We start from the raw sequence: 144,179 nt of genomic DNA on the forward strand, positions 1-144,179 counted from the left end.
AGGGAACCTCGTCCTGGGCTCGGGATCACCCACAAATAACAGACGCCGGCGCCCGCAGAGTCCTGGATCCGAGCCGGGCTCACAGTCCAACTTCAGGACAATCTACGCGTGAAGCGGGGTGACCCGGGGCTCACCAGCAGGCCTGTCTCCCTCCAGGGCGCCGACACCCGACAAGAACACAGGCTGGAGCGGAAGGCCCCTCGGCCCACACCGGGCGCCTGAGTCAGGGAACCGCAGGCACCACGACCCGCTTCCTCCCGCAAGCACCGCACGCATTCCACCGCCCTGACCACGACACGGAGCGGAAACGCCGTGCCTGGCCACCGGCGTCCGTAACGACGCGGCAGCGCCGCTGAGCGTGGTGTGTGACGTCAGAGGTCGTGGCGCCAGAGGCTGCGACGCCATGACGCCAGAGGTCGTGACCTGTGACGCCAGAGGACGTGATTGTGACGTCGGAGGGCACATGTGGACTCATCCTCCCACCTTTCCCTCTCCTGGCCAGATAAAGCTGCTGGGAGGTCCTGCGGGCCCAACGAGCGGCTTCCGCAAGGCTCACATCCTCCTTGGGGCTGAGGCCATCGCTGCGGGAGGATGGGGCAGCCTGGACCCCTCTGCTCGCCGCCCCCAGGCCAGCGGAGGGCCCGCCTCGCGGTCCTGCCGAGGTCAGTGTGACAGAACAGTGCGGACGGAGGGATGATGTGGACGGCTAGGCTCGGAGGTGTGGGGAGGGCGAAGGAAAATCCACCAGGGACCAGGGTTGCCACCCCCAGGGTCTCTTCTGTATTTAGATTCCACTAAAATGACTTCTGCAAGCTTCCTTCTAACCCTAAACCCCAAGGCCGATGCTCATCCGTCCCGTTTTCTATCCTCAATTCATTAGGAAGGTTTTTATTTTGAATTTTTTGTTGTTGTTGTGACAAAACATACATAATATAAAATGTACCATTTTAACATTACAAAAATTTGTTGAAATAACAAACACTGTTAACACGTCATTAAAAAATTAAGTTAAAGTTACTAAAGTAGGAAAAACTTACACAATAAAAACGTTTAAATTATCTTCAACAAATGAAAACCATTGTAAAGAGGTTTATATTGCTATTCATTCTTAAATCATTGCCTTTGCTTACTAAATCGAAGGCCTGTATCTGCTACTTAAAAGAAGAGGTATTTTTAGATTAAAGAAACAAAATGTGTGTCATTCAAAACTATTTTATTTGCAAGTTATAAAATTTTGCAAATAGTCTTACAAAAACTCAATGTAACCATCTTAAAGAATAATGGGGATTGATTGGCTTACGCAAATAGAAAACCAAAAGTTAAGTCAGATAAGAACTTACCTGGCTGAAATTTTATAAAAGTCATAGTTTCTTTCTCATTTTCCTCTCTGCCTTTGAAAATGATTTCTTCCACAGTTAGCTGCTAGAAGCTTCTGTGGGCTAAAACTTCCGTTGGTCAGGTCCAGTGGGAAGAGAATATTTCATTGCTGAAACCACAGTGAGGAGAGTGAAGAATTTTCTCTCCCGTATTTCCATGAGCCATCTCCAAAATTAGCCATGGCTGGATTGGGTTATATGGTAGTCCCTGAAGCCAGTTGTTTGATTGAGACCTTGGCATTGAATCTGAGATTGGAATGAATGTCACTGAAATAGCTTCGTTTTAAACAAGAGAGGAGAGCTACCCTGAGAGATATTCGCAAGGTTCAGTTAGCCTGGCAAATGTGGGATGAATGCTGGGCAGCAAAATCATCTGCCTACTACAGAGATTTAGTCTCTTTTGGGTTCTTTGGCTTGTATATTCTTACTCATTGCCAATCATAAAGTAAAATTGTACCACTGATAATTTTGAGAGGCTATAAAGAGAAAAGGTCATTAAAAAATTCTGAGGCATTCTTAATTTTACTGGATTTCTCTTTTCTGTCTAGAATAGAGTAAAAGAGGGATAAGGAACTCTTGAGACATTTCCAGGAAACAACAGGACAAAAATACGCAATGATTAGAGAATAAGACCTGTGAGAAAGAATTAGAAGAAATGTAATCTCTATAAGATAGATATTATGGCTAATTTGGTTATTTTAAGTAATGGAAGCATTAGCTCTGCTAGCCTTGTTTATCCTGATTTTTTCCATCCCAAATTTCTGCTCACGTCCTACTTGATAGCTATAGGCTGAGTTTTAGTGTAGTACACGTATCAAGTCATAATAATTACAATAATAAAAAGTTCAGTGTTTGAGCATTCATGCATCATTTATTTTGCAAGAGACTTTATGTCAATTAACTCATTTTCTCATGGAACAACTTTAGTTCGCGTTACATAAAAACTGATTTTGAAGAGTTTTAATACTTGCACAGGTTCTGAGAGCCAGTGAATTTGAAGCAGCAGAATTTGATGACAAATCTTTCAGGCTGCAGTGAGTATGTACCTCTCATAATTCCTGGATGCTGCTATTTGCCTAGAATGCTTATCACATCACGTTTCTCAGGTTCCCTATTGCTTTATGCTCAGCCATCTTAGTCCACTGGTCTTCCATTGACAATTTAATAAATGTGTGTGAAGAGCTATTACAATGTGCAAGTGTTGCACAGATTGCTGGGCATCTAAGATGGATAACATAAAGCCACTGCCCTTAGGGAACACACAGTTTGCTGTGGAACACAAGAAGGTAGACAGATACATAAATATTATGTGAGTTATGAAATTCTATTAATTGTAGATTAGGGTAATTATACTAATTATTGCACTGAGAACAACTAGAAAAACTGGAAAAATATGAAAGTTTTTCTTAGAGACACCAGAGTGCTAAATAGGTAGCAGAAGAAAAGCAGAATATCTCTGAGGAAAAGTAACATTATTTTGATTTCAAGTTATTTCTGCTCATTTTCTTGTACAAAATGTGGCACTCGATAATTAAGCACACAGTGGAGAGCAAAAACTATTATTAAAAATGACAATAAAAATGCGACTGCATTAGATCCAGATAAATGAGAAAACAGACACAGAAGAATATCTTAAAATATCTGAGTAAAATCTGATATTTTAACTAGAACTCAGTCTGTAGGTGTCAGGTAGCATGTTGGCAGCAATTTGGGTGGAGGGTCAGGATGGACAGAGCCAGCAGAGCTAGTATTTCCATTATGTAAAATTACTAAATTACCATAATCTCTCTCTTATATAGATTAAATGTCTTCTAATTCATTTACTCTGAATGAAATCAGATTACTGTACATAATGAAATAAAAGACTAATATTGAATATTTCAAAAAGACAATACATGAAAGAGAAATGAAAGGTAATGTTGTATCTAAAAATACAACTGAACTTAAATACTATATATAAACTTGACAATAGACTTTAAAAATCTGAAAGATTTAGATCACTATCTGTGACGCAGGTCAGGAAACATAACTAGAATGAAGCACAGCTAGGAAGGAAAGCAGGCAGAAGGAGGAAGGAACTAAGGGTGTGGTTTCAGTAAAGGCCAGCCTGACCCAATGGGAGCTCTGGGAAATAGGCTTTCGTATTTATGCATCAGTCATTCATGAACCGGACAAAACCAGTTGTAGGTGAGGGATGAAAACTCTCACTCTGGGTGTCCATGGAGACAGTGCAGCTCCCGAAGCCCGGGGGCTGTCCTCGGCTCAAAGTCCCAAGTTCAGGTTATAGAAGGCAAGAGACCACCAAAGTTTGGTGAGAGGAGCATGAACATAATATAAGAGATCCAAAGGCACGTAGTGAAAATATCAACAATGTCTGCTAAAAATGGATGTCATCTTGAGGAAGAAAAAGTGTTAAAATCATACAGGTCATTCAAATAGAGAGAAACAGTATCCTGTCAAGTCTGAATGAAAAAGCAACTGACCAGATGAGAGCAGAGCTTTAGAGGCCAGGGTAACTAGCAGATAACAGGAACTGCTTACAGTTTGATAAATGGTAGGCAAGAACTTTTAATACAATTTCTGTAATTCTTGAGTACCCAGACTTTTAGATATCAATAAAATTCATCGGTGAATTTCAAAGACATGTTTGGCTTGCAGTACACCCCTATTTGTTCATTTATTCTGTCTCCCTCCACTCTGTGCCTGTAACTATTGAGACATTGAGGTGTGTATATATATATATACCCTGAGGTCATGAGAAGACATCAGTTAATTTATACAGAAAATGTAAATCAGCACACAGAGCCTATCAGTCAAAAATGAACTATGTTAAGACAAGTTTAATCACAGAAAATAGTTGTTGCCCTCAGTGAGTCATAGCATTATATCACAAGATAATTTGTATTATGATAAACAGTAACATTTCAAATACCAAATAGCGCTGTAAAAACATGCATAAATAAAACAGAGACTGTGATAAACAGTAACAGAGGACTTGTTGAGTGGCCGTGGAGCCTGTGACTTTGCCCTAGCAAAGCCTTCTCTCCGCCTGAGTTCCTGCCCATCTTCTGAGCTTTGATCTTTAACCTTTCAGATGAGTTTGTGAGCTTTCCAGTATGTTTACAATAAGTTCGTTCCCTTACTAAAGTTATCCAGGATTTCTTAAAATAATATTGACTGAGGAGGAAACCAAATTTAAAAAATAATGCAATGGATTAGAATAAAATGAAATACATATCTGAAACTATGATATTCAATTTAAGCAATTCCAAAGGAAAATGCAATTTGTGTGTTTGTCTTTGGGTTGTAAATTAAACTGTGCTTCCTGAGAATAAAAACACAGAACAATTTTTAAAAAAGAAAATATTAATAGTATTTAGAAATGAGTAAATAAGAAAATAAAAAAGTAAAAATGTAATAATTATAAGAGATAATTGGGAAAATGTATATAGCCCAATACAATATTTAATAATAAAAGCGATAATACCAATATTAACTGTATACAAAAGAAGTTAACAGAAGTGTAAAGTTGCCCAACTTTTTCAAACCATATGACAGGGTGACATCAGCAAAAACGGTGGAGTATGAAACTCCGAAAATTCTCTTCTCCATAAAAAAAAAGCAAGAAAACTAGCCCCGCCTCCAATAAAAAATCAGAATCAACTTTTCCAGAAATCTGAAAGCTAACCACCCTGGACAGCAGTCCTGAAGTGTTTGTAGAAGAAAAATTGTGAAATCTCAGTAAGAACAGTGGGCTTTATGGCATTTTAATTTGCTGCATTTCTGGATCTCCTTCCTCAACTCTGTAGTATCCTTAAAAACTAAAAGCCTGGACTCATGATGAAAACCAGTAGCCTGGCAGCCCCTGGGTGGGACAGATTAAGACTGGAGCTTTTTCAGGGCCCCATTCTCCGAGAATTTTCGTATATAATTTATATACATTCATAATCATTTTAATCATTATAAGATTAATATTAAAAATTATTATGTACAAGAAGAAACAACTACAAATTAATTTCAAAACGACAGGAAACGCAATGTGAAAATGGACAAAATTGCAGAGAACAAGACTATGATGAGAAACTCAAATTCACTAGAAATCCGGCAAATTTAAATTAAAATATTATGACTTTCTACTTTCTGCTCCTCAGATGGCCAGATCTGGAAAGCTGAAGTATGCCAAGTCACAATGAGCAACAGGAAGCAGGAGCTCACATACTTTGGGAGAGCGAGTATGACCTCATACTTAGGTTTCTCTTGGTGAAGCCATCCATTTAGTGTATAAGCCATTTCACTCAGTGAGGTTTCTCCCTGCCCTGTGACGCAGCCAGTAATAGCACCAAGACTTTTACCACTGAATCAGTTTTACACTTTTTGGAGACTAGCTACCTGTGCCTCAAGAGGATAACTGATGAGTAAACTGGATGGATGCCTATTTATTATGCAGCAGGAGAAGCAATAATTTGCATATATATAGAACAACATAGGTTCATATTTTGAAACAGTAATTTTAAAAGTATAAAAGTCGCAAGTACATATTATAACATCATTCAGGTAAGCTAGAACATATCTATAAACCATCCTTATATCAAAAACGTGCATGTTCTGAGACATACATGAAACACGTGGAAGTTGGTACACGTAAAGACAGAGAGGAATGGGGACAATTTTCAGGTATAAATGGGAAAAACCAAAAAAAAATTTTTAAGTGAGGAGGTGCTTGGTGGGACCCATAATGAAAAAAAAAAGATGTTGAAAACAGGGGAATAAAATCACAAGAAACTTCTGCAGGATATATGAAGGAAGGAAGGGAGGAGGAGAGGGAAAATGAGAGAGAGTAAGAAGAGAGGAGTTCACATTTGGATTTTTTTGTTTGTTTGTTATATGTTTCCATGTCTGTACAATCTTTCCACACTTTCCTTGAGGCCATATTAATTCCAACAGAAGTCTTTTAAAAAACACTTAATACTTTTCAGATAGTCAGCTAAGTCCTTTAATGTTTCAGATGTGCCTCAGAGCCTTTAATCCTTTATTTGGGAAAATATATTCCAGTTACACATGAAAAATATAAAAATCTTAAACACAGATTTTCTTAAATTTGGCTTATACTCTGTTTCCTCATAAGAATGTTAACTCAATAGATCTTATTCCATCATTTCTCCCTAAAATTATACAGATAATAAATCAATTAAAAAAAATAACTAAGAAGGCAGAATTCTGGGCCTGACCATTCATAATATGAATTACTTGCATTATAATTTTGAAGATAATCATCTTTAAACATATCTTAATGAAATCATTTATGCCCTTAGGAATTTACTTTACTAAATAAAAATAGAGAATGCAACAATGAAGCATTTGAATGTGAGAGTAAATGAATAATAAATGAAAAAATGGGATTACTAGCAGAAACAAAACTAGTACAACTATCACTCATAACTAGTCATTGAGATTTCAGTTGAATTTGAACTGATTTGTTCATTTACTCTATAAGAAATTTGTGCTTCCTCCAGGTCAATGGTAACAAACTAGAGGCTCAGATTTCCATCCATCCTTCTGTTTAGTCAGACCATTTCCCCTAACTTCTGTTTAAGAGGAGGATTGTCCTTATACTATAGTGTAAGAAAGCTAAGGAACGAGAGCAAATGCAGCATGTCATACCAAATTTTTTTCTTAACTTGTGGTATGAAGCACATTAAATATATTTTTATATATTTTGTTAATAGTACTTCTGTTTCCACTGTTTGCCATGAGTTTCAAAAATGGAGAGGAAATGCAACTCCTTTATTTGTTCTTAAAGATTTGTGTGGGTAACTGAATTTAAACAATTTAGATGCATTAAATGGAGATTGGAAATCCTTTGATATATGTTCTGTGAGACACCTTTCTCCTCTTTATTTTCCAGTCAGTTTATTCTCTCTTATGTCTGACAGGAGCTTAGAAATTTAGAAATTACCTTATTGTGCTAACTCTATAATCTTTCTAAGGGCTGAGAATCAATTTACAAAATGTAAGTATGATTTATATACTTATCTAAAGGATGTTTCTTGAAAATAAACAGTTTCTCAAAGCTGTTTAAAAATCAGATGCAACTAAATATTTCCTATAATAATTTTCTACAGCTACTATGTTTCTTGAAATGCACGGATTTAAACATTTCTTTTAGAGGCAACAATTCGATCATAAGATTTTTCTGAAATCAGTATTTATAAATATTTTCATAGCTTATGGGACAAGATCTCCCTCATTTTTCTAATATTTTTCTAAGATTTTTAAAGTAGATATTTTATTCAATTTCACTTTTAGAAAATTTTATGACTATTAAATTATATGAAAAACACTCTGGAATTTTTGAAGATTTCAGTGAATTTTTAGAATAATTTTGGAAACAAATGGGTGTTTTAATGATATAGATGTAGGTTTCCATTATCCCAAGCCTTACGTTTTATAAGTTCTCATTTGTTATTAATTATATTGCTATACATTTGATAGCGTGCATTACTGTTGTGAGTGGGATTTCTGTTCCATTACATAGTCAATTGTTTTACATTTCAGTTGTTTCAAGTGTCAGTTTGAAGGATGTGCGTATTATCTTCTCCTGGAAATCTTGAAAAAAATTGTCTAAAACTGCTCCTGACTTAACTTTAAGGGAGAAATTTTTCCTGTCTTTCTACTATAGTAGTGTCTTTGGATTTTTACATGCTTTTGATCAATTTTGATATATTTAATTTTTCATTCTATGATTTTATAGAAAATCATAGGGCATTATGTATCTTTCAATTGGAATTTATGTACTTTTATTTATAGCATTTTCTTTTTAGGACTGGTACATGGGAGAACAGACATTTTCCAAGTTAAAATTAGACCTCTTAAAATGTATCTGTTTTTCAGTTTAGGATCCTTCACTGAAATGACAGAATTCTTCCCTAATGACCTGAGAACTTCATCTGCTGGCACTCGTAAGGGGTTGATCCCTATGTGACCTGGCAGCGTCTGGCTGCTAAACCAGCTGGCACCCGCTGGGACTTGACTAATGCCATTTCTAGTGGCCTGGCAATCAGACTTAGCATTTCCCTGCTGTCACTCATGACAATTTGAGTTCCTTCTTGAGTTTGCCAGGTGAGGAAATGACACCTAATAATACAGTGGGAGTGATCCCAATATATTATCGTGTGTCAGTTGCCTAAGTTATTAGAACTAAAGATGAAGACCTTTTCTAGCTGCAGGGTTTTTGGCTCTGTAACCTGAACAAGAAGGACAAAGTGCAGAAATCCATAACGAACCAGACTGTTACTCAGAATGAGAACGTGTAGCCATCTTTCAGAGGAGACTCTCTGGGCTCCTAAATGGAGATTTGTGGGGAGGTTGTCTGTACTTAGTATGGGTACAGAGACTTGGGGCCACAGATGAAAATGAAGCCCCTCTTGGACCCTGTGGATTCTGTTGGCATCAGAATGGCACAGCAGAAGTACTCGTAGAGAACTGTAAATAACCCTTGCATACTGGAAATTTGTTGGGAAGCATAGATTTGCTGTTCTTGAATACCACGGGAGAGGCGCCATCAGGTTAAATTACAATCTGCTCCTTACTCTGTCCCATGCATAAATTTGTCCAGTCACAAAAAAAAAACCTTTAAAATTAATAACACCACTTCTTATTTCCATTAATAGAATGCTATAACAATCTTTGCAATATAGAGCACTTTTTTTCCCAATTAGCTAACAGGGAAAATTTATCTGACTGATTGGTTCATATAACTACCCTATAATTGGTTTTTTAAAGAATTTGATTATCTTAGATCTCTATTGATATTTAGAAGGTTGTGGTGTATTACTATAACTCTCTATGCTTATATACCCTTAAAGGTAGCCCAGGGTAATTTTATATTTGAGAACGGAATTCCATCTAATCAAAACATTTAAAATTACAGGTAAATCCTCCAGACCAGGTATAAAGGCACTCAGTTCAATGTATTTTTTTCCCTTTTGTCAGGAAAATCAGTCTGTGACAAGTCTAACTCTAGTTCTGAAGAGTAAGCAGAAACCGTGGATTTTTTTTTTTTAATTTGGGAGGTTTCTGTCATAACTCCAATTCTTTTTCTCAACATACATTTACTCCTTTTATACTGCCTGACAATTTTGAGAGTTCAGTCAGTGTTGTAATCAGCTTATTAATATTTTCTATACTCAACTTCAAAATTCTCCATAACTGTGATTTTCTCTAATACATTCATATTATTGTTTACTTTTCATTTCTGTTTTTTCTGGATGTTGTTTATCTGTTTTGTAGTCGGTTTTAAAAATCCACCTATTGTTTATTTTTTGATAACTTCATTTTTCTCCCTTAATTTCCATTTTCATCTTATCAGTTCCATCTACTTTCTTTCATTTTGTTGTATTCTTTATCTTCTGCTTTGTTAAATAAAATTAAATACTTACGTTATTTAATTTTGGGCTTTATTTGTAAGTCCAATAGTTTATCTATAAGAACAGAATTGCTATGCATTAGAAGCTACATAAAATGTAATTAAAAATAAAATATCAGTTGAGATATAATTAAATAAAAAGTTGAATATCACTTTTTCTTCCTTAAATCATATATCCAGAAATTAAGAATATTATTCAGCAGTTATTTTGTATATATATATATATGTATATATATATATATACACGTGTACAAATAGATTCGATATTTAAATTTGTACAGTTTCTGATATAATAAAGGCTGATATTTTGTAGCACTTACTGTGTTTTTATGTTACTATTTTAAAAAATTTTATTATATTTGCAACTGCTATTTAATGTGGATCTGTAAAGATAAACCTCATTACTTTGCTTGTATTCATAGTAATTTATGTCATATTTGTGAATATTTAGGTTGTTTGATTTATTTTGTCATTGCAAAAATGTTTCAATAAATATTCTCAAACTTAGTGTTTTATAATTGCACTGTTAAATAATGGTAGCCACTGACACATGTAGCCTTTTAAAATTAAATATGTTTTCTTATAAAATAAAACTAAGAATTCAGTTTCTTGGTAGAGTAGCTACATTTCAAATGCTCAATAACCACATGTTCCTAGAAGTCATCATGTTAGACAGAAAAGACATAATAAAACATTTTCACTAACTGAAAGTTCTATTGGCCAGTTCTGATTATACATTCTAGCAGGTATTATTGGAAAGGCTTTGAGATCTAAGATTTCATGTTTAAGTGTTTGTAGATTTTAAATTTGCATGCAGCCAAATTAAAATGATTGTAGAATTTAGGAGTCACACTAACACGGCATGAAAGTATCTAATTTTCCATATTTTCATCAACAGTGGATATTATCTTTAAAATTGTTTTTCTCAAAATAATAGGAAAAATAGTTTCTTGTTGCTATAGTTTTTATTGCAGTTCATCACTCATATTTGTTGAAATTTGCATTTCTGATTCTTTAAATTGCTTAAATTATCTTTTTATACTATTATTCTATTAATATATTTTTATACTCAGAGATTATAAATTATCAGTCATGGACTTAACCTTCTTGATTCTAGTCACATCTGTGTACATTTTTCACTATTTTTATCTAGAACCAGCAGTAAATTTATTTGTTATGCCAGTCCTCAGTTTTTCTTTCTTCATAGTATTGTTTTCATAGTATCCATTCTGTTGTTTTTCTTCACATTCATCCCCTATATGGGAAGATTTATCTAGCTCTTGTCTTAACAGGTGAGGTGAGGGAATTGACCTTGAATTCCACTTCCTGTTAACTGGCACCAATTCCAGATTCTATTTTCGAATCTGTAACAGAAGGGAAGGCTGATGTGCATAGTCCCCAGTCCAATTCCCCATTTCTGGCAGTTCTTCATCTTTTGGCCCTGCTCTACTTTGATTAAGTGTATTTCCGAACATTGTTTCCAGGTTTTCTGGTATTGAGCCAAAGAGCTGAGCCAATGCTGTACACTGAGGACTGCACTCGTCAGCCAGCACTGCGACCAGGTTATGTTTTCTTTGCCCTTACTTACAGCAATTTACCCGTGGGAGGTCCCACTCTCCTCATAATGCACTTTGCCGTCACCTGTTTGTTCCTATGTTCTTCCAGTTATTAGCAGTGATTTGAAATCTCCATTTCAGGGAAGAGCTGCAAAACAGTGTTTTAGAGAAGGTCTCTGCTTGTCAGAGATTCCGTGTCTCTTACAGCAAGTTGATCAATGGCGGTAGAATTATGAAACATCTTAACATTTCTAAGATAGGCTTTTAGAAGATCAGGGATTCAGTCTATGAGTTGAAACCTGGCTCTGTATCTTTCCATTTTTCCTCCATCTAACTCTAACTATATCATATTAGTGTTAATTCATACAAGCTACCAATATTAGGTTATCTGTCAGAATTACTATAGAAAGCTGCTAAAGGTTTTAAAAATATTTCACTGCATCTCCATCAGTATTTAATGAATAGTTGTGGGAAACTCCCTTGGGGCCTGCAAACCAGCTGTCACCTTGAACCAGAAATCTCTGATCATAAAATTTCAAAAATAATATATTTTACTATAGCTGACAGTAAATACTGATAAAGCTAGCACTCACACTGTTCTGGAAGACAGAGATTATTTTAAAATGACTTTGATATGTCAGAACACCTCTTCAGTTCCACAAGTCGGGATTGTATTGAAGTATATTAATTTCAAGGATTCTTGTTAAAAAAAAAGAAAAAAGCAATGTGAGAGAATTCCTTAGTGAAAGAAGCAAGTTTCTAAGAATATCTCTTTAAAAAGTGTATTGTGAATGAATTGGGACATACATTTATTCAGTAGATACTTTATACATTTGTTTGAATAAAATATTTAAATAGAATGTCTCACATTATCTTAATAGTAATACTAATAGCGTATTGTTCTATGTTACCAAAGTTGTCCATCAGTTGAACTGTCTCAGTTTCACACTACAATTCTCTACAAGCCAAAGTATGTCTGTGTTTGAGGAACTTAGCAATAAACAAAAGTCATGTATTTTATTGCCCTATAGAATGTATTTTAAAAATGCCCAAGTGTGTTGTGCATATCTGCCTTTCAAAAACAATTTTAACAGTAAGCAAAGTGCATAGTTTTGAGGAGAAAAAGGATAAGTCTCTGCTAAAGACTGAACATGGTTTATGAAGCGTAAGAGGTTTTTTCTCTGTAAAAATAGTATCAGCCTTTCTCTTTTGTGCAAAATGCCTAGATGTTGTGGCAGTGAAAAAACTCAAGACTATAACTCGTCTGGTAGAAAACACTCATTCTGTTTCTCACTGCTGTGACAGTGGTAAATGATGAGGGAAGTTGCCACCTCTTATAATCAAATTGTTCTTCCATATTTTTTGGACTTAGAATATGGTATGTTTATAATTCATCCTTAATTATATGTTAAAAAAAAAACCTGGTAGCATTATATAAAATTAACATGTGGTAGAAAATAATAATAAGCGTTCATATTTTTATCATGTTGTCTGTGCCAGAAACTGTAGGAGGAAATCTTAATAAATTATCTCATAGATTTTTCTCAGACATCCTGCAGAGGAAGAGATTGATAGCCCTGTTTTTTTTTTGTTTTGGATGTGGTAGCTTCGAGTTAGATAACTCTTGAGTGACTTGCCAGGACCACAGAATAAATGTCAGACTGTATTTTATAAGTTTGGTCCTCAAAAGACATTGGCTGTTTGAATCCTTACAACTAAGTGCCTCAAAAACTTACAGAAGCACTATAAAAATAGATGAAGCACTGTTCAAAGATTAAGTCTAGTCTATGATGACTTACCCTACATTAAACATTTTTATAGAAAATTTTGTAGTTTTAATCTTCAGTATTGTGCAGATTTTAAAACTTCCCTTTTCTTTGTACTTAGATGTTTATATATGCAATTTGATCATTTATTGTCTATCTATACATGTCTTGTAGAATAAATGAATACATGGAAAGTTTCTGGAGTCACTGGTGACATTTTGGCACTATTCTGTATAGAATAATTATATCTAATTTGAGTGAATAATTGCCTGAGTCAACACTGGTGATATATAAACCTATAATGTTATGTCTAAAAATTAAGTAGTTATGGGTATCTTTAGGGTTTACAGTCCAAAAAGGGACATTTAGAATTGTGACTCCAAATCAGCCAAGTTATCAAAAGTAGGTATCTTTTAATATGGTTGTGTTTCAATATCTTTCTCACTATGTTGTGTACAATAAAATGATACATTTTTTTTAAAAATAATTTTACTCAAAATAATAATCTCCACTTAGTTTTTTTTCCCCTAGGTCCTGATCAAGTTTCTCTAGTTTAACACTATGTATACAGTTTTTTTCAAGGGAGGAACATGATGAATTACTTTTTGTAATGGTAGCTCCTATAGGATATTAACCTGGAAATCTCAGTGTATTAAGTAAGAAATGTTTATTTTTAGTATATGTAATGCAATGATAGTTTCTTTCCTTTGCTTAATTAAATCTGCAATTGTTTCTTCTTCGTTGTCCTCTCTTTTTTTTACATGTGAAGTATACTTTATGGCTCTCTGCTGACTCCTTTTGCACATCCTTCCCTATCCCAATTCATTTTCAGTGTGCACCTCTGAATTTTCTTCTAGCCTGATAGCAAGTAATACCCCAAACCAGGATCAATACAATTTTCTGCCTTTAAACACACAGATACGCGTATAAACACACACATACATGCGTACACACACGCACACACACACGCACACACACACGGGTTGATGAGTGCTGGAAAAAGTAATGCAGTGGTGCATGAGCACAGAGTGGGCCCTAAATGCTTTCTGACACCACTATTGTTCCCAAATTAGCTCTTTACAATTGTCTTCAAGGTAGACATTTTGAATTCCTCAATCTCTCTCAAATTCTTAACCTGGACACCTATTGCCTCAGTTTCAGAACTGGCATTGTCTTAAAAAAATTAAATTTCATGACTTAGATGCATTTTAAATCTCACTTTCAAAGACTTTTTTTGAAGAAACTTTGTTTTTTTCTATTCCCAGTCCTAATGTAAAGGGTGTTTCTCTTATCTGTAAAACTATAGTCTGGGTTCCATTCCCTCCACTCTTTCCAGAGGCCTCATTTGATTGATCCCAAATAATTTTGCTCTCTTTTATCAGTCTCTCCTATCTGCACATAAACATTCTTAAATTCCAATATAAATAAAACCAAACAAGTGACAACAACAACAAAACAATCACCTTTAACATTCACTTTTGCTTTAACTACTAGAACAACACTCTTACATTAAGAAAAGAAATATTAAAATATATATCTACATAAACTTTCTCCCTGCAGTTCCCACTTTTGCTTACACCTGTCATAAAAACTAATGTCGTAACATCACTCAGAGATTTTAGCTAAAGCCAGACTCCCAGCAATATTGATTACTTTGGCAATTCCTTTTGTTTCTCAAGTTATCAGTCTAGTGAATTTACTTTTTCTGGTCATAGCATATTCTGTGTCCTTCGCTGTCAAGATCAGGGAAGTAAAACTGCATAAGGTACACTGAATAGCCATTGTTTTTAATCAGGTAGATTAATAAATATAAATGCGGGTTAAGGTTGGAGGATGAGATAGATATATCTGTCAATATAGATACAGATATAGATAGCTAGGCATCTTAGTTTTCCATTTAAAAACCTATTGATTAAAAATCCTTGGTAATTGCAAGAGATAATGGCAGCTGTTTTATGGTAAAGCCTTCTGCTAGCAGAATTTACAGAATTATAATGTTGAAATACATCAACATTTGTTGCTTAGTTTAGCCAAAACATGGAAATGAAGAACATGAAGCAGTATGTCAGTAATTATTGACAATTTATTCTTTAATGGGTATTGAGGTAGATACCATAAGTATATTAATGAGTAAAATACTTCCAAACTATTTTAAAATAAATGTTTTTGTTACATGCATTTGATAGATTGGAAACACAGATAAAAATGGATAAGTTGATCAAGGTGTGGCCCTAGAGATCACACTCTTAACTGCAAGACAAAGAGATTTTTCTCATCTCTGGACTTCACTGTCGTTTTTTTTTTTTTGCTTCTGTGGCCTTTGATGCTCTTTTCTTGAACTAAACAGTGCTTGTGAAACTATGCACTTAAGTTAGCTTTAAGTGTGTTGAGGAATACATGGCTGCACTAATTACAATGGAGATAAATAAGCATAATCTTATTAAATGTTGGGAGACAGCTAATATAAGGCATACATTTTTTTGTTTTCACATTCTTTTTCATTAAAGGTTATTACAAGATATTGAATATAGTTCCCTGTGCTACACAGAAGAGATTTGATTTTATCTATTTTTATATATAGTAGTTAATATTTGCAAATCTCAAACTCCCAAATTTATCCCTTCTGACCCACTTACTCCCTGGTAACCACAAGATTATTGACTATGTTTGCAAGTCTTTTTCTGTTCTACAGATAAATTCATTAGTGTCTTTTTTTTTTCTCTTTGATTCCATATATAAGTGATACCATATGGTATTTTTCTTTCTCTTTCTGGTTTACTTCACTTAGAATGACGCTCTCCAGGTCCATCCATGTTGCTGCAGATGGCATTATTTTATTCTTTTTTATGGTTGAGTAGGATTCTGTTGTATAAATATACCACAACTTCTTTATCCAGTCATCTGTTGATGGACATTTAGGTTGTTTCCATGTCTTGGCTATTGTATATAGTGCTGCTGTGAACATTGGGGCGCATGTATCTTTTTGAGTTAGAGTTCCCTCTGGATATATGCCAGGAGTGGATAAGGCATGTTTTAAATTTTCAACAGTACCTTTAAAGACCATTCTAATATGAGCTTTTCTAATAAAAATATTTATTTCCCTTCTATCAACATCAAGTCCTCTCTTTCTGCAACACCAAGTTTTCTATTTCAATATTTTATTATTTAATTATTTTGTCTTTTTTAAATTTTGGCTCATCATCCAGTTGACATTCCCCAAGCTCATAATCACTTCTCACACTGAGTGTCTTAATTTGTGTTATTCCATGTCGCAGAACCCTTTTGCATATCTAAATCCAACTTCTCTTTACTGCTAGATTGAATATAACTTCCCTTATGAAATGTTAGGCATATCTGTTCATCTTATTTGTGTTTTGTACCTCAAATATTAAAGGACTTTTAGTCAACCTTACTCAAATTAATATGTCCCTTTATCATCAGTTACTTTGATCTTTTTATATTTTAAGTAAATACTTAGCTCAAATTCAAATTCCTGTATCTCAGTTACATATCTCAACATTTTATCCCTATTTAGTATATTAATTTTTACTTTTGAAAAATCAAACTGTACAGCATTCTATCATAGGAACAGATGAGAAGCTAGAGAATAGTTGATTTGCAAATTCAGTATTATATATAAATCAGTGTAGTATTAGCGTTCAATGGATAGTCATTTTTAATTATTATATTTATTAAGTATATACATTTTGGATGTGCACATTAGCTTACATTATTTATTAAGAAGTGTATTTAATGTAGAATGAGACTATCAGAATATTTATGTAATCAGTATTCCTTCTGCATAGTTCATAAATTATGAACATTTCTTAATTTTATTCTTTTTATTCTTTACTGTTTACACCTAACTTGCAACATGCTGGGAAATTCACTTGACATTAATGTTGATTTATTTTTTCAAGGGTAAGAGAAATAATCGCTTTCGTTATCCATAGTAATCATATAAATGTGTTAAAGCACTTAAGAACACAAAACTAAAATTTCTTATGGGTATCGTTTCTTGTTAAAAGCTTAGCATATCAAAAAATAAATATCTGAGTTAACCGAAGTCAGTGAAACTTTGCTCTGTGATTTTACCACTACTGAGCTCCTTTTAGTCACCTACACAGGCCAACTCTAAAAATGACAAAAGATGAAATGCTTTGTTTAGAAGTCTGATGACATGTTTCCATTATTGAGGTCATAGTAGAAAAGGTGTCTTGGCCGTCTGCCAGTGCCACGTGGGTACTTAATTCCATTTTTATTTGAATCTGTGTGACCTAGTCTTCACAGCTACATCCATGATAAACGAACCTCTCATTTTAGTAACATATATTATAGTAACTGATATCTGCAGTTTGGCACATTGTTAATTAAATATTGATTTGTTGAATGAACTCTAAGCCTTCAGTATTTTTCTAATTAGAATAATGCCTTTTCCATAAGCTGGCAGTTGTGTTTCTCTTTTAAAAGTAAAAGACACATAGAAGTAGTTCAAAAGTATGAATTATTAAGCATATTGTACTTCAAGGTATGGTTAATAAAGTAGACATATTGTAATAGGTTCAGGCAAATTGCTTTTATTGCTTATAATAAAGAAAGACTTCATGCTTCTAATCCAGTTTGGTAATGGCAAAATGCAGCATTTAATAGTAGTGGTATGGCCTTAGGATAATACATTTACTCAGATTTTACTCCATTCTAAGTGAGCAGCTATCCGATTGGATTATTGTAGGCCATATTAAAGTTTAAGAGCCTTAAATGTCTAAAACAAAATTATTTCTTATTTTAAATTGTTGTAAATAAATCTATATCAATTGAATTATCCCTAATAAAAGCAATATTGCATATAAATAGGATTCTTTATATAAAGGAATCTCTTTAACACTCCTGAGTCTGGAAACTAATTAAACATGAAGAAAGCCCATGATATAATAGAAAACATTAAAAAGGCAGCAAAAAGGCAGGATTGGAAGATTTGATTTGATTGATTGATTGATTGATTGATTGATTTTTACCGTAAGGGAGTTTCCAGACATAGAGTCCTGTGCACAATGTTATAAGAGGTCTTGACCATGAATTGCCCTTTGAAGAAAAAGATGAAGCTTTGGAAGCAAATGCTGATGTTGGAAAAAGACATAAAGTGATGACCGTGCTTTAAAAGGTTTTCCCAGAGTTTATCCCTTTTAATCCACAAAATTATATGAAGTAATCTGTTCTTCCATTCTCTTTTCTCCCTTCTTTTAAAACTCTCTCTGTGTAACTTTTTTCTTGTTAATGTGGTAGTTTGGTTGGAAATTATGTTAAGTATAGAGTCGGTTCACAAATACTTATGAACAATGTGCAGTGTAGAGAACAAAAATGCAAAAAATACCAGCTTAAGAAATAGAGTTTAATTGTTATCTTTGAAATATTTCCTGCACCTCCCTTCCTGACTCCCATCTTTTTTACAGCCCCACAGTGGAAAATATTATTCAGATTTTTGTCTTTATAATCACATCACTTTTCTATATTTTTCTCCATGTATGTTGGTTTAGTTTGATATTTTTTTAACTAAATACACTATAGCTATTTTTCTGTGATTCATGTTTCACTCAATGTTTTATTCCAATTTAGCATAGCTAAATAGAACTATTCATTTTTGCTTTTTTAAACTTCTGGATAGTATTCCATTTTATGAACATAGCACAATTTATCCATTTTACTCTTGAGTAATACTTACATTTCCTTCACTTGGGGCCACAAGAAACAAGACCACAATAAATATCATTTGACAACAATTTATTTTTCTTTAACACACTAGAGGGTTTGTTTTTTTTTTAAGTACATAAAAAAGTAGTATTTCTGGATCTTAAATATTGAAGAAGAAAAGGCAAAAGTGGTTAGCTCACCCCTTTATTAAGAAGACTGCAAGGTAGAAGCAGCTTAATAGTATTGTGTCAGGCAGCAAATGTCCTGAAGAATTTATAGGTTAGACAAACTAAGGTCAGAATCAGATTGATTCCGTGGCTTGCTCAGTCTTCGAAATCGCAGGAAGTATGGGGGATTTAGGTTGTATTTGTTATGTGATAGGATGACGGGCCTTCAACACTGGAATTAAGGTTTTACCAGATGTTAGTTTCTAGGATCAACAAGAGGGGTTAAGAATAACATTGTGGAACAATATTTAACTGAGATAGATTAAAAAAAAAAGTAGTCCCTCAGCATTCCTCATATATCTTTACCTCAGTATTCTGAAAAATCCAAAATCATTTCCAGAAGTGATTATTCCAGTTAAATTCGAATAAAAATATATGCGCTCCTGTTTCCGTACCCTACCAATACTTGATGTTTTCTCTTTTTGTTTGCATTTCTCTGACTGTTGATGAGGTCGTTCACTTACTCACATATTTATCAGCCATTTTTTTGTTCTTTTTGAAGAGGCTATTTTGTGATTTGCTTATTTTACTTTGCTCTGAAGAAGGACTTTGTGGATCGATTTGTTCTCTTTACCCTCTGTGAGGGTATCTCTGTCTCTGTCTATATCTACTGTCTATCTGTCAGTCTGTCTCTCATCTGTTTGTCTAACCTGTCTTGCATCTGTATAATGTTATCACACATTTTAGTGGCCTGATCCTTAATTTCCCTTATTGTATCTTTGTATGAACAGAGGTTACTTAAGTTGTGATCAAATGTCAATCTTACCATTTATAGTAAATATTTTACATCTTATATAAGAAATATTTTCCTATCTTGATTCATGAAGGTATTATTCTATAATGCCTTTTATAATTTTATTGTACTTTTATTCTTTCACATTAATGGTTTAGTTTTTTTGGATTAAAATTTTATGAATAGTGAAAGGATGAGGTACAATTTCCTTTTTTTCAAATAGGCACTGCTGGGCTCTATTTCTTCCTAGCAGACAGGATGAAAGGTTGAGATGTTCATACAGGTGATTATTTTCAAAGGTAGGAAAAGATTGTGAGTTCTTTGAATTATGGCTCTTTATTGTCATGAGAGAGCCTGTGTTCCCCCCTTTTAATTATTTCCTCCCGAACCAACCAATTGTCAAAATGTACTGCTTCATCCATTTCCCCCTTTATTCTGTGAGAGAAACTACGCTTTTTAAAGACTGACACTTCAAATTCATGGACTTGAATTTCCTTTCATCTATATCAGTGGTTCTCATTGGGGGAGGGAAGGACAGTTTTGTCTCAAAAGGATATTGTGCAAGGTCTAGAAATGTTTTGGGTGAGGAAGGAGCAGAATTTTACTACTAAGGTCTACTTCTTAGAGGCCATGGACCCTGCCAAACATCCTACAGTGCACAGTACAGCCCCCCTCCCCACCAAGAAAGAGACTTCTGGCTCCAAATGTGAATCCTGCTGGAGCTGATTAACCCTGCCTGGTAGCATATATTTCTAGTGCTCCCACACTTAGGGTGGGCTTGCTCTTCCTGTTAGTGCTTTTAGATCAAATCTACTAGCTCCCTCTTTTCTGTTTCTCATGGTCTCTCTCCACACTCTTATTTATCAGTAAGCCCTGCAGTAGGGCAGGAACAGGAATCATATTTCCTAGGAATTGTTAGTTTGTTTAGAGTTATTTTGAATTTGGGACATTCATTCATTGTCTACAATTTATGTTGAAGACATTGTTAGTGTGCCTCTGTCTTATTAATATTTTATAATATTTTGGGGGAAGTACCAAAAAGCTGGAATGAGACAGCCACCATATTCTTCAGATACCCAAAAGCTTTCCTCCAGGACTGCCTTAAACTATATATTTTTTCTTTGATATATTTTACAGACTACCTAGTGATTGTGAATTTGGGCTACAATTCAGGTTAGTGGAGATTATGGCTTCAAATCGTTTAAGGAGATTTTTGGTTTGTCTCTACCCACTGCCAAATGGCGAGGTACCAAATGTTCTTGCTGCCTTCAATGGCTGAATGAGTCTATTTGTAGTTCACATTTCATTGAGAGTCCAGCTTTACATGGTTACATAGTCTACTGACTGCGTCTTAGTTATGTTCTATTTTCTTTCTCCCTTCCTGAATGCCAGAGGAGGCCAAGGGGTTTAAAAAGTGAAGCTCAGTTTTTCTAAGTGTTTGACATATACACTCAGATAGAAAATTAGCCCTAAGGCTTTAACTGATTGTGTTCCTACTATTATTTCAAGCTTATCTTAATCAGAGAATTCTAAACAGACCATTTCAAGGATTTATGTTTTTATAGAAATGTACAAATGTATTTGTAAATATATGTATATGTATTTTAAATGTAGAAATAGGACCAAAGAGTATTTAGAAAATCCTTGTTTTTCTGGAACAAAAATAAAAGTGTGTCTTGTTAATCTGGTTAGAATTTTACCTGACTCCATTGATAGTCAGCCAAGAATGGTGGATAACTAGGATTCCAGGAGAGGTTTTACCCCCATCTAAATCTTATCGATATATCACCTGTAACAAGCCATGTTGATAGTATTTACCTCTGATATGATGTGATGAAAATGGTACTTTACATCTCTGGTCTTCTGCCCTCAAATACATAACTCCAGCCTAATCATGAGAAAAACATTGGAAAATAATTTATGGAATGAATACAATGAGGGGCATCCTATAAAATACCTGAGCAGTCCTCCTCAATACTGTCAGGGTCATCAAAAACAAAGTAAATCTGAGAGACTGTCACAGTTCAGAGGACCCTGAAGAGACATGACAACTAAATGATAGTGTCTGGATGGGTTCTTGGAACAGAAAAAGGACATTGAGTTTAAAAAATTTTAATTTGAATCCAATATAGACTTAAATTAATAATAATGTATCAATATTAGTTCATTAATTATAACAAATGTACCATGTGAATGTACCATGTAAATATAAGACGTTAATAGCAGAGGAAACTGGGTTCAGGGTACATAGGACTCCTCTGTATTTTCAGTTTTTTGGTAAATCTTAAACTGGCCTAAAAATGAATTTTATTAAGAAATAAATAGAAAAAAAATCTATCAAAATTACTTCCTCACTTAATAGAAATGCAAGTTTCTTTCTGAAATGATGTTGTAAATCTCATTATGCAAAATGGTTTTATTCAGTTTAGGTTTGAGGCAATGTTTCCGTCACACTTCAGTGTTTCAGGCCATGCTGTATTGCACACTCTCTTCTAAGGTGGCTCAGATGTAGAGGTCACACTTGATCTAAGGTAAGAAATAATTGCAATGGCATCATAGTTTCTGCTTAGAAAAACATGTGGATAAAATTCTTGAACTGGAAAAAACGTTCATAGGGCATAAGCAGAATATAAGAGCAAGGTAAATTGCTGTCTTCTGTGAATGTTTAGGAAAAGGAGGGGAATACAATATTAGTCAAAAATTTAGTTCTGAAATATTTTAGAATTTATGGCAATTAGGAACAAAGAGAAAGATACAGAAGAAAAATGAGGAAAAGCTATTTATCAATTCTACTTGTATTTCCCCTGCTTCTGCCTTCCTTAGATTTCATACCAGAAGCTACTAACAATTTGATCTTATTGGGAAATTTGAACCTTATATAAACTGAGGCCCTCCAGGCCCCAGGTTCACTGTTTATACTTTCTTTAGATTTAAATCATTTGCTCAACAAAAAAATCTAGTGGTTTAATCCTGATAACTATTGTTAACTCAAATTATTACCAGTCTAGTCTCTGTATTTCTAGCTGAGTTCTGTAGTTTTATGTATTTATGTTATTATTATTATTTTATTATTATTTTAACATTAGGCATGACTAATACCAGTATTGTAGCATTCCAGCATGTATATAACTGGGCTTCTTTTTTCCCATCATTCAGCATGACCCAGTATCAGATCCATATTTGCTTATTAACCACAGCTTATTAAAACGGATTAAATTGGATATGGGTTTCTTTCACTGTCAGTAACTTCCAGCCAACTTCTCTTCACTGAACCAAGCTCTGCTAGCATTCCCTGCTGAGATGTTCTGCTCTTCTCATTTGTTTTTATGCATTACTTCACTTTATTATTTCTTTTTCTTTATGGGAAGCTGGTAATTTAAAAAATTTTTGATATTCTTTTATAACTTTAATTTGGAATTATGGGTAAATCATGCACTACTACTTTCTGAGTATCAGCAGAAAATTCTCACCTTTGCTCTAGCACAGGCGTCATGTAATACTGCATTGTTTATGAAGGGATTTCAGTATTATTTTGATTAATGCATTGTCCAGAAAGACCAAATTTGGCAGAAAACACTTCCTGAGTGCTATATTTTATCCGTACTAGAAAGCCTATGCCTACCTTAGAAATTCTAAATATAATGTTCAAAATGACTGTTAATATTTGTTAACATTAATGAATATTGAATGAATAATGAATATGGATCTTAATATTTGTTAAGGAACTAGAATTATTTAATTATTTAAATGGAGTTTTCTACTGTGTTATGAATTTCAGGAGATTCTGACTAGGTAAACCTGGGAGGTTAAAATCAGTATTAGAAAAAAGTAAAATCAACATGGTTCAAATGGTTCTACTTTTTTAGAAAAAAAAGGCAACTATAAGTCTGTGTGTAGAAGTCTGAGGCACATGGCCCCCCTTCCACTCACCAGGTGCCTGACAGTGGCAGCCAGTCTTATTCTAGACAAGGGAGAATGAATTTGTGGCCAATGGGGAAAGTCATGGGCTATAGCAAACACATGAACACTAACTCTGGGAATGGGGACAGGTCTTAGAGTAATAAGGTGAAACCCAAGCCGACATCCTGAATTATATATGATATTCCCTGAATTCAAATGATATGCAGACTAGAGTAACTTTCCCTCACTCTACCATGAAAAGAAGTAAAATATGTTATCTCGCTCCCTAATACATCATTGATATCAAGTCCGTACGATTTCCACTTTCTTCACCTTTTCTTATTTTACTCTTGCTTAAGAATCTCTTGCAAGCATCATTATCCTTTGTAATAATTAGGTCTTTTTCTTGTTTTTGAACCAAGCTAAGAAAACTACAGTGTTTCATTATCATACATTTTCAGGTCATTTACTAAAGGGTGGTCAGGCCTTAAATCTTAGAAACCATCACCAGCATTTTCATCATCATAGCATCATTATGGGTCTTTTATAAGTAATAATTTTGAGTAATGAAGTAGCTGTTAAAATGACTATGGATTTTAAAAATTATTAGATAACAATTTATTTAATATTAAAAAATGACAGTCACTGTATAATTATAGAGCCATAAATAAGGTATTATACCTCTCATATTTGTTGATTTCGATTTATTATGGACTATTATCTGTCATAGGAAAGGACCATCCAGTTCACACATCCCCGTATGTAAATGCATGCAGACTCTATCACCGATAGTTTTCTAGCATTATTTTCATTAGATTGTGTATTACTGTTTACATTGTTATTGCTATATGGCATTTTATAACTGAGCCTGTTAGTATACATGATTGTGTTTTTGTTTTTACAATAGTTACTGAAAATTTGTTTCATTTTGTTATTTTGTTCCCGATGTATTTCTTCCTAATTGAATCCAAAACTATCCTTCTCACGTGGAAGCTCTCTTTCATTATTACCCTGGGAATTCTCCCTCTGTACTGAATTCTGTTATATAGAATTTATATTTTCCTTTTTTATTGGTCCCGCATTTTAGTGAAATGCTTTAGTCAGTGGCTGCCCCCACAGTGGCATATTGTTTTTCGCTGTTACCTGTCTAAAGTTACAGTTCATGGGTGATATTTCTGCATGTCAAATTTAAGAGGTAAAGTATGTTCCACTCAAAATTTTGAAAAGATTTGTACTGACTACTGGGTTCTAGTGATATTGACAAGAAGTTAGATGTTGTTCTAATTTCTTTTTATGTGGACTTCTTTCTTCTTTTCTGAAAGCTTTCAGTATCTTTTTTTTCCCCCTTTGTATTCCTCAATTTCACAGTGGTTTGCCTTGGTATACTAATTTTTTAATGAAATACTTGACTCTTAGTGTCACCCCAAAAGGGAAAGACCTCAGTTCTTGTCTTGCCCGAAAGAGATGAATTCAGACGGGAGACAAATGCGTGATTTTAAGATTTTAAAGATTTTATTAGCTAAGAGAGAGAACACCTCCAAGAGCAGAACGCGGCTGATACAAGAGACAATGGCAGCCCTGGTCTTTTTGGTCCATCCTGTCTTATACCCCTACTTAGGGGCAGTCTCTTGATGGATTGATGGCTCTTGCCCCTGGAGTGCTTAGTCATGCCCATCCCCTTTTGCGCATGCTTTTTTACCCATGGTGCACATGGAAAAGCCCATGGAGGGAGAGAGGGCTAAACCGCAATGCTGATTATATTACAGTATAATTGGATGTGTCTGGTTAGGTCCTTGTCACTGTGGCACAGTCAAAGCCATCATATCCCAACCAGTTTCTTGCTGGCACTCATTTAGAGGAGGTAAAACCCCTTACGTTGAAAGCAGACGTATCGCCATCTTCCGGACCACCTTCTCTCTTTCTTCCACCTTATCTGCCCAGTGCCCCCTCTTGACTAACTGCCTAACATTACTAGTCTTTTTTGCCTAAAACAACTTATCCTTTGTTTCTAATAAATACTTATTAGAAACTTTTCTTTCCTCTATTTTACTGTTCTTTCTTTCTGAAACTATGGTTTATGATGGGCGTCATGAACTGATTAAAAATCTTTTTTATCCTGTCGCTTATGTGTATGTGTGTGTGTTAATTTCTGAATTTCATATTTTGAATTTGTTTCATTTGGTGTGCCATTCATTTTTGTGGATGTAATACATTTTCTCTCTAATTGTCCTTCCTTTCCTACAGGCACTGCCTAAGTTTCCTCCAGATTCTGTTTCACCAAGTTTCTGTCATGGTGAAGGAGGGACTATGAAGCCTTGGTACCAAACTGTTATTTCAGTAGACTTTTAGCTATTTCTGTTTTAGCTCTACATCAACATCACTTTTAGCATCATCTGACATTGTCCAGTCTTTAGCCTTGCAAAATTTTAGCTCTTCCAAAAGCAGTTTTGTTTTCAGTATTTTGGGGTTGGTTAATTGCAGTTAACATACATCCTTCAGCCTCTCGGCTTTGAAATTGTTTCTGTTATATTTTCTCCCCTGTTCTTTGTCCCTGTGAAATTTTACCTTAAAACAATCTTTTTACGTCTGTTTACCAGTGTTTGAGAAAAGAACAGGTAAAATTATTCTGCTCAATCTTTAATGTTTACTAGAGGTACTATATTGTTGTTTAAAAAAATGTGTGTGGATTAGCATGACAGGAACGGCCTTACAAACTGACATATTTATTGTTTATTCTTGAGGGCTTTTTTTCCCTTGTTTACCTCTTACTCCCTTTTCATGTATTTTTGCAGTAAAATTTATGTGTATTTTTGCAGGTTACGTATATTATTGTTAATATCTGTAAGTTTTACCAATGTTTTTCTAGCTTAGAAGAATTCTTTTGAATACTATTCACAAATTACATGTATGAGCTCTTAGTATTTTAAGTAAACTCACCATATATCAGTACTTAGAATTTTCCATATTTCTGCTAATTTTTATTATATTCTTAAGGCAAAATAATGTGTAGTTTTTCTGAACAGCCTGGCCATTTGAGAAACATTTATCATGAACATTGTTTTGTCGTTGTATCGTTTGTTTCCAAAATAATCACAGAGCAACATATGTAACTATACCATTGAATTTTAAAGTGTTCATAAACATTGCCCCAAAGTATTACTAATTAAAGCTTTTTTAGCATAATTCAGTGAGATTTGTGGATATGGCTTATTTCCATATCCAGCATTTTACAGGAAAATTGTAGCTGTAAAGCCCTTTGTGTTGTTCAGCACTTACACAGAAGAAATTCCATACAACATGTTTTTCTCAGACACAAAATTGATACATTCATGGACATAACAATTCATTCTTGATTAAAAGTGGGCTTTTTTTGTTTAGATATGTTATTGTGTACCCACTTATTAACTCAGATCCTTGAGGTAAAGGAGGAAAAGAGACTAGTTCTACTTGCATGTGGATATATTTGTTACATAATAATCCAGATTTTGGAGTTCTTTGTTCTCATCTTATTTGTCTGCAGTCCCAGATGGTTTCTCTGAATTCCTTGTGGCAAAGCACTACCTGAGCTTCAACTTCCAGCTCAAACGTCCTAGTGTTCCCTGAATAAGTCAGCTGAGAGTCATCTCTTTCACTTCTGATTACACATAACAATCTACTGCATTCATTTCATGGCATTCATTACTTAACAATTTGTTCTTTAAAAGCACAGACAGAATGACATGATATTGTAGGCTATTTTATGAATAGGAATAAGAAAGGAAAAATTTTTGACACACATATATAACTATTTCTGTTTAATATTTAGTTTTATAGTAAATCACATATTTTCTGTGATTGTAAGTGCCCTTCCTTGGACTTTTTGGTTTAGACCACCATTGACTTTTGTTAGTTTACGCACCACTGAGTTATAAATTACTATATAAATTACCATCCTAATCTACTTCTTGAGTATGAGTTATAAATTACTATATAAATTACCATCCTAATCTACTTCTTGAATATATAGCTATTGAGTAGAACAGATAGCTGCATTAGAAATAGAGATATCATATCTGTGTGACGTGAAAATCGTGTGTTCCAGGTACTTTCTCTTTCTAGAAAATCAGCCCTGGGATACTGCACACTTCCACTTCCAACTGACAAAAGGGTCGAAGATTCTCCATTTACTAAGGATTAATTTGCCAAATAACATTGCTGTTAAAACATCTGACCAAACAACTAATTTATCAAAAGAATTTATTTCTTGTGATTATTTTATTTTAGTTGATCATTTTTTATGTTGCTTTTATGACAGTATTTTAATGATCTCAATATGTCTTTGCCCAAGCCCGCCTCCTCACATGCATACATTGTAGGCAGGGTGGATTTTCACTGAAGGGTCAAGAGGAACTGTGATGAGTCATTATATGGCTGCTCAGTGAAGCATTGAACTTAAAACTGATATGAAACATTTGTCTTCCTGTAAATTGACTGCAGATGTTTTCCTGCATCTGGTTGTCACCGCCTCCCAATATATTTGCCCCTTTTTAATTTTTCTGCTTCCCTCAACAGTCCTTAAAACATCAGTGAAAACTACATCATTATCAACAACAAAGATTCTTGTCCTAGAGCAGAAATCTCTAGTTCCCCAAGAGCAATTTAATGTCTCTTTTATATATTCAAAGACTCAGTTGTGTTCTACCTAATAACAGTGCATATACTTCCTGGTCATATTTTAACCCTTTTTCCTTATAGGTTACGGTAAAGGAAGGACAGAATTATAGATTTTTACCTTGCAGGTGTATGAATTATGTTAAATACCTTACAACATTAAATAGCATAGAGTACTTACTTCTTTAAAAAGTTACAAGATTACAGAAGAGCATCTAGGAAATAATGCAGTGAACTTTCTAAGTCCAGTACCCAGTGTATCAGTTTTTAACATGTTACCATATTTTACTCAAAAATCGCTTTATTTATTATGCATATTTAAAAATCTCTGTTGAAAATAAATCACGACACGAAAGACTGTGAATGATGTAAACACAGAGTTTAAAGTTGTGCTGTTCAATTCGGTAGTCTCTAAGCAAACATTGCTATTTAAATTTGAATTCATTGACAGCATGTACAACGAGGAAGTCAGTTTCTGGTAGTTACTAGCTTATGGCTACTGCATCAGACAACCCAGAATATGAACATTACAATCATCAAAGAAATAAATATTGGAAAACACTGGTCTAAAGCGTGAATTACAGTTTTCGTTGTTAGATTATTTTTTTTCTTCTACCCAAGTAGAGTGATAATGATAATTTACTGAAATATTGATGATTAACATTTTGAACACTTCGCATGTGAAAGGCTTTTTTATAAAAGAACTTTATGGATCTGTTTATAAAATCCTGGTAACACAATGAAGTAGGTATTGATACACAGAGAATGAGGAGACTTATTACCACTTAATTACTGATGAGGAAATTGATGTGTGGTGAAACGAAGTTAAGGTCCCAAGATAAAACAGGTTGCAAACCTGGAATTTGAACCCATATTTTCTTCCAAGACTTTTAATTTGATGATTGTTGTATTGACTCTTTAGCTTAAAATATCAAATTATATTTGCAGAGTTGAGAGAGAACAGACCTTGTGTGGTTTTTTTTTCCCCTCTAAAGTGCAGGAATTTAAAGTTCATGAGAAATTAAGCCATGGGATTCAGATAAACTCTTGAGAAGGATTTCTGGATATGATCCTACGGCTGGCACTGAAATTACATTTATTTATAAGTGACCTACTTCCAAAAGAGACTTAGAAGGATATAAAATTCAATAAAAAAAAAAGTTTTCAAGACCAAGAAGAAGTCTTAAAGAGGGAAATTTGTCAAACCTTAAAGTTGGAAGATTTCTTCACATGCCACAGGTTCATAAACACTGTTTGAATACACAAGACTCCTGAGTGAGAGACAAAGAACGTTATTACTCCAGACAAGCAGAACCGCAGGCTCACGTCAATTGCCCTGGTCCCCAAGGTTCCGTGGGCGTGATGAGTAGTGGCCCAGGAGGGTGCTTCCCAAGAGTGGATCTTGTCTTCAGAGAGGAATCCGAGCTTAGGAAACCCCCATCTTCTACAAAGGCTGCTGGGAAACCTGCACAACCTTTGCACAACATTATCCTGGTCAGGAAAAACAAATCTGCCCTTTGCCCAAGAGGGAGACACTATCCCTTTTCCAAGGTTCTTTACTCTTCAGTCATTCTTGAAAAGACTGTCCAAGAAGAAAGCTGTCACACAGCACTTAGTGACACCATAGAGAATTGTCCCCCAGCAAAATCAGCATAATAGAGACCAGATCTTTCCTCTGAACTCCACGTATTTATAAATCAGTGCCTCACCTAGCTCTCTATCTAATGAAGGGAAGCCTAGCAATTTGTAAAAAGAAAGAAACATTTTCCTGACCTTAAGCTAAGAAAGTACTGTGGTATAAGAAGCATTGTATAATGGAAAATTAGACAAAGGATTTAATCAAGTATGTAACTTATGTTAATAAAATGAAACACATCTAGGGTTTTTTTTTTAATTTTTATTGAAATATAGTCAGCTTACAATGTTGTGTCAGTTTCTGGCATACAGCACGATACTTCCATCATATAGGAACATACATATATTCATTTTCATATTCTTTTTCACCATAACTTACTGCAAGATACTGAATATAGTTCTCTGTGCTATGCAGTATAACATCTAGGTGTTTTTGATGTTTTTCCTTCATAAATCCAAAGGCATCATAGCAAAGAACAGTTTCATAAAACCAGTTTTCAGTGAGTGCAAAAAACTGATGCAAGATTTATTGTTGATTTGTTAAGTGATTTGACTGAACTTTATAACTTTTTTACATCTTTAGAAAGGTATATTTTTCCTTAGCTTAATATATTTGAAGCAGTACATTTATGCAACTGATAATGTTCTTTGAAGTAATTAAAATAAATCATTTCTTGATGTTATGCCTTAAAATTGAATCCTGCTTTACAACCTTTATTTTCCTTGTTTTATTTTTTTTATTTGCCTATTTTAAAAGGTTTAATATACTGCTCTGAATTAGTCTATCCTTAAATCATAAACATAATCATTTGGATTGCACCCAAAACTTGTCTTGACAGAATAATGTCTTTATTGTCTTCATGAGAAGTTTTATAGGGTTTCATTAGAACATTTTCGGAAGAAAAAAATAGTGGTAAAAAAATAAAGTTCAGAAAAATTTCTCTGAGATACTTTGTTTTGTAAGTTAGACTTCTTGCTTTCTGCTATACATAAAGAATCCAGTTACAACAATGAATAAAATGTTCTGACAAAATATAGCAGCAACTATTACATCAACATGCAAAATTAATAATCTCTATGTAACATGTTAAAATGCTTGAAATTACAATTTCAGAGTTCTCAGATGCTACTATAATTCCTTGTTTTCTTTTTGTATATGAAAACCATCTCCACCTGATGAGAATTTGGGGTTAATCCAACTGAGTAAAGAGAGGAAATTCATATTTAAGAGCCATTTTAGTTATCATTCATCATTGTCTTACAGCACATTTAACATGATTTTATTCCTTCCTAGTTCCATTTAATTAAAAATATTTACAAATACAGCTTTCAAGATCCAGGAGTACAGGGAAAACTAACTCTGTTGCCAAAATAGATTTATCAAAATTTTCATTCTAAAATTCACCTAGTTGACTTAAAGGACATATTCTACTGGCTTAGAGCCTTTTCTAGCAAAATCACAATTAATTTACAATTCAATAGCCAGTAAAACTTTTGTGTCTAAATGTATTAACTACATATAGAAGTCTCAATCAGTAGCCTAGTGTATCATAAAAAAATTTACACATTTTATCAGCTAATATACATAAAATATTCACATCATAAGTAAATAGCTCAAATAATTTTTAATAAAGAAACAATGCTCTGGAAAATAGCTCAGGTCATCTGCTCTAAAGGAAGCCATACACATGCAGGTCATTAGGGTCTGATGATAAAACTATACTACAACAAGGCTCAATAACCCAAGCTTATAATGTTGTTTCTGAATATTTGCTGCTAAAAGAAGTAGACAGGGAAAATATAAACTAACTCTAAAGCACAGTCTATGTGATAAGTGTTTTCATGGATATCGCCTTAGGCACTCCTCACAGTCATCCTTCATGCTTATCATTAGGCATGCAGTAGAACTGTAACTTTATAACAGGAATCACTGACTGAACAAAAGCTATACTGCTTACCTTGTAGAACTGTCTTTGACCTCAGTGCTGTAATTTAAAAGAGTATCAATGATTGTTTTGCACACAGTGGTCATTTTTATGACTCCCAGTAGTTCCTTTTGATTATATAAATCAGAATTTGGTGACCTTTTCATTTAGGATTTATCATTATGTGTTCCTGAAATGACTAGCTTCAAATCGGGGCAAGTACTAGAGATCAGTTGTTCTCCAGAATAAGAAAAACAGGAATTATGTCCTCCAGAGCATTCAGCTGTCATTTCAGATATGCCACTCATCGCTGAAGTGATGGAGACTCACACTAAGATGCTGCTTGTGGAGTCAAATAATAATAAGGGCAACAATAAAACAGCATTTACTCACTGGCTTCTCCTATGGATCAGGCAGCATTCCAAGGGCTCTTTCCATGCATTATCTTTAATCTGTGCAGTAATCCTTTAGAGTAAGGATTATTATCCCTAGTTTATAGAATAACAGAGGCTTAGAAAGATTAAGTGCTGTTTCTCAAGGACTGCAGAACTAATAAATTGTATATTTGGAATTGGAACCCCAGGACATTTGTCTCTGATGTGTGTGACATTAACAAGTATCTGAGGAAAAGAGTTTTGGTCATAATATACTCCATCATGTGGCATAAAACTGTGGAATTATTCACATACTAGTGAAAAGCAGTACTGGGTTAGGTCAAGGTGCCTCAGACTGCCAAATTTCCTATACAATGAGTGAATGAATCTCCAGATCCATCTTTTATACTTTCACTTAACATGTACTCTCTATTTACCTATTCAGTTACCCTCTCTGTCTGTCCTTTTCTTCTTCTCCATGATTGCTCGGAGTGGTCGTATCTAGGCCAATATACTATCTTACACGTTCTGCAGCTCAGACTTAGTTTCTAGGGCTCATTCATGAATCAGATTGTATATATATATATATATATATATATATATATATATATATATATATATATTTATTTATTTTATATATACATATATATATATATATATGTCTGCCCATGGAGAGATCCTAGTGCTTAAACTTGACATTAATTTGGATTTATCATTGGTAACCCAGTTTTGCCCCTCCCACAGTAAACCTGTCTCCACCTTATCCCTCAAACCAAGTATCTTTTACACATTATCATCTCATATTTTAACACCAGACATTTCCAATCAGGGACCAAGTTTTGTCAATTTTACATTCCTAATGTTTATTAAATCTGTTACCTTCTCTCCTCTCCCATCTGTTGCTCCTGCTTTAATTAACATATTTATCATCTCTCAGATTGTTCATATAATCCTTTTTTGTTAGTGTTTACTTCCTTCTTCAAATCTTGTCCTCTCATTTCTCTATCAAATAGCTTCCAGATTGAGCTTTTTCAATACAAAATAATCATGTCAGTGTCATGTTGGTTTCTCATTGACATAGTACATTTAGATCTGTAGGATGGTTTCTAAATTCTGCATGACCTGGTCAGATTCTGGTCACCAGTTTGATCTCTCCCTGTGGTTTCCCTCATAACCTCCACAACTTACTGTGGTGGTCAGGATAATAGCCCTCCAAGAATGTCCAGGCCCTAATCCTTGGGATCTGTAATGTTACTTACAATAGTAAAAGGGACTTTGCCAGTAGGATTTTGACATACGACTATGAGATAGAGAGATTATGCTGGATTATCCAATGGGCCCAGTGTAAACACAAGGATCCTTAGAAGTGGAAGAGAAAGTCAGAAGAGAAGATAGAAAGGAAATGTGCCTACGGTAGATGTCAAAGAGACTCAGCATTGTCGGCCAAGAGCCAAGAAAGATCGGGCCACTGGAAGCTGGAAAAGGCAAAGAAACGGGTTATGCCGTAGAGCCTTTATGAAGGAAGGCAGTATAATGCAGTATCTATGAGAGAAGAGCATTAAAAATCTGTTTATTCAAAGCTGCTAAATCATATTGTCTTATAAACATAGGTATTTTTCAGTCTGTAATAAAACTATACCAATAAAAAATCAAGATCCTCATTCATATTTTTCTGAGAATACCTAGATTCAGTAATTTTCATTTATTCATTCATTCACTCATTCATTCATCGTTTTAACAAATGTTTTTTGAGCTCCACTTGTGAGCTACATGCTTTTCTGAGATGCAGAATATAATAATAAAATAGCCAAAATGCTCTTCTCTCATAGATACTGCATTTTAGTTTAAAAAATTAAATAAGCAAAATTTATAATTTTTAAAGTATGGCCAGACAAGCTTATCTGAACCTTACAATTATAAACTGTTGGAATATCATATAGAAATGCTGCTGTGATTAATATGAATATATAAAAAGTTCATTTATTTATATAGTATGCAATAGTCAATAAGACAGATTAATATAAATGTAATACATTAATGTAAAAAAAGCGTTACTAACAAAATATGTACATGCCCATAGGAATAATGTAGAGAACTTTTTGAAGAACATAAAAACAATACTAAATGGACAGTGATAACAATATATGTTGGATTTTGAACATTCAAAATCATAAAATGTCATTATTTGTAATATTAATATCTAACAATGAATGAATTTTCAAACCAAATCCTAATCATATTTTCATAGAATTAGAAAATATTATTAACATATAAATGTATATAGTCATAAGAGCTTAATTGACTGTGAACATAAGAAGCAGTAATTTCCCTGCCAGATGTTAAGGCATCTTGTCTGTGAACACATAGAATAAACACGTATGGGAAATTGGTAAATGCCTGAGAAAACACTACACACATCAGTGAGGAGAGCACAGACTCTCACAAAACAGGGCTCAGACAAGTGGTTCTTCATAGAGCAAAAGCAAATAGATCATTGCTTATGCTAAACAAGAAAAAGAAACGCTGGATGGACTAGAGATTTTTCTGTGAGAAGCAAAGCTTTAAAATACCTTTTAAAATGTCAGATAATAGTGGTATGATACGAGGTTAAGGAAGACAAGAGAAGAAAGACATGGAAGCACAAACAGTAAATTTGACTTCTTGTGTAGGGCTGAGAGCTAATGAAAGGCAAGCTCCAGGTTTGGATAGAATTTTTTTTGACCATTTAGCAAACATTTAGCAATTATCCAGAATCCTGCTAATCAGTAAGTTAAAAAAAAAAAAAAGGAAAGTTAGCAAAGGATATGAACAAGTATAAATATTCACAGAAGAGAAAATTTGAACTGTCAGTAAATATAATTAAGTGTTTTCAAATTTTTCGAATGGAAAAATTCAGTGAAAGAGAAGTTGGAGTAAGAGTTTTTAATTTGTGCAGCAATGATATATCCTGTTTACAAAGCACATATGGACACTGGCAGTGCAGAAGGGTGGATGTGAAGGGTACACACCTAGTGCAGAATTACAGGTTTGTCCAGGGAAGGAGAGGCAGGATGGCATATACTGGTCAAACAGTCTGTGATGTTAATCCTGTAAGTATATTTACAGTATCAGAAGCATAATCAATAATTAGGTATCTGGTAGACACAGGCTTTTATTTTATACATATTTGCACTTGAAATAACTTTCTATTTTCTCGAAAATCATGACTTAAAAGGCAAATCTATATATATTTTATATATTTTAATTATATCCATACATACATGTTTAGAAATGAATTTTTAATAGAACAGAAGAATAAAAAGTGGAAAATAAATGTTCTCCACTCCCTGCCCCACCTGTGATCCAGAGTCAAGCCCAATTTCTCAGTTTATCAACTTTTAATATTTCTGTTCTCGGTTCTTCAGGCAGTTATTTTCAAAACTATAAATACTCAACAATAAAATAGCCCAACTTTTTTATTTCTCATCTGACCTCAGTCTTTCATAATAGCCTACTAATTTATCCACATTTATATATACAAATATAAGGATTTATTTTGAAGGATTTATTCTTTTCAGGAAATCTTTAACATTAGTCAGTGAGTTAGGGGGAGAAAAGAGATACAAACTCTAATGTTTAAAATTGTTATGTTCAATGGTTTCAGTAGTTTGCAGAGTTCTTAAAACCTTTATCCTAGATTAGGATTTCAGATTTACTTTGAAGTAGTCACTGGAAAATCCTATGAAGCAGCTGTCTTTTGTATTTTTTTTTTCTGAGTAGAGATTTACCAAAAATTGGGTAACAAAGCATTGCATTTTGAATTACATTTTGGGAAAAAAAACATGTTCCTAATCAGTGGAATTTCTGGTCCAGAGATTTATCAAACAGCTCCAGAAGTTGTCACTCATGTGTCTTTCCATCCTCAGGTACGTAGTGAGGATGAAAGCATGCTGCCGTTAGATGTGGTCTCCCTGGGTGGGTGTCCGAGGAGCTTGGCCAGCACACTCTTCCAGACTTTGCACATCTCTGATGGGATTATGGTTATAGTTGGAAAGAATGGCAATGAAGCAATGGATGGCACAAGTTATGAAGCCCCAAAACTTGGCAAATTATTCACTTCAGAAAAATACACAGGTTTGAGAAAATTGTATTTTTAAGTCTCCATGATAGAATGAGATGCCACTGAAGAGCAAGATTTCTGTCCTAAGTGAAGGCATTAGAGGGGGAAATTTTGGTAAGTCCCACTGTGAGCAGTAAATGCAAAAGGTAAAAGGATCATTGGATTCCCCAGCACAGACCTAAAAGAAAATTAGAAATTATTGTCCAGGGATAAAAGCTGTGAGAACTTTGCAACTACTGTAACCTTTACATCTTTCCCATGTGTGTGATTTTTTTCTACTCCTTGTCTTTATCTCAGCACTGATTTATAGAAAATACTTTCTTTAAGGCTTATGTTAGCTAAGGGAGTTAGCTATGGATCAAAGTTAGTGTTTGGGGCTCTTTTTATTTCTGTTTACATTCTTTAGTTAAAATATTTCACATAAGGCTATATTTTTAAATTCTTATCTTTTATGTGCTTGTGTGATGCCTTATAGAAAGACTTCTAAAGGCTTTAACACCAATTGTATGAAATCTATGTAAAATGAGTTACATTTTATGCAAATTGGAATTATGCAAAATTTAAGTCATATAATAGCAAGCACTAATGCATACACTCTGTTTGCAAAGTTAGAAATCAAGGAAAATCTTGAAAATTAGAAATTACTGCACGTTTCAAAGATGGGAAGCCAAATGAAATGTAAATCATATTTACACAACTGTCGCTAGGTGGTGAAGAATTCAACTGGTAAAGAGAAATAGTTTCACTGTTTTTCAGAATATTTTTAAGCCTCATTCTGTTTATGTATATCAGAACTTCTCTGAAAAATGTTGGTAACAACGTGCTTGAATTTTAATATTCGCTTCTACTAAAATCAGTTGAGTAAGTTTTCTGTGTTTTGAGGCATGAAGAAAAAGTGTTGGTTCTCATGCTGAAAATGTGCCAAAACCCAATGCATTTGTTGAAGAATTTAGAAGTAAAAATACTCTGAAAAGGGTTGAGTGACTGAAATGCTACACTTTGTGACTAATTTAGGAATAAAACCTAAGAAATACTGCAGATAAACCTGAAATAAAGAACCGTGCTAAACTGGCATAGTATTAAATAAAACATGTAATTTTAGATTTTTTTAAATTATCATGACTAGGAAGACAATATATAACAGGTTAGCCTTACATTACTTGGGTATATAATTACATGAGTTCTTTATAGATTTATCCCTCACATTGTTGGAAATATCCTGCGCTAGGTAATTTTTTTAATGTATCTTAAGATAACTTGTCTGGTGCAAGTATCTTATTTGACACATATTCCAAAGTGACAGTGATATTCGGAAGATCAGAGTCAGTGCTTCAAGTAGGCATGTAGTTCCACCTGCCATTTACCTCTCCCTTTTCTTTCCCTTTCTCTTTTCATTTCGTTTCATTCTCTTCTTTTTCCTTTTCAACACTTATTTTCCAGTTTTTGTGTTAGCGTAGATATTTAAACAAGCCCCTCTGTAATCCTGCAAAAACCATCCTAGGGATTAAATGCACTTTAAATTGTTGTTGCATGTAATTACCGAAAAGAAACAAGAGTTCTGTGCTGAAATAGAGATATTTCCATGAGAAACTAGACAGCTTTCAGAGTCACTAAGATTGTATGTCAGAAAACTGATTTCCAAAACATAATTTACCCATTAACTTGAAGATTTCTGAATTTCCAGAAAGCACTGTTGTTTTTGTCTTTGTTGCTCATAATCACATATTCTAAATACTACCTACTTTTCATGCTTTTAAATCCTCAATTTTAATCTGGTTTTGTATTTGCATAAAAAGGACTTGATGATTCATAGGTGACTCCTTAGAACTGTTATGTAACATTATATCTCACAGCATGTAGTTTAACTCTTAAATCGACATTTAAGCATTTGCTGCTCATTTTTCTTGCCTGTGTTCTTAAAATAATAGTTTTACATAGACTACAATAAACAATAAAATATATTCCTGGATTTTTTTCTGTATTACAATCTAACTATTTCTTTACATAAGAGAAATTTTACTCTTACTCTCAAAGAATGAATCTTCCTTTTTCTCATATTTTGCTTTGTAACCTGTGAAAACAATTCCGGAAAATAGTCTTTTAGATTAGTCCCAGTATGTAGTTTTCATTAACACTCCTTATTTATGCTTCATGTTTTATTTATTTTTCTAATTAGAAACTCAGCCAGGTTCAAATGCCGAAAGCAGCAAGCAGGCTGGAGGGACCCACATTTTGTCTTCCGGAGTCTTAGGTGTGCAGAATAACTGCCCCTTGTAGGGACGCGCGACGTGAGCTAATTTTTGTAAAACTGAACAAGCCTCTCGTATAATTTTTATAATACCATAAAACCTAATGTTATGTTAAATTATTTTTTTTATATTCAACAAGGACATTAGGAGGAGACACGGCCATAAAAGGTACCATCTTTTCAATGTTCCTCTGCATTTCATTCCACAATGGATACCTTTTAGTTTCTTACCTTATTACCAGCTAATTATAAGGATTTAAATTATTTCAACAAACAATATCTTAAACATTTTAACCCATGTGGTTTCCAACTTTTTTAATTATTTCAAACAAGGTGTATATTAGAGTTGATGCATTTCCTGTTTAAGACGTGCACTGGCAACCCAAAATGTTTCCTTCCTTCCTTTACAAATAAGAGTTCTTTTGTTAGTTTTCCTTTCCAGCCTCTTAAACATTAATCAGTTCTTTATAGCATTGGAAGGGTTTCACAAATACGTTATAATTTTAGCCTCTTTTTGTATTTTACTCTGCTTCAAACTAAAAATGTTAAGGAATATCAAGCCATAATAATTGTAATAACAGCAACTTAAAATTAAACAAGTAAAAAGTTTAAGAGAGGTTTCTTAAGATACTAAGTTATCTGTTCTGCATAAGAGAAGACAAAATAAGACCAAATACTAAAATAATACTTATAGAAGCTATGATCTTAGCTTAAAATTTTGGGAAATTATATGCTTTATTCAAGGTCATAGAGACAGGAAGAAGCAAATTTATAAAGCTAAATTAGATATATTGAACTAGCTTGTATTTTTTCTTCTACTAAAACATTCTGTCAAATACCAAAGTGACTACCCCCATTCTTATCATAATTTGATTTAACTGGCATTCTGGAAAACCCTTACTATCATTATTATCATAAACTTTTTAATCGCTCTTAGCTATTATTCTGGATCCTTATATAGAAATACTGTCTTCATACACATTTATATTTTCTACATCTAAATTGTATCAAATTTTATTTCAAATTACTTCACAGATTTGGCATTATTTTCCATTTTTTACCGTCACAGTCCTGATATAGGCAGTCCGTCAGCTAGTTATTGAGCTATTGAGGTGGTTTCATTTCTGCTCACATTTTCTCTAGTCTCCTTTAAACTCCTCTGGTACTGGTGGTCAGTTATTGCTGGAAAGCCACTGTCACCCTCCCAGTACCTTGTCCAGGATCCTGTAAAGTGTATTTTGTTGCCTAAGCAAGCACAGTAGGAGCCCATATTTTATGTTAAACTCTTTATCTAAATTTTATGGTAAAAAATGAACTTGGATCTAATCCGGGGTTTCCGCAAAGCCCCCAAAACATATTCTGCACACCTTACCCTGTGTCTTACTTATTATTGTCTTTGAACCTAGCAGAGTCCTTTCCTGTTTTCAGTTTGTTTAATTTTGAAACAGTAAGCAACCAAAAAAGCAAAAAAAAAAAAAAAAAAAAAGAAAAAGCCCCACTTTCTCAAAGAAACTTGGGCTAGCAGTGACTTTTTCCATGCCAGGAAAAATGGCTCCCTTTGTAACTCCCACTCCAAGAACTTCTGCCTCCATCAAGTAAGCAAATGGTTAGTATTCCAGCCTCAGAAGATATTACATTACCTCTCGTTCAACTAACCCAAAACACCTCATTAAAAATGTATTTATGTACTATTTCAAAAACTAAAATAATGTTCACCAGAAAAAACCTTTCCAAGGCAGTTTTGAATCTTCTCTTGTAAAATAATTCGGTTGAGTATCCAAAAGCACAAAGGTGTCTGGATTGTTGGCTGTGTCCCTGGCACATGTGATACAGTCAGGACAAGTGAGACTGTATATTTATGACAGAGTTTAGGTGTGTTAAGATAACCTTCACCTGGGACGTGACATTTATGCAGACAACTGAACGTTGCAAAAGAATTAAATAGAGAAAGCATGCAGAAAGGATAGAAATGGGAAGGGAATTCAAGTGTGCTGAGGTAAGAAGAAGGAAAAGATGCTGATGTAGCTGGAGCCCAGAGAGGAGGGATGGAAGTGGAATGAGAAAAGGCAGAGTTCAAACGATGTAGGACTTTGTAAAACATATTAAGGCTTCTTGAAATGTATATTAGAGGGCAGTGGGAAATCATGGAAAGATTTTAAGCTAAGAGTGATAGAACTTGAATTTTTGTAACTGTTACAGTGTTTGAAAAGTATAGTGTTTAGTTTTAGTTTTTAGAATTATTCAAGGGGGAAAGGTGGATACAGAAAAGATGGGGTCTTGAAATTGATGCAAGGCAGGTGAAGCTGAATACAGGAATCTCAGTTAAGAGGCTACCAATGCAGTTCAGGAGAGAAAAGTTGAAAAGTTAGAGAGGAGGTTAGACTAGGGCTGGTGTACAAATGTTGAAAAACAGAATCATTTGACTTGGGAATCCATTCCTTCAACAAATATTGAGTACATACTCTGCGCCAATGCTGGGGAGTACAGACGCTAACAGAATAGAGAGATAAAAATTCATCTGCTAAAGAAACCTAAGTTTCTCTGAGATAATAGAGGAAATAATCATATACTAGGTTATTTTAGTTCAATGGGAAAAATGCGACAGAGACTGAAAATAGAGGATCCTGAAGGTGTAAGTTTTCAATTTAAAATACAACATATAGTGACAAATTAAAGTTTTCAACAATAATATAATGGGGATTTAATTTTTTTTCTTCCTGCATTAGACACAGTTTGATAACACAGTAAAACTGAAGTATGCACATATTCACAAAATAAAACTGCATGTCATGTTATAAGAATTGTTTTAATGTTTGAATAGCATGCAAGATTAAAGATGACAACATTGAGTGTGGTTTGGGATCTTTTCAAAGGAGTTTTAATTTAGTCACATAGGCATTGTTTACAGTTCTTTTTTTCTCTCAGGTTATTAAAGAAATGGATTTCACTTATTTATTACAAAAGTAGCAGATTTTAATATCAGCGAATTTCAAACTTGCTTAGAGGGAAAAATCTATATTTGCAGACAAATTTGTCATGAATAATTCTATTTCTTTTCTGTGTGTTGTGTGTTAAATTTGTTTGGTCAGGCGTAGTATTTTAAATGTTAAGTTAATATATCAACCCTGGGACTCAAAGACTCCATCTTGCAGATTATTTTTTCTAAACAAGTTAAAGACAGTCTTCTGTTACTTCCAGTATTAGACCATTTTGAGACCATAAAAATCATTAATGTTCAGAAGTTTAAAAGATATGCAAAATTGTTTAAATAACTGTATACATTTAGATAATATATTTTTGTAATGTAAATTTGTTTTCTCTAAGACAAAACTAGTGAGTGATATGTGATTTTAGTACCTGAATTGCTTTTCACCAACTTTGAGGTTAGTTTTGCTATTTATACATTTGTAAGATGGCTCTTTATGTGACTTCTTTGAATAGTCTTTTCAATATCCTTCTTGAGTTGAAGTTCTTTTTATCGTTCTTAGATACAACAATTTATTGTCTTGCTTTTGAAATGTTAAGTAAGACATATTATTTCTGGTTTTTAGCTCAAACTCTCCTTCTACACAAGTTGATTTAAAGTGTAATGTCATAAGTAGAAGCAAAAGTTAGGAAAAAAAGTGGAGGAGCTAAAAGGAAGTTATCAGCTTCTTGCCAGTTCATATGGGTTAAAATGGTGTCTAAATTATGAAGAAAAGAGTAAAACAATAGGTATTGTGCTATCTTACAACCATTACTGGGGAAAAATAAGTTCTGAAGAAATTGGTTAACATATTTAGTAGATGTCAGCCGAGGGAGGCTGATGTGGGGTTCTAGGAGGTGAGCGGCCCAAACGAAAAAATGAACGAGGAGTTGCCGTACTGCTGGACAGACTTCAGCCGGAGACACCATGGGGTTAACAACACTTTATTGCCACAGGGAGGTGCACCCTATGATGCACCTGTCCTGATTTTATCTGTTTTCTGTCAGCACATGCGCGGTCTGAGTTTCTTTGTTCATCAGGCTTACAGAATATCTCTAGCACATGCGTACTTCTATTTTCTTTGTTCTAAATCTTATATAATTGACGCATGCGTGGAGCAATTATTTACTGCATCCTACAAACATGCTCCGATCGTGGCCTTGGTTCCCACGGCCTTAACTCATCTCAATGCTCCGATCGTGGCCTTGGGTCCCACGGCCTTAACTCATCTCAACACCAGCTCACAGTAGACATAGATATTCCATGAAATACCTTAAAAACCCATCCTTCCACATTCATATCTAATTTTGTGTCTATTTACTCCTCACATGCACTGATCCTTAAGAGATTTAAACACTGTATTTAAAGTATATTAACTCTACTGATCGAGATTAGTGAGAAATCATGTGTAAGTTAAGGACAGTTTAGAACTCAGAAAGTTGTGATTGAGGCACTTAGACACAGCTGAGTCTTTGCCAAGCTGTGAGAACTAATGTAAAGAATAATCTAGTGACTTTCCCAGGATTGTTAAAGTAAGTTCTTCAGAATGAAACCAAATGATCCTAGATGGAAACTCAAAGCTTTCGGAATAAAGGAAGAGGGGTAAATATGTGATTAACTATAAACCTGTGTTTTATTTCAATTTCCTTAATATACACATGACCATTTAAAGGAAAATCTGTTACATTGTGTTGTGGGGTTTATAACATACATAGATGCAATACAATGACAGCTAGCCTAAAGATAGGGGAGATTAGTAAAATTATATAGTTGAAAAGCTCTTACATTTTATTTGCATTTTACTTTTTACTTAAAGTAATTATGAAAGTAGAAGATTTTGTATTATAATTCATAATGCATATAGAAAAATGTGAAAGACCAATAGATTAAAATGGAATTCTAAATATGTTTATGTGTGTGTCTATGTATGTGTGTGCATATGTTGTGTATTCCTTAAAAAAAGGCAGTGAGGAAAAGGCAGTGAGAGAGGAACAAAAGAGAAAAAAAAACTGTAGACAAAAAACAAGTGAATAGTAACATTTTAGACTTAAATACAACTGTGCAATAATTACATTAGCTATTATTTCCTCCTAAAGAAGAAAATTTGCAACTTACATTTACTAAGTATTTCCAAATATAAGAATTATAAAATAATCTATGTTATTAACAAAAACACATATATAGCTTTTGAAATTATCAAAAACATTACTAATTCATTTGATAAAGAAAACTGACATTTATTATATTGATTAATCTAAAATATTATTTTATGTGTTATGCAGATGTGATCATTAATGACTAGTATGAATTTTCTTAAAATTTTTGAAATTCAGTGGTAATTACATTGCTAAAATGATGTTTTTGAGTTATTATAGATCATTTGCTTGAAATTTGAATTATGTCAATCAATGAAAATTCAATTCCTGTTATAACATATAATAATTATATTGTCATTCAAAAAATGGTCTCTAAACCTTTAACTCTTATTGGTGTTCAATATATTGATCTCATTCATACCCTTTGAATACCCAGTTAGTGGCAAGATAATCATTATCATGGTTCTAATAAGTATGAGGAAGATAATTTTTATATGATGTGAATTTAATGCTGGCTGAATTCATAATTATCTAAGTTTTAACATATATTTTGTATTTTTATTAAGTATAGATTCTTAAAAGGAAACTAAGTGATTTTCCAAAGTAAAAAATAAATCTATATATACATACATGTGTGTGTATACTATCTACATATATATGTGGTTTGAATATATGCACACACATATTTTATCTGGCATCTTTAGTGAGCTTCTGCTACTTTTTTGTATTCATAATGTCCCATTTATTCTTGAAATAGTGGTCTTGGAGCACTACACTACACAGTACACTAAAGACAGTTCCTCTACTCAAAAGCTGTCCTTTTGATAGTATCAATGTCAGTTTCTTATTTTAATATTGTACTACAGTTATGCAAGATACTACCATTGTGGGGACAGGATGAAGAGTGTGTGACATTGGAGCTCCATGTATTTTCTCCTTTGGGACAACATCCTGTGAATTTATAATTATTTCAGAATGGAAATTTAATAAACAAATACATTTTAAATTTTAAAAATTGTACTTTTAGTTATTATTAATGTAACACTGACTTTGTAGTCACAGTTGTTTTATCTAGCAATAACCCCTTAAAAAGTAAATAAATTCTTACTATTTTTTTCCCAAAGAAGCTGGAAACAGATTTTTTACTGATTAGAGAAAATATTGGACATGTGTCTTTGAGGCTGTTGGCAGCTGTCCCCTCATCTCCTGAAATGCAAAGAAGTAACTGTAAAAATCAGAAAAGTGCAGAGGAGAGAAATAACTAGAGGCAACATCAGATTTAAGTTGTCCCTAAAATCCACTTATGAAACCAAGTCTTTTCCATAGTTAGACTGGGTAACCCTTTTTAAATTAAGTCACTATCACCCATATTCATTACATAAATAATATTCCTCCAAAGCAATTCAAGTTATATACTGTCAGCCTCAATCAATAGTTATGACTGAAATGTCACTTACATATAGTATGCTAATTAATTAACCTCAATTCATGAGTTGCCCTTAAACTAAAACATCAGCTAATATTAAAACAATTCTAAAGCTATCTACTAATGAACCACATCATTGAGATTTATTTTGAAAATTGAGCTTAGCTATGTACATTTTTATGGAAATATTGATTTCATTTTTAATGAATAAATCTTTAATTTTAATATAATACACCTATACAAGAGCTGAGAAATGTTAGGGCATTATGAAGTGTTTCTAAGTTTTTGGTTTTTGTGAAAATGCATACAACATTCCAAGTGCTAGATTTAAAGCATTATTGAGGATATGGAAAGATAAGCAACAAATTGAGAAAAATACTGATTATAAACATTAAATTTACAAGGATTTATTTTCATTTGCAAAACATTTTTCACAAAGAACTCATATATAGTATTTACATTAATAAATTCCTCAAATCTGTAAGAAAAAGATATTTCAGGAGAAAAATATGCAAAAGTTTTAAATTGGACAGCAAAATAAGATGTACAGATGGATATATTGATCAACAAATTTTTGTAAACTGAAAACACTCATGACACTATCACTCAGATCAAAAAATATATATTAACAGCATTTTGGAAATCCCCTTCATGCGCCCTTGCAGTTACTACCACCTGATGGTAACCACCACAGTCTCTGTTGTCACCATGAAGGAGCTTATCCAGCTTACATAAATAGAATTGGACAGCATGCACTCTTCAGCCTCTCCTTTCTGGCATTTAAGCATCATGATTGTGAGATTCATTCATGTTGTTACTTATATCACTAGTGTGTGCTTTTTCTTTGCTGCATGGAATTCCATTATTTGACTGACTTCTAATGTATTCGTCCATTAATAGTTGCTGGCATTTGGGTTACTATCACATATGACTCATACGAGTAATAATGCTACGATCGCATATGACTCATATGAATAATAACGCTACGAACATGCTTGTGTATACTTATTTGCGCAGGGATGTGTGCATGCCTCTCAGGTGCACTCCAAGGAGGGAGACTGCTGAATCATAGCACATACAGCATGTATGAAAAGGTTTACTAGGTATTACCAAAAGTTTGTCTAATGTGGTTGTACCAGTTTAATACCTCACCAGACATGGGTGACTGTTCCACTTGTTCTGTCATTACCAAAATTTGTTTTTGCTCAGCTTTTTTCTTCCCATGTTCTGGTGGACGTGTACTATGATTTCATTACAGTTTCATTTTGCATTTCCCTGATTTGCAACTGATGAGGCTGAACACTTTTCCTGTGTTTATGGCCAGTAGGATGTCTTCTTTTGCTTAGTGGCTATTCACATCTTTTGCTCGTTTTTCCATCGAATTGTTTGTCTTTTTCTTATAAAGTTGAAGATACTTTTTATGTATATATGAATCCTTGTCAAATATATATTTCGCAAATATCTTCTCTCAATCTGTTGCTTGTCTTTCCATGCTCTTAATAGTCTTTTAAATCTAGTACCTGTAAATGTTGTATGCATTTAAAATTTATTAAGTATTTACATGAGCCATAACACTTAGAGAAAGATTTATTTATTTATTTAATATTTTATTTAAAAATTAAAATAATTATAGTACAAATAAAACACTCTGGAAATATTAAAAACATAAGATTTAAAATTTTACTAATCTACTAATTATTATGTTAAGAATTTCTTTCTTGTCCAATTTTATGATATTTATACCCTCTCAAGCAATATTTTCTTGATTAGCAAAAAGGTAGTTCTTATAGTCCTACACATTTCCTCCAGGGTGCTTTTTTTTGCTGAACACATTAAGAAGGATTACATGTGTTAAAAAGTCCATTTTTTATGATACACATGAGGAAAGAAAAGAGTCTCTTGGCAAAGGCACCGTATTACTGCGTAAGCATTCTAACCCTGGGAGAGCCATTAAGTTAAGTGTAGTATAAGTTAAACTTACTTTTGTTGCTATCTTTTTTCTAGTAAATACCACAGTATATATGGGAACATATATTTCAACCTTGAATTCAACTTTCTATATGGAAATCCTGAGCATTGTACTGATCTCCATATAATAAAGGTAATAAATCATATTTCTGAAGCATTCTTAAAGTCTTTACAGCATGTGGAGACTAGTCATAAGTTGCTGGTTTTGTCTTGTTATATTTAATTAATCCCCATGTATGACTGCTGGAGTTAACATCAGTTTACTCAATCTAATTAAACCTTCTACGTAACTGGAGATTTTTGATACCATTTCCAGTAGTCTCAGCGATGTTTTACCCAACAACAAAAAATAATAATCTATGACTTAAAATGAAAAACAAACAGAATTTTGTAATCAGAAAATTGAGAATACATTTTAATTTCATCACTTAAATTTTATATTATTTTGGAAAATACCACTTTACTTTTTATTTAATTTATTTAATATATATTTTGCACCATTTAATCATACATCAGTTAGCAGACTAACAGACTGAACTGGTTCTTATTTCAGTGTTCTAACTACAACTCTGAAAAAAATTTGGCAAGCTAAAAACGGTTTTATTAGACATTTATTTCACTGTTGATCAGATACATTTGACTCTTCCCTAAATAAAAGACATCTAACAACGATATCTTTACATCTAGAGTAAACTCAGGGTTAAAAACTTTATAGTATTGCTTCCAGAAGATTAAATTATTTGCAAAAAGTTGTTCTAAGGTGTTAATGAAAAACTGTGAATATATTAAAAAGTTCCTTGATTCTCACAGTTCTTTAGTATGACACATGTTATTTTTATGCTATTTTTACTGTTATTATGGTTAAACAAATAATAAACATACCCTTACACAATTAAATTATTAAAAGGTAATTATATTGTAAGACATATTTCATTTGTCTAATATAGTGATATTCTAATTGACAAAAATGACACATATCAATTAGGTTATGTGGTTAATCGTGTTGTTTAAGTCATCTATATCCTTACTGACTTTCTGTTCTATCAGTTTTGAGATAGCAGTGTTAAAGCATTGAATCTATAATTGTAGATTTATGTATTTCCTCTTACAGTTGTTTCAGTTTTTGCTGTAAGTATTTTGTAGTCTGTGGATAATTGTATACCAATTTAGGACAGCTATATCGTCTTGGAAAATATCTCTTTCTCATTATGAAATTAGTCATTTTATTTCTGTTGCTATTCCTTGTTCTGAAGTCTACCTTTTGTGAAGTTAATATAGCTATTCCTGCTTTATTTTGCTTTTTTTGCATAATAATTTTATTTTCATAATTTTATTTTTAACATATCTCTTTTTTTATATGTAAAGCAGATTTCTTGTAGGATGCACATAGTTAGGTCTTGTGTCTTTGTCCAGACTGATAGTCTCTGATTTTAATGGTGTGTTTAGATTGTTCACATTTACTGTAATTTTCTGTATGATTAGATTAAAATTTATTATCTTGGAAGCTGTTAACTATTTTATCTGGTCTGTTTTATTTTTCTGCCTTCTCTTGTGTTAATTATTTTTTAAGTGATTCAATTGTATTTCTTTTATTGACTTTATTTTTATAATTTTAATTTATTAGTGACTTCCTAGGGTTTTCAAGATTTATCTTTAATTAATCAGAGGCTCTTTGCATATGTTAGAGCATTAGACATTGTCCCACAGGTCACAGATGATCTGTTCTTTGTTTCAATATTTAAAAAAAAATCTTTTTATTTGTCATCGCAAGTTATTAATGCTGACCTATCTTAAAATTCACTTTTCTTTAGCTGTATCAAGTCTGCTGATGTGCTTGTAGAGGCAGTCTTCATTTGCATTACTGTATTTTTCATGTCTAGTATATTTAATTCTTACGTTTTTCATTGCTCCGCTGAAATTACTCATCTGATCTTAAATGTTGTCCACCTTTTCTGTCAGAGATTTTGAAATGTTAGTCAAGGAAATACCCTGTCAGATAGTTTCAATGTCTGTGTCATATCTCTGTTTTTTTCTTTTGGTCATTAATTTGCTAGAGGGTTTCTCTTAATGTTTGCTCCACTTTTAGCTTATTGTCTTCCATTAAGGCTGCCCCTCAGAGTGGTTCTCTCCATGATTTGCAGTTCTCCTATCAGTATTCCACTGTTACTTGCTACTTGGTGCTTGCTAATCTAGGAGAGATGGAGGGTGGTGTTCTTTGTTTTAGGCACCCTGTCCTTGGGTACTGTAAATATGGTCGTCTTGTTGCTCCTGTGTCTCTGCCAGCTTTTAGCTCTGGGTCCAGCATATCAGTGCATATTCCTGCCCCTTACCTAATGTTAGAAGTTTTCTGTTTGTTTTATAATTGCTTTCTGTTATAACCTTCCCTTAGCAGCAGTCAGTTTTTACAGGAGTCCAGGGGTCAGCAGGGTTTATACCTCTTTTCCCACAGATGGTAGATTTGTCCTGCGGATGAGATAAGCCAGGACTGACTCTTTTGCACTGTGCTCGTCCTCCAAACTGAAAAAACAAGGGACAGCTTCTCTGAAATCTCACCATTCCTTTATAAACACCCAGGTCAATAGATGGTGAAAAATTCTGCAAGAGTGTGTATGCTGCCTCTTTATCTGCAACTTGCAGGTGGAGCAGGAGCCCAGCCCACGTTCTCCCACCAGCCCACAATCAACATCCACCCATTAGTTAATTAGTATAGTTCAAGTTTATTTATTGGTGTTTGCCCATGCCTGCCTCCTGAGACATAAATCTTTCCTGTGATTTTAGGAAGTTTGTGAACTTGCAGTTTTCCCATTGTGTGTGTGTGTGTGTGTGTTTTAAGGATGTGGTAATACTCTTCCCAGTTCTCTACAATTCTAAGCAGAAGCCAGGAAAAATTGCTTTCATTTTTTTAAAGCTATTTTGCTGGAGAAAATTTTAGATTATCTGTATCATCACCCTCAAAACACAACACACACACACACATTTTACTGTTTTAATTCTGTAAAGATGTTGCTTCACTAACTTCTGAATTTCCTTCTTTCTGGAGAGAAGTCTACTGTAACTTGTCTTTGTTCCTCTGTATATATATGGCCCTCCTGCCCCCAAATGCTTTTATAATTTTGTGTTTATCATTAGTTCTAAATAATTTGATTATGATGTGTTTTTTGTAGTCTGGTAGATATTTGCTGTACTTGGGGTTTTCTTTTTAAGTTTGATGATATTCTTAAATCTATGAAGTTACACTTTTGGTCAAATTTAGAAAATATCTGGCAATCATTTGGTCAGATATTTTTCTCCCCCCACCGCCGTGTCTCCCCTCTTGGGAAACTAAATACACATGTATTCGGCCAGTGGATATTGTTCCACTGACACTGGTGTGCCACTGTTTTTGTTCACTCTTCTTTCTCTATTACTTTGAATAGTTTTTGTTAATCCATATTCAAGCTTACTGATTTTATTCTCTGAATTATCTAATCTAACCTTAATCTTATCCACTTAATTTCCATTTCAGACATTATAGTTTTCACCTCTAGAAATAGTGTCTTGAGGTCTTAATTGTATTTTCAGTGTCTCTACTTACTGTGTTTAATCTTCCTTCTATCTTCTTGAATATATAGAATACAAACTTAGAAACTATGTTTATGTCCCTGTCTACTGTTTCTATTATTTATTCAATTTTGGATCTGTTTCAATTGGTTGGCTCCTTCTTCACTGTTTCCCTGCTTCTTTCCACGTCTGGTAATCTTTTGGATGCCAGAGCTTGTTAAATTTACCTCGTTTAGTGCCTGTTATCTTTACAACCCTATAAATATTCTTAAGCTTTATCATGTTGCAGTTAAGCTAATCTGAAGTAGATTGATCCTTCAAGGCTTGCTTTAAGCTTTGTCTGTGGCACTGTAGCAGCCTTTAGTTTAGAGCCAGGCTGACCTGACTTCTGAGCCGATAACTTTATGATTGCTAGATGTCCAGTAAATCCTGAGCTTTTCTGCTCTGGCTCATGGGACCATGATCTGTTTCTTTCTCTGAGTGTACTCTTTGTGTGTGTTTCCTTCCCTAGCTTCAGATAATTTCCCCTCTTAACCTGCACTCGGCAGAAGAGATGAAGGGGATCTTCTGCAGACCTTCAGGGCAGAGCGCCCTCTCTTTCTCTGCACGTCTGTCCCCTCCTCAGTACCCGTGTATACACCAGCTTCCTTGGCCTCCTCAGATCCCCAGCTTCATCTTCTGAACTCGAGAAGAACACAGGCCTCCATCTAGGTTTCCCTCCCTTGTGTTGCAGCCTGGAAAGCCAAGTGAGTAACCTGTGGCAATTTTAGAGTTCATTTCATTTAGGCCTTTCATTGAGGGATTACTATGACGTGTTTCTTGATGCACAAAGCTGGAAGCTGTTCTTTCATATATTGCTTATAGCATTTTCAGTTGCTTCAAGTGGAACAGTTAATCCCCAGTCCCTGATATTTCACCTTAGCTTGCAGATGTCCCTGACTCATTCTTAAATCTTTTTTTTTCAAATTATGTGCTTACTCAGTGAGAACTGTGTTTTTTAGAAAAAAAGATATATTAATTATCATTATTTGACACTGTGCATACTGGAACCACACTGTGGGAAATTTTCTTGTGTAGAGTCTAGGTTTGTAACTTGCAGAAAATGTATAACGTTTAGGGAACAGCAGCACACTGATAAGCCATCAGGAGAGCATAAATTGCTAGACATTTTCTCTGCACAACACAGGAACACCAAGAGACTTAAGTCTGATACTCTGACCTTCAGTTATGTTTGGAGTCCTAAGGAAAAATGTGAAGACGCTACATCTGCTCCCTTACAGAAGGGCCAGTCTCCCTTCATTGTACACACCACCTCTGTTTACTAGTGTTGATTCATATGTGACTTAATTCAGACCCATTATAAAATTACAATAATGGTAAAATAAAATCTGAAATAAGAAAACAAATATTTTAAAATATTATTAAACACTATATTAGGCTATAAGGTTATTTTACTGCTTGGTGTAAGTTCACAGAAAGATACATAGAAATGCAAATGCCTATTGTATTTTATAATCCTCTAAGCAGGTATTTATGTATATCTGTAAGAGCCAATATGTTGATTAAAATAATTGCATAGAAATATTAATTGTGGTGACTTGTAGAATCAGTCAGTAATGATGTATTATTAACATTTATGTCGCTCGATGAAATAATGCTAAATTGTAAGACTTGAAATGAAATGAAACATATATAACTGCTACTTAATAGCTATGTTTCTGGTCCTTCTAATAGAATAATAAAAATAATTGGTGATTCTTCTTTCCCTATAGTCTGCATAATCATTTAAATACCGTTTGCCATGCTTTCCATTTTAAAGGGCTAAAAAATATTGTAGGATTTAATAGAAAACTAATGAACTCTAAAAATTAGTGTTAATTTTACTTGCAGTGTTTGCAGTTGGGTTTACAGGAATCCTTTATTAGCAGTTCTGAATCCCTATGACCAAGCGTATGGAATGGATGGTAAATTTCCTGAGTTAGATTTATAATCTAAACAGTGTGTTTGATTGTATCATCATATTATGACTACACAGAGGCCTCTTTCTCTAAAACCCAGAATGAAGTGATGTAGCAAACATGTTAAAGTAGGTAGCTCTTGCGCAGAGTCAGCTCTAAGCAAGACTGTACAGCACTCTAGGTTTTGTTTCAGCATATTCAGTCTTTGTTTTTATGACCTTCTCGCCTTCTGTGTTACACTCTCACTTTTTCTGCCTTAAGTTGTTTTTTTCCCTCCCATTTTCTGTCTATCAGAAATGGACATCGTCAACTCCCAGAAAAAAAAGTATTAGCCCTGCATATGTCTTTGGGCACAATAAATAAGAATAAATAAAAGAAAGAAAGACAGAGGTGAGGAAAGAAGCTAAGAAAAACATTTCCTTATTATAGGCGTTTCAATCTTCAAACCAACTGAAATGGCACTTTTATTAAAAGATCTTAAAATATCAAAAAATTAGTAAAGGAATTTGTGTTTGTGATATTATGTAAGGGCCAATCTAGTTGATTTAGCCAAGAATTGCTTTTCTTTTATCTTGTATTTTTTAAATAATTCAATAAATATTTTTGAGCATATGCCATTTTCACAAGCCAATAAAAGACAAAAAGTATGTAGAAACTGTATTTTTAGAAAGACTTTAATAATACATTTCAAAGTTTGACAGCTAATTTCATGATCTTGGGATAATAACTTCTTTTGGGCCTTATTCTCACTGACCTTACTAAATCAAATTACCAAAAAAAATTTGGTTTTGGTGTACTACTGCTAATGATGTTTAAAAGATTTATCTTAAAAATAAAAAAGTATGCAGCAGTAGTTTTTGGAACTGTTTCCTAGAGTGATAGAAATAAAAGCTAAAAATAAACAAATGGGACCTAATTAAAAATTTTAATTAAATTAAAACCTTTTGCATAGCAAAGAAAACCATAAATAAAACAGAAAAACAACTATGGAATAGGAGAAAATATTTGCAAATGATACAACTAACAAGAGATTAATCTCCAGAATAATCAAGCAGCTTATACAGCTCAGTATAAAAATAACAAACACTCTCCTTCAATATGATGTTGGCTGTTTTGGGGATCTTTTGGCTCTTCATATAAACATTAGAATCAGTTTGTTGATATCCAGAAAATAACTTACTACGATTTTAATGGGGATGTTGTTGAATCTATAGATTAAATTGGAAAGAACTGACATCTTGACAATTTTGACTCCTTCTACCGTGAATGTGGATTCTTTCCATTTATTTAATCCTTCTTTCATTTTAGTCACCAGTTTTGTAGTTTTCCTCATATAGATCTTGGACATACTTTATTAGAGTTGTACCAAAATTACCATTGTAGCATTTTTACCAGTGTATACCTCCAGCAGAATCTGCTCTGTGAAGGCAGATTTAGCCTGTGATTCTCTGGAGTTGCCTGTCTTTCTAGATTTCGGGGATGATTGCTTGCTGTGCAAGCTCAGTTCTGTGAAGGGTCCAACTAAGTAACTGATTTTCAGTTTCTTCATGTTTTTTCTTGTTATGAGGATGGGAGTGGCCACTTACCAGCTTTTAACTTACTGGAACTGAAACCAGAAGTCATTTCATCTTTTAATATTTGGCTGACATTAATGTGACAGATACTACAATGACTAATATAGTCACCAAAATCCTTCTTTAACTCTCTTATCATTTATAGAGAAAATATGTTAAATTTTCAATTGTAATTAAAAAATAAAAGCTCTTTTTCAGATAATAAGATTTTTAGCATCAAGAAGTAACCATGATGTGAATAATAATGCACTGCTTTTTTTCTCAAGCTAATGGTAAAGTAATTTGTAACAAGAGAAAGCAAAATTACATTATGGTTTCCTATATAATAGAAAATTCTACATAAGTTTTGAAAAGAAAGTATAAAATTATCAGAGAACATTCAGGTAATAATAATAATCAACTCAAAAGAAAAATTCTTTCACTCATCCTACATATGTATTGTAAGCAGTGATTCAGTTTCAGCATGCAAAATAAATCTGTTACGATAAATTATGTTGTAAATATTAATTTAATGCCTTCACATTTTTTTTAAGTTGGAAATGTTTTTGGGTCATAAAGTTATATATGATCATAAAAAGTGAAAGCCTGTTAAAAATAAACAGTAAAAACAATTTATGTCAAAATTAGTACTCCACAAAATTTTATATACCTTTTAAAGAGTATCACACATAACTTAATTTTTGAGACATATTAATTTAGATGATGTAAATTTTCAGTAGACAGTCACTAATATTCTGGGCAATAAACAGAAGAATGTTTTAATCTTTGTGCTATTCACCCAAACACTTTTTTTGTGTCAGTTGATATGATTGTATAATTTTTCTTTCTTAGGTGTTTAATATGGTAAATTACATGAATTAATTTGCTAACATTGAACCCATGTTGTATCCTTAAAATAAAGTCCATGATGTACAGTTCTTTTTTATACAGTTATATTCAGTTTATTGATATTATGTTGAAGATTTTGCAGATCATCATATCAGAGATATTAGTGTGTAATTTCCTTTTTTTCTTTCTTTTTCTGCTTTTATCTGGTTTTGGTATCAGAGTAATACAAGGCCTCAGAAAATGAATTGGGTGCTTTTATTCCTCTTCTGCTTCTAGAAGAGTTATGTAAAACTATGAGTAAATTTTCTTGAGTATTTATTAGAATTCTCAAGTAAAGTCACCTGTGTCTGTGTCTGGGGATATCTTTTTTGTGGGGGAGTTTCTTAACTTGAAATTCAAATTTTAGTGGCTAAAGAACTATTAATGTCTATTTATATATGTATGATTTATAAAAGTATTGAGAAGAAAGGTAGTATAATTTTATGTACCCATATTTTGACTCTTTCCACTGTTTGTTCATCCTTCCTACTTCCCCCAAATTATTACTTTTATCATACTGTTTCTGTGTGAAGACCTTCCTTTAGCCTATCTTTAGTGGTAGGTCAACTAGTAATACATTTTTTTCCAGTTTTCTTTTGCCCGAGAATGTCTTTACTTCTTCTTAATTTCTGGAAGGTAATTTCACTGGCTGTTGATTTCATAGCTAGTATTTCTTTTCTTTCAGAACTTGAAAATCATGCCAGTTGTTTTCCGGTTTTCATGATTTCAGATGAGGTATCACCTGCTATTCAAATATGTTTCTCTATAAATAATGCTTTGTTTCTGCCTAGTTACTTTTAAAAATTTGTACTGCTTCTTTAATTTCATTAATTTTGCAGTTATACTGTGTCTTAGTGTGGATATCTTTAGGTTTATCCTTTTTTTATATAATTTAATCAGCACTTGAATCTGTAGGTTTGTGTCTTTTGCCAAGTTGAGGAGGTTTTCATCTGTTATTTCTCTACATTCTCTTTTAGCTCCTCTCTATTCTTTTCTTCTGGAATTCAGAGGACATAAATTTTGGAACTTTTGTTTTTGTCCACTGGTCCTTGAGGCTTCTCCTATATTGTCAGTCTGTCTTCTCTCTATTGTTCATATTGGATAAATTCTGTTGATCCATCCTCAGCTTAATCTATTGTGTCATCATCCTAGGAAATGCTTACCTAACCTATTCTGAAGTCCCTTCCTACAGCACTCTCAGGCACATATCATTATATATTTAGGTTGATAATCAAAAATCATCTTATGTGTGCCTGTATTTCATTCTTTTTTCCTAATAGCATTCAAATGTCATGAGGATACAGAATTTGTCTTCTTTACCTATGTATCTGTACCATCTTGAATAGTGCCCTACATAAACACTTAAGTATTTTTTAAGTGAACAAATGAATGGATAAACAGTTACAGTTTTTAAATACTTTTTTCATAGTGGCAAATTGGTTCCTCTAAGCTTTTGTCACAGCCTCTGACAGAAAATAAGAATATAACATACAGTGAATGAAGATCTCCTAGTACTACTTATGTAATATCGGAAAATTTGGTGAGTATTTCACATTTTTTCAGGGCATCTTTTTTAGGCACATGTACACAAGTTTGGGATCTATATCAAAATGTCTAGCTAACAACTTTTGCAAATTTTGTTATAGTGAGTGGCTTATGAAATAATCATTCACGTACTTCACCCACCTAATGACAATGACTTAACAATAAGAAGCTTGTTTTTCTATCTTGAAAATGTCTGCATGGGCAAACCAAGCTCGCTCTGGCAGCTGTCCCTCCTCAGGGAACTGGGTTTCTTCTGCTTTTTCTCTGCTGGTCTTAGCGTTTGCTTCATGTTTTGCTTCAGGATGGCTACTTTAACTTCTACCAATACTCTCCTTATTTTATACTTTATTACGTTGTCATAACACAGCCATTTCAAAATTGAAAGTGTTATTTGAATCTAGGAACTTACCTCTAAAGACAGATGAGAAAATAAAACTCAGAGAGCTTAATGGACTGTGTCTATGCCATATGAATACAGCATACTTAGATGCTCAAGGTGTTTTAAACTCTAATATTTATTCATTGTATATGATATTATAATACTTCAATAGCTTTGCCTTTAAAAAATATTAGGACCAGAGAGTCATTGTGAAATATCGAAATTTGCATTCAGGGAAAAATTAGCCCATTAGGCATTCATGAATTTTTTCCCCCAGAATACTGAGTAAAAGATCTGAAAGATAATGAATCTTTTCCTAACTTGACATGAGAAGGATTATCATTCACAGACTATCTTATATTCACACAATAAATACTTTACGTATTAAAAGCCTGACTGACCTTTAAACTCTTGGATACCTTAACTGGTAGAAAAACTGATTGTAAAATTTAACACAGCATGTTATGATGAATTAATGAGGGCAGACATTTATAAATTATATCTTAATGTCCTAAATAATGTTAACTTAAAGTTTTGAATTTTACAGTGCACTTTTACGTATATCATCTGTAAAGTTCATTTGCAGTTAGTAAAAATACAGTGACTTAAATAGGGCAAGCAGTTTTGTTATCCTCCTCCAACAGATAAGTTCTTCGAGTTGTCATTTAAACCCATATTTCCTTATTAGAAATGCTGGTTTCTTTTCTGTCGGTTGCCTATGTCAAGGAATATTGAAGTGGTTTGAAAAAGGAGATCAAGCAAGATTATCTGTAGGGAGGAAAACAGGAGTCTAATAATAAGCAAAATTAAGACATGAAGATAGAGAAATGGTCACTTTGTCAACAGAGCAGAGCTTCAATCATTAGACCAATTTTGGTGCAATATTAAATTTTCCAGATGTAAAATTCCTTAGACTCTATGTCAGTTATATACTCCAAGGCAGAAAAGAGGCTATGAATCAAAAAAAACATGTGTTAGAACCTTAGGATCAAAAGGAAAAAATGTAAAAAATGTAATTGTAAATGTGAACTTTGACTATTGGCAACATTTATTTGCACAAAGGAAATACCAGCCCTTAGGCTTATGGCCTAATGATGCATCCTTGTGTCTGACCATTTCCAAGTACAGAGGCTTGGCAGCACAAGTCTATGAGACAGGAAGACAGTGAAGTCAAACACTGGCATGGCAGTGATTCCTCACTAGGCTGCTGAGAGAACAGACTAAAGCCAGAAATGCAAAATCTCTTCTCTAACTGCAGCTTCCATTATGTTCACATATTAACTTATTTTTTCGGTCTGCTTATAAGTAACCAGTTCTCATCTCTGCACCTCTTCCCCCTACTTTGCTTGTCAGAGGACAGAGGCTGGGAACATACCTATGTACGTTTATATGTTTTATGTGTATAGATACAGATATCTGCGTGCATATGTAACTCACAAGTACAAATATAAACATAAGCATATCCGTATACCCAATGTCAATCGAATACCACATTGTTCACTGTAGTAAGTTTATCAGCGCACATTTGTAATTTTACTCCTTAATTATGAGAAATCTGGCTTCTACCATCACAACATATTTATTTATTTTATCATTAACTATTTCATTCTGAGCATTTTATGTATTTGGTTATATTATGAATAGTACCAATTTTTTAAAATTTCTACTTGTTCATGCTAGAATGCAGAAACATGATAGACACCGTATGTTGACTCTCTACTACCCTCAGTACGGGTGTGTATATTTTCAAGTTAACTTTATTTTTTAGAGCTGTTTTAGGCTTATAGCAAAATTGAGCAGAAAATACAGTGTTCCTGTATAAACCCTGTCACCACAGGGTCCCTCGTATCAACATCCCACACCTGAATGGTGATGTACATTCTATGTGTTTGAACAAATTAATCATGGCATCTGTCCACCATTTTAGTACCAGACAGAAGAGAGACCTGCTTTACAAATCTGTGCTCTGCCTACCCATCCTTCCTTCCACCACAACCTCAGACAATGATCTCTTTTTTTAATTGAAGTGTAGTCAGTTTACAGTGTTATGTCAATTTCTGGTACAGCATAATGTTTCAGTAATACATATACATACATATATTCTTTATCATATTCTTTTTCATTATAGTTTACTATAAGATATTGAATATAGTTCCCTGTACTATACAGTATAAATTTGTTAATCTATTTTATATATAGTAGTTAGTATCTCAAACTTCAAACTCCCAATTTATCCCTTCCTAAAATTTGTTATCTATAAATTTGTTATCTAAGTCTGTGAGTCTGTTTCTGCTCTGTAAATACATTCTTTTGTGTCTTTTTTCAGATTCCACATATAAGTGATATCATATGGTATTTTTCTTTCTCGTTCTGACTTACTTCATTTAGAACGATAATCTCCAGGTCCATCCATCTTGCTGCAAATGGCATTATCTTATTCTTTTTTATGGCTTTGTAATATAGCATTGTTTATACAGACCACTACTTTTTATCCATTCATTTGTCAGTGGACATTTAGGTTGTTTCCAAGTCTTTGCGACAGTGAATAGTGCTGCTGTCAATATTGGGATCAATTATCTTTTTGAATTAGAGTTTTTGTCTTTTCCAGATATATGCCCGGGAGTGGGATTGCTGGAACATGTGGTAACTTAATTTTCGATTTTTTAAGAAACCTCCATACTGACTCCATAGTAGCTACACCAATTTACAGCAGTGCAGGAGGGTTCCTTTTTTCCACACCCTCTCCAGAATTTATTACTTGTAGACTTTTTAATGATGGCCGTTCTGACAGGTGTGAGATTCATTGTAGTTTTGATGTGTATTTCCCTGATAATTAGCAATATTGAGTGTTTTTTCATGTGCCTTTAGGCCATTTGTGTATCTTCATTTTAAAAGATAAATAAACAATCTGTAGTTATTAAAAAGGTCTTTTGCCACAGGCGCAAATTTTTAAAAATGGAATAGAATGAAAAATTCTCCAAGCTGACCCAAATGATTAGAGGAGTTACAATAGCACAAATGTATTAACGCAAACCAGTTGTAAATGTTAGTATTTATTATGGTATCAGGACAACAGGATAGATATTAAGAAAACAACATTTATTTGGATCCACATCTCTTACCATAATCAAGAGAAGTTCCAGTTGATCAAAATTAAAATAAAACAATAATAAATCATAAAAATGTTAGAATATACGAATGAGGTTTTCTGTTGTTAATTTGGATTAGGGAAGACACTCCTATCACTCAGAATCCAGGGGCCATGAAGGAAAAAAAGGAGCAGCAGAGAAAACCGGCACATCCAGCACTTTTGCACACGGGTGCCGGAGAGAGGAAGAAAAAGAGTACAACTCAAAAGATAAAATGATAAATGGAAAAGTGGGCAAAAAGGAAAAAAAAGCTTGCAATTCATGCTTCAGGAAACAGCCTTGAATCTTTAATATATAAAGTTTCTGAAAGTCAATAAAGAAAAAAAAATAACCAAACAAAATAGTCAATTGGTATGAACATACAGTTGACAGAAAAGTAAGTATAAAGACTACTCAAATATATGAAAAGATGCTCAATTTTATATATATAAAAAAAATCCAAGTGAGATTTCACTAAGAGCTCCAATTCTAAATTGTGTCTGTAGTGGAGTAGCTTGGATTAGACTAACTTTCCGACAGAGAAAAATCTTCAAAGTCTGGAGTTAGTATAGACACATAAACAAACAAAGCTGGCTACTTGAAGGTGAGGAAAAGCAACCGGGGCACTGAAGACTGGAAGGGGCCAGATCCTGGGAAGAGGAGGGCCTGGGAAGAGGCGCCAGCCCATCCCAGCTGGACTCTCATCTCTGTAGCATTTGTAAATTGGCAGCTCTGGGTTGCTAGAGGAAAGCAGCAACCTAGAGTTCCCTGCAATCTCATAAATCTGAATTGACAGAAATTGGATTTTTTTCTTACTTATTTTTAACTAGATCTTGGAAAAATCCTATACTTCTATTAAATAGGCACTCTCAATAAACCATACAACATCTGCTTCTAAAACTAGTTGGGCTTTTCTGCTTGATACAGGAATGAGATGGCTTTGCTGGGACAAGAGCTCATTCATGGAGCATGCCTGTAATAATTAGCCTTCCTGCTTGGGTTTCTGAACGCCCAGATTGTCATAGAGAAGGCTCTGGAGCGCCAAATACAGAAACCATGAGCAATACTGTTGAAAATAACCTGTGCTTACAAGAGCGTCTCTTCCAGAAACAGAACATTTAATAGCGTAGCTGATTTTATACATTCTGTGCTTGTCTCAGGAATTCTAGGTACCTCCAGTAATAAGGAGCTAACAGTTGTCCACACCACCCACTCTTCATGCCTGCACTGCTGAAGTCTTAACAAGGCATACACCTCAGGCCAGATGTGGGCTAGTACGCTTAGTGAAGTTAGAGAAAGACAAATGCTGTATGGCATCACTTATATGAGGATTCTAAAAAATAAACAAGTGTATATAACAAAACAGAAACAGACTCACAGATATAGAAAACAAACTAGTGAGGGAGAGGCAAGATAGGGGTATGGGATTAAAAAGTACAAACTACTATGTACAAAATAAATAAGATACAAGGATGCGTTATGCACTTGGAATACAGCCAGTATTTTATAATAACTTTAAATGGAGTGTAATCTATAAAAATATTGACTCACTATGTTGTATACCTGAAACTAATACAATACTGTAAATCAACCACATTTTTTTAAAAAAAAAAAGAGTTTTCATGAAATAGAGATCAGAAGGGTCTCCTTCATTCTGGAAAACCAAAACTTTGGATTATATAATACTTTCCCTTTCAGCTAGTTATTCTTAAACTAGTCTTGGTAATTGCTGTGAATAAGATGAGATAAATATTGAGCTGGCTTAAACACCAAGAATGATAGTCCTACTAGTTTAAATGCCAAGAATGATGTTACAGTCTTGAAGTTTCCTAGCCTAACCTGTGACCTAACTAATTTGGCCTGCTTGAGAGTTAAACTTTGAATTCTATATTATAATCTGAATAAACTGAAAGCGTTTCCTCTTATTTAACATCTCGAAAACGTATCTGAGTACCTGGGTTAATTTCTGGCTTTCACCCTCTGATATGGATGTTAACAAGAGATTATCAGCAAGCTGGAGGACTTCTACACCTCACAGTCTTTGCTGCTATCTGCTTGCTGGAATGCAGTTCTGTAAGGACTTACCTCTTTGAGCTGAAATGATAATGCATGCACTGGTGACATCAGGAGTACAAAGAACTGTGCCCAAGGCCCCACTAGTCTTGCATTGTCTAAGTGTGAAATAATGACTGTTTTCATGAACAGCCATTTGTCCTATAAACTTTGGAATAATGGGATATTAAGTCATGTATGGCAGCCCTAATATGACTTAAACCTCTGTTGTAAAAAATAAAGGATTAATTTATGTGCGGTGCATGTACATTGGCATATGAGTGTGTGTGTCTTTATGTGTGCGTGCTGAAAAGTGAAAGGACAAGGGATGGAATGGATATAGCAACTAAATGGGTCACAATCAGGTAACCTTGAAAAATACACGCCTTCCTCAATCAAATATCCAGGCAGAAAAGCTCACTCAGCTTCCTTTTCTTCTCTGTAATATTATAAACTGTGTAGTCATTTACAGCTGGGTGAATTTCAACTCCGAGTTTATAATGTACGGGTGAACCTATGTGTGTATGTGAGAGCCTGTGTGAGTGTGTGTATGTGCGTGTATTTAGTCCCCATATGTGTTCATACTGTAGAATATATGACAGCAAATGTAGGGAATGTTCAGTAGAGTTTAACCTGGCAATTTTCAGTACTTAGATTATTGGGGAGGTAAAAACTGTGTCATTATTTCAATGCCCTGTTCTTCTGCGACTCACTTAACTTTCAGGTCTAACTTTATTGAGATCCAGCTTGTAATTTCTATGATCCCAGCATACATTAATATTCTCCTTCTGTTTTCCTAGCAGCAAATTGATTTGCATTCAATGAAGTTCACATAGAAAAATGGCATAATTTTATATTCTTAACGCTAAAGGGTTACAAAAACTGAATAGTGCATTTTTGCCTCATCATAGCATGGTATTAGAGGATTATTGCCATAAAGACTGCATGGCAGAGAGGACATTGCTCCTTTTCCTTTCCTTGTCTATATGAAAGACTAAAAACCATGTACATATTGCTAAGGAATGAAGTAAGTATACAAATAAGCTCTCAAAACAACAACTCCATGTTTATTAGGATTATGTGATTTCTGCATTTTATGTTGTCAGAGGTATTTATTCATGAAAAAATGACACTCAGCATTCAAGGGATATTTTAATGAAGAAGAGCGTCATGAGGCTGGAATAACATTTGATTTCCGTTGGTGGGTCTCATTCTTAACCGTGCTTTATGAAATGGGCAATGGTTGAAGGATTTCTTGATAACATCACAGGAACGCATTCTCACAGCAGTGCTTTCACCAGTCTGCAGAGCCTTACCGTGGTGTTCTGGTTACATTCTAATTTGGATAATTAAATTCTTCCTGCGTATCTGCTTTCTTACAGTTTTCAGCCCTTTTTTGCAGTCTTCTGTTATTTCCTGTTTTGAATGGATGACTGCTGTGCCCCGTGGAACCGAGGCTGAATAATGCACAGGAAATTATTCACCCTGCTTCTGCTACAGTTGTGGTAGCATAACAGTTTCTAGTTCCATTTTTCATTTTGTTGAAATATTTCTGAAATGAAATCACTTTTTCTTGTTTTTGGTCTGCTAAGAAAGATGAATTCCATGAAAATCTGTACCCATTCAGTTTCTATTAAAATATGTACTTAACTAACTGAAAGTTAAAGGATAGATTTTCTTCTAAAAATATGTACATAGAATATATAGTACACCTTTAAAGATTTTAAGAAAAATTGAAATTAATTAAAACAAATCTTGACTCATTAACCTCAAATAGCAGCCTGTTTTTCATAATTGAAATGCCCACGATTAATCTGCCCAGGGCAAAACTATACTTATATGTACTTAGTGAATAATGTATGCTGTGGGTTTGAATGCAAACTCAGAAAGGTCATATAGTTCATCTGTGGGGAAAATGCCCATGTTTGTCCCAGATGCATTTTAGTGGTTCTGGTGTCAGCTCATTTTCTTCAGATTATTCTGAAGAGAAAGCAATATTTCATTCACATTCTCAGCAATGCACCCCTGCACCCCTACCCAACCCTGGCCCCAGAATCTCTAATTCCTGTTCTCCGTAGGTCTAAAGTAACACGGGGAGCAAGGTGATAGAGTGCAATAATACAAGCTCTGCTTTTTCTTTTCACACAGGTAAACCATAGTTTATATCCTGTTCTAAAAGGAAAAGTATATTACTTTTAGTTTATTACTCGATATCAACCATATAAATAAATGTGATGTTTCAGTGGCTTTAGAGGAAAGATAACATTATCAAAGAAAAATATGAACGTCAGCAATGGTTAATATTTCACCATAAAAAACACAGACTATGGTGTTAAAAATGAGGATGTTGAAGTAATATTAATATATATATTTTTTAAAAACTACAGGTATACAATTGATGTAGATTTAAACTTATTTTCTAACCAGTTTTTCTTCAGTGAATTGATGTGTGTACATACACATATTATATTAAAGCAATAATACTAAGTATTATTCTTAGTATTACAGTAAATATTTAAAATACATTTATCAGGATATGGATGCTTAGGAGAGCATTTGAAAAAAAACATTCTCATAATTCATCTCATAATAATCAATTCAAGTTTGAAGTAGAAATTGTAGTTTTTCATGTCTTGAAATTTGAAGATGTTATACAAATATAATTTTCTTCCAAACGAAGATATATCTGTATTATATCCTAGAGAGAAATTTGTGTGCACATATGTGTGTGTGACCTCTGGGAAACCTTAAGCCTCTCCTGTCTTACTTAGAGGAAAACACGGTGTTAGTGGAGGAGAAAATGTGTCATTGAGAGAGTGGTGTCATCGTATTAATAAAAGAAAAAAAATAAAGCAGTAACTGAATGACATTGTACAATTTTCCTTGCTTCTTTTTTTCTCTCTTATATGTTTAATGGAATAAGCTGAGTCTGTAGGCATCACCCACTAGGGTGGCGTCTCTGCCCTAGAAAAACCAAGTTAAGGCCAGAATACTACCCAAAGGGGAAGATGTATTGCAGAATTTGCTTACACATGTCTGAAAGCTTCTAAGAATCTCGTCAAGATTCCAGCCAACTCTGCACAACTGGCAACAATAAAATAGTATTCTGTTTCTTAAATACATGGAATGTATGTCTTTGTGTGTTTGTTTGTTTGTTTTCAGGGTTTGAGAAGAGTTGGTGTTAATTCTTCTTTAATGTTTGGTAAAATTCAGTGAAGCCATCTGGTCCCGGGCTTCTCTTTGCTGGGATATTTTTGGTTACTGATTCAGTTCCTTACTAGCTATTTGTCTATTCAGATTTTCTGTTTCTTCCTGATTCGGTTTTGGTAAATTTGTGTTTCTAAGAATTTTACCATTTCTTTTAGTATCCAGTTTATTGGCATATGGTTGTTCATAGTACTCTCTTATCCTTTGAATTTCTCTGGTATGCATTGTAATGTCTCCTTTTTCATGTATAATTTTATTTGAGTTCTTTTACTTTTCTCCTTCATTAGTCTTAAGTTTGTCAATTTTGTTCATCTTTTCAATGAAACAACTCTTAGTTTTGTTAATATCTTCAATTGTTTTTCTGTTCTCTATTTCATTTTGCTCTCCTTTCTTTTGCTAACTTTGGGCCCAGTTTGTTCTTCTTTTTTTGGTTTCCTAAGGTGTAGAGTTAGAGTTATTTATTTGGAATTTTTCTTGTTCCTTAATCTAGGCGTTCATTGCTATGAATGATCATCTTAGAACTGCTTTTGCTGCATCCCACAAATTCTGATATGTTGTATTTTTATTTTCAGTTATCTCAAGAAACATTTTTGTATTAAAGTATAGTTGATTTACAGTGTTAATTTCTAGTGTACAGCATAGTGATTCAGTTATATATATATATATATGTATATGTATATTCCTTTTCATATTCTTCAAAAACATTTTTATTTCCCATTTAATTTCTGCTTTAATTCCTTGGGTCTTTGGCAATTGTTGTTTAATTTCCATGTGTTCATGAATTTTGCAGTTTCTCTCTTGTTATATATTTCTAGTTTCATGCCTTTGTGGTCAGAGAAGATACTTGATATTATTTCAGTCTTCTTGAGTTTGCTAGGAGTTGTTTTGTGGCCTAACATATGGTCTATTACATAAAATTTTCCATGTGCATTTGAGAAAGATGTATATTCTGCTGTTGTTGGATAGAATCCTCTGTATGTATCTGTTTGGTCCATTTGGTTTAGCATTGTTCAGATGCACTCTTTTCCTATTGATTCTTTGAATAGTTACTAGTTGTTCTTTTTGTGAAGGGGAGCAAATCAGGTATGACCTATGTTGTCATTTTGGTGATGACACTCCCTGCTTATGTTTTTCCGAGGTGTTTTCTGCAGGGGTTCTATCCTACAATCATATATAATAACTGTACAACAGTTATTTAATTTATGCCCTTCAATTTATATTTCTCTCATTTTTTATCGAAGTTTTAGATTTTATCAAATTTTACACTCATAAATAATAATGTAATACAATATTATTATTTATAATATGTCCCATATTTCTATCGTTTACACATACACATGTCTATAATAGATTACATATTGTTATATTTTGTACAGCAATACAGTCATGTTATTATTTATGATGAAGACACTAAATAGTGAGGTGGGTAAAGCATGGTTGGAACTGAAATATTTTGTAGATAATCATGAAGTCCTAGACGAGTTTAGCTAATATTCTAGGTAATTAAGGATCACTATGACATCTTCAGAAAGGAAATATGTTGATGAGAAAGCAATTTAATATTTTTGTGTGATAGGCTGGTGGTATAAAATAACAGATAGGAAGTTATTGCTGTAGTTAAGCTGGGAATTGTTGATGAATAAGGAACAAGAAGGAAATTAAAGTGTTAGCTGCAAAGAAGAAAACAAAAAGCATGTTCTCTACCCTAGTAGCTTTGATGTGAAAAGTGGCAATATCTTGACTATTCCTTGTATTTATGATCATATTCCTGTCACTTTTAAATGATCATTTTATCTTTTCAAATAATAGTCAACATAATGTGAAACATATGAGCAAAAATCATGTAAGCTTTTGAAATATGGTTTTTAAAATATCTTGCTTTTTAACAAATATACCATAATTACTATGGTAGTGAATTATATTCCAATATTAGTGTCTAAATGTGTGTGTATGTATGTAAAATATTTCATAATTAAGTACAAAAATCTATCCATGTAAGGAAAATTAAAATTGCTCTGATAACCAACAGGCTTTTAGAAATTCACCCTCCTAAATATTATAATTGTTGTGTTTTCCTTTTATTGAAATTCAGTTTCCAACAATAGTTCACATTGCCCATATGCACTCAGAAGACATTTTAATTCTGATTCAAACCACCTTTCACATTTGCTTTCTGTCAGAAAAATACATGCCCTGTCATCATAAATTCTCCCTGGCAAACCTTTTTCTGCACTGCACTCATCCTATTCAGAGCCATGCTACCCATCACTTGACAGGATGCAAAATGTAATGGTCATAAAAGTAAAGTCTGCTAACTTTCACTCCTGACAATTTGTCAAAAGGCACATTAAAAAATAATTGGAGAGAAACTGCACAGATTTTTTAAATGTATTGAGTCATTTTTCTTCAATGCTTGACTGGTCAGCTTGCAAGATACCATTCTCTCCATTATTAACAAGCCAAGACTACTGCTTTAACAAAAGAAATGGCACTATATTGCACTCATCTTGCTCTTGGGGTTTGTTGCCATAGACCTCTGATTTATCTGGAAAGTCAACAAGTAAAACAGTCTTTTATTACATGACTAGTTTATGTTTCCAATTTGCCTTCTATTAAAATTGTCTTTTTTTTTTGCCCCAAGCCTATAAGGTATATCATAAATACCACATGAAGTAGAAATAGTAAACCCTTCTCTATTATTTTATTAACAGTTTAATGTCTTAATAAAATTTTAGAGAATTCAACTGTCATATATGTTCTATTCTTAGTCTATGGTACACAAACTATTTCAACTATAGTAGATTTCGGTGACTCATTGTTACATGGTCATAAGTTTCTCATGAGAGCCTGAACAAAATACAAGAAGTGGCCTACATTGATGAACTCCATTAAGTTAATTTAATCTCTTTGATATTTCAAAAGGGAAAAAACCTCTACTTTAGGAAATGTAAGATATAGGAATAAGAGATAAAGAACAAAAAGAACAGGACATTTCAATTTGAGTTAACGTGCTGGCTAAAAAAAGTGAAATCTGAATCATATGCACGCTCTCTCTCTCTTTTTTTAAAAATATAGAGTAGAAATAATTTCCATATTATAATGACTAAATTGTATCTACATAAAATATGGATAGCTAATAATCAAGATTTTTAATAATCAGCAGGGTTACTGATACTTCACAGGATTTCTGAAGCTGTGGAATAATACTGTTCATTGAATTGCAGCAGCCATTACCACAAAGTCATGCTCATTCTAGCCAAACTTATCATGCCATATTTGCTTCTTTTTAATAAGAAATAGAATTCATTTCTAATATTTGGAGCGGCTAGCTGGTCAAGAATTTGCTTCTAGAAATGTTTACTGTATTTCTAAATGAAATCAGTGGAAATATTTTTAGGGAAAGTTCATGAATTTTCACAGATAATTTTGAGATGAAATACTTTTGAGCTAAAAAATAACTCTAGTGAATGTATCATTGATGAATATGTACTATTTCCTGTAAACTATTAATATTCATGATAAAAACGATATAATGTTCTTTTTGCCTTTTGTTTCATGAATCCTCCTATTCAAATTCACTAACTAAATCAAATCTACACACTTTAAAAATGCTTTTTGGTGGGTCCAGTCTGTTTTTAAAAGACTTTTTCAAGAACAGCATATTCTCAATTGAGATGATAATTATGGATTAAAGTCCTGTATTAAGAGAGTATTGGGCATTTATGAAAAAGATTCCATTTTCTCTTCCATTATCGAATTAATTTAAAAGTTGATTTATAAAACAACAAGGAAAACAAAATCAAACCTCCCAGAATCAGGCATCTATTGGAAAGACTTTTCCAGAAAATCACTCTGTTTTCTTTGCAAGAAACATTAGGTAATGACCAGTTATTAAACACATTGCTTTCGTAAGCCATTTAGACACAAAATAGAGAAGCATCATTACATGATAAATGCAACATATCACCTAGTCACCTCAGGCAGGATTGTCCAAAGTTCCCTGATAATTGCACTTTTTGTTTCTTGCTGTATTAATTATTTATATATTGCTTCAGTTTTATTCAACTCACTACAATTGCCTAAAAATTGTATTAAAGATACATTGAAAAATTAATTAAAAATTGTTGGTGGTTTCTTACAAAACTACACATACTCTTACCGTATGATCCAGCAATCACACTTTTTGGTATTTACCCAAAGGAACTAAAAGCCAAGTTCCACACAAAACCCTGCATGTGGATGTTTATAGCAGCTTTATTCATTCATAACAGCCCACTCAAACTTGGAATCAGCCAAGATGTTCTTCAGTAGATGAATGGATAGACAAACTGGTACATCCAAGCAATGAAATATTGTTCAGTACAAAAAAGAAATGAGCTACCAAGCCATGAAAAATCATGGAGTAACTTTAAATGCAGTAAATGAAAGAAGCCGACCTGAGACAGCTACATACTATATGATTCCACTGTGTGACATTCTGGAAAATGCAAAATTACAGATAGTAAAAAGATCAGTGTTTGACAGGTGTTGGAGGGGTAAGAATAAGTGGATCACAGCGAATCTTAAGGGCAGTGAAAATACTCTGCATGAGATTATGATGGTGAATAAACATCATTATATAATTGGCCAAATCCATAGAATGTATAACACCAGGAGTGAACCTTAAAGTGAGCTATAGACTTTGGGTAATTACAGTGTGTCAATGTAGGTTTATCAGTTGTATCAAATGTTACAACTCTGGGGTGGATGCTGTTAATGGGGGGAGGCTATGCTTGTGTTGGGATAGGGGATATGGGAGATGTCTCTATACCCACATCTCAGTTATGCTGTGAACCTAAAACTGCATAAGGAAATAAAGTCCTTAAAAAAAAACCTTTAAAAATAAGTTGTCACAGTAAGAAGGAAATACCATATTAGGATTTATTTAAATTCTCCTTAAATATATATACCTAATACACATTAGGGCTATTTTATAAAGTATTATACTTTTATAGTTCTCATGTTTTTAATTTTAGTTATTTCATTGGATCTAAGTTTATAATTGTAGATAGGTCAAGAGATGTAAAAAATGAAATATAATAAATTATCAACGATGGGAATGAGTTCAAATAAATAGTTCAAAGACTACTGAACAATTGTTGTTTTCATCCGTTTTCTTTTCAACAGAAATACTTTTATTTCTTAATATTGTGAATGAATAACTTCTAGGGCTTATAGAAAAGTTTACTGAGAATTCTTGCCCTGGTGTGTCATAAATCATGTTCATACTATGATATAACTGTATTATAAAATAGTATCAGCTGTAATATGACACCTTAGGAAAAATATGTTCTTCCATGTTATAAAAGTATCATGTGTGTTTCTAAAGATTTTACATATCTCTTCATGATACTGTGCACACATTTGAGAATAGTGTCTAATGCTCTTTTCCTTGTAGTAGTGTTATGAAAAAAATCACTCTGTAAATACTTCTGTCATTTTAGCTTGAGACATTTAACCGAAGTAAATCTTAGAAATGGAGCTAATGAGAGTGCAGAGTGGAAAGGTTTGATTGAGAAAGTCAGTTTGGATATGTAAGTAGAAAGAAATCTCTTCCCTGAGTCTGTGGTGCATAGCAGAGTTTCATTTTTGCTGGTCTGAATTCTCTATCTGACGCTCATTGGTCTCTTGCACCTGTCACTGCAGGGTGATAATTCCTCACAGGAATCTGCTGGTAATGATTGGTAGGTATTCATGGAATATTCCTGCATTATGTAACACACAGGCCATTCTATTTTAACCATATTTTATCTTAACTTACAATTTAATATAAGATTAATACTTTTAGGATTCGGATATGATCATTGATTTTTTTGCCTCATGCCTCTCATTTCTCGTTCACATTAAAGCTAGATAGTATTTGTCATGTGTCAAAATGAATAAAAAACAAACATAAAAATATAAAATGTTACATAGTATCAGACAGATTATTAATCTTTATTACTCTCACTAAAATTAGTATTTGCATTTTATGAAATAAAGAATCATAATTTTAGAAAAGCGTATACTTTTTTTTTGCTTTTCTTTCTGTTCCGTGTAATTTCTTATGATTTTTGTGAATATATGTGTGTGTGTGGTGTATATATACATGTTGCTCATAAATAATAAAATAGGAAGGAGCCTTTTCAGACATGTTGTCAGCTCCATCAAGCATGTTTAGAGCCTTGATTGGAGACTGACTCCATGCCTTAGGAGGTTTCTCTTTTAAGTCATTGCTGTAACCCAGCCAAGATTGATCCATGCATGCTGATGGGAAAGACAGACATTTTGGAGGATCTCCCACCAAGCTGACCTGAGATGACATTTATAAACAGAAAGTTGGTCGGGATACAGAACAGTTCCTTCTTCCAAAACTCCCTTGTTCTGTCCCTTTACAGTCACATCTTCTCTCCAGTCCTGGCAGCCACTGATCTAGTCTCCATCCATGTAGTTTTGTCACTTTGAGAATATAATATACATGGAATCACATAGTATGTAATGTTTTTATGCAGCATAATAATAATTTAATGCTCATTGACTATAAAATATATATGGATACCATTTTTTTTTAATTTTAGTAATAATGATTTTAGGACCATGCACAATGTTTTTTCTATCTTTGGCCAATTTTGTTAAGTTATATTTACTAGAGTGTAGATTTTCAGAATATTTTAGAAATACGAGACAAAAATCAATCGACATTTAGGAAATGCAGCTAAATAACTAATAGCAATAATGAAAATTTTAAAATCTAAACTGAAATTAATTTAAAAAGGGCTTCAGCAGACTCTAGCCCATACCTATCAGTTCAGTAATTATCAAAGGAAGTGAGCTTGAATACATAAGAACCGCTCTCAAATGTAAACATGTATAGTATTGATAGTGGTTTATTCGTTTGATGATATATTTCTTTGTATATGTGTACAGTGGTTATAATTATTTTGAAAATAGTTCATCAGATTTTTGTGTTTAGCCACTATAAATCATACAGTTCTGGAGCTTTCTTTCATTCTATCAAATAGCTGCTTCAAGGAAGGGTATACAAGTGACTAGAGTTACTAGCTTCCTGTTGTGCTTTGAAAATCATATTATTTGTTTGTATGAGATAAAAATTTTGAAACTTAAGGTTTGCAATGAATGCAGAAGGTAATTCTACATATCTGAACTTTCTTTACATATCTGAGAAACTCAGATTATAGAATTTTTCCGACTCATAGAGGAAGAGAAATAAGAATGTGTCGTAAGAATATTACCACTGCGTGGATACAGTAGACTTCCACCTTGTGGAGGGCATGGTGAAAATAGTCAGGCCTAAAGGAGAAGAAAGGAGAAGGAAGGTGAAAGGGGGAGGTGGGGAGTGGGAAAAGGGGAGTTTTTTTTTTTCTTTTCCATGTAAAGAGGTAGTCATAATTTGCCAGTTTTTCCTATTTATTTCCATCTAAATCTTGTTTTCCAAAAACACAGCCTTAGCAAAACTGAGCATTACTTCCAAGTCTTTATTTTAAGGCATGTCATTTTGAACTTTTCTGAGAAACAAATCACCAACCAGTGATACAAAGAAGGAACAAGAAGTCATTAGTGAGCAATTATATCAACTGATGCAGGAAATAAGCAATTAGAACTTGCATGAAGAAAAATCAATACCCACATGTAACTTTTTCTAGAAAAAAATTTCAAAGTAATAAAAGTAAGACTTTGTAAATGAAAGCTAGATAACCAAAGTTGAAATGCTAAATAGAACAAGATAAGGACAATTCCTGGATATTAAACAATAATTATAAAATTTAAGTAGCTATATGCAGACTTTAAATATTCATATTTGAATTCATTTTACTGAATCTATTTAAAGATAATATCAATTGTAATTTCTTGAACCGTTTGGTCACTTTTCACATATTTTTCTTATTAAATTAAATATTAGTCTTTAAATTATTTTTGATCATTGCAATTACATTTTACTTTATAACAAATGACTTAATGTAATTAGGATGCACAGACAAATGTACACACATGCCACTTTGATGGATAACCCTCTGTTGGATCCTACAGTTTACTGCCAACTACAGCTCTCCCGATTCTTAGTTCAGAGTGGTTACTCAAAATATGGTAAAAAATATAAATTCATATTATATCCATTAGTTACCTAATTATTTCTTTATGCTTTGCCTTTAAAAATATCTCATAAGCATTCTTAATATCCCTGGTCAAAAATATATACATAGTGATCATCAAATGATTATGGAATATTGAGGAAAGGGATATTTTACAAGACACAAGAAATCTAAATCATTTAATGAAGGTCTGGGATTCTTATTCTAGGATAGCAGAATTATAACTTCGATGTGCAATGAGCTTTTTTAGCTCAATAAATCCTATCATAGTTCATGCTACTCCAAGAACTCACTTTACATAGCTATCATAGTCCTCTAATAATTATAATTTAGTGACATATACCTACTCATATTGAGTTACTATTAAGGAATATATTCTTGGGTTTATAAGCACAGCTGAGAAAATGTTACACTCCTCAAAGAGCTTGAAATCAAGTTAGAAAAACAAAAGACTTAAAAAGAAGAGAAATAACCTATTCATGTACATTAAAAGTTAAGAAGTTGAAATCTATACTCTTTCAGTTTCAATATTCAAAACAATCCTTTTCATTTTACTGTTTTCCATAATAATTTATTTGCTAATGATTACATACGGTAGATGTGGTGTGTTTGACATTTTTAACCATTCCAATTTTTTGCTGTAGGCATTGCTTAGTATATTTTCCATCTTAGCTGTTTATATTTACATTATGTTTACACCATAATTTACCTTTAAGGGAAGAATGGGAAGCTCAGATTCTTTAACAAGACAGCATCTATAGCATCTGGAATATAATTAAAATGGTTGCTAGACTTGTGAAAAAGCAAGAAAATTTCACCAACAACTAGGAGTTAAATAGATAAAAATAAATGGTAATAAAAGACAATCAGAAATAACTTTATGTTGGAGTTTGCAGTTAAGAGCTTAAAAAATGCTGCTATAAACATGTTTAAGGATTTAATGTTTAAATGAGTGATGTAACAAGGGAACCAGTGAGGATTTTCTGCGATAAATGTAAAGAATATGAAGAGTTAAGTGAAAAATCTAGAACAAAAACACATAACTTTATAAAACATGATAGATTTAAAGATAGACTGAATACTGCAAAAGAAAAGATTAGTTAAAAATTGAAGATAGGTCAAGAGAAGCTACCCTAGCTGAAGTGCAGAAGAATAGGCAAAAAAAAAAAAAAAAAAAAGGAAGAGAAAAATTGGAGCAGAAAAAATATTAGAAGAAACAATGCAGACATATTTCAAATTTGATGAAATAATATTAACTCATGTACCAACAAAACTTAACAAACCCAAAGCAAGGCAAACAAAGAAAAACAGCCTTAGGCAGATCATAGCTAAGTTAGGAAAACCAGGGTAAACTGGAAACTTAAAAGGCAATCACAGTAAAAACCAAAACCAAAACAAAACCAATTTCCATGTAAAGAACAATCAAAAATTCCACTGATTTAAGCATTAACAATGCACAACTGAGCAATGAAATGACATTTTTGAAGCTATAAAAAATGGCAGACTGTGTAGTTTTATCAAGAGAAAATATGCTTGATAAATGAAAGTGAAACAAAGACTTTTTGAGATAAACAAAAGATTAGAACATTTTTTACTAGTAAGCTGCAGAAAGAAAAAGAAAAATTACTGTAGACCAAAGGCAAGTTATATCCCACAGAAACATAGATCTGTTCAAAGGGATGAGGAATAATATAAATCATAATTAAATGGGTAAGTTTAATAGACGATTATTTAAAGAAAAAATGACAACGTGTTGTAGAATTTTATAATTTATGTTGAAGTAAACTTTGTGCCAACAATAACACAAGTAAGTGGATGCAGAAATTATGATGGTTTGATGTCTCCATTAAAATGGATTTCAAGACAAGAAATGCTGATGAAGATAAAGATGTATATTTCTAAATAATAAAAAGTTAACTTATCTACATCTGTTATCTATTTAATAACATAGAAAGGTGTTAATTTATCCAGATGTGTGTTAATTTAATAACAGCATAAAAATAGATGAAAGAAAAAAATGAAGTGACCAAGGTAGATAAAGACAAAACCTCAAGTTTTTAAGTCCTTTCTCAGTAATTGGAAAATAAACAAAAACATTATTATTTAGAAAACCATACTCACAGCCACTTCTCTCTAGTTGCTATTTGTACAGTATTATGTGTACTTCAACAACTGAAAAATACATGGTGTCTCAAGTGCAAGAGAAACACTTACCAGTTTAGACCATAAGCTGCACCTTAAAAAAAAGGGCTGAATAAGCTTCAAATTATTGAAATACTACAAACATTTCTGAAAAACCAAAAATCATTTAAATTAGAAATCAATAAAAAGATCTGAAAAAAAAAACCCAAGTATATGCATATTAAAAACTCATATTCATGTGTAATGAAAATTGTAACATATTAAGATATTATTTTGTAGTGAATGGTAATACAAAGACAGTGTATCCTAAATTATGGGATAATGTTAAAAGTGGGCTAGAGGCAAATTTATAATTTTAAACATATTAGACTGAAGAAAATTCTTAAATAAATTATCTGTTTTCCCCTTAAAAAACTAGAAAACAGCAAATTTTACCCAGATTAGCTAGATCGTACATAATAAAGGTAAAAGAGGAAATCAAATGAATTTAAAAAAGAAGAGCAACAGGAAAAATCAACGAGATAAGTTTTCTTATTTGAAAAAGAAGCTATGCAGACATAAAATCCTAGCTAGAGTGCACAAATAAAAAAGTGAGAAAATACAAATTTCAATAATCAGGAGTGAAAGAGAAGACATCCTGCGTATCACACAATATAGTAAATATCAGAGCCTCTCACAGACACTTGTAGGCCGATAAACTGAGCTTCTTAAATGAAAAGGAAAAATTCCTTTAAAGATAAAAGTGACCAAATATTCCTCAGGAATAATATAAAATCCGAGTAGTCCCATAGCTATGAAAAAATAATAAACTGTCCTCATAGAAAAACCCTGCTTCAAGTGGCCTCACAAGTACTCCTCTCATAGAATCTTTTTTTAGAAAGTAGAGAAAAAAAGGAACAATTTTGTATTAATTTTACAAAGTGAGCAAATCATGGAAGTGAAAATACTAATGGATAGTACCAGAAAAGAAAATTACAATCTATCTTGTGAAAATGCAATTAAAATTCAAGACAGAACTGTTATTAAGTTCTTTCCAGCAACACATAAAAATGAATGAAAGGACAGTCACAAATGTTGACGAGGATGTGAAGAAATGAGAACTCTCATGCGTTGCTGGTGGTCACGTAAAGCAGTACATCTGAACAACTTAGAACACTCTGGCCTTTATTCTCTTTATTTAAAGAAATAAACGTGTTTTATTAAATCTGTGCCAAGGAATCCAGTGGACAATTTGTGTTCCATACATATATGACCCCCAAAATATTAGACATGACCTGTGTCTCAAAACATTTATTTCTTCTAGTCTTTGGAAGTTAGATTCACCTGGCTTTCCGTCTGTCTCTGGCTGCCTATCACATTCCTTTGTAGGCTTCTATTCCTTGGCTTTTTGGTTAATGTTGAGGGAACATCAGTGCTCCCGCTAAGGAGGCCTTAGAATTTTCACTCTTTAAACCTTCCATGGACGACAGCATTTACTCTCATGTAGCCAGTATTCTTCTTATATTGAAGTCTCACAGATCTGCTTCTGTGATTCAAATCCAATTCTTGAGCCTCATGCTCTTACAGTTGACTGTTTCTTAGAACCAACCACTTGAGTATCTCACCAGAGTCTCAAAACCTAACATGTCCCAAATGACTTTGCTTTGATGCTGCCCCTCCCAATTATGCTTCTCTCTTACTCCATTGGTCAGTATTTGCGTCTTACCCCGTCATTCATTCAAGTTTCTAAGCTCCCGCGATCTTGCTGCTTTATAATTGTCTTCACTCTGCACCAACTTCCTCAATTTCATGATTTTCTACTTTCGTCCCATTTTCTAAACTAGTTTAAGTCTCCTTAGGTTATGCCCTAAAGCATTCTGCTCTTCTCTTTTGTAAGATGTATTTTTCTTCAATTATTTGACCTATATCCATATATTCTAACTTTAATTTTAATGGGGATTCAGGATTCACTTTATCCACTTCTCTAACCTCAGCTCTTTGGGAGTTCTTGTCCCACAGCAGGATTTCAGTAAGAATATATTGAATTAATTAGTTAATTAATTAATGACTTAACCTCCTTATGCCTGAGGGCCTAGAAGAATATATAACCCACTTTGTGCTCTACCTCAACATCTGTTGAATTTGGTTTGGGACAAATGACCATTTATTCTTTCTGCATATTAGCAATAAATATATAGATATAATTATTAGTTAATAGTAGCATTACAGCATTAACAGTTTCTGGGAGATTCAGTTAATTATGCTGATAGGTGCCAAACCCGTGGTGCGTGGTTGTTAAATGTGTGGTTGGATCATCAGTGGAACCAAGTGGTAATTATGGTAACTTTGAGAAATATGATGGTGAAAGCATTGAAAAACACAAGATGGCAACTTAAATAGTAGATCAAGGAAACTATTCATTGAAAAACTATCTTTTGCTTGTAGTATGTTTCACATATTTTACAATGAACTAGTAATACAATGTTGAAGAAAGTCTCTCTTTTCATGAATTTACTATCTGGAGATGTATGAAAGACAAGTGAATTGGCAGGTGTAATGCTGTGTCATTAGTGCTAAGCTCAGGTATACACACAAGAAAAGCTGCTAAGAAGATACGATTTCAGAGAGGGAAACGTAAGGGACCAGGAGAATAGTCATGAACGTGACCTAATAATGACTTGAAATAGGTAGTGACAGTTAGAACAGAAACAGCTCTTGGCTTGGTTTGAAGAATAGAGAATGCCAAGAAAGACCATCTCAGAGTTGGCAAGAGCACCAGGGGCGTCTGGTGCCATCGGCCAAAGGAAGAGAGCTTCGGGGAAGCAGGAGTCATCAATAGAAGCTGATCTTTGCAGCTTAATAAAGTGAAGATTCAAATCGTATGCATTATTTCACAACAGTGTTATTATTTGAAACCCATTTTGAGTATATAAGGATATAAAAATACTTTTTCCCCTTAGAAGAAATCTTACTGGCAAATTAGGCTTTGGATAAGAATATGAGAATAAAAGTGTAACAAGGAGTTGTAGAATAGGTCTTGCTAGTAAGAGGTGACAAGATGAGGAACCCAAATGCACTGAAACTGGAAAATATTGACCAGGGGATGTGGAGACCCCATCCATAATGGATAATTTCCAGACGAGATAACTTGTTCATAAATTAGCAGGCATTGAGAACATTAATTTCCCCCGACAGTACGTTGCGATTTGTGCAAAGATTTTCCAAGTGGAAAATTAAAAAACTTCAACCTGAGCAAGCTTCTGTTGCCTCCGTCACTTTATTGAACCCTAAATAGAAACCTGAGGAGTATTTGAAAGGCGTAGGGAGTGAAGTCCAAGTCTTAGATCGGTGTCAAGGCATATTGGCCAAGAATTACAATGGCGATGCTATCCATATGTAAAAAACAACATCACAGAACAAATTTTTTTCCTAAGTTGAAATAGGCAGACCTTGTATTAAACATACGTAGAATTTAAACATTGATTTGAATTAAATCATGTAACTCAACTACACACTTTTTAACAACACGGTAGTATATAAAATAATACGAGCTGACAAGATGGGGCTCTCCCACAAATGATTTTTGATCGTTTCTACATGTTTCTGTTACCAGTATGAAACTTTTGCTAAATAAGAACATATATAACAAATAATTCAGTAAATTATAATTTTCTTTAATGCTTCCTTTAAGAAATTTTCAAAACAAATGCGAACATTCAGAAATGTAATTGCTGTGTAGCAATGTGGCTTTAGGGATTTCTTTGTTTTTACATTTATTAAGCACATTTACTAAATGTTAGACCTCATTTGTAATTATTATGCAAAAACACAGCTGAGGAACTAAACATATAAATTGGGTTCTGTCATATGTACAAATATATGCAGCTTTAAATATACAGAGCGTACACAGAATGCTCATGCAGTGTAAACAAAAAAATAATGAATCTGGCTGAAGCGCCTGCAAATATTGTGATACTCAATTTTGTTTGTAATTCAACTAGAATATAGAGAGGATAATTTCCATCCCTCAGGGTGGTTTATACTATGTGTAGTTAGAGGATTTTCTTGCATAGTTTGTTTTCTAGGTTTTGCTTTTGTTCCTAAGTAAGAATTTAGTTATAAACATTCTTGCCTCTAGAAAGATAAGAATCTACCTGACAAACCAGCCGTACAGTTTTCTTCAAGAATACTTGAACAATCTAACCTAAGACCTTTAATCAGGGCTTTTTTTCTCAAATAGATTATAGTCTGATAAAATTGGAATCTAATGAAAAATGCTTTATTATCTTCCACTGTGTTTTTAGAGAAAAATCAAGCTAATTTTTGATGCCCTGTAAATAAGTGCATGTCATAAATAACATAGGACAGTATGAAATTGTTAGCTCTTACTTGATCAAGCCAGTAATTTGCATGCTTTATGCTTCAAAGGTATAGTTCTAAATAACAAAAGTTTTGATATATAATTTAAGAATTACATATACAAATACGGGATGAATAGAAATAAAGGATTAATTTTGAAAGTAAAATGCCAATAAATGTGTAGGTTGAGTAAGTTTGTGAAAATTATTACTGAATTAATACTTTTGTATTGGGATCATGAGATTATTAAAATTATAAGAATGATAATGAGAATTCAGTAACAACAAAAACTACATTAATATTTAGATAAACAAATGTGACTGCCACAATGTCATAGCAATTTAGGATAAACTTTGGAAATTTGGATAAGTATAAAAAAAGAAAGATTGAAATAAATTATTTGTGACATCTTAGAAAAATAGACACTACTATTTATGCCTTAAAAATTAACTTCCATAAAACAAAAAAGTTATATTTGATGACTATAATTGTTTTAATTATAGAAACATAAGAAAAATATATTTTTCAGGATAATTCCTTTGAATTTTTCTCAGAACTTGATAGTATAAACTAATTTAGTTTAGGAGCTGATGTTTCTACTTTTGTCTAATCACACAATATTAGATTTGGTAATTTTTCTATGAAAAACTCAATGGAAATCTTCATAAATTTTTTGTCATAGGTTATTTCTGGCTATTTTTAGGGCTTTTAAAATTTTTTTCTTTGTTTCAACATTGAGTATAATTTATTCTTCACACAGTCAAGAGTGAATGCTGTGTTGCAGAATTTGAAGTAATTTATAACTTCTTGTAACAATAATTGTGAGAAAATTTTAGGAAACTGAGGAATCTTTATTGATCTTTCAATCCTAATGATTTGAAATTATACTGAGAACATTGTGTAAAACCTTAATACTGTGATAAGTAATGTAGATACAGCATGAATTTGATTAATATTCTGATAGTACCCAGGCACCCTTTTAGCTGGTGAAAGACACAGACTTGTAACTAAAATATGATATAAAACTACTACACCTTGGTGTATTCTGATGCTTGAAAAGCTTTTAGAAGAAATTGAGAACACTAAATATAGCCAAGAAAAAGATTTAATTTTTGTGATAAGGTACAACTTGTGTAAATATGACCTTATCTGGAGACGAATATGGCTTTATCAGGTTTTGCCCATAGTGAATTTCAGGCAAATCAGAATTTCCTAACTCCCATTCCACAGCAAATATCACCTTTCACATAACGTAACAGTAGTATAATCATATAGTTTTTCAGTCGTGTTCAGGTGTACCTTTTCCACAAATTGTGAGCTTCTTTTCACATTCATCTTTGTATCAAACTCTTTGTATCTAATGTTTTTCTCAAACACCCTTGAAATCATCTTATGCTTTGTCTTTTTCCTGTTTTTGACTTAGAGTATTGATTGTCATTTTTATCCATGAGCAGTCGAGTTGATTATATAATGAAGCATGAGAAAAATTAGCGAATAGGATTGTCAGTGTTGGGGTAACAGTTTATAAATTTGACTTGATGATACTAATCATTATAAGAAAGCCTTATTTGTTTAGTATTTCGTAGTTTACAAGATACTTTTACACAGAAAATCTTAATTGACTTTCATGAGTGCCTTATAATGTGAACAGAACAGCAGGTATTAACATCTCCATTTTAGAGTCAATACAATTGAGATTCAGGGAACTTAAGTGTTTTCTTGACCACATAGACAATAATAATACATCAGATATTAATATAAGATCTTACAGGTGCTGGGTCTTTGCCTAAAATTAGAATTTAAAATCAAGGTACTCTGGGTGACAGAAGCAGGATGAGAAGACCTGATATGTATAACCACAGGATTGGGCTGGCCATGGTGAAGAACCCGGCACTTAAAGCAGGGGATCACAGTGGACCTGGGTCAGGAACTGAATCCATAGTCCAGGTGATGAGACGCAGAGGATCAGAATCCAGAAAGCAGTGAAAGAGGTAATAGAGAGTAAGGAACCAAGTACAGAACCTCTCTGTGCAGGTGGTTGATAAATTTTTATATAAAATTATGTGTGTGTGTTGACAGAAAACATGTAATCTCTGGGCTAGAAAACAGTTTATTTCTCACAGCAAATCTTAGTGTTATTTCTTGGAGCCCTGATGCCCATGGAGAGACACAGTGTCAAATATTCACCTGTTCCTGCATCTCGAGATTCTTGATGTTATGTGATTCAGAACTTATAAAGAAGGCAGTGTATGGGCCCAAGCTCCCCTTCATTAAAAGAAAAGCATTTACTTTGAATTGTAAAAAAACAAAGTAAGATAAGAATGAAAAATCTTTCCGGGGGAGATTGTTAGGAAGGTACCTAGATTCTTGCTGTCCTGGAACCTCTGCACACGTCTCTAGGTCAGATGAGTCTGAATTCTCATAGTCTCTTTGGAACAATGTACAGTCTATGGCTTTGAAGGCAATCATCCTTTAATCAGGCTTGCCAGTGCTCTTAGGTGAGAAAGCCTGGCCCTTGAAGAAACATAAAAATATTCACAAAGAACTGTTTTCCAAAATCAGTGGCCACCACAGAAAGAGAGGAGAACATGGCCATAGAACAAAGGTTCCGGGGATGGGACTTTGCAGGAATTTCCTGAATTGCTTGTCAGGCTTTTCAGCTACAGAAATTGTCTTTGTATTTATTCCATTCTTTTAATATTGTTGTTTTCTCTCTCTTGTTTTATCTTTCCCCCTTAAATAGTTCTTTTTTCCACTGCATTTCCATAAAATATTCATTTCGTTTGCTGTAAAGTTTGCCATCGCCTCATCATTACGCTGAAGATTCGTGTATCCTTACCTCCCACTGCTTCAGCCAAACTACTGGCTGTGCGTTTTTCACATCCTCTGTGGGGGAGCAGCAGCAGTGAGCAGTGGGACCGCTTCTGAAATGCTGTGGTCTGCTTCTCTGATGTGACCCAGGGAGAAGGGAGAGACTGACGGGGGCATCATGGAAAGGGGCTAGTCACCATAGAATGGCTATATTTTTTAATGTGGCATCTTATCACAAGAATATTTTTTTCTTTCCCTTTAAGAAGTTTGGATCAATTACAGTAGCTCGGAATGGCAGGGGCATCTCTGCATCTCCAAAGTACAATAACCTGTCAATGAGCATAATGAATTAGCCATGAATCCAAGACCAGAAAGTCGTTACTATTTAAAAATTGACAAAGTGCATCATGTTTTGAAATGAAAGGCTGTTATACAGTGTTCTTAATAAAAGTACTCCTTTACTTATCAAAGTTGAGTGGTAGTTTTAACAAGTTAGTTTCCACAAAAGCTTTAATAAGATGAATGGACTTGTAATGCTGTCAGATACAACTAAGAAAAACTTGAAAATAACTGACAAAAAAAAGAAGCCCACGAGACTTTTATCCATTCATCCTCACCACCACGGATACCATCTGACAGCACATCCCATCTCTCTGATGTTCAGTACAAGAGATTACATATCTGACACTGGATTTTTTTATAGGTAAATACAAGAGTTGCTTGTTATAAAATGGTCTCTTGAGAAATGTACAATATTTTGGCATCACTTTCAAGAAGAAACAAGGCCTCAAAAATATAACTACAACCTTATACATTCTTCCATTCTCCTGCTTCTTGCTGTAGAATTTAAAAACTAAAATGCAGGCTATTTTTTAATCCTGTTAGGGCTGTTAGTACCTTTGTTTATATGGGAATACTGGGGGAAATGTTACAGGATCTTATGATAGTATAAAAATAGATTTCATTTATGATTCCCCCCAAAATACTTTAGATTTATTTTTAATATTTGAACAAGCTAAAATAAACCTCATTTTATGCATTTTTGAGGTCAAGAACAGCTTTAGAAACACCTTGATTCCAGACAATTTAAAGGAATGAAAGTACATGAATTTGAATGACTTCACCACAACCAAAAACTGGTAGCTGTTTTGCTGGTTTTATTAGTTCATTAACCTAATGTTTATTCATTTTGTACAAAACAAAGAGGTCTCTTAGAAAGTTTTAATAATTTTGTTGCTGTTTGTCGGTACAATGTTAAACATATACAAAACTTTCAATATACATGCTAGGTATTGTCATCGTAATTATACTAATCTATTTCTTCCAGTCGTGCTCTGCATCTCACACACTCCGTTGTCAGAGGACTTTCACTAGTGATAATCTGTGTTGCACGTTTTCATCCTTCCATGTAACACTTCACTCAGCTCTCTTCTGAGACAGAGATCTCACTAAATTTAAACAGGGTACCACTGCACTCTTAGAGGAGTTACTAGGCATCAAATAGAAGACAACAGGTTTGACTTAATCATTGAAAAAGTTTTCTTGTGTAAATTCTACATGGTTGTAACATCAGTTGCCCTAAAATATCTCACAGTGAACATGGAGTTTCTGACCCAATAAATAATACATTGAAATAAAATCAAGTCCTTGGGACTTAGAATTGGCTTAGCAAAGTGGCATCACATTGATCTCCCTCTCACCCAGTAAAAACAGCAGGTGCAATCCCATGTAGACTAAAACAAGGCCTATGGGAAGTAGGTCCTGTTACGGCTACTTACTGAAGGAAGGGGCCGTGGTGCCTGTTGCCTTTCCCTTTCGCAGCCCAATTTGGTCTTGCTCCATCCTGATGAGAGATGAACAGCCCCCAGCAATAGGTTACTACATCCTTAGATCCATCACATCCCTTATTAAGGGTCCTATACCCAATATTATTGAAATTGACTTTATCCAATCAGTGACTAGAAAATAGTTTGCTATTATACATCTTCCTAATATGTTCTATTCAGTGCCTACTGCTTTTTTCCATAACCAGTGCACCATTTTATACCACTAGGGGTGTACAAGGGTCCAGTCTCTCCACATCTTCACCAACAAGTATCATTTCGTAGTTTTTCATTTGTTTGTTTTATAATAGCCAACCTAACAGGTATGAAGTGTATCTCATTGTGGTTTTGACTTACATTTCCCTGATGGTTTGTGATGTTGAACTTCTTTTTTTATACCTGTTGGTCATTCTTTTAACTTCTTGGGAAAGTCCTTTGTTTCTGTTCAAGTCCTTTCTTTATTTTTTAATTGGATTATTTGAGGGTCTTTCTGCTATTGAGTTGTAGGAGTTCCCTATATATTTTGAATAATGGTCCCTTATCAGATATGTGGTTTGCAAATGTGTTCTCGTATTCAGTAGATTGCCTTTCACTCTGCTGATTGGTTCCTCTGCTGTGCAGAATATTTTTAGTTTGATGTAGTCCCTTTTGTCAAATGTTACTTTTGTTGCTTGATCAGTGGAATGGAATAGAGAGACTAGAAATAAAGTTAAACCACACATGTATGATCAAACCGATCTTTAATAAGGTTGTCAAGAATACACAACAGAGAAAGAATAATCTATTCAACAAATTGTGTTGAGAAAACTAGACATTGACATGAAAAAGAATGAAACTAGTTACCATCTTTCACCATATACAAAAATCAACATAAGATGGATTAAATATTTAAACATAAGACCTGAAATTGTAAAACTCCTAGAATGAAACATAGGGGGAAAACGTCATGACATTGGGATTGGCGATGGTATTTCTGGATATGACACCAAAAGCAGAAGCAACAAAATTAACATTATTGTCACATTTTTAAAAATTAGTTTTTATTGACATTTACCTTTCCTAGATATGTAAGATAATCAAGCATTAACCAAAAATGCTATCATAATTGACTAATTTATATGACACAGTGTTCTTGTATGAGTTCAGAGTGATAACACGCCATTTATAATTACAATGGCTAGAAAGTTGCATGATGTTCTGGTGATAAGACGGCGTGGAAGGCAGAATAAACCTGGGAATATATCTGCTTACGTGGCAAAGGGACTTTGCATGTATAATTAAGCTAATGACCTGGAGATAGGGAGATAATTTTGAATTATTCTGGTGAAGCCAGTGTAGTCACAGGTCTCTTTCTAGAAGGCTGTCAAGATGATCAGAGTTAGTAACAGAAATGCGGAGAGCACTAGCATGTGGAGAAGCTGGGGGATAGATTCTGCCCTCCTGTCTGCAGGAGCACAGTCCTGCTACCCCTTGTGTACTGATGAGTCGTTTATTTTTGTCACTAAGCTTGTGGTAAGTTATTACAGCAGCAGTAGCAGACGAATACTTGTGGTAAATCAAAATCATTTTGGTGGACTAAGAAAATAGATTTTCCCATTCTGTAGACAGCAAAACCGAAAAAATCGTGAAAGGTTTGAGCTTGTGCACTTGAGCTTTCAGTTTTCTTGTTTTTATGAGAGGCTTTTCTTTGCTAAATTTTCTTTTTTCACTTGGTTTCTACTATGTTTTTGTCATTGATGTTTTAATCCGAACAAGATTTTATTATAGCAAATACCTTGCCTTTCCTTTAGAGATCTGAAAAAGGTCACTGGATGCTTACGATATGCTCAAGTATTCTTGCTGCAATTCCTTTGCAATGACTATTTATTCAACAAGTGGTTGTTCGAGCTCTTCTGTTGATATGTCTTGCTTTGCTAAAAATATGAGAACAAGGTATTCTCCTTCAGGAATATAGCTTAATATTACACAGATATTATGTTTACAACCCTAATTGCAGTGTGGTTTCCTCTGTATAATTCTAGATTAGTGCCTACACTTCCCGTACTCATTGATCAAAAAAGTAAGCTTTTGTTTAGAGAAGTCAGAAACAATAATGCAGATGAACATTTTATTCTTTATGAGACAAAAGCACTCTGATTATTCTCTCATTCAAACAAATATGCGGGAAGTATGAGGATTTAATGCAAATATAATGGCAACATTTTCTCTCTTTCACGAGCAAAACTTGTTTTCAGGCAACACTGAATTGTTTATAGCAGCACTGTTTAGTAGCAAATTAATGCAATCAACATATGTGGTTTAAAATTTTCTAGTCATTTTAAAAAAGTAAAAAGAATGTGTAAAATAATTTTATTGATACATTTTATTTAGCCTGCTGTGTGCAAAATATTGTCATTTAACAAATAAGCCTGCTATATTTAAAATATTGTCATTTAACAACTAATCCATGAGATACTGTTGCTGTATTTTACTTTTTTACAAAGTCTTCAAGCTCTGAACTGCATTGTATACTTAGAGAGCGTCTCAATTTGAATTAGCCATATTTTAAGTTCTCAGAAGCCAATAAATACTATGTTGGATGACACACGTATGTAGGAATAGTAATTTAACAAAACAATATTGAGCTAAAATGTTTTAATGAATATAACTAAAAGTCTAGATGTTTGAAGCATATTAGCATTGTTCCACCGAATGTAAAGTCCTCCGAATATTTTCTTCATTGATTTAATCCATTTTTAGATTATGCTTCATGCAAAGACTTGACAGGAAAACACCAGTCTCACGGCTATGTCATGTTAAAGAACACAGGGAACCATAACACAGATTCAGTGTCATAAAAACAGAGTTTGCTTTAAAAAAAAATAAAGATAAGATGATTGGAATAAGTATCATTCCCATAGTAATGAGATAATAATGGCAAATATTTTGCACAAATACATTGATATACTTTTATTCAAATACTATTTGAATTGTTTTATATTTAATTAAACATTTGATAATTTCAGAAACAGTTAGAATATTTAATGTAAAAAGAAAAAAAAGAGATAATATTGTTATTAGAATATCACTCTTCTACCAGAGAGCAATGGGCCAAAATAATGCTACACATTAAAGAAAGATTATTTGATTGAGATGATCTGAAGATTATTTGGTGAAAAAAAAAGCAAAAAAGAAATCTGATCTGCTGCAACATAGAGAAATACCCTAATTGTGATACTGTATTTTTTAATATTTTGAAGTGAATAAAACTTGAACACATTGTCTTGACAAAAGATGTCAAATCCATGCTATGGATATGAAAATTCCCCTTGAAGTTTTAACAATACTGATACCCATTCATTGAGAAGTCCTTTTTAGAAAATAGGCAATATATTAATTCCTACTTCATTGACACAATTTTTGGCATGAATTTTTTTATGTAAAAATCAAATTAAATCTAGTTGATTGATTATTCAATCTATATCATATTTTACTTATAACTTTTGTTGTTATTTTTATTGGAGCCATTATTACCGCAGAACCTGAATGTGTAGGGCAAATTTTGTCCAAAGAATTAACTCTTTCTTCAGTTTTAAAAAATAATATTTGATTCTTAATATGTTGTCATTTTCAATTTATGTTGTTACTATTAAATGATTTTTTTCTGAGAGGATGTTTATTGCTTAAATGTTACTGCACTAACTGGCAGTTCAGTAGGGTCTGATTGCTTACCAATCTTCAACTTATTACAGGAAAACAGTACAATATGGTAATTACTTTAAAAAGAGGGTATGCATCACAGCCACTGCTGTCACTCAGGGTGTCTTGTGACGTCGTGTGTTGCTTTCTGTTGGCCTCTCTCTTTTAGAACCTTGGCAGGAGCTGCTTTCTCTCCAGGATCAGCATCTATTTGTGTGCTCATGAACACCTGGGAACCAAGAACACCAAAATGGAGTTTCCACTGGGCATTTTTTTCCTTAACGTTTTTTTGCTGGTTATGCACACATATTTCTGCTCTGCAACCAGCTCAACAGTAGAGCCCAGTGGGGAAAGGGAAGGTAGTCTCCCCTAAGCAGGTACAGATCATCATTTTTCCCGTAACCCATTAAACAATGCTGACAAGTTGGAGCAAAGCTCCTCTGAATTCTTCAGAATTATAGTTTCAGAGAAATACTATCAGTATGTTTGATGCCTTGACCAAGAGTCAGTGCCCTGCAGGTTCATTTCTTAATTTTTTCCAACATGTCAGGCTAATTCTAGTTCTGTTAAAATTAATCCTCACGGCACAGTTACCAATAAGAACAATTTTTGTCCATTTGAGAAAATTATGGCCAATTTATCAAAGGCACTTTTGTTCATTGCCAGTGTTTGTTAGTGCAGATTTTTAATTAATTGTTGTTCACCAAGAACATAATACAAAAATTACTGATTTTATTTACTTATTGGAGCAAAAAGCAAAGACCACTAGTAAGCAAATATATAGGATTGAGTACTGGATAGATCTAAATTTCGGTATCAAAAACCTTTATTTAGAATGATGTCATTTCTCGTTTCTTTTTTTTTTTCCACATAGTTAATGTTTATAACAATATAGTAACCTCTAAACTGTACTTGCACAGTATGAATTCTACCACTCTCTACAAATCTTAATGTTATAAACAGACATTGGAACTTGATGAACCCCTTATGTTGGTGAGATACATAGTCATTTTAGAATGCATATTAAGAAAAAATACTTCACACAGCTATGCCACTAATGTAACAGCTTCTCATGTTGGGATAGGTAGACAATATCAGCACCAAACTGTACAGCAGCATAAAGTAACAATATATTTATAGATAACATAGTAAACAATGAATATATATATAATTAATAAACTAAATTTTTATAAATCATAACTGTATAATTAAGTAATCATACTTAATAAGTATTAAGCAATATGGTATAAAATAACATTGTCTCGTTTTTTGAATTTGTAGAGACTGCATTGTTAATAAAGTATTGAGTACATAGACTATGTAAATAGTAAAGGATTTTGAAATTAGATCGTATTTGTCTTTCAGGAAGAACTGTTTCAAATATTATATTATTTCAGAAACTAAGAAAATTCTTAACTTTTTCAAGAAACTACATGGTTATTTGAGCTGTTGGAGACCCCCGAAGTGATAATTTGCAAACTAAAGTAAATCGAGGGAAAATTTATTAGCATTTTTATTCCTTAAAAAAGAAGATAGATAGCCTATAAGTCTAAAAGAATAGTGACATAAAATTATTTCATTAGTTCCACAGGGGTTTATTGTTATTCAGTTTAGAAATAACCCTTGGGCAGTGAGGAATTGGTTTCTGTGTTTAGCATGTGAGATTTGGAAAGCAGGGAAAGAGATTTGCATTACATTTTTTACACTTTGGAAAGTTGACTCTCTGGAGATTTTGATACTAGAACTTATCAAATCTTTTACACTGAAGAGTGAAAAGAAAATAGATCTTTTTTTTTCTCTGTGAAAAAAGTACATGTTTAAAAAGCTCACCCACACAAAACCCTTCTTAATTTGCGCTTAAAGTGAAGAAAAACTATAAGCTTCTTCCAGAGTAAAATTGGCTTAATGTTCCTTCCTTGGTATATTGAAGCGGTGAGATGCCCATGAACAGTACCACTGAGGAACACTTGTAAGGGAAGTGGGGGGAGATGGAATCACCAACCTAAAGTAGCCTATGGAAGTTAGGAACCTTCTGACATGAATCCCACTGTTCTCTATGTTGGAGCAGACAACTTAAATCTCCATCCATTGTTGATATGGCTGTATTGCAAATCATCTTCTGTCAAGAAAAATACTGAAATATGATGGTGCTTAGGTTTTTAATCTCAATCTATAAGAGTTTTTTTTTTTTTTAGTGGGTACAAAAATCTAAAACATAAACATTGTACAGGTCAACAAAGAGTTGACTATTATATAAATATAAATTGTTAGTTTTGTTTCTTTAATGATAATTGTAAAAAATTTTGAAAAATATCATGTTGTATACAGACATAGAGTCAAAATTTCCAAGCCTTACAAAAGAAATTGTATAATAAATTTGACATTCAAGAAAACTCATTCTTGTTTTGTAAACCTATATTCTTTTGTATAATGTGAATAACAAGGCTTTTGTTAACCTTGCGATTATTAAGCTTAAGTCCACACCAGTGTTGACAAATAGGAAAGTGAGTATCAGCGAACAAGCTGTGATATGATTTAAGTGAATTCCCCATTTAAAAATATTCTAGTGTACTAAGAAAGTCACAAATATGATTCCAGTGTTTCTGTTATTTTGCTCGTGGAAATCCATGTTAAACACAGAAATGAACTAATTCAGTACAATCAGCTTTAATTGTGCTGCACCAATCATTTCATCCCTTGCTTCTCAAGAGAGATCTTGATCCAAAATTGGCTTCCTTTAGTCTCTACTTCATCTGACATTAATATTTCCACCCCAAAATATGGGGGTATGTTTTGGTTTGTTGGTATGACTACTGTATACCAAATAATCTTTGTGCACAGTTTGTGACCAATTGTAAGTACAGTTTAAATGATTGACCTACTTTTTTAACAACTTGGGAGAAATCAAAGTTGCTCCAGTCAAAATACTTGTTTTGCCTGCTGCCTTATTATTATTTTTTTATTTCCTGGAATTTTTTTGTTTTTCTACTTAGGATGGTTTTCTTTTAGATATTTATGTTTTCTAATGATTTATTAAGTAGATATTATAGGTTTGTTTCTTCTGGTTGTTCCTTTATGTGTTCTAAAAAATAATATTTAGACAATAATGTAGTAACTCAGAGTCTATTATGTAATTTGATTCCTTTGTTCAATCTGCTCATTCAAAAATAATTACTGACATCTGATATTTGGATGGTATCTTGCTAGACTAATATAAATATAATATGTCCCACAGTAAGGGTTTTGTTTACTTGTGGGTGATTGAAGAATATAAATAAATTTTATAACATCATAATTAATATTAATCTTAGTCTTTTAGAACATTTTGAAATGTGCTAGATAAACACATGCTAATGAATGAATGCTGAAGTATACAGTGAGATGAGCAAAAGTTAGTATTTTAATCTTTTAAAAAATCTTTTCAACGAAGGTAGTTCTATCTTCATTCTATTTTGTCTCCCTTTACTCTGAGTACTTTAGATCCTTTTAAAATGTTTTCCAGCCGCCAGGAAGTACTCAGCATAGTCTCTCATCCAGGTTTGGTTACTTTCTTTATGCATCATCCTGTGTGTGTGTGGATGTGGGTGTGTGTGCCAGCACGTGTGTGTGTGCATGTGTGTATCTCATGATTGCCATCACATTTAATGTTCCTATCTATTTTCTTAATTTTATTTTTCTAAAGATATTTAATTAGCAAATTAGTACCATGTTTTATTTGGGACTGGTGGCATTTTGAAAAGCGATTTTCTTTTCTGATAAATGACCTTGGTTTTATTCAGGTCCTTATTTCCTTGATTCAAAGGAGTTTCAAATTATGCATCTCTTGTGCATTCTGACAGGATATTTGGGAAATTGATCCCCAGATCAATATCCCTGAAGTCATTAGAACTTTCTGCTTATTTCTGTGTATGACTGCTTAGATATTTGAATCAGACACTCATGCAAATATTTTCAAAAGTAAGCCTCAAAAAGCCAAAATCATTTTATTAAGCACTGTGTCTATGAAAGAAAACAGTTCTTTACACTGCATCTTTATCTGGTAAAACATGTATCTGTTCCCAGTAACCAAGAAGTATGAATTTTTAGGTTTAAACTAATAAGACTAAACTAATTAGAATTAAACTAATATTGATTAGTTTTTATTAGAAATATTTTCAGATTAAGTTTAACTTTTATAAATGGGAAAATTTTACAAATTTTACTATTAAATACTATTTGAAAATATTTACGGAACTGATCAAGAATAAAGCTGATTTATATGGAACTAGAAATCTCTAATGGGTTAAGTGGGTGTAATTCATAATATTATTTGCCATTTATAAATATATCAGAAACTTTAACACTGAGGTAACAGTTTTAAGCTGTAAATTTTTTTACTAGAAATGTATTAGAAAAATCATATTGATATTCAAAAAGTTACCAAGATAAAAAATTTTTAACAGTGATTGGCTAAAGTGATCTTAATATAAAAATACACTACACCAATTAGAAACGTCATCAAGAACTGGAGTATTATTCATCAAAAGTAGTTAATGTATGTATGGTTCAGAATTATTTAATTATTGCCATATTAAACCATGACTTATATAATTGGTAACGTTAGTATCAAACTCGAGTTACAAGGAGAATAAATAGTATATATGATGGATATTTTGAATAAATAAATTAATCAATTTTATATCTAAGAAATATTAAAGGCAGTAATATACATAAGTACATTTATATAGATATGTAATAGCATAAAAGAAAATGACATAATATCCGTGCACTGATCAGAGCCTGTCTTCCTACCACAGGATCCAAGCTAGGCTAATTTTCAAAAATTTTGTGATCAAACAATATTCATTGAGTATGAAATCTCAAATTTGCAAGATAAATTCTACATATATCATTCATTGTCTCTTTGTAATTTATTAAATTTATGAGGGATTTTAATATTACCTTTTAAAAAATCTGCTTTAAGTTATATTGTATTAAAGCTCCCTGTTCTAATCTGTATGTATATTATTTTATACTTACTAAAACTTTCTAATGAAAGGATTTATTTTTCCTGGAAAGAATTTAAGTTGGACTATCAGTTCTACTTAATTGCTCTTTGGATTTGAATATTTTTATTTTTTATGTCTTCTATTTATTTCTCTGTTTTGGTCATAGATTCAATTTAAAAGAGTGTTTTCTCCTTCATTATAAAGTTTTCCTTTTTCCTATTCAGAACTCTGTATCTCAACCCAACACATATCTATCACTCCATCGAAAAATACTATGTATTATTGCTTTCTAAATCATTACACAGTGGAAATACCCACAATTTCAAAAATAGCTGGACTCTAATTCATGTGTTTGTTTTGCTCTGAATCACCAGAGGTGATTAACATAGCCGCTTTAGCTAGAAGAAAAGGCGTAGAGACATATTGGGTCATTGGAAATGGAGGTCCTGAAAATGATAATTATCCACTGTTTATACTACTAAAATTATTTCCAAGTGGCCTATCGTGAATGAAATTCATAGAACACATTAATAAATTATTGAACCAAATCAAACTTAAGTATACTATTTTTCTTATTTTTAACAGTAGATTTCTCATAATTTGACTCAACATGCTTGAATAAAATGTTACATCTTATTTCCTCCAAAAAAAGTGATTTTTATTTTTTACCACTGCTGGAGTCCAAGTAACACGTGGAATGAGGTGTCAAACTACCACTGATAAAAATGCTCACAAAATAGCACTGATCATGCTGATAGTTCCTAATATAACCAACCTAAGAGGAGAATTGTTGAAAGTTGACATCCCTGTCACTTGTAAGATAAACCTATCTGAAAAGAGAGACGAAATAGAGATTGCTTAGCTCAACAGCCCAGTGCCTGTCTCAGGATCTCACTTTCTTTCACGGGATATGTTCACCTTACATTTCTTTGTCTGTTGCAAAAAAGATTTTGTTCAAGTTAGCTCTAGACAATTAAAAGGACATTGTTAGACTAGACAACAGATTCTCACTATGACAAACTGGGAATTTCTTAACTAGCTGATCTGTTACTTAAAGTGATTTTTTAATCCCTTAATATGAGGCAAGAGAGTTTAAATTTAGATGGGCAGTTTTGGGAGACAGTGCATAAAATACAGACAACTCAAAAGGAGCCATAATTCTGTACCTCAAAGAGTGAATTCATTCATTGTTTTATAGTTGTATTATTATTGTGTTAACTAAAGCAGATGTCAGGTGCTTCAGTTTAGATGAAGCTTTAGCTAGAGCTCACGTTTTTAGTCCCTCCTTTATGCTGTAGGCAGAATAATGGCCTCCCCCCCCCCCAAATGTTCACATCTTAATCCCTAGAATTTGTGAATATGTTAGGTTACATGGCAAGGGAGAATTAAGGTTTCAGATGGAATTAAGTTTGCTAATAAAATGACTTTGAGATGGGGAGATTATCCTGGATTATCCTGGTTAGCCCAGTATTATCCCAAGGGTTCTTATAAAGGCTGGAGAAAGAGAAGAATCAGTGTCAAAGTGATGAGATGTAAGAAAGGCTGGACTCCCCATTGGTGGTTTGGTTCATAACTCTATTCACTGGTCAACAAGTGACTATATTGTGTTAATTTAATAATTAATTCATATTAATAACAATTCCCATGAACCCACCATAAACCAAAGAATCAATTACAAGTGTCTTTTTACTTAAAAGTATCTATACATTTTTTCTTTCCTATTTTCTTAATTTCTTCCACTGAAACAATTATCTTTAAATATATATTAAAATCATGTGTGCCTTTAAATTTATCTTTATATTTGTACTCCCCAATTTTGTATTTCCTTAAATACATACAACGTGTATATTTTTATCCAGTTATCTGTCTACTATCTATCATCTAGCTATCTAGCTAAATGTGTTATAAGTAATCTCTTTTTTATTAGTTTTGCTATCTGTTTGTATACTGGCCTATACAATATATTTGTAAAAGTTTGGTTAGCAAAATGTTTTAGAGTATGTCGTGCTGTATATTGTCTTTAAGTACTTGCTTTGCCGCTCAAAAAATTGTTTGCATGCTTTTTTAAAGATGTATCCATGTTGTTGCAAATAGCTATATTTAATTCATTACATTGTTTTGTGTTAATCTACTATTGTTGCTATACCAAAATTTATCTATCTATTCACCTACTAATAGGCATAAGGTTTATGATATTATTTTATGAACTGCATCTAAATTATATTTAGGAGCATTTTAAAAACATACAATTACAAAATATTTCATATGTATTATATAAATATTAAATATATGCAAATAACATAAGTATATATACATGTACTAAGCTAAACAATTTCTTTAACCATGGTCTGAAATAGTTTGTGTAATATTATCCTTCCTTCCTTTTGAATGATTAGTAAGTTCACCTCTAAATTCATTTGGCTTTGATATGTTATTTTAATAAATTCTTTAACCCCAGCTCCCCCTGCCATCCCCCACATGCATGCTTTTTAAAGTTTATATGACAACTTTTCAACAGCAATCGTTCCTCCAAGGTTTTAAGTTTATGGAACTGTTCTTGTTTTCTAGTGCCTCTGCGTCAGTTCTGAGAAGTTGCATTTCCTAAAAAATTGTCAGTGTTATGTAAGATTTTAATTTTGGGGGGGGTAAATTTGTTCACAGTATCCTCTTACTGTGTTTAATTTCTGCTGCAGTTTTAGTTATGAAATAATTTTCTTTCCTCATGTTGATTACTTGCATCATCTCTGTTTTTACTTAATCCATTTTGCTTCAGAGAAATGTTTGTGTTGTTATGTATCTTATCTGATTTTCTTTTGTTTGTTGTTTCCTATACTAATTTTTTTTTTACTTTCTTAGTATTATTCTGATATTTTCCTCACTTTTTGAGATATTAAGTTTATAAATTTTATTCTTCCTTTTTCACTGGTTAGTAACTTAAAGCTATGTATCTCCCAAAATACATCATACGTTTTGGTACTTGTTATTACTAGTCTGTACATTTCTTCTAATAAACATATTGTAATAAAACAAAATCCTATGGGGCCTCCCTAGACAGACCACCCCCCACCATATCCTCTGTGTTAGCCCCTTTCCGAAGTAGATAATGGTATCTCTTGCATATTTCCTGAGTTGTTTTACAGGTTCTAAACGGCCCCCCCCCCGCCCCCCCGCCGAATGGACAATGTTAACTACTTGATGACCATGAGTACATGGCTCCCAGGCATCCTGGAGCCAAAGAATTGATAGTATTGACCCCTGTGACACTGTTCTGTGACCTCATCACCAGCAAATCAGGGAGTTATATGTGAGCTGATCACACACCTTGGGACTTTCCTCTCTCACCTGGTCTTTGAAAGTGCTTTGCAGAAACCCACCCGAGAGCTCGGGCGTTTTGAGCACTGCTGTCCCAGACTTCATGTGTGGCACCTTACAGTAAACATGGCATTTTCCTTCACCACATCCCGGTGTCAGCAGTCTGGCTTTACTGTGCCTGGGCCAGTGGACCCCAGTTTGGTTCAGTAACAATATGACATTATTTCTTTTAGGTCCAAATATTATTTTAAGTTATATTTTTAAATATCCACAACTTTAATTTAGCTTTGTTGCGGTGGCTGTAAGTTTTGGGTTTTTAATCTAATTGTATTGTAGGGGAACAAAACTTGTCCCCCTAGAATATCTCTTCAGCATGTGGATTATTTTGCACTGAAAACAATCAAGGCCCAAAAGACTTAGGAAGAAACTTTGACCTTCCCCTTAACTGTCTAAAGAATTTAGATAGAGGACATTTTTCCAGGAAGGGAGTTTTCAGCATAGGTACCTATGAACTTGAACTAGGTATGTTAACAGGGAAAAATCTAGCAAAGTCTGTTTGTTAAAATTCCTCTCCATGTCCTGTGTCTCTGTATGGCCCAAGAAACATTTGTGCTTACCTAACATTTGCTTTTCTGCCTCCATGTCAACTGTCTTCCTCCCCTCTGAAGTCCCAAACCACTAGTCCCAACATCCTCTTTTGTCTGCGGAAGACGATGTTTTAAGGGGAGGGATTTGGCCTTTTGGTCAAGTTACTCAGTTTGTCCAGGTCTCTCTCTTGTATATATGTTGTTAAATTTTTATTTGATTTCTTATGTTATCTGTCTCATGTCAATTTATTTTTTAGAACAGTCAGCAGAACCTGGAAAGGTAGAAGAAAATTTCTGCCCCCTACAGTCTCACAGTCAGACAATGTATTTCTTAGGATACAAATAATTAGAAATTTATTGAGATTTCATTTATGGTGCATTGAATGGCATTGGAGTAATGTGATACCTTTAATTGCTTGGTTTTGTGTTGTATATTTATTAGACTTGTGTTTTTTAAACTACTTCCTATTGTTAAAATACTTAAACATACTAACGTTTAAAAACAGGAAACTTGTGTTTTTAAAACTATATCCTATTGATTTTTATGTGCTTATCTATCACTGTCTGAGAAATACATATTATTTTCTAATTGTTTTTTGTTCTGTTCTTTTTTCTCTATTTTGAAAATGTGACTATTTGTACAGACATTGTAATAATTTAATATGTTCTTGGTCAATTGAAACTTTATTCATATTATAGCAATTCATTTTCTTTATTTACAGACTTACAAATATTTACAAACTTTGTTTACAAACTTTTTATGGTTTAGATGTGTCTCATATATAGTATATAATCATAGGGTTTTTTTTTTTTTTCTTTTTCTTCACTCTGTAGAACTGTATGGACCAATTCTCTATGTGATAATAGCCCAGTGCAGGGTAAAGACTGGGGCTCCTGGCAAAAGCCTATTTACCATACTAACATATTACAGTGAGCATATAATGAAGCTCAAGGTCTACTGGAAGTCAAATCTCTCACCATCCTGGGCCTCCTCCCAGCAATGAGTGGTTGATCTTCAGACTAGAGAATTCCATTTTGGGGAAAATTATTAGCTCGTTATTGAAGAGTAATTAAAACTACCTTTATGACCAAAAGTCATAAAGTGGTCTTGAATTATTATGGGAATACCCATGATGTCTTGGGTGATGTTGAAAAAACACTATGGAGATAGCAGTGTCCAGAAGAGTTCCATTATAAAATCGATGTGATTTAAAAAGAGATCATGCTACTTGGGAAATGCAAGGAGGAAGTATTCCCAGGCACGGGGCTTCTTTTCCCTTAGGACTGATTTTGGAACTGTGTGCATTGTTGCTGGATTCTGTCTTGACCTGAACAGTGCCTGTAAACAGCTCTCAACTGACCAACAAGAGCTGCTTGGTTTGTGGGCAGCAGTTCCAAGGTGAATGGACAACATCCTGTTTAGAAGTCTGCTACTCTGATCAAAGGTGAAGACAGTTAAGCCCAGTGGGCTGAACTGTATATTATTTTCCTAGCGATGATGAAGGAATTGTGAGATAGGAAGGAAGGGGGCAGGGCACAGCCATTCAAGAAATAACACACCAGTTAACATCAAGGTGGCGGAAAATTCAACTCCCAACAGGCCTTCAGGCCCAAGATGGCTGGAGATTTGACTTCCAGTAGATCTTGAGCTTCATTATACGACCATAATAAAATATTAACATGGTAAATGGCACTCCCATAGGCGCCATGACAGTTCCAAGGCTAACCATAAAAGGTCAAAAAGTGGGCAGTGGCCCAATTCCTGGGAATCCCAGCCCCTTCCCCAAATAATCTGCCCACATATGAAGTTACCAAGCACATGAAAACTAACACCACACCTCGTGGCAGCTCTCTCTTCTGAGTGAGACAGACTGCACACACTCTGTCTATGAAGTGTGTATCTACTTTTACTTTAAACTGAGCATCTAACCCCCACACCTCATGGCCTTTCTCTTGCATTTTGAAACAGCCTGCACTCTATGGAGTATCTCTCTAAATAAATCTACTTTTACTCAACTGTGGCTTGCTTTTGAATTCTCTCCTGTGTGAAGCCAAGGACCCACACTTGGTGGAGCACATCCCAGGGACTCAACCAAGACCTGAGACTTGGCCAACTTATCGCCCCACATTCATTTCTCCTGTATCAATTGAACAATGATATAAGCCTCTATCTTTCTGTTTTTACCAATCCATGGATGATGACCAATAGCCTATTAATCTCATGTACAGAAACTTTAATATTTGTTACTTTAATTTTTAATCATTTTAATATTTTATTTCTAAAATTTTGGGTTTTTTAAGTGTCCATGCTTATATTTGTCATTTAATACCTTGCTTGTGTTTTTGATTCCCTTCTCTATTTTTAAATTTTTTCATTATGATAAACATAAATATATCCCATAACTGATGTCAGGATTCTTCATGAGTCTGACTCTGTTATTTGACTGTTCTTTAGACTCTCAGTTATACTTCCTTCTTCTTGATTTTTCATATATTTGTTGGTTAAGTCCTATTCATTGTATTTCACATGTTGAATACTATAAGATTTGGTTTTAGGGTGAACTAATTAATAGAGAGCTCTTGGTTCTGATACATATGAGGACATGTGGTACTACTTCAAATTCATATTTAAGACTGTAATTAGTTGCACCACATTGGGTAAGACAACTCAAATCCTCTGTGAAAGCCAGCTGGAGTTATGAATTCTCAGAGGTGTCATGTCTCCTAAGGGAGGACTATTCTAATTTATCATTTCATTGAAGGGATAGATCTTTGGGAATTCAGTTTTACACTAGGGTCACTCTGCACTGAAGCAAACCCCCGTGTTGCATGCTCAAGTACTTGTCAATTGTCCCTGTGGAAAATTAAACAAGCAAACAAAACGAAACCTCTTATATCCCTTTATAGTAGCTGTTGGCTTTGGCTCACTTGCTTTCTGTATTTGTCTTCATCCTACTCTTTTGGTCTCATAATTTCCCTTCCTTCCTTGTAAGTCCATTCACATATTTCAAAGTATATACATTGCTGTATTTTATTAAGTATTTAAGTATTTTGTAGGAGGTAGGTTTGCAGGCTATGTAGTATATAAATTTGGGGGAAATTTTGTCAGCTGTATTTAGCAAAGTAAAAAACTGTGTTTCATTTAGTGACTTAAAAAATGGGCCATTTATATGTCTCAGGATTCCACAGGTCAGTACTTTGAACTGGGCTCCCCTAGGGACTTCTAAGTGGTTCTTCTGATGCATCAGTGATCCCAAGATCAGCAAGAGAGAGCAAGTTCAAATGAGCAAAAAAAATTTTAAGGCATTCCTTTCATCATATCAACTATTATCCCATTAGTCAAGGCAAGTCACATGGTCAAGTGCAGATTCAACAGACAATTAAAAAGACTCCATCCTTTTTATGAGGAGCTATAGTGTCATACTGAAAAAGTACCAGCAAAGTAAGAGGAGGGGGAATTAATGGCTGTATTCGCAGTATACCACAAAAAAAGAATTTTGTTATTATTACTTCGTGTCATTTTCCTCTTTATGTGACATTTATACCACCTTTTTAATTATTAAAATAGTCATTATTAGTCACTTAATGATCTTGAAATATTAATGTATGCTTCTGAATCTAAAGCTTTATAAGGATAGGTGAATAACATCATTTTATTATTATTTTAATTAAGGAAGTGTTTAAATATGTATGTGTTTTACATAACTTTTAACTGAAAAATGTATTTTTAAATATGTGTAAGATTCTGTTCTCAGACTCTGTTAGGTCAGAAACCTTGAAAAGCATAATATTGTTTAAATAACTGAACATGTATGATAAACTTTAATGAAAATAAAGGAAATGATAACTGCAAAATTCAGCTTAGGTGTTACTTATAAAAGAATAAAGGAAAAAAATGGTTGAAATCAGGGATAGAGCCAAAGAGACTTCAAATTAGTGATAATATTACTTCTCTTAAACTGAGAAGCGGTTATCTGAAAGCCTATTGTGTTTTATGATAAAATATAACACTATAGTATTGTGCAGCAGTAGGATATTGATTTTGTTCTCAATAAATGTTACTGCATCAAATGAGTAACCATATTTAAAAGTTGAATTCTTGTCCTCTAATTCAAATCACATACAGAAACTAATTCCAGTTGGATTGTTGATATTGAAACCAAGCAGGACTCTGCAGGCCTTCCCGGGGACAGACCCTTCCTCACGCACGTCCCCTGCCTCTTGTTTGCAGAAAAGCTTTAGCCTCCTAAACCTTCCCTGAATTCCAAAGAGGGAATTTAATCAGAAAAATGAGAAAATGTAGACACAAAGGAGAACAAGTCAAAATGATAATAGCTTCATCATAAAACAAAGTTATGGACTTGTAGTTCTTCCTCACGGGCTATAGATAATGTACTGAGCACATCCACTAGCTGTTTTCCAGATGCTAGAAACCCCACCAGGTGGAGGACCCTAACTGCATGCTGGCCATTAGCACACGGCCCCCAGACTGGCTGGAGCCTGAGGATTAATAATGCTGACTCCTGTGACCTCACATGGTTGTCTCACCACCCACCAGTTAGAACTGTGCACGAACTGATCACATACCTCAAGACCTTCTCCCTCACTTTGTCTTTAAAAACCCTTCCCTAAAAGGCATCAGGGAATGCAGGTGTTTTGAGCATAAGCCTCCTGTTCTCCCTGCTCGGCCCTGCAGAAAATGCTGTGCTTCCCTTCACCACAACCCAGTGTCAGTAGACTGGCTCTGCCTGTGTCAGACAAGCTGACTCAAGTTTGATTCAGTAACAATGTAAGTGTTAAAAGCAATAGTATTGCTAAAGCAAATGTAAAATAATAACTTTCATGACCTTCAAGGAGGTACATTTTAATGGACAGTTATTTACCTTTGGGTTTTTTTTAATGTTTAAATAATTATCATAAATAAAATCTATTTTATTTCGCTTTAATGTATGTGAGTAGATTTCCTGATGGTATCTTACTAATATTTACACATTTGGGGGTGTTACTAAATAGTAGTGTGTGAAGGGTTGGGTAAAATGCTGTGGTAGAGCAGGAAATTGCAAGGGAATTTCAGTAAACCTAAGAATAAATTCTATAGGAAATGAAAGTGGTTTATGTAATAGTAGTGTTGTATGCATCTAAAAAAAGGAGAGGTTAGTGGCCAAGACAGAAGAATAATTACATAGGATAGTTGGCCCCACTGAACTCAGATTGTGGTTCTGTAATTTCTGGAACCAAAATGCTTGATGACTTCTACGATATTTATGTCATCTGTACCTCATTAGAGACTCCACTCATCTTATCAAACTGCATGAGTTTGATGTTAGTGTCTTATTGCTACTGTTAACAATTGCTACAAAATTCGTGACTTAAAATAACATAAACTTATTCTTTTACAGTTTTGGAAGCCAGAAGCCAGAAATCATTCACTGGGCTAAAGTCACGGTGTTGGCAGGTTGGTTCCTCTATAGAGAAAATTTGTTCCCTTGCCTTTTCCAGCTCTTAGAGGCCACATACATTCTACTGGCATGTGCCCCCTCCCTCCATCTTCAAAGTACATCACTCTAATCTGTGTTTCCATCATCACATTAGCAAATCTCCTGGCTCTGACTCCTCTCAAGTCCCTCTCATGAAGATTCCCATGATTATATCAACCCACTGTGTTAAGCCAGGATAATTCTAGATAACCCATCCAAAGAATTATAATCACACATAAAAAGTCTCTTTTGCCATAGAAGGTAACATTCCGGTTCACAAGACCAGGGATTAGGACATGGACATACTTGTGGGGGTTGGTGTGTGGAGATAGGGAGCATTAGGTAGCCTACAACACCAGTAGTCAGTCAGTCTGCATATTGCAAATGAAAAACCAGGAACTGTTTTGTGTGTGTACGCTGGGTTTTGATCCAACAGTAGGCTTAGTCAATATTAGTTAAGTTTCGGCATCCTGATCTCAATAGACAACATTTTAATGAAATTTCTGGTAGTGTCTTTAAAGCTTGTGAAGTAACTGTCTTGGTATATGAATACAGGAATAATTCTGTAAGAATAAATAATATTTTTAATATAATTTTACTTCAGTGCTGAGAACTCATAGATTATCTACCTCCTTCTCAAAACTGTCTAGAAATAGCTTGAAAGTAATAAAAAAGGAAAACAAACAAGAAAATGTCAATGGTAATGGCAAAGGGAATGAAGGATTTGGCTATGAATGGGTCATAAAATTGGTGTTATTCACTCTCATTAAGATAATGATTCTAAAGGCAGCATCCATAAACCCGTTATTTAATTTAAGCATTTAAAGTCATGATTCAATTTGGGAAGCATTTTGGGGGACTTAGAAAGAGTGCTGAGGTCTGAAGAAGTTATGAACATCAATGCCAGCTGAGAAATGAAAGAAAGTTACAATCAGTATTCAAGATTCAGTGATTTTACTAACAAATCCATGCTAAATTTAACTACATTTCCAATGTTCTAATTATAGGTCTTAACAGAAAAATCTAACATGGCAGAAAATAAGTTTCTGAAGGCAATAAAAGAGAGTAACCTAGGAATAAATATAAAATAACTAAATTTTAAGGACCTGTGTTTGAACAATTGTAGAATCTTATTTCAGTATTTAAAAATGCTTAAATGAGAGGAAAGCAATATCATTTAGGATTGAAAAACTCAGTCATAAAGATTTCATCTCCCTGAATTAACCTATAAATTCAAAAGTACTTCAATTAAAACTATTATGAGATCTTTGAAAGCTGAGGAAAATATGGTCACAATTCATCTAGACAATGAAAAACTAAGAAGAGATTGGACAAATATTTCAATGTGACAGAGTGTGATGTTTTCCTACCAGATATTTACATATAATGTCCAGCATGCTGTACATTTGCAGAAATAGAATGACAAATCATAGTAAAAAGAAATTCAAACCATACTCAGGAATACATGGAAATTTAGTACTTGATAAAGTATAATTTCAAACCGTGGGGCATAGATTATCCAATGCCTGCAGTGCAATTAAGAGAAAAGTAATACCCAGCCTCACCGCTTACACTAAAATATATCCCATCTAGATCAAATATTTAAATGTTACTAAGCTACAAAATTGCAACAGGAATGAGTGTTTATATAAACATACAGAAGCAACTCATTTTTGCAAAGAAAAAGGCCAAAACCAAGGACAAATAATGTGATTGTACAAACATCTATAGCTTCTTATATCACATAAATATAGAAGGATAGATTTTAAATAAGAAAAGCCTGCTGGGGTATACTTCCAACATTTATAACAAATTGCTGATATCTAGGATATGATTAGATAATGTCAAAATTCCTTAGATTAATAATCTTATGTATTTTTTTCAATCTAAAGAGTAATAGACTAGATTGGTGATTTATTTGAGTTGATTTGATTTGTCCAATGGAGAATAGTTGTATTCAACCTTCGTTGCAAACCTCATCATGACAGTAATTAATATATTGGAAATGCATCATTGAGCTAGCCTGTCAAAAAAATTAATTGCTTTAATTACATTAAAGTATTTCATGTATTAATGGGCAGGAGGGTCTGGAAGACGTTTTATGACTCATAGAAAGGCAAGAGCAGCAAAGTGCAGAAAACTCAAAGGGAATCAAGTGTTCAGCAGTGGAGCACTTAATAGCATATATTTAATTAAATTCAAATCATAATGATTTCCTTGCTTGAAAGCTCAGGAAAAAAAATTAACTATGGACAAGTTGAATTTTATTAATTATAACAAGCTATGTAAAATTACTATTTTAGAAGATAAATAATTCCAAAAAATTCCATTGGTAATCCCTACCTCATGAAAATTTCAAGAATGTTTTCTCCAATACTTTGAAGTAATAATTATACTTGTGATAAAGTCTGTTAAACATCCATCCTGAGGTTATCTATGACTTATCCAAAAATAAAACTTCGGTTATTAATTTTGAATATAAACAGAAATGCTATTTCTATGAACTATATGATCATATAATAAATTTTAATCTAATTTAAATTTATTTTAAAATACATTAACTTAACTATTTTAATTAATTCAGATTATTTAATTAGTTTAAATTAATATAAATATAATCTGACTAGAGACAGCCTGATAAAGATACAGAACATTGAGTGTTTCAAGGACACAAGATTCCACTGTGGTACTTTATAACCATTACTCACCACCCAGAATTAGGTACTTTTCTGTCTTCTATCAGCATAAATTTTATTTATGTTTTCTTGTATTTTTCACATACATTGACTCATATTTTTTTGCATTTGGTTTCCTTTGGTCACTTCTATGTCTGTGAAATTAACCTGTTTGATTCATGTACTGATATTCATATGTCAGTATTTTTCAATTGCCGTGAAACATTCTATTATTTTAATATAATTGATTTACCCTATTTACTACTCATGAATATTTTGGTTATTAGTTCTAGATTTTGGCAACTGTGAATAGTTTTCCTTGTTTGTTTCTTTGTTTTAGTTTTTTGATTTTCTTTGCACATATATACTCCTTTGCCTTGTTCGTATACTTATGTAGAAACAGAACTGCTGGGTTGTAGAATAAAAGGTGTATAATTTTTATTAATAATGAGAAACTGTTTTAATTCAGCCAAACATTCCAATGTGATTTTAGAATGTTTAAAGTTCACACATTTTCAAAGAAACTGGAAATTTTTATTTCTTTAATTTTCTCTGCTCCTCTTGGTTTCTAGTGGTAACTCACTGTGGTTTCAATCTGCATATCCATGCTGTCTGATGATGTAGAGCAAATGTTCTTACGCTTTTTGCCTGTTTGGTTATCTTTTACAAAGTGCTTGGCTACTTTTGCAATTTTTTTCCAGTTGGTTTTTTCTTTGATTTTTTTTCTCATGTATTTGTAGAGTTTAATTATACATTCCAGATGTGAATTGTATGTCAGCAATATGCCCTAGATAGATATCATGAACATTTTCTTCCATTCTGTTGATTTTCCTTGTTTATCCTCTATATGGTATTTTTGAACAATAAAAAGTTCTTCATTTTAATTAAGTTCAATTAATGAATCAGGTCAAGTTTGATGCTTTGTTGAATTTTGTTAAAGAAATCTTCACCTATCACAAGGCCAAGTTAAATTCTATGATTTTTATTACCAAAAACTTTTAATCTGTACAAAATTGTGTATTTATTTTTCCCTGCACCTCCCCATTAAGCAAAACTATAAACCCTGGAAATGCAACAGACAACTAAAAGAAAAATCTGAACACGAGGAGATTTTTGGGGTTAAGAAAAATCAATGAGCAGAAAAAAGACTAGGGTGTTCTTTTGTTAAAAAATGTTACCTAGAGACAGAAATACATCTTTTACATTATGGCATTCAGTCTCCTTATAATCATAATACAAAAACTGAACTTCTGTAATGCTAAAGGTCTTGTTAAAATATCTGTATTATACAAAAAAAAAATCTGAAAAGCTAGATAAAAGATGTGAGCTAGTCTGAGATGCCAAGACCAGAGGAGCAGCACCACAGTGAGGCATCTTGAGCTCTCCCCAACTCCAATTAGGAAGACCACCCAGATGCAGTGCTTTCTGATCCCTAACAGAAGGCAGCTTAGATAATGGAATCATTCCGTTTCTGTTCATTCCATTCCAGGATCAAATCTGAGTTCCCCTGACAACATTAGTCCTGCCTAACCTGTCTGACACCGTGACAAGAGGAATGAGTTGGGAACCCCACCACCAATAAGCAGCCAGGAATGGCACTTTCCTTCCCTCCTTACTGACATGTGCAAAGGCAGGTGGGCCACGGCAGCAGAGACCCAGCCACGGTGAATGGCCTGGGCTAGAAAGCCTCTTTGTTCCTGCCATTCTGACCCTCTCGTCTTCTGCTCAAGACATGCCACCAGGACATCTGTGTGTGTGTTGATGGGGAACCTGCAGGGAGATCCCACCATTACCAGCCCTGCTTAGAGACACCCTATCATCCAATATGAACAAACCTCTATCGCCCCCTCAGGCAGCATCAGCAAGGACCGGTGGCACCAGATAAGCTAAACAGACCAAGATAGCACCATAAAGATTCTGAAAATGACACTGCCATTGCCACCACAGCTCCCAAACCAGGCCAAGACTGACATGATGAACCTGAGCAGGGTGACCATCTGCTAATATAAAATGTTTAAATAGAACTAAGGGAGTCCTATCACAGTCGACCAGATGTCTAAGATATGATTAAAAAAAACTCGTCTGCCATAAAAAGAAACAAGAAAATCACAACTTGAATAAGAAAAGACAATCAACTGACACCAATGTTGTGATGAGTCAGATGTTGCTATCCTTTGACAAGGATTTTTAAGGCAGGGTCTGAACAGACTTTAGAAAACTGACACGCTGTTTAAAATATTAATGAGAAATTCTCAGATTTCTTCCACATATTTATTTAATTGCTAAAAAAGGCTAAAATACATATTGAAATCCTCATCTATCTGCCAAAAACAATTTATAACTTACCATTTTCTTTGTTATAAAACTAAAAAATTAAATTTGTATGATATCTGGAATATTTTGGTCCATAAAATTTAACAATGCTAATGTACTGCTTTAAACATTTGAATGTTGTAATTTAATTTTTATTTTCACATAGAAGAAAATTAATTTAAATTTAAAAAATTAAAAGAAAATTCTATAAATATTGACATCCGCAGTTAGTAACTATTTACTAACAGACTAAATAAGTGCCTCTGTGATGCTCACATTATGGAGATGCCTTGTTTTTGTTTGGTGAAGCATAGCACGTGTCCTTGAATGTGTTTTCAATACATAGATGTTATTTTTACTGATTATTTTTGCATTCAATTTCACCTACTTATGCAAATATTTGGGTATGCTATCTCGTTTTTCTTAACTGCTATACGAATCCTAGTTAATCCTAAAATATAATACAGGTCTTTTTCCGTGGGTTTATCAACATGCCAGGATGTATCAGTTCAATATGTGGCCTTGTAATTTTAACACCTACTATTTTCACGCTTTCTTATTCTCATTTAACATGTGTGCGTCTAAATTCTCATACAAACTCCAACTAACTTTCTTTGTTTCCTCCTTTTTCCCTGCATAAATCCCTCCCTTTGTCACACTGCCCTTTTTTTTTTTTCCTGTGTAGAGCCTTCATGTGTGAGGTTATATAACATATGTAGACACATATGTTGGTTAGTATGTATGCGAGGTTATATAGCATAGTGGTTAGAAGTGTGAGCTCTTAAAGTTAACTAGGCTCTCTGCATTTAAATCCCAGTTTCATATCTGTGACCTTTGGCAAGTTTATTAACCCCCTCAGTTTCCTCATCTATAGAAAAAGGGCAGTAATATACCTGCCTTAGAGACAAACTAGATAAAGAATTTGGATCAGTGTCTAAGACATACACAGTTGACCCTTGGACAACATGGGTTTGAACTGTGTGGGTCCTCTCATGTACAATTTTTTTTTTCAATAAATGTAGTACTACACAGTTTATGGTTGTTTGAATCCGTGGATACAGAACCACAGAAATGGAGGGCTGAGTGTGGGGCTTGAGCATCTTCTGGTTTGGGTACCACATGTTGTTCAAGGGTCAACTGTATTAGTAACTACCATTCTTCGGAATTCACTGGCGCACCCATGGCTGTGGTGTACCAGTCTGGAGTGATAATCAGCGCTTTGCGTTTCTTAATGGCTGAGTCATTTTAAATTCAAAACATCCATATAAAAGTTATTATTCTGCCAGCTCCTCCTGTAGACTTGAAATTTCTATCACTGAGACATACCTATGATTAGAGTTTTGGAATTATAATTTGAATTGTCATACTCATTTGAACCATCTAACCATTCAGTCAGAGTCTTGACAGTCATCTTTTATAATAATCGTATCTTTCATTCCATTAAAAGAAACTAGTAATCATTCTTCAACTAAAAATGTCCATAATATATGCAAATAACGTATTCCAATTTTACACACAAAAATAAAATCACCGTAATTCCCATCATCCAAAGTTATCCACTCTTAGTATGTCCAGGTAAAGCTGTGTTAATTTGAATTCATAAAACCATATGCTTTTTCATTTTGTTTTCAAAAATATTTGTAAACTACTCATAAAACTCACTATATTTACATCATTTTTTTACATGCCAGTAACTGTGGAACTGCTGTATACAATATGGCTATTTAAATGTGTATTTAAATTAACTATACTCAAATAAAATTAAATTTTCTCAGTTTCACTAGCCATATTTTAAGTGTTCAACAGACGCATGCAACTATATTGTACTATATTGGACAGCATCAATGTACAACATTTTAATTTTCATAGAAAGTTCTGTTAGATAGCATGGTGTTTGTAGTGGAAAGGCAGCTCTCAGCCAGAAAGTTGACAGGTCTTTCCCACTGTCCAGCTGGGCTCTATGGTAGCTGGTCTTGTTTCCCTGGCTCACTCCATGCAATGCCTTCTCCAGACAAGCCCTCCAGGCAAGCTGGGCAGCAGGGACATTTGTCACGGGGTGAGAGGCAAATGTTGAAACTCAATCTCCAAGTGTTTATAATAGATCTTGATTTGATCAAATTCCTGGTGTGTGAGTTAGTGTTACGGTACAGGGAGTCTAGCAGGCAGCCCTGAGCACACTGACACTTTGGGCAGGTTTTATCTTCTCTTGGGGTCTTAATCTTCTCGTCTCCCACAAGAGGAGTATGGACCACTCCTGAGGTTGCTTCCCTTGATGAATTTCCTATGTAAATCTGAACTGAGACTACCTTGATTGTCTCCAAAATATTCAAAATATCTAATCCAGTGTTTAAAAAACTGTTTAGCACGTTAACTGGAGCCCAACTAAGTTTTTGTGTGTGTGTGTGAACATTTTACTCAATAGAGCTTCTCCAAGAAACTAGAGCATTTGCACTGTCTCCCCAAACCCTCAATAACACTGTCTTCCTCTTGATGGAAAAGTGGAGCACGGAGGCTGTGGAAGAACCGCAAGAAGAAATAAAAGCAAAGCATGGTAGGCACGAGAGAGCTCTTTCGTGAAAGACACAATAAAGTAGCTAAAAGATCTTTTAGATGAAAATTCAATGACCAAGCCAGAAACCTGAATTTGAAGCAGCCTACTCTATTACATAAAACTGCATCTAAACGAATTAAAGAACAGTCATATCCAATCGGAATAATTTTTGAAAGAAGTCCAAAAGACCATTCGGCCACCACAAAGGCAAATAAGAAAGAGAGGCTGGAATATCTGATGTGTTTTGCAAGGAATCTAATTGAAAATAGCGACATTACTTTTGTGAGCTGCATTAGTGTACATGGCTTCCTCAATATGTAGCCCTCAACACTAATTTTAAGATGCCCCGTTCTTATAGGTGATATGAATATGTTGTATTGTTGGCTGCGAAATGACTTCCATTAGACTATCTGTTCAAATATTCCTTTAGAACTTGGCCTGAATTTTCAGGTAATTGAAGAATATATAACCAATTTTTCTGGGTTCGCTTCAGCATTCTCCACTTTTTCAATATCTGTCTTCTGAACATTTAAAAAAATTGTTTGATGTTAGGTTTGAGATAGATGAATCTACATTTTCTGTATGTTGGCTTCCTAGTGTCTATATAAAAGACCTGAATAAGAAATTCAGTGATGGTTTCCCATATGAGAGTTGTGCACCTCTTCTAGATACTAAAAGAACTGTAGGTTAAGAGAAGTCCTAGCACTAATATGACATTTGATTTACAGCAGATGGCCAAGGAAATAGTAATGGGGTGTGGCCAATCTTTATTCTTGGGTTCAAATGTTTGCTCTGATTCAGGTATTCCTAAAATGGTAGAGAAAAATACTAAATGCTTATATTAAAGAAAAACAAAGAAAGAAAAAGACCAGCTCTTACATGGACTGATAACTAAATTCAAAATATCTAAATTTCTAATTGGGCTGAGGAAATTTACATAGCAATCACATATCATCACTGAAGAACTATAACATAGCCCTGCTAGTGTCAAGTGATTTCAAGATATTTTTCTCATATACAATGTCATAGATTAAATAGAAAACATGGAAATAAACAAGCATACATGGACACAGGCAATATGAAATAAATCCAAGAAAAGAAATGGACACTACTAACAAACCAATAAGGGATTCGATAATGGAGTTATCATTCAGACTTGAAAATGACTGTGCTTAATATATTCACATATGACAAAAAGAATATAGAGAATTCTGGTAGACAGCTGGGATCTTTACAAAAGAACCAAATAAACATCCTGAACTGACAAATATAATAACTCAAGAAGAACCCAAGAAATGCTATTGCTCAAAAATGAATAATAGGAGAATTTATCAGTTACTAGGAAAATTCAGGAACAATTATCAAAAACACTACTAACAAAAAATAAGTCACTGGTCTATGGAAACTAAAGAGAAAACAAAAAACACCTGGGATGAAAGTGAATACTATTCAAAACTGCTCATCTTTTAATGACTGTAAGGCTCATAAACTGGGGAAAGTCTTAAAGTATACATTTAAAAATTATTTAATGTCCAATTTTACAGATACAGTGAAATTCATTCTTATAAATTACTGTTGCAAACGCTGCACATTATTCAATCATTAATATCAGTCCCTTCCCTGGCATGTTGGTGCAGGGCTCAAAAAGATGCAGCTATTTAGTGGAAGGGCGAAGGTTTATATTTTTGCCAATTCTAAAACTTTTAATAATGCATTGGATGAAGACATTTAATGCATACTTAATTTTTTTTTGTAACAGAAAACTGAAAGGGTAAATAATATTATGTTATTAAGTTTACACAATTGGATTTAAAATATCTCAAGAACATAATGCTGGATAAAATAAAATCCTTAAAATTTAGTAAAGATTTTTAAAAGCTTTTTAAAACAAGATTACGTGATAATAGATGAGAGATATGATTAACAACAAGTCAGTGGAAAATGATCTGGATGTGATGTTATCAGTTGTTGGAAATTTTAATGAGTCAGTCATTTAAAGCAGATGCTAAAATAGCAGACATAATCTTGTTTGCATTAATGTAGTGTAAACATCACAGAAAATAATCACCTAACAGCAGTCCATGTTGTATAAAACAACCCCAGGAGGATTTTTCACAGTAATAGAAAACATGCTATTTATCTTTAAAGCACTGAACTTCACACAGTCCAGAGTTCATGGTAAATGCTCCACAAAAATTGTGAACTTCAATCCTAAAGAGCATTTAAAAGTTAACAGTGCAAATGGTAAGAGATGAGCAATCCAAGTGACAGAGGCATTTAAAATAACTACATGCTTGCAAGAGAAAATTCAAGATAAGGTGTGAAAACTATTTAAATACTTAGCTGCCATCCCTTCCTTCCTTCCTTCTACAAATATTCATTGTTTGTTGTGTTAATAGCAGCCAGGGAGAAAGGCATAACTTGTGAGAAGGAGAGTAGATTAACCCTAAATTGGTTCAAATTGCAAAACTATGAATATTTCGATTATAAATGTGGAAGAGCTAAATAATAATGGATTAAGCTGCCTGTTGTCTCCTGAATTGCAGTGTCTTTTGACATAGATCTTTTGGGAGATATTTAAAGGCGTCAAATACAACCATATGTGAACACTGTATAGTTTGGTAAAACTTCCATTATTCATCACATGTCAAAGTATAATTATGTTTTAATTCCATAGTTACCTAGCAGTCATTTATCCATCATAAAACATACAATTTTTTGCATTTGAAATGAATTCTGTTTACCCTGGTTACTTTGTACATTCTAAAGTGTGTTTTTCCAAGGTTTATTTAAATCAATATAGCCTTTATCATATTACTTACACCTCAAAACAGGAAATAAGAATTCCAGTGTTGATGTTTTGCTATGTATTTTATGTTGCATATATTTTCTATTTTGCAGCCTATTTTATTTTTTCCCAGTTAAGATGTACTTTTCTTTCATGCAGATTTTTGTCTAAATAATCCTGATAATTATTACTTAGAAATGAGCAAGAAGACTTTGGGAGGATTTGTTTTAGAGAGGGTGAGATTAATGTGGTGGGAGGTAGGAAGTGAGACAAGTTTGATTACTTGATATGAACTGGAGTTAAATCCCACAGAAAAATGTTTTAGCAATCCAGTGGTCTGGTTCATGCCATATTACAGGAAAACTATGCTAAGAGAAAGTGTAAACTTTTCCGTCTCCATGCTGTAATGCCAAGAATTATGATGTTCCATTTCTGAAAAGTTTATCAGTAGTTAATTCAATATATGACTTTGTTGTTTATGTCCATTTTCTTCATATTCTTTGTCTGTTTTCATTGTAAATGCTGATGCTAAGTTATTTGCAGCATAACTTCCTTGGTATATCTTCATTATGAATTAGCTATTTAAAGAATTATATTAATATACATTATTTAATAATTCCCAGCTGCATTTAAATGTCTCTGATAGAAAATTAGGATCCCTGACAACTGATTTTTGTTCACTTTTGTATATTATATATTTTCATTTCCTCTTTTCTTCAGTCTTACGAAATGCCTTTATTTTAGGTTTCTTTATTTTATATAATTGTTTTATTTTGTTATTAAATCAGATAGTCATTTTTCTTTAAATATGTGAGTTTAGTCCACACCCATATCCATATGTAAATATAATAGATAAGTGTAATACTAATTATTTATCTTGTTATTGTGTTATATGTTAGAATTTCTAATTCTATATGTTATTTAAATGTTTTCCATTATATTTTCTTAATTATGTGATTTTATTATGACTTTAAAACTTAGAAAGGCTTGTACTATAAATTAACTATTTTACTAAAAACAGTCTTTATAAGTTTAGACATTATCCATCAATTCTTTATCATGAACATAAATTAGACTTATATATTTTCTCTCTTGATTTATCCCCCTGATTTTATTTAATTGTCTGAATTTTACTTTCATATTCTTAGGTATAATAAAAAGCCTTTTTGACCCCTCATTTTTAAATAAACCATTCATTGAGGTGTGACATACATGCTGAGAAATACACAAAGCATAAGTGTGTACCAAGTGTGCACACTTGAAATCACTGCTTCTCCAACTATGTTTTTAATGTAGTATTTTGAAAGATCATTATTAAGAATATGCTGAGGTGATGTTAAAGAAACAGTGTGAAATATGCAACTGAAGTCCAGACTGCAAACTGCTTTTGCGTTAAGCTCTCTATCAGGCAACTACACAGGCTTCCTGGGCTTTGCTCCCGGGCTCGCTTCTCCAGATGCTAGAACTTGGCTGTGCCTACGAATGCCTGGGGGAGCATGAGATCAATGGCAATTATTTATTTTTAAAATAGAATATCCTGGAACATGCATCTGTGCTAAGCAGGACAATCAAGTAAAACAGATATAACTGGTAACTTTGGAAAGGTGATCAATAACCTTTGTTCACAGTATGGTTAAGAGAAAATTAAGCATTCTCAATAATACTCTGTTTGCCATTGTAGCCAGTAATTGTTTTAATATATTAATTCCATTCTGCACAGCAAAAATACATTCTGAATTAAAAGTATATATTCTAATACCTTACTAAGTATTAAATAGTCTAGAATAACTTCTAAATATATATGAGTTGATGACCTCAGAGCTCTCTTTAGAAACTGGTTGTGCTTAAAAATAAAAATGAATAACAGTAAGTAAAAAGCTTTTCACAAAACGCCCACATTACTACCTAACAGAAAGAGAATAAAAATAATGTGTCTATAACCACTTCCATAAATACGTTGGGAAAAGCACATATAATTTCATGCAGTTTTCTCTCTTTATAAAATTAATTCATTGACTCTTCTTGAGATAACTTTGATTTTTTTGTTTCTTTTATCCTGTTCTCTAATTAATGTAGTAATTTCACCCAGGATGAGCTCATTGAGTATTAGTTGGTTTGGGTGTGTTCAAAATTTTAAATAATGCATGTAGGAAGCAGATTTTAAAATATTTGTTGAAATGAATGCATCTTATACTCAATTTCAGTCAGAAATGTATTGGTATAGGCACTGGTGGTTAGTATCTCAGAATGCCCCCAACAATTATTTGAGTAACTAGCTAATTGTTTTCTTTCACTCATAAGACTCTACTGACAGTGCAGGCTGTAGATCACCTTCTTACCAATGATTGTGCCTGGCACTGAAGAGTACAGATATTTTGGTATGAATTAAAATGTAGACATTAGATCATCTAAATTAACCAACTTCTGATTATGCCTCAATAATGAAGACTGGGGATTGAGGATTTTCTTCAAACAACCAGTCTCTACTATCTAAGTGATGAATTATCTCTGCCCCATTACTCATCATGGGCCGACTTTCCTCCAGTCACTCTGCATCAATTATAAACGCAACTACTACCACATTAAATTTTGCCTTTATGTGTTTGATGTATTCTTACAATAACATAAATAATCAAGACTTGACTGACAGCATAAAGTGAACTTGACAATTTTTTCAAGAATATCAAGTAAATGCATTTAATCCATTAGGAAAAATCTTACCTCATTCTTTTGAAGTACATTCTTTCTCACCCTTTCCAGTATTCATCTCTGTCTTTATGATAAATTACATCAAAGATGTCTTCTTTTGGCAATTTTCTTCCCTCTAATAATAAAACTTTATTTTTTTGTAAAATCAGTCACTCTATCACAGTAATTTCATCACTTTTTCTGTTCTTCTATGTTATAAACAAAAGTAATAAAATCACTCTTCAAATATTGCCCTCCAAAATATGATTTGTTTTTGCTTAATCAAGTCATTCAACATGGTCTCTTTTATCAGCATTTTAGTACCTCAGATTCTTTAGTAGTCACATTATTTTTATAAATGAATCACATGTATAATTATTTCTGCTTAAAATAATTTTTCTCAGAGAGGGAAGTAAATAGTGCTTGTGATACATCTACGAATAAGACAAAGATCGTGATCTCACGAAGCTTACATTTATGTGTAGAATTACTGTCAGAAATATTCTATAAAGAAAATTTAACATAGAGTGAAAGGATCGTGTGATGGTTATTCATTTATGTAGCATGATGAAGTAAGCACTTTCTGATGACTTGAGGAACGAGTGTAAACCTGAAAGAAATGAGAGGAAGAGCCATGTGGTACCAGAGAGAGTGCCTTTAAAGTGATGGAAGAAATAGAGCCCAAAGTAAAAACTCAGTATGCATTGGAAGAGCTTCCATCAGACCCACATCCCTGAGTATGCGACTGAATGCTTGAGAAAGACTGTGTACATGAGGAGGAAGACACCAGTTCCAGAAAGCTCTTAAATTCTGGCTGAAAGTCGTCCTGCTTTGGCAAAATAGGTAGTTTTTTGACGGCAAGGAAGTTATCTCTTTGGGAATTTAAATCAATCTGGCTTGCCCTCTGTTTTGTTTTGGTTTTAATCATGCGTTTCTTTTACTTGCTTCATGATCTGTGTTTCCCTTTTGTTGATCTCTGCGTGTTTTCTTTACTAAAGCTTGGACGGTTAAGCCTGTTGCCCAAGAACACATTCATATCACGTTTGCCATGGACTCTTAACTCAGGTATGTTTAGCTCAGAATGAATTCCAAAATGTTAAAAAGTGTTAGGGGGATTTAGGACTTACTGATCTTTAGCTGACTGGATTTTACAGTTGCCAGGTAAGAATTGTGTACATATATCTAGCTATATTTCAGAATCTTTAAAAGTTTTTCAAAAGGAGAGGAGGTTGAAAATGGTCGTTAAGGAGGCAACCGATGTTGTCTGCTGCAAATTAGTCCCCATTCGTCATTCTGCGATGTGAAAAGGTGATGGAGAACCTCCTGTATTGTCCTGGGTTCAAGATTTTGTTGATTCATGTAAGACCTTGATAGCTGGGCTCTCCAGCTGCCTTGCACACAGACTTGCCGTCAATGTCTGTGGAAATGTGTGTTTTTTCTAGCTATCTACAAAGCTTTGCCTAAATTTCACTGTCTACAACATTTTAAAAAATAACGAATAGTTGTGACTGTCATTTCACTGAGGAGTGAACTTTCTTCTCTGATTTTCCTTTTTTTGTTGTTTTTTTGTTTTTAAATTGACTTTAGGGAAAAGAGCAGGAATAGATTTGTCTTAATGAATTGTCTTTATCTGAAGGTTTTTCTTCATTTTTAACTATCTTCTGAAAACATTGGTATAGAAATAGCTGAGTTTTTCATTTCGACATAATTAGCTTTGGCTCAATTCATATATATGCGAATAATCTTTCTTCACTGTTGACATTGGCTGATCATTTATCAACACGTGAAATTACACAACAGACAAATATGGATAAATGAAGAGAATACTTCAATTAGTGTCATTTTCTTAAGCATATCAAATACACATTTTACTGTACTGCCAAAAAATCATGGCACCTGTCCTTCCCCAGGCATTCCTTCCAGCTGTGATTATTCTCTGTCATAGTTACACAATGATTCGTCCTCAATATTAAATAGCTATTAAAAAGAGAAGAAAACTTCACTTTGAGACTTTGACGTTAACTCAGAATGAACAAACCCATATAGTCAACTGCAATGGACTTTCTGGGGTTGGGCTTAGACTTCTCAGTAGAAGGTGGGCTGAAAAGAAGTTACATGTCAGCACATTATGTTTACTTCTTACTGTGAAATTGCCAAGTGAAATATTAATGATTTAGCCTTCAAGTGTAGTATGTATTTTCTTTTTCCTTACTAAAAATATCATTATCTTTTGCTTTATGTAGGTGTAAACACTATTGGGAGAGAATTAAAATTAACTTCTGGCTCTCTTGTCTGAAATGATTGATTAATCTAGACTAAAGCATATGAGTGCCCTAAAAACTTTCAACGTATTTTAAAGTATAAAAAAAAACATTTTTCATTTTCCTAGTTATGTATCATTTTTATAACCTTCCCACCTTCTTTATTTTCTTGTTATATAAGTAACAAACATGAATTACAAATATTATATGCTCATTTTTAGTGAGAAAGAAAAGAAGGTAAATGAAAAATTTCAGTACAATGCCATGAGTGCAGTGATGGATGTCTTAATGGCTTCTTCAGGATGATTAAGATAAAATCGTATGTTCTTGGTATGGTGTTAGTTATTACTGTATGCTTGAACTTAAAAAAGCGGTTGGAAATTTCAATAAATATACAATAGCATGTTTTACACATCTTATGTTGTAAACTAATTTCCTCCATTCTCTTTCATTCTCCTTTAAAGATGCCCAAATTAGTAAACAGAAGCCTTAATTGAGTCAGTTATTCAAAGAGTGTTCCTTAATTGTCATTGCTCACACTTACGCAGATAAGCCAAAGCATAAATATTACAATTACTACTTGTTTAAAGTACAAGGAAGAAAACTCAAAGGTTTGAAACCAATTTATGCTGCGAGCAGCGCATCTTGAATACACAGCAAAAGAATGTTGCTGAACCTGCTGAACTGCTGTCAGTCACTTGTCTCAGCCTTGGTTTTAGTACTGGTATTTGTAGACTTTTCCAGTGAATCAAAAACTCTTTCTGCGCCCTATTTATGAGAGAAAAATAGCATCTCCTCCCAGGCTGAAAATGAAGTTTTGAATTTAATATATAGTTTATCTGAATCAATCAAATTAAAATTGTGTGAGTTCTCCGATTTAATTTACATGTGTGAACATGTATTTAGAAAATTTAAACCATTAATAAGACATTTCTAAGGGAGTGCCAGCAGTAGCATGGTGAAATGAAAAGCTCCCTTTGTCTCTCCCCTTCAATCTATAACCAGTAAAGCATCCACAACTTAACAAGGATGCCTTTGACCAACACGGGATGTCAGAAATTTACACATCTGTACATCGAAAGGTGGGTGGACTGAAACACATAGAGACAGAACTGAGGGAACAGCAAAGGTGGTGCCTGCAGTCCTGACCTGGCTGTGGCAGGGGAGCCCAAAGCCCCAGAGAACAGATACGAGCAGGAGAGGTGGGGGCAGCAGGCAGCAGTGGTGGTGGGGACTGGGACCCTGTCCTCCACCTGCTGAGGTGCTGGCCACGCTGGCCTTCTACCTGCCCCCACATGCAGTGGGCACCGGAGAGGCATCCACATGACCCCGGCTTCCCCAACTGTCTCCCTCCCCTGTGACAGAGAGCCTGTGACACAGGGAATCCCAAATGCAGCAGAAGAGCCCACTGCCCCAGTGCCCCAGGCGACAATGTCAGTGATGCTGGCAGCAGTAAGACACCAAACCCCCTGGAGGCAAAATAAGCTGATATCAGGAGGTCATGGGGCAACGCTTCTGACAGAGGTGGTGTAGGGTGGAAAGTGCAGACTCTCAAATAAAACCAGAGGCAGTTCAGGTTAGAGAAACCCAGATCTTCTGCTATAGCAACACCTACTGGAAAGCAAGAGAAAGCCTTCACATCTGATAAAGGACTGTTATCCAAAATATACAAAGAACCTTTAGAACTCAACAACCAGAAAACAAACAAACCATTTAACAAATGAGCCAAAGACCTGAACAAGTGCCTCACCAGAGAAGACATACAGATGGCAAATAAGCATATGGAAAGATGATTCACATCATATGTCATCAGGGAAACAAAACAGCAATGAGATGTACCACTCTACATCCATCAGAATGGCCAAAATCTAGAACATCAGAGGCCAGCAAGGATGTGGATGGAGCAACAGGAACTCTCATTCATTGTCCATACCCATAAAATGTACGGCACCAGGAATGAACCCTGATGTAAACGATAGAGTCTGAGTGATTATGATGTGTCAATGTGCATTCGTCAGTTATACCAAAGGTGCTACTCTGATGGGGTATGTTGGTAATGAGGGAGGCTGTGCGTGTGTCAGGGTAGGGTTTAATGGGGAGTCTTTGTACCTTTCTCGTGATTTTGCTGTGAAATTAAAACTATTCTTTAAAAAACATCTTTAAAAAGTTACAAAATTTGTTAATTTATTTTTTATTAATAAGATAGAACTTCCTTTGGGTATTTATTGGACAGTTATATTTGCATGTGCATAAGTAATGTATTCATTTTTACCATTATCATAAGATGTTCTATATTTTTAAGATTTTAAGAGATTTTAATACAAGAATGTTAATATCTTATATGTTTGTGAAGAGTGTATTTTCCCATGGTTTTTATTGGTTTTGTCATTGTAAACATAATTTAATGTTTCATATCTGAGCTTTATCTTTCTTTTGCTTTTGTGTTTAGAAATATTATATTGATTTTCTATGCCTGCCTAACAAATTTTTCCCAAATGTAGTGTCTCATTAAAACATTTGTTGTCTCATACTCTCAATAGTCAGGGACCCTGATGCGTCTTAGCTGGATCCTGTGGCCCTGAGTCTCAGAAAGCTGAAGTTAAGATGTCTGCCAAGACCACAATCATCTCAATCATCTCAAGGGTCAACTGGGAGAAGAGCTTCTTCCAGCATCATTCGACTGACTGTTGGCAGTTCCACATACGTGGTTTGACTGAGGACCCCAGCTTCTCATTGGCCAGAGTCCTTCCACAGGACAGCTCATCAGCTGATGTCCCTCAGAGCAAGTGAGTAAGAGGACATGAGTGGGTAAGAGATGGCAAGTGACACAGAGTCACAGTATTTTGGTAATTTGGTATCTCATCACTTCTATGTATTATTTTGCTTAGAAGCGATACAAAGTATAGTGCCCATTCAAGAGGAAAGGACTTCACGCACCTACCCCAGGCAGCAAAGATTGTTGGAAGCTATTTTAGAAGCCATCATGTAGAACTTTTACAATCGTATAACAATTATTTTTTATGTATGTGTATATAACATCTTTTTTTGACTTTTGTTTTTTTCCCTGGATATTAAAATTTAAGTCGTTGCATGTTTTGGTAAGATTTTGGTATGAATATAAAATTTACATTTTATACATGTTCTTAAGTATGTCAAATAATGGAATAAGCTTTAATAATCACTGTCACAAAATAAAGCTTTTCCTATTAACTTGATTCAGTTTACTTTATGCTTTGTCTTTTTCCTCTTTTCTTTTGCAATGTTTTGTATTCTAACTCTGCGAATTTATTTTTATTTGTTATTAAAATTACAAGTGGGATTATTAACACTGAGTAGAGGAATATTCAATTACGGTTTTTGCTCTGTTGAAGTCTTTCAGGTGTACTTTGTCCATGGCCCTCAAAGCTGTCTTATTGCAGTTTTGTAACTATTAGGGTCAGAAGTATTGAAACTATGTAAAAGCCTGGAAAGAACTATTTTTTTAACTATGCATGAATATGAAACTTAAAATTTAAGGTGATTATTTTAGACAGAAGAGATTGATTTAAGTCTATAATATCCTTGTCACACATACAATAGTCTTACGACTATGGCATTCCAATTTTTTATATTTGAACAAAGACTGTAAGTATAAAAGCAGTTTCAGACAATAATCCCTCTCAACTCTCTTCATACTGATATAGGTAGTCTGGATATTCATTTCCAATTACCACAGAAAGAAGGCATTGTTTTAAACTATCACAATTGGATCATTTTTTTCCTTTCAATTTAGAGAATACATTGTTGTAAGAATGTGTCATTCCTCTGTTTTTATGATTTTTATGTCAGCTATTTGTTTTAAGTCCTAGGTCCTGGATAATATTTCCCCTTGTCCTAAAAATGATGCTCTATTGAATAATCTCAAAATTATATTCTTTATGATATTTATCTTAAACACTTCAAAATTGTTATATCTAACTCTGCACTTAATATATATTTTTTTAAAAAATAGACTCTTACCATAATGGATTAATTATTGAGTTCACGAAAAGTATCCTTCTGTCTATCCCATGATGGACAGATGTCAAATATCATGTAGTAAAATACTTTTGACCTAAGTATCAGTAAAAGCAGTTCAAGGCTTTGAGGCCAAGATAAATCATCTCATCAGCATGTAAAAGTTCATAAAGGCAAAGCCAAGATACTAGGATCTCTGTTACATTCATCTTCTGGTTCACTTTGGTCATACAAGTAGGCTTGGTATACTCAGGAATCATCTATCTTTAACTTTCAGAATGACACTTCAGAGGAAATTGATGAATGGACACACCATGTAGTTTATGAAGATTTTCATAGTCTTAGGAAAGTTATTTTTGGTTTATTTGGATTACTCCTCAAATGAAAAAAGAAGAAAAAGAAAAAAGAGATAGAATTATTGTCTTTGACCAAGGATACATCCGTAGACGTTCTGCTATTTAGTAATAGTTTTGCAGTTTAGTTATTTAGTAATAGTTTTGCAAACTTAACATTTTGGTGAACTTTTAGGTTAACAGAGACCTTTTCTCTTTTAAAGCTGATGTTAAACTCTGTATTTTATTCTAGGGAAAGCCAAAGACTTTCACCCAAAAGAAAAGGTGACATTTCCATTTGTACAGTCTGCTAAAAATGCCACACAAGCTAGAGTTTTAATCCATGTCGGTGAGTTATGCACAGATTGATTTTAAATGTAGCATTTTATTGCTGTAGAAAGGAAAAAAAATAGCATTTGCTTCAAAATAAGATTAAACAGATAGGTAATGGGATTTTAGTTACAGAGTTGAATTTTTACTCGTATTCGTTGGTTATGCTGTATGAAACTTCCTCTTTGCATTTACTGTCTGCTTAAAATATCAGCTGTAAACACCCTGAAGGGCAGGTGCTGAAATGGCAGACTGAGACTTTATTCCATCTGTGTAAAAGGTTACTACCACATTGCAATGCTTAACAGAACCTTAAGAATCCATAATTTAAACTGTTTCTAGACTGTTTCATCCTTAAATGTGATTTAGTAAAATACACTCTAGCATGTTAAACATATAGTATGGGACATCAACTTATTTTCATAAAATAATTAATCATACACTGTGTAGTTATCATAATTCCATAAGCCCAGAGTAAATAAATATATTTTTATGTTAAATCCTCACAGTCAATCAAAAAGTAGTTTTCCTGTTATTATTTCTATTTGTACAAATATGTTTATCCTTGTAAGTCATTTCAAAAACTTACAAATATTGAAAATTATAGTGAAAAGTTTTAATTTTTTTCCCAGCTTAAATCAGCTTTATTTCAGATGGGAAGATCTTGCAAATTCCAACTGCGTATATTCTCATATTGTATAACATTTGCAGACAAGTAGATGTTTCATTATTTGATATCTTCTAGAAGTTCCTCTTGTCAATGTGAAGGCAAGTTCATTAGAACTATGACGTTTATTCTTGTGCTTTATATTATCATTCATTTACATGAAATTGATCATTATTGGTATACTATTTGCTTAAATATGTTCTGCTAAGCTTATTTGTGATAAATTTCCATCACATTTGGAGCCAGTCCTACCTATCCATTTCTTCGCACACAAACACACACACACAAATCCCAATAAACAAAAAACAAAAAAAATACTTTTCACCTACCTATTTCCTATACTGTTTTGTTGTCTCCTCTTGTCCTGCCTCTTCATATTATCTTTTCTTATCTATCCAGACAGAAGCAGTCACATCCAAATTGTTCCACCAGATTTACATACTTCACTCATTAAACATAGTAACTTTTGAAAAAAAATTTTTGAGTTATTTCCAGTAGCTGTGTGGATGGTTGAAAAAATTTTTCTCTCATGGCAAAAATTACCCTTTGCATTTCTATTAATTCCTCCTTTTTAATATGAAATGAATATAACATGATTCAAAGAATTTGAATTATTACAAATGCTACATCAGATTTAGATTGTGTAAATTTTGTTGGTAATTAGCTATTTTAAGACGGGGGATGTGATATTATCATGATACATGGTCTATGGCAGAAGAACTACAATCCATACACAAAATTGCTAAGTAATTAAATCAGTTCTATATTCAATATAACCATTCTCTCTTGAAATCAATTTAAATTTCAATTAAGAAAGGAAATAATTTCCTTCAAGACAGTAGTTAAGGAAATTAAAACATATTTAATATATTAACAAATATCTTTAGAGATGAAAAATGTCTTAAAAAGCATTAATGACAATGTTTTACATAATTAAAGATGTTCAGTTGCCAATGTCAGCAACAAGTCCATTAACATAATATTAAAAAATTCTAATAGTATTTTATTATTTGTCATTCTGGCAGAGTCCATCCCAGAATTAACTTCTTAGTAATTATAAAAGACAGTAAAAAAATGGATACTCTGTTTCCCTGTTTCATTTCTGTGCCATCGCGTTCTCATCCTGTGAACTTCTGAGCACTGGCATCATAGCTCTGTGTTCATCTTTGAGAGGCCAAGGGCAAAGGAAATGACTATGAGCATTGTATTGTACTTCATAGTTTAAAGTTTAATTTATTAAATTTTATAATTGGCAAAATGCCAATAAATTGTCCTGAAGGACCCTAGTCTGATGTAATATGAACCTTTTTATGTTACTGATCAAACACATACAAATTACCAAATGATACAGTGGAACATCAAACACTCAATAATTAATAAACACTATTGGATTTCATTGTTATAATGAGGATCCATTTAAATTCTTGTGGTTAGGGAATATCACAGTAGCTAAGAATGAATCAGATCAAATCTATTGGCAAACGCAAAGTAAGGTCCAATAATGTGACCCAGGCCTAAGAAGAGAGTGCAAACTTGGAAAACCAAAAATGTATTGCCTATGAAGTTAGCCTCTTGAAGTTATGCCCCAAAAAGGTGCTATCAAAGGAATAAACAGAAACAGGTTTCCAGAACAGTGGGGTGTCTGTTAAATGACCTTGTATGAGAGGATCATATTCCCCAGTTAGTGGTTGATGTGTCTGGCTGTATGCTTGTGCATTGGCTGGGGGAGATCTGTCCAGCTCAGGTGGGCTTTTCTGGGCTCTGCTACACATGACTTCATATCTCAGAGCTGAGGATGGAGGTATAGCCTCTATATAAGACGTGCTTATCTCATTATAAAAGATAGTAACACAGAAGACTCAGCTAATTCATGCAATGATAAGGTTTCTGCTTGGACAGTAAAGTTTTCATACATTCATTGGCCAAAATAAGTCATAGTCAAGTCTGATAATGAGGAGGAAATGCATGTTGTATATTGGGAGACATTGTAAATCACTGAGAAAATGGTGTATGTTTACACTTTTCTTGTAGGAAAAAGAGAAATTAATTGAGATCAATAAAGCAATCTATACCGTCACCACCCCCTGCAAACAAAAAAGGTAAGATTGGACACTATTGAAAATATCTGAAGCAAAAATTCTTTGCCCTGAATATTTTCAAATAAAATAAAGGAATTAATAATTTATTCAATTCTCCTCGTATGAAATCTATTTCAGGACAATTGCCCTAGTTGATGAAAAAATTTGCTCTTTATAAAATGGAGTTTTATCTAACAGTTGTGAAAGGAATCATCCTTTAGTGGACTCTGTGATTTAGGGAAGAGTCATCAATGTATAAAACAAATATAGAAATACTTCAGGAGCTCTTTCTAATGGAGGAAATAGAATATCACCATATGAGCCACAGATCAATCTTAACTTCATTAAATGTCCAGTAACTAGACATTATATGTCATTGACAGGATGTAACATGGAGCATCTAATAGCATTTGAGCCTAATTAAACTTTTAGAGCTAGCTTTCATTTACTAAACAAAGGAGGAACAGGAACTGATTAAATATCAGCACAAGGAAGCAAATAAAACATTGAAGAATTTAAGACATTCTACAAGATAACTTGCATCCGCTTTGTTAATAAATGATAAAAATTGGGATGCATTAGTTCTAAATTAAAGGAAACTAGAGACATAACAGCAAAAGTTGTGTGTGGCACTTATTTGAATCCTAATTGAAATAAAAAAAAAACTAAAAATATAAATTCGGTAGATGAAGAGGGAAATTGCCTTTTGGAGTCATTAAGTGGTATGAGAGAGTCATGATTTTTGTACTTGTGAAACTGTAGTGAATAACCAAAACAAAACAAAACAAAAAAATTGAACCAAGTTATCAACATTTTCTATAGACAGATTATAATTGGAAAGACAGTTATAAGATAAGTAAGTACTAGGAATATAATTTACAACATGACAAATATAATTAAAACCACTGTGTGTTATGAAAATTGTTGAGAGTAAATCCTAAGAGCTCTCATCACACAGAAAATTTTTTCTTTCTCCTTTATTTTGTATCTGTATGAAATGATGCGTGTTCGTTACGTGCATGATGGCAATCATTTTGCGATGTGTATAGGCAAGTCATTATGTTGCACCTTAAACTTAAAGGCTGGGACGCCAGTTATATCTCAGTGAAACTGGAAGAAAAAAAGAAGAAGAAGGAATATAATAGCCAATTTTTATTAATTAATTATATAAAAGAATTTTAAAAGGAATTTTCAAGTTATCTGTCAGTTGCGATATGCACACATCAGTTTTACAGACATGTACAGTTAAACATCAATTTTAAAATTTTTATCCGTTTTATAAGTTGGCAGTTATTTGCTTTTTATTGACGGTTGGTGCGTTGCTTAGGACACGTGTTTTGGTGCTTTAGTAAACACTCTTACTCTTAAAACAGCTGTTTAAAAAATAACTATTTCTCTATCACATAAGGGTTCAAATGTAAGCAAAGCAGGGCTGGTATGGTGGTCCCACAGAATTTGGGGTACAGGCTTCAGCTGTCATCTCAGTATAGGTCTTCTTTCCACAGTCCGAGATGAGATGCTTCTGCAAATAATTCTGCGTTGTAGCCGAGGAGGAGAAAAAGGGAAGTAGAAGACGCAAGACTTAACAGCTGTTTAGAAAGAAGGCTGGTGAGTGCAATTTTGAGTTTCATGCCCATGGACAAGGCTTAAATTGGTGAGTTCCTTCTACGAAGGAAGACTAAGTAATGGCATAGAAGCTACTGGCTTTCTCAGTTACACTGGAATACATCTTTTATTTGAAGACTTCTTCCTTCTATATTTTAAAATTAGTTTTTTAGTGAATTTTACTGACTAGTAAGTTCATGGATTTGGGTATGTTGTTTAATCAACACCAGCCTAATAATACTGAATATAGATTTACTTCATACACTGTATTAGGTGTGGTTTTTCAGAGAAACAGAATCAATAATGTATTAGTAGGATGGATGGATAGATAGATAGATAGATAGATAGATAGATAGATAGATAGATAGATAGATAGAGATTTATTATGAAGGATTAGCTCACAATTAGTTATGGAAGCCGAGAAGTCTCATGATCTTCTGTCCGCAAGCTGGAGGCCCAGTCTGAACCTGAAGGCCTGAGAATCAAAGGGGGCATGAGCTAAGCCCCAGACTGAGTCCAAAGGCATGCAAACTGGAGGCAAGTGGGGAGGAGAGGCAAGAAATCACGTCAGCCTGACCCGGGGCCAAGCACTAGGAGCACTAACGTCTGAGAACAGACGATGGACGTCCCAGTTCGAGCAGAGGGCAAAATTCACCCTTCCTCTGCCTTTTTGTTCTATTTAGTCCTTCAGCAAATTGTACGATACCTGCTGCATGGATGCAGGCATACTTTACTCAGTCTGCAATTCAAATGCTAATCTCTTCCAGAAACACCCTCACAGACACACCAAGGAATAATGTTTTACCAGATACCTGGGCTTCTCCCAGCCCAGTCAAGTTGACATGTAAATGAATCCTTGCCTATGCCAAAGATGTTGCCAATTTTTTAAATTATAAATGTAATATTGCACCAAATAATATTAATAGAAGTTTAACATTTTGTATTTAGGGGACATTTTTGCATTTTGTAATATTCATGAGTTTCATTTATGCATGATTTATAATATACATATATTCTACTTTTTGTTAACCCTTTGCATATATCATCCACTGTACTATAACAGAATATGTTATTTTTTCCTTCTTGCTATGTTATTCAGGTCTATTCTTCCCTTTTTCTTTTTTTTAAATAACCCTGGAGCTTTTTCTTTTATAGCCCCTTTAAAATGATTGATACATTATAATTCACTTATTGATTCTTTCACTCTTCAAACTCAATTAAAAGTTACTATATGTTAGATACTGTACAAAGTCCCATAGTTGGAAAGAATTAAAACACAGCCTCAGTCCCAAAGGGCTGCATTTGTGCATTGCCATTTCTGTGTCCACCATTTGAATATTTATTGAACACCTGACTCAAGAGAAACACTATTTTAATGATGTGAGGACTATCAAAATATACAAAAGTGTTTCATTGCTGCCGGGAACCTAAGGAATCTAGTAGAGATATAATAATAATAAAAGCTTCAAGAGCAATAAAGAAGTATCCTTAAGGGCCAGGGCCACATGAGAAAGAAGAGAATCATTTACTTCACTTTACTGCCCTCTTAAGAGACTCACCATTTTGCAGTGAAATAGGGAGAGTTTCAATTGGTATAGAATGTGGATTTGAGGAGAGAGTTTAAGGAAGTAATTTTTTGAAGTGCACAGCTCCTTTCTCAGATGAGTTAAAATCCAAGCGTTGAAAACAGTGACAAGTTCCAGTAATGAGAACTGGGAGCAGGTATGACCCCTGGGCAACAAAGAATGGACATAAGTGCATCAAAATGAAGACTATGATTATAAAGACTTCAAAATAAATCAATACTTCAAAAGTATCAACCTGAAACATCTAGTCAGGTGGAATTTTCTTACAGCAATAAGATTTAAACGGGAAGCAACTAGAAGGAAAAGGAGGTTTAGAATTGGAAGTTGGAGGCTCTTAGGGGCTGAGTACTTGTGTCCCTGCTCAAGTCCGTATGTTGAAGCCTCACCTTCGATGTGATGGTATTTGCAGGCATAGGTGAGGTAATTAGGGTTCTGCGGGTGGGGCTCTAGTCTAATGGGATTAGTGCCTTCACTGGAAGAAATACCAGAGTGCTTGTTTTCTCTCCCTGTGTCCAAGGAGAGAGCCACCACTGGCCGGCTACAGAGACCTCATCAGAGACTAACAATGCCGGCCCCCTGATCTCTGACTTCCAGCTTCCCGAACCGTGAGAAAATAAAATACCTGTTGTTTAAGGCACTCAGTCTTATGTTATTTTGTTACGGCAACCTGAACAGACTAATATAATACAGAGGACAACCGTGATCTCGCATAACCAAGTATGCGTAACTCCAAAGGCTTGATAAGGTATTAGCAGTTGTTCCCTAAAAGCCTGATGCCATTGCTTTAGTTATCAATGGAATGGAAATGTGAGCATGGCATTTGAGTACTTGTGAAGACAGAAGAGGTTGTTCTTAACTATTTATTTTTTCCTCTTCTATTTCTTGGCAGGTCACTTAACTGCAGGTGTGGCTTAAAAATTAATCTATATTTTTAGTCCTGTTTTTTTGTTCAATTTCATTCTGCGTAAATAGTCTATAAAGTGTAACAGTTCCAAACCCTACTCATCCAGATTAGCAGCAGTTCTAGTCTTCATTCCCTCTACGCCTTCAGACGTCAGAAATTTTTATGCCCAACAAAGTAGTTGTGATGGTTCTTGCTGGCCACCACTGGGCGCAGATGTGTCTCTGAAGGCCATAGCACATCATGCCATCCGCCTGGAATCCTGGAAGCCGTAGAGGCAGGATGTGTCTTGATACTAAAGCTATTATTATCATGGCCAAAAAAGCCGAGATTGTTGGCCTTTATGCTCAACAATTTGTTTACTTTACTTTTATTTTTTTTACTGCTTCCAGTATTCTGGTATTATTCATTTCTAGCTTCATGTAATAACTGACATTTAAAAACATACACGTCATCAGAGCTTTTAACAGTCATGGGATCTGTGTTACTAAATACAGTATTTTATAAGACCTGAGATTTTTTTAGTCTGAAAATATTATTTGCTTTACATTTTATGATTCGCTGATTGTTCAGGTAACATTCAAAATGTGGACTTTTTTTTCTCATGAATAGGCCTTGATTATTTCTGAAATTGGCTTATTTAGTACCATTTAGGATTCCATTCAGCTTCATGTAAGAACATCCAAGATATAGTGAAAAATTTAACAAAAGTTTATAAATATACTTTTTCAGAAAAAAAGTACAGAATTGCACTGGCCAAAATGTCAGAAGTTTCATCCATCCAGCTGTTCTTTATCTCCTCTGGAACATCCTTCCATTAGCTCTGTTATCAAAGAGTAAAGGGAGGCATGAAGGGGGACTTGCTCAGAAATCCCCACTTAGCTTTCTTAGAAGTTCCACTGAAAGGCAGCTCAAATCTCATTAACAACCCGTAAAACAATTGAAAGGCAGAATAAAATAAATTATGCACTTTTCCCCGTTATTTTGTTTTGCTTCATTTTAACTTAGTTTACTGCTGCCCGCGAAGACATAGGTTGTGTTACTAAATAAAAGGAGAGAATGCAGGTCATTAACAGTGTATGACACTGGATTCAATATGAAGCAACCCACTCTTCTGATAATGGGTCACAGAGAAAGCATTAAAAAAGAACCATGTCCTGTTTATATATGTCCTTCTAGTTTAGAGCATGTGGTAACAATTAAACTAATTCAGTGGCTGCCCCTTGTGAGGGTAAACAGCATTTTCTATTTTCTGTCTGTATTCAAACTATGTTGGAACAGTGGCAATTATTACCATTTCATCAATTAATACCCACGTTCATTTTGAGGGGAAATGCATGAATTTTGGGAAGGTTCTGTTCTATAGAAACAAACTTGGAGATCCAGGTGAGGGTGGACAAGTCATTGATCTGTCACTTTGTTTTGTTCCTAAGACCAAATGAGAGTAAATTTACCCCTTATTAGAAACCTAGTAAGAACAATGATTAATTTGATCAGTTAGGTTATTTGTACAAGAAAGGATTTTAAAAAACCCTTCCCTTAACTCTATAGTTAATTCAGAGGCTAACTTGAAAAAAAGCAATCTATTTTTGCACATGAAATTTTATAACAGATATCATGTTGAAAGTAAGCAGGTTTTAAATTTTTCTTAATTGTGACCATGAGTTAAGCAGTGGCTATTGAAATAAGGATCACCCTTCCTAAAACGTCATTGTGAAGGTTGTATGGAGGTACTTTTTTTATTTGAGTGGAAAAGGCACAAGAAATTTGCCAGCAGATCATTGAAATATGTACCATGAGAGAGATCGCTTATATATAGAAGAAAGGTATTTACACAAAAAATAGTAGGACTGTGTTCTCATATGGTAATATATAAAGGAAAGGAGAGAAAGCTGGAGAAGTTAAATTAGGTTAGAGGAAGTTGAAAAAAAATCAAACCTATAAAGAAATTTGGCAACCTTTGAAGAGTGGGTGAGAACCTCAGTTCAGATTTTAGGGCAATTAATACAAAATGCTCATGGCACGTCGTATCATACAAGGTGTGTCCTGTGAAAAGTAAGTTGTAATTCTTCTGGTAATGCTACAATTTTGCAGGTATTATGTTTTAATGAAAAGAATAGAAATAGAAATGTGTTTTATAGGGACCGTAATATCATAATGTGAGCTTCTACCTTAAAATTATGATAGCTTGCATTGGCCCTGATACAGAATCTCAGATCACATCTAATCACCTAGCAAAACCAGGTTTTAGTGTAGAAGGTTACGAGTATGACATGCAAAATAGAGCTCTTTTGGGAACTATACCCTGCAGGAATATGAAATGACCATACTACAATGATTATTTCTGAAAAGACATATAAAGGCATATGCATATCTTAAAAGTAGTATATTTTTTGCTTGGAGATAACATTTAATATAATCAAAAGAGCTTCACATTAGTAAGTACTAAGACATATATAAAAAGTCATCTCTGAGGCAATTCACTTTCATCAAAGAATTTATTTGATTTTTTCTATTCTTCACAACTTGTTTGACATTATCCACCCTTGTCATTATGTTTGCCTGTCCAAAGGACTTTTAAAGGCTAACTACTGCTTGTTCTCAGTTGATGAATGTTGTGTACAAATGGCCATAACGACTTCTGTTGGCAACTGTTCTAATCGTTGGCCTAGACTTAAAATTCTTGATTGAGATTTCTATGTTTTTAGAATATTATTGAGTATAGATTTTTAAGTTTTCACCACTCACATTCTAAACACAACTTCCTATTTCTTCCAGTCTCCTACTATATTATTTCCACTAAACCTTTTCGTGAAAATTATCAGAACCTCTAGGACATTGATTTATTTCCTTTTTGTCTATGAATTGGGCCTCATTATATGGTGGATTTTTTCCCTCAACACTAAATATTTCACTCCAGTCTGTTCTTGCTTGCATGGCTTCTGAAGAAAAGCGATAAGTAATTTCTACCTTTGTTCCTCTATAAGTAAATTGTTTCTCCCCCTGACTCCTGGCTTCTTTTAGGACTGCTTTGTCTTTTATATAATTTGAAAATAATATGCTAGGGGATGGTATTTGGGGGGATTTAAGCTGCTGTATTTTTTCTCTTTACCCAGCATGAATTTCTTTATTCACTTTTTGAAATAACCCTTTCTCAGATCACCACCAAACTAATTTGTCCATTAGCCTTTCCTTGTATTCATTTAGTGAATCTTCAAACACGGATGAGCACCGTTGGGCCTGATTACCATTAGACCTGCTGGATACCATTAGCAGTTAGAAAAAAATCACATAACTAAAATATGTTTCACCCAAAATCCCTAGACAATAACATCAACCTAAACTTCAGTATTTCAATCTTACTATGTTTCTATGTTTTTCTCATCAATTCAGGCTCTACAAAAACCACTTCAACCCTATTCCCACCTTCTTCAAGCTTTTTCAGTTTTCAAAAGAAAATTACACTTTTGTGTATTTTCCCATTTTCTTCTACATTCCAGGCTCCTTTCTGATTCTTTGAGGATTGATTCTATAGAATTTTTCTATTAAATCCACTGATTGTTTGGGGAATGTGGCCAAAATGGCAGAGTAGGAAGATGCCAAGCTCACCTGTTCCCATATACACACCGAAATTCCACTATTTACAGAGCAGCTATTGATGAGAACCACTTGAAGACAAGCAGAAAAGACCTTCCACAGCTAAAGATATAAAGAAGGAGCTACAATGAGACAGATAAAAGGGGTGGAGGCGGTTTATAGTCAAGACCCACAGCCTCAGGTAATCAACCCACAGATAAGAGGACAATCACAGTGGTAGAGGCTCTTAAAGAGCAAAGCTGTCCGAGCCCCACGTAGGGCTCTTCAGCCCAGGGGACCTGCACTGGGAAGACAAGCCCCCAGATCTTCTGGATTTGAAGGCCAAGTGCCTTACGCTTTTGCTCATATGTGGAATCTAAGAAACAAAACAAACGAACAAAAACAAAACAAATGAACAAGCATAACAAAATAGAGACAGTGTCGTAGGTACAGAGAACAAACAAGTGGCTGCTAGAGGGGAGAGGGGTAGAGGGATGAGTGAGTAAGTGAAGGAAACTAAGAGGTACAAACTCCAATTGCAAAATATGTGAGTTATGGGGAAGAAATACACAATATGGGGAATATAGTTAATAATAATGTATTATCTCTGTATGGTACTAGGATTGTAAAGTATGACACAATTAACATAGTTAACACTACTGTATCTTACATGTGAAAGTTAGGGGAGTAAATCCTAAGAATTCTCTCAGAGATTTTTTCTTTTTCTCATTTTGTGTCTATAGGAAATGGTGGATGCTCACCAGATTTACTGTGATAATCATTTCATGATGTATGTAAGAAGCTGTCAGATGGTTAAGTTTTTGAGAATCCTTCACATCCTCAGAAACTCACAACATATATCATTGGGTATAATACTTAGTAAGTATTTGATAAATAGAGATTGAAAGAAAGAATGAAATGAGTAAACTTGTGTGTTGTTTTTTAAGGCACGGACCTTCTGAGCCTATTCATCCTTCCCTAAAATTAAGAGCATTTTCTTGTTTCTTTTTTAATCTCATCGTTTTAAAACTATCTCATCTGCAGAGGTAACTGATTAAAGCAAATACATACATACATGGTTGAATTGATGATTTCCAAACAAATTTAATAAACAAAGTAATGAACACAAAACCTGGTAGCAGTTGTCACTGGTGACTGATAGGACAGGAAAGAGGAGGGCGATGCCGTGTAGAATTTGCCATTACAAACACGGCGTTAAATATCTGATGTCTAGTGAGGAGTGCTTCACCGCCATTCCTGATCTTCTCTGGTATAGAAGAGATTTCATAATAACGGCGGGACTACTCTGCTAGGTGCACCTGGGGGACGGATCTGGGATATTTTCAGTTCAGCTCATTTGGGTTTCTCCTTGGGAGTCACGCTGATTGCAGTAAATACACATTCTACTTTGCTCCTTGTGTGAGGGGACGCACCCCGTTTTGTGAAGTAATTTGGTATTTTAGGACACTTTGACATTGAGTATACATTCTGAGGGTTTAGCTACAGGAAAGCTATTAGCCATGATTCCCAGTTCAGATTTAACAATATTAAAATTGATATTTCTATTGTACATATGAGTTTGTTTCAGTTTTTGTATTGTATTACTCACCAGTGATTCAGGATTGAGGCTCAAAATGAGAATGTTTTATATTGGACCTCCGTAATATTTATTGGTTCCTTCAAATCTTACGATAAAAAGGGAAAAATATTAAGAGAATAAGTCAACGTCTTTAGTCAATAAGAATCAAACATGCTGTAAGCTACCTATTTGAATAATAATGAAGCCGTGTGGAAAAATTAGATTCCTATAATTAGAAATATTAACAAAACTGTTGATTATCATCTATAAAAAGCCTGGCCTTTTAATCAGATCTTGGTTTAACTTGTAAACATCTTTAAATATCATTACTTATTTTTCTAGGTTTTACTAACTCAAATATACTGTAATTATTTTTTCCAGATAAAGGTATTTCTATGATGTACCGGTGCGCTCTTGAAATTGCACACCTGGTGGAAATTAAACAAAGGGAAAACGGTGGCAGTGCTAACACGCAGGACAGATATTTCAGGCTGTCAGTTCTGCATCTGGCTGATACTCTGATAGCAGCAGATCTGTGAAGGCAAATGCTTTCCTGACAAGCTGTTTAATTAGAATTACCATCATCTTCCCAGAAATGATCCTTCAAATAAATTGTCTACTGTAAGTGAATGAAAATAAATAGTTTGTACCTCCCCAAGTCTCCTGAAATAAAATCGCCAAAGACAAAGAGTCTTGTAAATACCGTAATTTTCAACATGGAGATGTGGAAGGAGTGGTTAACGTGAGATAATAGCAAGCTTTGCTGTGATTGGAAGTGTTGCTATTTTTTTTAAATAATTTTTTTCCCCTACGATTGATATGGGTGACACAGTGATCGTTTCTGTCACAAACATTATTAAGCAGGTACTCTATTTATGTCTCTACTTCTATGAAAAATAAAGGCGATAGAATATTTTTTAATTAAATGTAATGTAGCACAGTGTAAGACCATAGAAGAAACCCTAAAGGGTTTTAAATCTTGATAGCTATATTTGGTATTAGGGTAACCCTGGAAAATTCTTTAATCTCTTGCAAGGCTATTTCCAGGTCTATAAATTATAGACAATATTTTGTAATAAGATATAGGTGAGAATCATGAAATGTAACACCATTTAAAATAGTATCTGGAAAGTATGGAATATAAATAAAGAAAATACGTATTTTCTACACAATGTATAGCCCTGGATTTTGCTTTTATGGAAAGAAATTTAATTTGGCTTATCAAGGGCCTCAAAGTTTACAGGTTAAAAGAGATTTTGTGATACTCATTAAATAACACTTTTGGAGTAAAGAATCACAAAATCTCAGAATTTGGAGATAGTATGTGTCATTTTTGCTCAAATACCCATATGATTATAATCTTTTTAATAATATAACTGCCAAGAGAGAACTAATCTTTGTGGCTCAAGTTTTCATATATTCAATATATTTTTGAGAATCATAGTGTTTCAGATCAAAAAGAAGTCTTATAGATCATGTGTACATTCCTCTATCTTAAGATAATATTTGGATATCATATACATCGTAAAACAATTACAAAACACAAGTTAAAAATTATGAGTGAAAAAATAAATAGATACAATATTTATTTCCCACATGCCAGTGGATCAGTTCAAAATTCACCCTTCATTGGGGGTGTACTAGATGGTCTAGATGTTTTCAACACATTTCCTCGGCCTTGATGAGAAAGTGCTAAATGGACTGTATAACTTACCTTGGATTTTACGTGAGAATGGGCAAAGATGGATTTTACGTTTTGCTTTTTCTTTTATTGTATATAATATTGTAAGTGTTGTGACTTACTAAATATGGGGATGTATTTAATTGATTTACCCAATTTCTGGTATTTGAACATTTGAAAAGAGTAGTTGCCTTTTAAGTATCTATGAGTGTTTGAATAACATAAATTGATAGTTTCAGATTTTAAGTAATCGGTAGAGTTTTAAATGTTACATTCATCAGGCAGAAGATCTTCACCCTTCTCTCTGATAATGTTATAAAGCAGTAAATGTTATAAAATAAGTCAATATCAAAAATACAATGTAAGTTTTTATATATTGTTTTTATGTGTAAAATTTCATGTGAGGAATGTGTTATTTTTGCTCAGAGAAATCTTGAAGAGAATTTTGCTTGTTACGGGTTTACTTATACAGTACATAATGAGGAACTGGAAAAAAACATAAAGAACAAATTCTATACATAATCATGGGAATAAACTCATAAGATTATGTGACTCTTCAATGATTAATATGTATAATAACTATATAAAATATTAATATGTAAAATTATTATTAATATATAAAATAATTATGTATAATAATATATAATCTCAAAATTCTTATAGAGCATTTTTAGAAGAAATTGGCTAATGAAATATTATCTACAAAACTTGAAGAAACTTCAAAAATGTTTCTTTTTATTACAATCATTGAATTAATGAAAAAATCCCAACAGTGTAATTTCTGAGAATTTATTATAGATCTTTTGTTCTGTTTCTCTTACATAGGTTTGGTAGCAAGTAATTTAACAAATCTTTTCCCTTTTTAACATACTGACGTTTGTCTCCTCTTCAGCTGTCCCGGCACGTAGCCAGTGTTCTGGCTGCTCCCACGACGGACGCGCTTTCTCCTGCTGCTGTTCTAGCAGTTTCGTGAAACAACTACTCAGAGGAAAGAAATCTAACAGGCAAAATCTGATTTAGGAGGAGAGAAGGTAATAACCCAGATGTTGTTGCTCAGACAAGAATTCTGCTTTGAAACTTCTAAATGAAGTCTTTTGTTTTTTTCATCAATTTTGAATATTCATACCAGAAAAAGAAGATATTAGAAAATTGATACAAAAGCAATGGAAAGTCTTGTTTCCACCAGGATGATGGACTAGATACCTTGACCACTTCTCCCTCTGCAAATCACTTAAAAAAAACAAAAAAGAGGAAAGAGTAAAAATCTGTTCTAAAAGGCATCACTGAAAAAACAGTGCAATGCTTCATTGTGACTATTACATTGACATCAATAGGATTGCCTATTATGGTTCATGTGAAAAACACCTACACATATCAATCCTAGCTTTTTGTGCAAAATTCTGTATTTATTCTGGAAATAAGGCGGTAGGGGAAAATGTCAAAGCCTTGGATAATTTAAAATGCTTCAAGGAAGCGTTCTCTGGACACTTTTCCTACCTGCTCCAAATGGTGACCCCCCCCCCATTATGCTACAGGTTGCAGGGGTGTCCAGATCCTGCCCTAGCAGGGAGGATGCAGAGGACCAGGCTGAGGAAGGTGCAGTTTCTCAGCTAGTTTCAGACGATGATATGAGCTAAAAAACACACACACAGAATTTCCCACACTTCAGTACACTTGAGTAAGAAAAGGGAGCAGATTACTTGGCATAAACACTGATATGTTTTATTTTCTATCCTGAAAAAAAATATTTTGCAATTTTAACACTGTCATAGAATAAATTCATTTTTTCATAGTTATGTCCCTCCCACCCCCAAGGCATTGAGAGTGAGGACCCATGAGGACCACTTCTCACCAGAACTTGAAAATCTGCCCTTAGAATTCTCTGAGCTGTGAAATACTAAGAAGAACCACAGGATAAATCTCTTTGAGGATCTGCAAAGGTGAAACATTTTGAATGGGTATATTGGGATTTTTTTTTTTAAGAATTTAGAACTCTTAAAACTTAAATAGTAAGTTAAACTTCAGGGCAGTTTTCCCTTGGTAAATGGTGTAACGTGGAGACAAAGGAAAGATGTTCCCCTAGTGTACACACACTAACTCACCAAGGGAGTTCCATGAGGTTTAGGGAAGCATTCTTCTTTGTATAAAAAATATAAACTAGAGTTTCCTTGCATTATGTATATATATACTGGGAGTTGAAATACTGTGGCTATGGTAGGAAAAAATTTTTAATTTAGATTCATGTTTTAAATGAAATTGTTTAATTCTCAATCAACTTTTACCTAGTATACTTTCAGCAAAACATGAGTATATACAAAGTATATTTGGACATGATATCAAAGGAGCAAACATAGCTGTTCATTCACAGAAGGATATTTTTTAAACTTAAAATTGCAAATAAACTAGCTAAACTTTTTAGAGGAAAGCACATGATGAAAGAAAATGCTTCACCCCATTTAGCAGAAAAATGTTTGTGAACATTTAATCACAAGGTTTACATTTCTTATTCTTAAATGGGTAGAACTGTGGTTTGTATATACCTACACAATGGCTGTAATAATTATGAGGAGTGTGGCATAGAGTTTATTAACCTCATCCCCCATCCTATACCTCAGAGCTAAGGGACTGTCATTTTACTCCTGAGAAAATCCAGTTCTGCTGGACAATATGCCATGTGTATGTGGTAGCCATCTGCCACCTTTGATATAATGAAGGGTTAATATGCAGGGAAATTCAAAAGCTGAGGATATAAAACACTGATGCAGGAACACAAAGCAGAGGACACATTTCTTTGCAGTGGGAAACTGAAGGCACAGAGGTGGGATTCAGCACATTCTCAAGAAAACCTTTTGAATGCTTCTGGCTTTTGAGAATTAAAAGGAGACCAACAGGAGATGGAAACTTTGCAAACTGTAGAATTGAATCAATTACAAAAATCGACCGATTTTTACTCTGGTAGCTGTTCTAGAAATCTGCAGTACTACAAGAGAGTTTCTTTCCGTGTCAGTGGTGGAGCTCTCTCTGTAATGAGCAAGGGAGATAGAATTTTAAATACATGCAATAGTAGATTTCACTGTGCATTGTCTAAACCAGATAAAATACGTAGACACAGAGCATGCTGTATAAGGACAGTACGGCACACCTGACTTTCGTGTAGACAGTTATGTCACAAGAGTTACAGTAAGCTTCGAGGAAGTCACTGAAAACTGTTATGTATTGGGGCTTTTTGGTGGAAGTCTTATGTTCTCGGAAAAAAAATCTTTCTCCCTTTGTCTCTTGACTCCAAGAGCAAACTGATGCAAGCCTATACATTTAAAGGAACCCCAGTAACTCCTCATTGTCTTAGGGGGACCAGCAATAAGTCGTCAGAAATGCTGAGTATTTTACCTACAAAAGACAGGAGGGACATTGAACCAAGTGAAGAACCATGTTCAATTTATCATCGAGATGTCAGGATTAAGGGACAACTGAGAAGACAAAAATAAATTGTAAATATACGGGGTAAAGACTGAATATAGGTGCTAAATGAGTAGGCCAAAGTTTATCCATGGAAAATGAATGAAGTGCCTATGTCTAAAAAATTAAGCAATAGAAAGAAGAGAGATACTGTGTACATTTTGAAATTATAAGTTATCTAAGGGACACAGAAGGAGCTATTTTAAGGTATTTTAAGACTCATTTTTTAATTGAGGGTGGTAAAACATTTATATTTAAAATAGCAATTGAGATAAAGTGTGACACGTTAAAAAGATTTTCTATTTTATGTATCATATCACAGTTGGCTCTCCATATTGATGAGATCTGCATCCACTAATTCAGCCTATTTTCCTAGAACATAAGACTTTCACCAAAAAAACCCCAAAATATGATTTCCAGTGATTTCTCCAACTCCAACTGAGGATTGAAAAAAAAAAATCCACAGAGTTCCAAAAAGTAAAACGTACATTTGCTGTGAGTAGACAACTCTCTTAAGTTGCATGTACGTTGTGCCCCCAGCTATTTACATACAGCATTTACGTCATTACATTCTGTTAGATATTATAAGTAATCCAGAGATCATTTAAAGTATTAAGGAGGAAGTGTGTAGGTTATATGCAAATATTATGCCATTTTATATAAGGGACTTAAGCATACACTGATTTTGGTATCTGGGGGACAGAGAAGGGTGGCTTGAGACCAATATCCCCACAGATACTGGAGGACAACTGTATTCCACTTATGTTGGTTTCTGGTTTAGATTTTATAACCCTGTCTGTTGATAATTCAGAAATAGTATAGCTTGCCTTATTGCAGAAACCTCTGTAATATTTCTAATAATAATAAAAAAGAATGTGTCTCTGGTATCATAAGGCCTCTCTAATAAGTGACCAGAGACTGTATAAATGTGTACTAGGTGCTGGAACAGCAAGTGCAAGGGCCCTGAGGTGGACATGTGCTTTGCACAATGAGAAAAGAGAGAGGAGGCAGAATGGCTGGAGTGGGGTCAGCAGTGGGTTGGGCAGGAGTTTAAATCTGGAGGTATCCAGGTAGGAGACAGTTATATAGACTTTTGTAGGTCATGGTTAGGACTTTGGATTTTGAGTGTGGTTGAAAGCACTTGTAAAGTTTTGAGTAGAAACAGGAAATGCTCTGATTAATGATTTAACCAGAACACTCTTGTTCCCCTGTAGAGAAAAGTCTTTGGTAGAAACCAGTTCCATAATCCTAAACTTAAAGAAAAAGGAAAGAAAAGGAAAGAAAAGAAGAAAAATGCTGAAAAAGCCATCAGGTGAGTGTTAAGTAGTAATATGATGAATCAGCAGACTGCCTACCCCACTGAATACAGCAATAAAATGTGAACAGAGTGCGTGGAGCTGTCTGAAGAGTCAGAAAAGTAAATGGCGGTAGGACGACTGAGGAAGAAGACTGAAATTCAGACCACCACAGCACTGGTAGTACATCTAACATTTTTTATCTGAGATTCCCTCCCCAGAATTTAACCCACTGGAAGCTGGCAGAGTCCAGCGAGAGGAGTTTGGAGAGATGCTATCCAATTATAACTAGAGAGTAGGAAAAAGAGCACCTGCCAGTCAGAAAGATTGTGAAAATTCTCTGTTTTCTGTTTTTCTCTTTTCTTTATTTTTTGCACCATCCCCAAGCAGTCCTATGGGGAGAGTGAAGGGACTCTCCTCCTTCAGTGGAGCTGTGATCCAGGAGGGTAGGGTCAGTACTGTTGCTTTTTTCTCTATCCATCCTCCCATCAGTGGTCCCAGATGCTGGGTGGTGGCAGAGGTTCAAAGCAGAGTGGAATAACTGAATGACTCTACTTTCTGGCCAGAGAAGCAAGCAAAGAAATCCCAGGGGTCCAGAAAGTGCAAAGAAGACCATGAAAAGAGAGAATTTCAGGGAAGTAACCTTCAAGTTATTTTTTGAACGCCTAGGGTCATCTCTGAGTTGCACTTGCGTGGATTTCATCCATCCATTGCAAAGCATTGAGAACTAGATTAACAGATACACTACACTGATCAAAGAATGGAAATTGAGAAATGTTCAAGTAGGAGAGATTCAAATAAAACTGCAAAGGATAAGAAAGCTGAAGTGCACTTAGAATCACAGACCAGAGAATCCGATTGAAACCTACAGTGTCTGATTGTCTGCTAAGATAAAAATACCCGGATTCTCTGTAGGATAAAATGAGATTCTGAATCTCATGACATAGTATTCAAAATGTCCAGGATACAATCTAAACTCATGCAGCATGCAAAAAACCAAAAAATGTAAATTTGTACGGAAAAAACATAGTTAACAGAAGTAAAAACTAAGATGACATATGTATTAGAATTATCTGGCAAAGTCTTTAAAAGAGTTATTATAAAAATGTTCTAGCAACCAATTGTGATAACAGTGGAAAGATGACATCTACTACTAATGTTTTTCCCAAAGTGTAGATGGATATCCCTTACTGCAGTGAAAACGGAACAATTTAAATATCTTTATTGACCAAGAATTACAGCAGAATAAGGGCAAATCCAAGACACTTAATGTTCGGAGAAGCAGCTTGTGTTTCCTGTGGGTGTACATTTATTTGCAAAGATGAACACATTTTAGAGAATGCTACTTTGTTAAAGCTGATGTTTTCCAGAAGTTAAATAACATTGTAATATATTTTAAAATGGAAGCCCTAACAAAATTATGTTGGTTAAAGGAAAGAGAAGATTTGATTTTTTTTCATTAAAAAGCAGTTAGCAGATAATAAATAACACTATTTAAAAGAATTTAAAAAGCCTCACTGGATGAACTAAATAACAAAATGGAGATAATAGAGGAAAGAGTTGATGAATTGAAGATAGGTCAATGGAAATTATCCAGTTACCTCTTGGAACCTTGAATCCCACATGCCAAGACAAGGGTGACTGGGGTCCAGTATTCCCAGCAGCACCACATCCAAGTAGAACTTCTGTTCCGTGAGCAGAGACGGGGCAAAATAAGGGAATTCCCACCTTTGGCTGAAGTAGCTCAGAAGTTAACTTCAACAACAGGCAGCTGGGTGTAGAATGAGAACTACTGAAGTCCTGCTTCTCCCAAAATATAATCCTCTGGGATCTGGGCATGGAGGGAGCCCTGGCTTCTTGGCTTTACCGTCCTAGAGTGGAGTTCCTGTCTCAATGAGATGGGAGGAGGGTTGGTAGACACAGGTTTTGATTTAAATACAGCAGGATACAGGGAGTCATTTAGAAGTAATGAGAATACTCACATGCTGGATTGTGGTGAATTTTATATTTACAATGGGTGAATTTTATGTTATGTCAAGTAAATCTCAATAATATTGTTAGAAAGTTAATTTTGCAATGTTTCAGTGCTCTGTAGCTCTAGATTTTATGAAGCAAATAATCCAAAATAGGAAAATAACCACAGACAGTCTTCTAAGTAGTTTTTAAGAAAGGAGTTTGGTATTGTACATTTTTTTTTCATATCCTCAAAGGAGGCTTTACAGACAATACAAAAAAAGCTTGAATCTCCAAAAGAAAATATTAACATTACAGACGCATTGCACTCTGTGATCTCTCTTACTGCCCTTTCATCCACATGTGTCAGATATCATCAACTAAAATTTCCAAAGAAAATAGCAGACTTCAAACCCCAATCCTTAAAAGTTTACTTTCCTTTAATTTCATTCACTATTTTAAAAATTCTCCAAATGACATGCAGCTATAATAAAAGTAAATTCATCTGTCAGCAGCAGAAATATTTTAAAGACGTTTCACTGTAGTTTGAAATTTAGTAGACATTCTTTATAAATTGGATTAATGCATGTATTAAAAAATCTGCTATGTGATATTTATCTTGTCTGTTTGCATGTGTAGGAATGAGACCTGGTATCCATTCTATTAGAATAGAAAATATATATTTCTTATTAAATTGGAAAAGTTCATTTATCTAGGAAATTCTATTTTTGCTAGTCTCTGAGTCTACTTGGTGCTAACAGATAGAATACTCTACTTTGATTCTCAATACTTACGTGTAACATTATTAACCTGAATATTTTTCTTTCTAAAATAAACATTAGTCAGCCAGTTAACTTGTTTCCTCAGAATTAACTAAACTTTAAAAAAAAAGTAAGTGTGCCTTTTAGAAATGTAAGCTTGGGCATAGTATCCTATCCTATCTACTTTGACTTTTTAAGATGGATATGAATTCCTGCTGTGATGATTAAATAAGATATGGTTAATGTATCTAGCCCCATGCCTGGAAAAACTGTAATTGCTCAATAAGTATTTAGCTTCCCTTGGTTTGCTTTTTTGTCTAAGGGTTCTAGTTGTATGTAGAAAAATAACTCATTCTTATAGAATATAGTCTTTTAATAATGTGTCTGAGGTTGGATATTTTAAAGTAGGTGCACTTTTAATTTGAGATTGAGTTGCATCTATCAAAAGTATTGCTCTGCCTTTGTAACAAAGTTAAAGAGAAAGAATTTACACAAGGACAGTATGAATCAGTCTA

At 33.8% G+C, this 144,179-nt stretch overlaps 1 long non-coding RNA gene across 1 annotated transcript; it reads left to right on the forward strand.

Annotated features, from left to right (window-relative positions):
* Positions 1–51,297: 51,297 nt before the first annotated feature.
* Positions 51,298–116,695, forward strand: LOC135318758 (uncharacterized). Its single transcript, XR_010377079.1, has 3 exons — positions 51,298–51,343; positions 102,515–102,570; positions 116,606–116,695. It is a non-coding gene; the product is annotated as an uncharacterized LOC135318758 (long non-coding RNA).
* Positions 116,696–144,179: the final 27,484 nt, after the last annotated feature.

Source organism: Camelus dromedarius, chromosome 21 (assembly GCF_036321535.1).
Source record: "Camelus dromedarius isolate mCamDro1 chromosome 21, mCamDro1.pat, whole genome shotgun sequence".
In the NCBI taxonomy this organism is placed as follows: domain Eukaryota; kingdom Metazoa; phylum Chordata; class Mammalia; order Artiodactyla; family Camelidae; genus Camelus; species Camelus dromedarius.